The sequence below is a fragment of the Oncorhynchus clarkii genome, chromosome 2 (genome assembly GCF_045791955.1).
Source record: "Oncorhynchus clarkii lewisi isolate Uvic-CL-2024 chromosome 2, UVic_Ocla_1.0, whole genome shotgun sequence".
Lineage (NCBI taxonomy): Eukaryota > Metazoa > Chordata > Actinopteri > Salmoniformes > Salmonidae > Oncorhynchus > Oncorhynchus clarkii.
In genome coordinates, this window is record NC_092148.1 from 40,303,977 (window position 1) to 40,423,165 (window position 119,189).

Genomic DNA, 119,189 nt, shown 5'->3' on the forward strand with positions numbered 1-119,189 from the left:
TCAAATTGTCCCTCTCTCATGCATCTAGATACCATCTGTGTTCACCTTTGCCATAATCTCGAAAGAGAACAGATCAGAACAGTTTAGTTAAGAGCATTCCTGATTCAGGAAATCCAGACAAACTATTCATTTTAAGACAAATTATTAATTTACCAATATTTTTAATATAAAGTTCTAAGACAAATGTCAAATTGGCTTACACTCCCCTATCACACTGTCAACCTCATCGCAGAGTCACAGGGTCAGGGAGTTAGAGGGCTAAACGGAAACAGAACAAACACCACAACAATACAGTCCTTCATATCACATATCACTATTATATCCAAAAAACCTCAATGGACTGGTAATTCCACCATTTTGACACGACACAACGTGATTAATGTTTAAAAAAACAACACTGCTGGTTAAATAAAAATAAAATGTCCCTTAATAACTACATAAGGAAATAATTGTATCACAAAATATATAGGTCATAGTAAAATAGACTAGAGACAGGTATGTCTTTCTTGTGGTCCGATATCACACATAGAACTATTAATTCTAAACTTCTCCGTAATTATGAGTTTACACATATTACATATAAAGCTTACCCAAATGTTTCTGGGCTCTCTAGTAAAGGTGATCAGGCCTCACCAGAAAGTCAGAACAGAGGTCAGAGTTCATTCAACGCCTTCAAGTGAGTGTTTCTCTCCTTGTCCTTTCCCTGTACCTCAGACTAATTATTTCAAAACATGTTAAACATTTCATACATTTTGTGTACCAGATTTACATTGGGTTTTGTCAGTACATTCCTTATCAAAATAATTTACATGTGTTCAACCAAAACTCTGACAATAGAAACTTCAGAAAAATTCATGTGTGCCCTTTAAGGAGCAACCCGTGAAAAATCCACTAAAACCAAATAAGACACACCACACAATATATCAAATACAGTAATAACGCTACTAACAAATATTCATAATGTATGGTAAAAACAAACAAAATTGGTCTTATCTAATTGGGGAGCTCCCTTTACGGCCGAATCCGGATACCTTTATACTTATAAAACTGCAGAATTTCATAAACTGCTCTATCAATACCACAGTCTCGGGAACATTCCAAAGAGAGAGATAATGAGACCGTGTACATTCTTTTTAGCATTCACTATGCTACATCTTAAATCAGCAAACTAAACATGATGATGATAATTCCACTGTCCTCCATCCAATCATTAATCGTTTGTTTTAATCCACCCCGATGTTTATGTACTCTTATTTAGACACAGCAACATTTATCTCGCCACTGAGTAATGATTTACTCCCGTATAAGACTGGTCTCTCTTTTCCCCATGATTTTCCATATTCACCTCACAACAATGCCCTTCATGTTCATGAACAAACATTTAAAAAAGGTAATTTTAGGTTTGGTAACCCTGACATTTTAAAAAGGTAATTTTAGGTTTGGTAACCCCAATTGCTTCTTTAAAACTAACAATTACTCACAATATTAACGCCATTGTAATTCCTTGTGACTCCTCCTCCCTTTTTTCCATTCTAGAAATCTATTTCAGAATGAGACAAATTTCAATTTCTCACGGGATTAAACCCCCCCCCCCCCCCCAAGGTTTTCTGAGTTTGCAAAGAGTATTTGGCCGTTCCAATTCTAACTTGTTACCTTTTAGACTACATTGTCTGATTCATGCAGGGATTATCCAACCCCAAAATCATCTCCACTTCCATCCATGTAAATTATCCGGGTATTGTTACTGATCCTATGTTTAAAGACTGGTAGTAATTGTATCGCTTTCGATGCTGCCCCTGTTACCTTGCTGAATGTAACACTTTTCCCTGTCGTAAATTCAACCTATTTCTCATTGTAAAAGTCCTATAGAAACGGTCATATCTGTTAACCACTATCAATCGAACCAAGACCATACGCCGCTATGTGAGAGTTTCCTGCTGGTTCGTTTGTAAAAAATGCTAAACATTCCCTCTGAATGCAGCAGGCTCCATTACCACTCTACACTCATTCTTCCAACGGCCCCACATCTAAAACAGGGATCTATCGCCCTATGCTTGTATTTATTTCCACTACGTTTCCCTCCTTATCAATGTCTTCGTCACTGTTACCCATCATAAGTTTTAGAAAACAAAAACAAACATGATTATTCTCTCTTTATTAGAAGGCAATGTTTTCATTATAGTCTACCCTAACAATGTTACTCTATATTATATTACCAACCTCGGTTGGATTTTCACTTTCTGTTTCACACTTATTAAATGTCTATTTTAAGAATAACATGTAATGTTAATCTATCGCAATTGCCAATCAGCTGTTATTAGGAATGCATTAGATTTAGGTAACAGTCCGTAAGATTAGGCCACAGGTCATAAAATCAACGCTTGCAATTGTTGACAAGCATATATTCAGTTCATATTATTAATATTTAATTCAGTGATTGAAATTATGACACCATTCTCAGTAGCCTATTCTAGCAGGCTATTAGGCAGCACAAAAATGTATTACCTCGAAACCGCCTCGCTATTCACGTTGAATAAATTAGCCTTTCAATTTGAACTAAGCAAGCTGCTAAATCATTCAGTTTACATCTTAAAACAAACACTGGCTGCTGTATCTAGCTATGCAAACCATACAATCAGAAACCCAGATTTTAGTCAGTAACATAGACCCAAAACTATTGAAATAACAAGGAAATAAGCTGTCATGACTCTCCTGTGAGAATCCAAAGGATTGGGTTGTGTGGGTCCGCTCTACAATGCCCTCTACCGCAGAGGGGTGAAGTTGGTTGTTTTATGACGGTCGTAAATACCTTGTAGAAACTCTGCCTTCGGACAGAGGGGAAAGGATTGAGGGGAAAGAACCCTCTTTGTTACAAGGAGATTCCTCCCACCAAAACGGTAACATCAAAAGGTTGAATAATGAAACAATATTTCTGTAATCCAAACAGTTGGAATGGTCCATGGGCACTGAAAGAAGAATGTCAGATCAGTTATTTTGGGGTATCATTAAGGACGGTATAACATAACCGTAATCTCTGAATGTGTATATTTCCCAGTTATCAAATATACATCTAAATGTTGTGGAACTTATGATTAAATATGAAACTATTTTTGAGAAGATGAAATGTGATGTTAGCCTTCTAAATGAGAATTGTTTTTCATATAAAAGTTTCAACCAGTCAGTGACCACACCCACGTGAGCACAGACATTATGCCGGAGTCATGGAACGCACCTTTTGTCAGAGTTTATAAAAGGACTCGCTAACAAAATTTACATTAGCCCAGAGAACGTGAGGATGCAGTCCACACACTGAAATGGTTGCTAAATGGAGACCAGTAAATTACCGGGTTGCTACGGGCGTGTAGAATGGTTCTAGCTGTACCCTGAATAATCAACTAGAGGTCGACCGATTATGATTTTTCAATGCCGATACCGATTATTGGAGGACCAAAAAAAAAAACGATACCGATTAATTGGCCGATTTATTACATTTATTTGTAATAATGATAATTACAACAATACTGTATGAACACTTATTTTAACTTAATATAATACATCAATAAAATCAATTTAGCCTCAAATAAATAATGAAACATGTTAAATTTGGTTTAAATAATGCAAAAACAAAGTTTTGGATTAGAATGTAAAAGTGCAATATGTGACATGTAAGAAAGAAAAAGACGGTGGTCCCTTTAAACATGAACATCAATATTCCCAGGTAATAAGTTTTAGGTTGTAGTTATTATAGGAATTACAGGATTATTTCTCTCTATACGATTTGTATTTCATATATCTTTGACTATTGGATGTTCTTATAGGTACTTTAGTATTGCCAGTGTAACAGTATAGCTTCCGTCACTCTCCTCGCTCCTACCTGGGCTCAAACCAGGAACACATCGACAACAGCCACCCTCGAAGCAGCATTACACATCACTCCACAAAAGCCGCGGCCCTTGCAGAGCAAGGGGAACAACTACTCCAAGTCTCAGAGCGAGTGATGTTTGAAACGCTATTAGCAGCCCACTAACTAGCTAGCCATTTCACATCGGTTACACCAGCCTAATCTCGGGAGTTGATAGGCTTAAGTCATAAACAGAGCAATGCTTGAAGCATTGCGAAGAGCTGCTGGCAAAACGCACGAAAGTGCTGTTTGAATTAATGCTTACGAGCCTGCTGGTGCCTACCATCGCTCAGTCAGACTGCTCTATCAAATCATTACATAATAACACACAGAAATGCGAGCCTTAGGTCACTAATATGGTCGAATCCGGAATGAACGCAAGAGAAGTGACACAATTTCACCTGGTTAATATTGCCTGCTAACCTGGATTTCTTTTAGCTAAATATGCAGGTTTAAAAATGTATACTTCTGGGTATTGATTTTAAGAAAGGCATTGATGTTTATGGTTAGGTACAGTCGTGCAACGATTGTGCTTTTTTCGCAAATGCGCTTTTGTTAAATCATCCCTCGTTTGGCGAAGTTGGCTGTCTTTGTTAGGATGAAATAGTCTTCACACAGTTCGCAACGAGCCAGGCGGCCCAAACTGCTGCATATACCCTGACTCTGTTGCAAGAGAAGTGACACATTTTTCCTAGTTAAAATAAATTCACGTTAGCAGGCAATATTAACTAAATAAGCAGGTTTAAAAATATATACTTGTGTATTGGTTTTAAGAAAGGCATAGATTTTTATGATTAGGTACACGTTGGAGCAACGACAGTCCTTTTCCGCATATGCGCACCGCATCGATTATATGCAACGCAGGACACGCTAGATAAACTAGTAATATCATCAACCATGCGTAGTTAACTAGTGATTATGATTGATTGCTTTTTATAAGATAAGTTTAATGCTAGCTAGCAGCTTACCGTGGCTTCTTACTGCATTCGCGTAACAGGCAGGCACCTCGTGGAGTGCAATGTAAAGCAGGTGGTTAAGAGTGTTGGACAGTAAGGTTGCAAGTTTGAATCCTCGAGCTGACAAGGTAAAAATGTGTTGTTCTGCCCCAAGGCAGTTAACCCACCGTTCCTAGGCCTTCATTGAAAATAGGAATGTGTTCTTTACTGACTTGCCTAGTTAAATAAAGTTTACATTTATTAAATTTTTTAAAATCGGTGTCCAAAAATATCAATTTCCGATTGTTATGAAAACTTGAAATTGGCCCTAATTAAATCGGTCGACCTCTATAATCAACCATTCAGAGTAAGCAGGCGGATGGTGTTGAACCGGACATCACGAATGGTTAGACTCAACCCAATCATTATACATGCAGCGCGAGCTGAATACGTCACAAATGGTCAGGAGCTCTCGACGAGTGAAGCTAAAGACTACTACACGTCTGCAGCTGTATACAGTGGGGCAAAAAAGTATTTAGTCAGCCACCAATTGTGCAAGTTCTCCCACTTAAAAAGATGAGAGGCCTGTAATTGGTCTTGGCCATAGTGGAGTTTGGAGTGTGACTGTTTGAGGTTGTGGACAGGTGTATTTTATACTGATAACAAGTTCAAACAGGTGCCATTAATACAGGTAACGAGTGGAGGACAGAGGAGCCTCTTAAAGAAGAAGTTACAGGTCTGTGAGAGCCAGAAATCTTGCTTGTTTGTAGGTGACCAAATACTTATTTTCCACCATAATTTGCAAATAAATTCATAAAAAAATCCTACAATGTGATTTTCTGGATTTTTTTTCTTCTCATTTTGTCTGTCATAGTTGAAGTGTACCTATGATGAAAATTACAGGCCTCTCATCTTTTTAAGTGGGAGAACTTGCACAATTGGTGGCTGACTAAATACTTCTTTGCCCCACTGTATGTAAAATGTGAGCCAATTCTGGAAAATAGGCGTATTTTGAAAGTCACGACTTTACAGGAGAGCAGCTTGAAAGGTTTTTTTTTGTGCATGTGCCGTAATAACAAACTTGTATTTCAATTACGAGCCTTGTTGGTTAAGCCACATAAAAAGACAGCAACCTTCCCACTAGCCATGATTAGCTGAGATAATGAGAAGGTTGGACATGCCATGCTATACGGGTAAGATAGTCTTGCTAGCTACATTTTCAGATATTACACGTTTCTAATTTTGACAGAAAGTGGTTACATTTCAAGCTAAATTGTACTGTTAGCTAGCAATAGCTGACTGGCCCCCTAGCTAACGTTGGGATGTGTGATCTTCCATGTGGTTTACCTAGCTAGGTTAAAAATATTTACCAAATAAACTAAAGTAAAAATAATAAAAGTAACACAATAACATAACGAGGCTATATACAGGGGTACCGGTATCGAGTCAGTGTGCGGGGGTACAGGTTAGCGGTAATTTGTATATGTATAGTAGGTAGGGGTGAAGTGACTATGCATAGATAATAAACGGTTAGTAGCGGCAGTGTACAAAACAAATGGAGGAGAGGGGGTGTCAATGTAGTCCAATGGCCATTTGATTAATTGTTCAGCACTCTTCTAGCTTGGGGTGGTAGAAGCGGTCAAGGAGCCTTTTGGTCCTAGACTTGGCGCTCCAGTACTGCTTGCCGTGCAGTAGCAGAGAGAACAGTCTATGACGGGTGACTGGAGTCTCTGACAATTTTATGGGCTTTCCTCTGACACAACCTATTATATAGATCCTGGATTGCAGGAAGCTTAGCCCCAGTGATGTACTGGGCCGTACGCACTACCCTCTGTAGCGCCTTACGGTCAGATGCCGAGCAGTTGCCACACCAGGCGGTGACGCAACCGGTCAGGTTGCTCTCGATGGTGCAGCTGTATAACTTTGAGGATCTGGGGATCCATGCCAAAATCTTTTCAGTCTCCTGAGGGGGAAAAGGTTTTGTCGTGCCCTCTTCACGACTGTCTTGATGCGTTTGGACCATGACAGACTGTTGGTGATGTGAACACCAAGGAACTTGAAACTCTCGACCCGCTCCCCTACAGCCTCGTTGATGATAATGGGGGCCTGTTCCGTCCGCCTTTTCCTGTAGCCCGCTTTGTCTTACTCACATTGAGAGAGAGGTTGTTGTCCTGGCACCACTGCCAGTTCTCTGACCTCCTCCTCACCACTCTATTCTAACAAACAGCCCGTTGAACAAGCTACAACTACAAAAGACTGATTTCTGGTGGACAAACCAGAGACTTCTGTCGAATTTCTCCCCAGACGGACCGGCGATTTCAACAGAGCCATACAAGCGTAAATATGTGTTGCATTTCTAAATCCGAAAGAGAGGTTGTTAGGGTGCTAAAAATCCATATTAACAATATGCAAATTAAGCCAATTTGTATATCGCCGATTCATCAGTTATGATAGGGTTCGTGCAGATACCCAAGAGTTTTGCGACAATCAGAATGAGACAAGGTAAATAAGAATTAATGAATTCACTGTGACTGATGTACGAGATATAAATATCTTTAGAGTTTAGTTGGGAGATTGTAACTCGTTAAATAACTTTTCCCGTGGTGCCTCGGGTTACTACTTAATTGTTATATGATTAATTTCAATCGCATAATTGAACGTGGTATGCGATTCTTTTATAATTTAACAGTCAAACACATTAATGATAGTCAAGACACGCCAACCCAATTATAATGGTTTGTAATTCTTAACATCTGGCACATAATAACAACACAATTACCAGAAAATAGCTCTAAAGTTCAGCCAAGTGCTTCTTTGCAAAGATTTCACATGCGCAAAGGGGATTTAGCAGTCAACAAGTTGAGTCAACATTCATTGTTTTGGAAACAGATCTGGCGAGTTTAGTAAAAGCAGATGACCTTTTCTTGTGCGACATAATTCATATTATTTTTACGTTGTTACAGGTTACGCCTACATTCTGTGTTAATTGTCCCTAACTTTATGGAAAAATTGTTTATTCGATAAATATAGCAATTCCTCTTTTTTTATGTTTTACCTGGGTGGAGAAAATCTAAATGATCCATAAAGGGACCAACTCAGAACAAAAATGTCTCCCCTTACGTACGTCTACGTGTGCAAGTTTGTATATTATTATTTCATCAAATCTCCAGTAATCAATTATACACACATATAATTTCTTTTTTCCGTTCGAAATCTTAGGTACTCACATCAACCACTCCATGTGCGTTTCCAACGACTCTCCATCGCCATACTCGCAGCGGAACCCAAAACACGGATGGTCTTCAGGGACTCTCTAGCCTCCCAGAAAAGCCTATAGAAATCCCGCTACCTTCTAAAATAGCATCCCGCGCACAATAACACCGTGATATTCTATGATAGGCAGTGATGGACAGAACCCCAAGATATATATCGAAATGCATTATCCATATTTAAAATCAGCTTATTATACACATTTCTATATCTTATTATCCAAGCCTCAGATTAACACTTCCACTCATATCACAATTCACACAGTTCCCAAAACACACTTAATCAATTAGTTGTTTTTTTACAATATTTCTTTATAGGAATATTTTTTTATTTCTTTCTCAGGGTTAGTTCCTGGGATAACGCAACTCATACATTTCCATCTTACAGTACTAACCCATGATATTGCAATATATCACCGCAATACCATATAGGACTCCGAATAATTTCTTACTTTAGGACCATACGATCACAAATTCCTATTTATTATGACAATACCATCAGGATCTCATAACCTTAAAACGGCAGTACCTTCAGGACTCTGTATCTCTAAAATGGGATTTGGTTTAAAACAATTACAGGTGCACCTTACTATCTTATACCATATCATTGTAATGCATTCTCTAATATGTCTATAGCGCTTTTGAGTCCACACAGGTCTCTAACCCACACTGGGTTTTTGCTTTAAAGTCTTAACTTGTCCACACAGGTTCTAGTTTCCATCCGGTCCACACAGGTTTGGAAGCTAACATTAAATGATCTTAACTAGTTCACACAGATTTGGATGTTAACGCTTGATTGCAGATCCCTCTGAACTGGTTTCCAAGAAATGTCAGTGTCACCCTATTTATCCGTCTCTGTTCAAAGTTATCCATTCTGCTGACGCTCCCAGCCAGGCGGGGATCCGATCTGCTCCGTCTAGTGGAGTATGGCTTCCCCAGCTGCATCTAATGCAACTCCTGTGTACGGTTAACCTGGATTTCCCCGGGAACAATGAGCAAAATTATGATTATTATTCCCTCCTCGTCACCAAGTATTGTGGTGGAAATTATAACTAAGTGACAGAGACTTATTTCTTCAAACAATCATTCTTTAATATCGATTAATTATTGCAATAGTGAAGCTGGTCGATCCCACACTCTGAAGTATGATGCCGAGAGCTCAACGAGCAGATTTGAACCACAGCATTTTACAACAAAGTACATCTCTTGAATGTTCATGACAAACAGATGAATATAATTATACAAAGGTACATTACGCTATCAAGCAACATACAGCAAGATTTACATTGCGCCAGGTTTCGGTCTCTAGGTCATTTACTGCTTGTTTTACAGGGTTATCTTGTCAGTTTCGCACCCCTTAACACACAGATACTAGTCATTCAACAGAATGCAGGCTTTAGGTTCTATCACCAAGCCATCATAAATCAATTGCCAGCGCCAAGCCTCAGAGGCCCAACTCAGTCCCACAGACACAGATGAGAGTACTCATCAAAGCTATTCGATGCATAAACAGTATTACAATAATCTTGTCATTTTTCTATCATACCTCCATCATTCTTAAATGGAAGAAGTTTGGAACCACCAAGACTCTTCCTAGAGTCTGAGCATCGGGGGAGAAGGGCCTCGATAGTCACTCTGACAGAACTCCAGTTCCTCTGTGGATATGGGAAAACCTTCCAGAAGGAAAACCATTCCTGCAGCACTCCACCGATCAGGTCTTTATGGTAGAGTGGCCAGATGGAAGCCACTCCTCAGTTAAAGGCACATGAAAGCCCGCTTGGAGTTTGCCAAAAGGCACCTGAAGACTCTCAGACCATGAGAAACAAGATTCTCTGGTCTGAAGAAACCAAGATTGAACTCTTTGGCCTGAATACAAAGTGTCACGTTTAGAGGAAACCTGGCACCATCCCTACGGTGAAGCATGGTGGTAGCAACATCATGCTGTGGGGGGATGTTTTTCAGCGGCAGGGACTGGGAGACCAGTCAGGATCGAGGGAAAGATGAACGGAGCAAAGTACAGAGAGATCTTTGATGAAAACCTGCTCCAGAGTGCTCAGGACCTCAGCCTGGGGCGAAGGTTCACCTTCCAACAGGACAATGACCCTAAGCACACAGCCAAGACAATGCAGGGGTGGCTTCGGGACAAGTTTCTGAATGTCCTTGAGTGACCCAGCTAGAGGACTTGAACCTGCTCGAACATCTCTGGAGAGACCTGAAAATAGCTGTGCAGTGATACTCTCCATCCAACCTGACAGACCTTGAGAGGATCTGCAGAGAAGAATGGGAGAAACTCCCCAAATACAGGTTTGACTAGCTTGTAGCGTCATACCAAAGAAGAATTGAGCAGTAATTGCTGCCAGAGGTCTGAACACTTTTGTAAATGCGTTTTTTTTGTTTTTTTTTACATTTGCAAAAATGTAAAACCTGTTTTTGCTTTGTCATTATGGGGTATTGTGTGTAGATTGATGAGGGGAAAAAACCCAATTTAATCAATTTTAGAATAAGGCCGTAACATAACAAAAAGTGGAAAAAGTCAAGGGGTCTGAAAACTTTCCGAATGCACTGTATCAACTGCCTGGCTGAGTGCATTCTTACATTTTCTTTTTACAAGATGTTTTTATTTTTTTATTTTTACAATTTATTTACATATTTCTATTCTTCAAGGTCTAACAAAAATGGTGCAATATTCATCCCTCACCAAATTACTGTCTTTATCCAATATCTTTGGTACTAGATCATGCATTTTCTTACAGCTCTCAGTGGCAAACACTGAACTGCAAGAACTCAAAAGTATACAAATTGATGCGGGAGGGCTAGGAGAGTTGACCAATCAAGTTCAAGTTGAGATTTTTTTTCCATACCCAGTTCTAAATTCACTGTCAAAATATCCTCTACCAGCCGGTTGAGAATAGGGTTAAAGGGTTAATTGTGGATAAAATATACCATACTCTGATTTTACTCTAACTGGTCTGTTCTGTGGGAGGAAAGAAAGAAAACGCAAACATTTTTCTTTTTTTATACAACATTTGTCAAAGTACGTTCTTGTTCACGAGGTTGGTCAAGGCACTGCCCAGATTAAGATATTGATAAGCTATACTTCGAAACTGGACACCAACAGATCCTTATGATGAAAAAGATCTGTGTTAGTTCAAACCAACCCCTGTGAACAAGCCAAATGACGTAGCTCTTTTCAGAACATTGTACAGGCCGGAGCCTTTCAAAAGAATGCACAGTAACCAAGGACAAAACACACTCCAAACAGACTGGAGAAAATAAAAGTAGAAGTGCGAGCACAAAAACTTCAAACAGATGTCCATAACACTCATATAATTTAATAAAATCAGTAAACAACAGATAAAAGGTAGACTAGGACTGCGTCCCACATGGCATCCTAATTCCCTACATAATTTTGTCAAAAGTAGTAAACTATACAAAGAATAGGGTGCCATTTGGGACGGATCCCATATTTCCTTGTTATGTTATGGCTCAAACTTCCATTCCTCCAAGAATACCTCTCTTCTGAATGCTGGTTTCTTTTGTCAACCAATCAACACTGACCTCACTTCTAGACGGGCTGTGGCTCTTCAACTACGGTTGTGTCCTGATTCTCGACACTTCTCCTGAAGCACGCACTTGCACCCTTTCTCTTGGGTTTAAAAATTGTCGAAACACCCTCCAGACAATATTTTTGTTCCATTGTTCCATTGTTGATAGGGTCCCACAACAAATGCATGTCAACACTGTTAAAGGTCCAATGCAGGGATTCTTTAAATCTCAATATCATATTTCTGGGTAACAATTAAGTAACTTACTGAGATAGTTTTTCAAAAATTAAAATGGTATAAAAGAAACAAAAATAGCTTCTTAGCAAAGTGCAATTTTGTTAGGACTGTGTGGGAGTGATCTGATTTAGGGAGGGGAAAACTGAAAACTCTGTTTTTGGCAGAAAGGTTTGGCTAAAACTCCATTCCACCAAAAACAGGCTGAAATTTCATGCGGCCTTTTCAATCAGCACATACACTAAAAGGGCATTTTCTAAATTTAATTTTCACAATTTCACAGTATTATTCCAACCTCATAGTGTGGAAATGTATATAAAGAACATAGGCCAATCAAGTTGACTGCTCTGGGCCTTTAAGGTTTCTATTTCTCCAATAGGTGAAACCAGTCTTTCATAAATGGTATGGGGTAGGCTAAAGAATTATTGGATTCCCTAATAACACCATCTTGTGTTCCCATTTGTTTTTGTGTTAAATGGTTTGTTTATGAAATAAACATGTTGCACATTCAGCAGGATACAACATTACACAATGTTCAGGTAGCAATTTGTTATGTAGAGCAAATATGCCTCTGACATGTAGAATAACTAATCACGTCAGCTGTATTCAAGACATTCCTATCTGCAACTTTCTGAACCGTTTGCCTACTGAACATGGCTCTGCTTCACCCACAACACTTCTGTCTTCTTTGTACATATAGTACCAGTCAAAAGTTTGGACACACCTACTCATTCAAGGGTTTTGGGGCTCTGGGTTTTTGGTAACTCTGGGTCTTCCTTTCCGCCACAGGAAAGGAAGACCCAGAGTTACCTCTGCTGCAGAGGATAAGTTCATTAGAGTTACCAGCCTCAGAAATTGCAGCCCAAATAAATGCTTCAGAGTTCTCTGAACAGTTTATGTTGAGATCTGTGAGTTTATGCTGTGTCTGTTTCTTGGAGACTGTGTGAATCAGGGCTTCATGGTTGAATTGCTGCACAGGAAACACTACTAAAGAACACCAATAAGAAGAAGAGACTTGCTTGGGCCAAGAAACACGAGCAATGGACATTAGACCGGTGGAAATCTGTCCTTTGGTCTGATGAGTCCAAATTTGAGATTTTTGGACTGCATGTGTGGTTCCCACCTTGAAATATGAAGGTGGTGGTGTGATTGTGACACTGATTTATTTAGAATTCAAGGCACTCTTAACCAGCATGGCTACCACAGCATTCTGCAGCAATACGCCATCCCATCTGGTTTGCGCTTAGTGGGACTATCATTTGATTTTCAACAGGACAATGACCCAAAACACACCTACACCTAAGGGCTATTTGACCAAGAAGGAGAGTGATGGAGTGCTGCATCGGATGACCTGGCCTCCACAATCACCCGACCTCAAACCAATTGAGATGGGTTGGGATGAGTCGGACCGGAGAGTGAAGGAAAAGCAGCCAACTAGTGCTAAGCATATGTGGGAAATCCTTCAAGAATGTTGGAAAAGCATTTCCCATGAAGGTCGGAAATATGCAAAGAGAATGCAAAGCTGTCATCAAGGCAAAGGGTGGCTACTCTGAAGAATCTAGAATGATTTGTTTAACACTTTTTTTTGGTTACTAAATGAAACCATGTGTTATTTCATAGATTTGATGTCTTCACTATTATTCTACAATGTAGAAAATAGTAAAAATAAAGAAAACCCCTTGAATGAGTAGGTGCGTCCTAACTTTTGACTGGTACTGTGCATAACCCTTCTCCATAAAATATGTACAGTACGTTATTGCTGTGAAGTCACAAAAAGGTATCAAAATAAACTGGAATAATGGTAACACAATAAAATGCCTTTGAAAATGCAAACGATATCCACAAGATGAAACAAAGAAAACCAGCAAAATCCAAACCAACACAGTACTGCTTCTAACATAAAAGAAAAAGGACTCGACTATAAGTCCTTGATGCTCAATGAAACATGCGTCAGTATATACAGTAGTGACTATTGCACCATGGCTCTATCAACGAGAGAGAGTTAAATAGTGAGAGCACCTAATTTGAAGGTCTGCTTAAACATTTTGCTTATACAAAATCTTTAAATAGTTTGGTAACCATGAACAAATGGCGTGTAAATCATCATATGTAATTTCCCCACATTCAGTATGTAACTATTCATCATTACAAAATCATGAATAACAGGCTGTATAAATGTTATTTAAATAGTTTACAAATAATGTTTTTAAGCAGTGTATAAGCAAATTCAAATAAGTTCAATAACCATATGGTCTAACTATATTTTATTGAGTTCTGTGAGCCTGCTCAAATAAATTAAGTACTGGTATGGGATATAGGCCTTTGGTGCTTCACAATGACTGTATGCCAACTTGGAAAGCCCTTTGAGATAAGTTCTTGAACATAAATTCCTGTTTTCATTGGATGTTAAACTGCTCAATGCTTAAGACACTGCTGTTACAGGAAAAATGAATCGAAAGAAACAGATTCCTACATGATGAAAATACCAACTGGTCATATTGCCAGACACATGCATGCACACACACCTTAAAACTACCTCCAAAATGTGAGGCAAGACTACGGTTTCAAATTTAGGTGAACATTTAGAAAACTACTTGTTGCCCTTAATAAAAAGGAGCAAACACCACAAAATATCTATACATAACTATGAAAAAAGTGATTTGCTCCCTCCAAAAACAGCAACTGACCACACTAAGGGCTTTTCCCTCTCCCTCCTACAAAATGGCTTTGTATGTTAGATGAGCACAGTAGGTAATTGCAGCAGTCTCTTCAGTCCATTGTCTCGTTCCCACACAGCCACGTGTCTCAAATTCTTTACCTTTCAAACGCTTTCAAACTATAGAAACCCTAAAAGGTGACCGATTTGGGCAGCTGGTGGCTTCCAGCATGCATTCTATAAAAGTCTGGGTTGGATCGCACTGAGGTGACCTCTCCTGCCGACTGTCCAGATGAGGGCCCTGGAAGCAGCATCTGGGCCGTGAAGGCAGGCAGGGCAGGGAGGGGCCTGTGGGCCGTGGGCAGTTTTTGTAACTGGGAGGAGACCTGGTTCTGGTTTGAGCTTTGGCTCTGGTTGGCAGTGGTGGCTCTGTGCGTGTCCGTTAGGCTGTGGAGCCCAGTGTGGTGGTTAGGAGGAGGGCTACACTGGAAAGGAGCCAGTCTATCGGCGAAGCAGGGCGGCGGCGGAGGGATGACGATGGAATCTACCACCCAGCTCTCCTCCTGTCCTTCATAGTCCAGCTCCTGTGGAAGAGAGGGAAGGGCTGAGAAGGTGGTAGGAAGAGGAGAGGGGGAGGGAGAGGCAAAGAGAAGGGTGGGAGAGGAGGTGTTGGGCAGGGAAAGGAGGAACACCGGAGGAGGCGGCGGTAGGGGATGGAAAAGAGAGGAGGATGAGGGGTCAACATCTAGCTCAGGTATGCGCAGCGGTGGTGGTAGGCCGAACATCCCCAGTGTTTCCTGAGGGCTGGTGCCTGGCAAGGGGCTCTGCGGCAGGGCAGTGGCCACCTCCAGCAGCCGGCCCATGAAGCAGTCCTCGCCGTCAGCCTCCGAGAGGTTGTCGTACTGGGAGGTGTTTGAGGGCCGGCGGTCCCCTGCCGTCTGGGGCACGCAGAGTGACACGGGGAACATAGTGGGCTTGAAGGTGATTCGGGGGGACGGCTTGGCAAAGGCGAGGGAAAAAGAGGGCCGCGAGGACGGGGATTCCTCCAGGATGAGGTCCAGGGACGTGGGTGGAGGTGGACGCGGACTCTTAGGCTTCGGTAGGGGTTCTACCCCTAGTGAAAGAGCCGAGCAGGGGGGCACAGAGTCCGACTTCAGCCCTACCTTGGTCCCGTCTCGCAAGCATAGAGGTTCGGGGCCCAGGGGTGTGTGGGCGCTCTCTTCCATAGAGTAAAAGGGTGGAGGGGGTAGATCTGGGAACTCCAGTGTTTTAGACCCTGATCCAGACTGTGTGATGGAAACATCCCCAACAGGGGGCTCGTAGGGCGGAGGCCAGTAACCGGGCTCTTCCTGGGTCTCTGGACCTGCAGATCGGGCCTCCATCCCCACTCTACCACCCCTACCCTCAGACAGACTCCTTTCTCCACCTCTGAGACATGGTCACTCGGACACTCCTCCACCCTATCCCTGACACCCCGCACCCCTGGAGTGGAACCAACCTTATGTGGCTTCGGCGGAGGCTTGGGTGGGGTGACTGGACACATTTTAGGCCCTTCTGGCATCAGAGCCCGATTGTGGACTACCACCGGTTCCTGAGAGGACAGGGGGTCGTGGGCCCCAGGGATGCTGCTGGTGTCCTGGGTGTCCCCGGGACAGAAGGAGCGGTCAAGGGTGATGGTGTCCGGCCTGTGGGCCTCTATGTGGGGCTGGAGCTGGAGCGGGGGCTGGAGACTGGTCTTGGGCTGGTCCAGAGGGAGGGCTAGATCACGCTGGAAGGGCATCAGGAGAACAGGCCGCTCCTCACCGAGGGGCTTCTTAGGCAGCTCCTCTGACTTGGCTACAGTAGGGGAAGATAACATAGCAATTAAAAACAGAATAACTATTATAATATTAACAAATGGTTGTAGTTCACTTGGCTTTTTATGTTTTAAACACTGACCATGTTCAAATACTTAGTGGCAATACGTAACTTTTTGGGTGACCTGATCTGTTCTGTGTGCGCTATTTCAAGGTAACCCATTCTTAGCTTTTGTCTTTTACTTTCGGTTCTGTACACCAGCTTCAAACAGCAGAAACAACAATATTTTGGGATATGGAAAATGTATTTCACAGTGGTTTTGATGGTACTATGACTCTCTACACACTATACTAGCTTATTTTATAAAACTGATAGCAACCAGGAAATGGCGATGCGATTTCTGTATAGTACAACTAAGAAATGCATCCTTGAATATGTTGGATTGGTGAAAGTATAAAGGGTGGTAACCTTGTTCTCATCTATCCAATCACTTATAGATCTGTGCTTATCCCAAGGAAATGACAAAGAGGGGATGCATTTCTGAAGTATTTGAAAAGGGCCACTATCCCAGTGTGAAAGTTAGCTTTAGGCAATTGACTGACTGACAGATTAACTGACTGATTGACCAACCGACTGCCTGTCTGTCTGGGGACTGATAGACTAGGCAGAAATCCCCACCTGATGGTGGGAGGTCCAGCTTCATCTTACGGAGCTCGGCCATGGACGCCTGCAGCTGCTCCACCACCACGTCGTCGGGTAGGAAGAATGAGCTGGACAGGTGCTCCTGGAGGAACTCCCTCAGGTCCTCCAGAGGAAGCTTCAGCAAGCGCTCTGATTAAACAGACACAGGAGAGCGCAAATTAGGATTGTTTTTTACTAATTAATATGCAGACCAAATCAATCGACATTCTGACTCAGATAACAATGTCAGCTACGTTGAGAGTGTAACACTGCCACGTTGATATGATCTTTTCTGATAGAAAACCACTGAAAGAGTACAACTTTGTTGTCACTGATACACCTCTTCTGCTTGCCCGGAAGTCTTTCAGTATTTGATCTGAAACATTCAACTAGCTAATCAATCCCCTTACAGGTTAAATAATAAAATAGTAGCCAATCATAAATAATCAAACAACAGCAAACATCAAGTGACGTGTGATGAAACCAATCCGCCAATCAGCTGAATTACTCAACAATCACACTACATCCAATGAAAAGACGGCATTCTCCACAGTAACCAGTGACCATCTGCATTATGTAAACGAAGCAGCCAACCAACTGTGAGGCAACATGTGTACCGATGTCATTCACGTGGAAATACCATATAGATGGCGCCGACAGACATGGCAGCTCTGGTTCTCGTTCCTGGTTCTAGTTGTGTGTTATTTCTTACATTAGCCCAAAAAGTTTATGTTATTACATACACCTGGAAATAACTTTTGGCTATCAGAGCAGCGACAACCAGGAATACAACATTCCCAAATTGGATCCTTTGTTCGTACCCCCCAGGGCAACTGAACTTATCCCAGAGGCTGCTCCAAGACACCGCCGGCAGAGAAGAGGTATTTGGAGTGGACTTCTAGTCCGACTCAGGAGGCGTGCACACCATCTACCACTTCAGAGTATATTACTTGCTAATGTTCAGTCTCTGGACAATAAAGTAGATGAGCTCAGGGCGAGGATCTCTTTCCATAGAGACATCAGGTACTGTAACATACTCTCGTTTGACGGAAACATGGCTCTCTCGGGATATACTGTCCGTGTCCACACAGCCAGCTGGGTTCTCAGGATATCGCACAGACAGGAATAAAGAACTCTCCGGGGAAGAAGGTGGGGGTGTATGCTTCATGATTAACTTCTCATTGTGTGATTGTAACAACGTATAGAAACTCAAGTCCTTTTGTTCACCTGACCTAGAATACCTCAAATGCCGACCATATTACCTCCCAAGAGAATTATCTTCGGTTATTGTCACAGCCGTGCATATTCCCCCTCCAGCCGATACCACAACGGCCCTCAAGGAACTACACTGGACTTTGTGCAAACTGGAAACCACATATTCTGAGGCAGCATTTATTGTAGCTGGGGATTTTAACAAAGCAAATTTGAGGAAAACGCTACCGAAGCTCTAACACATTGACTGTAGTACTCGCACTGCTAAATCACTCGACTACTGCTACTCCAACTTCCGGGATGCCTACAAGGCCTTACCCCGCCCTCCCTTCGGCAAATCAGATCATGACTCCATTTTGCTCATCCCTTCCTATAGGCAGAAACTAAAACAGGAAGTATCTGTGCGGAGGTTTATTCAACGCTGGTCTGACCAAACGAAACCATGCTTCAAGATTGTTTTGATCACATGGACTGGGATAAATTCCTGGGTAGCCTCAGAATAAAATTGATGTATACACTGACACGGTGACTGAGTTCATCAGGGAGTGTATAGCAAATGTTGTTCCCACTGTGACTATTAAAACCTACCCAAACCGTGGACAGATGGCAGCTTCCGCGCAAAACTGAAAACGTGAACCACCGCATTTAACCATGGCAAGGTGACTGGGAATATGGTTGAATATAAAACTGTGTAGGTAAGGTAATCAAACAGGCAAAACGTGAGTACAGACACAAAATGGAGTCGCAATTCAACGGCTCAGACATGGGGCAAAAAAGTATTTAGTCAGCCACCAATTGTGCAAGTTCTCCCACTTAAAAAGATGAGGCCTGCAATTTTCATCATAGGTACACTTCAACTATGACAGACAAAATTATAAGAAAAATCCAGAAAATCACATTGTAGGATTATTAATGAATTTATTTGCAAATTATGGTGGAAAATAAGTATTTGGTCAATAACAAAAGTTGATCAATACTTTGTTATATACCATGTGTTGACAATGACAGAGGACAAAAGTTTTCTGTAAGTCTTCACAAGGTTTTCACACACTGTTGCTGGTATTTTGGCCCATTCCTCCATGCAGATATCCTCTAGAGCAGTGATGTTTTGGGGCTGTTGCCGGGCAACACAGACTTTCAACTCCCTCCAAAGATTTTCTATGGGGTTGAGATCTGGAGACTGGCTAGGCCACTCCAGGACCTTGAAATGCTTCTTACGAAGCCACTCCTTCGTTGCCCGGGCGGTGTGTTTGTGATCATTGTCATGCTGAAAGACCCAGCCACGTTTCATCTTCAATGCCCTTGCTGATGGAAGGAGGTTTTCACTCAAAATCTCACGATACATGGCCCCATTCATTCTTTCCTTTACACGGATCAGTCGTCCTGGTCCCTTTGCAGACAAACAGCCCCAAAGCATGATGTTTCCACCTCCATGCTTCACAGTAGGTATGGTGTTCTTTGGATGCAACTCAGCATTCTTGAAACTCCCCAAATACAGATGTGCCAAGCTTGTAGCGTCATACTCAAGACTTCAGGCTGTAATCGCTTCCAAAAGTGCTTCAACAAAGTACTGAGTTAAGGGTCTGAATACTTATGTTAATGTGATATTCCTGCAAACATTTCCAAAAACCTGTTTTTGCTTTGTCATAATGGGGTATTGTGTGTCGATTGACGAGGGGAAAAAACAAAATGTGGAAAAAGTGAAGGGGTCTGAAAACTTTTAATGCACTGTAAGTCAAGGGGTATGAAAACTTTCTGAAGGCACTGTAGTATGAACACCTCAACACATGACATATGACACAATTTAATATGACCTCCAGTGTGTCGATTCTATCCTTCTCTGATGTTATACTCACTCTTGTGTATTTTGAGGGTGGTGTAGGCCATGGCTGTGAGTATCCTCTCTCCCTCTAGGATGTAGATGTCCCACAAGCGCAGGGTCAGGGTGAACGGGGTCTGTCGCAGAGACACATGTCAGGTCAGACATTTTGAAACTCTTGTAAATAAACATTAAAAGATGTTTGGATATAGTATTTCGGGTCATTGGACATCAGGTGGCTAAATTTACAATAGGGGGGGTTCAAATTTATGACTCACCCTATCTATGAAGCACTGCAGGAACCATTTAGTGGTGTATATTCCGTTGGACATCTGCTCTCTGTCCTACAGTCAATAGAAGAGTGAAACAGAGTAATTATTTTAGTATACTTACAGCCCTGGCTTTCCAGAAAAAAAGGATATCTAACACAGATTAAGTACTGCCTTTCTGAAAAGAGTTGAATTTAGTGACAAACGCTAGGGAAATGCGTTTCTCACCAGGTGTTTCTTTAGCTTGGGGAGGAGCTTGGACAGGATCTGCTCGTGGTGGGCCTGGTAGCGCTGCAGCTTGGGGAACCCAGGGATGAAGAATCCTACCACACACATACAGGGACAAAAAGAGAGAGGATGCATAGTTAGGAGCCATGTCAAGAATGTAAAACAAAAATGTAAACAAGGTCTATGACAGTAGTTCAGTAGCAACCTAACTAACTCCTCCTACATCCCTTGCTCTCCCTCTCCTCCCCTGCTCACCATGCATGGTGTGGTTGTTGTTTGTGAGGAGCTGGGACAAGGCCCAGAAGGCGTCCTCCTCGTTCAGGTACATGAGCAGGATGGCGGCGATCTGACTCATCCCCTGGCAGTAGCTCACCTCCTGGGGACAGGACAATAGAACTTTAAAAAATAGATCTTGGAAAGTGGATAGATCTTGGAAAGTGGAGGCGTCATAGAACGTCAAAAAGTTAAATTGCTATAGACACCTTGCTGTTTTTGAGACAGCGTTGTATTTGCTAACAAAGAGATTTGGTTAATTAAGGCCGGCACCACAGGCAGTAAAGACATTTGTGACTCGATTTAGGAAACTAGGCGCATGTCGCAAGTCACGACTTCACAGGAGAGCCGTTTGAATGGATTTTTTTATTTCTTAAATGTTTTAAATCAAAATTCATATTTTGGCAGAAATGCCTTCTTGAACATTCCATGTGCCTTAATAACAAACTTGTATGCCACCTGTAAATATGAATAAAATGGTTAAATTACGAGTCGTGTTGGTTAAGCCACAGAAAAAATTAGCAACCTTCCCACTAGCCATGATTGGCTGAGATGAGTGGGCTGGACATGCCGAGAGAGGAGTTTGGATTGGTCGGCCATAGAAGCTCATCAGTCTGTGTTGGTAATCCTGTCGAACGTGGCTTTAAAAAAAATCTATTGTGTCGTGGAGCTGCATAAGTGTGGCTCTCCACTTTCTGGAGGATCAAGTTATGAAATCAGTAGAACTAGAGTATGATAGCTAAAGAGATGGAGAAAACACCTGTCTCTGGATTACATCTTCAAACTAAGGGAAACTGTGACATAGCATTCCTGACTACGAGACGCGTCCATGCACAATGATGTATATAGGTAAGATAGCTAGCTACATTTTCAGATATTACACTTTTTCTAATTTTGACAGAAAGTGGTTTCATTTCAAGCTAAAGTGTACAGTTAGCTAGCTAGCTAACGTTAGCTGGCTGGCTCCCTAGCTGATGTTATTATTAGTTTCCCAGAGCCGTTTGCTGTTCTAGTTAGAGCCTAATGTTAGCTAGCTAACATTGAACATTGTTGGTTAGCTCCCAACACTGTGGCATTTTTGGCACTGTTCATTGTGGTTTAACTAGCTAACGTTAGCTGGCTGACACTGTTTATTGTTTAACTAGCTAATGTTGGCTGGCTGACTTGTTAGATAACATTACGTGACGTGAGTACAACACCCGTTGAATATGGCCGTGTCAGTAAACATCTGCAAAAAAGCGTAATGAAATTGTTGCCTGCAGAGCTGGTTAGGCTGTTTTCATGTTATCCAGAGGTAAACAAATCATCGGCCAGAGCGGAAAGTGTGCGCTTCGATAGCAAAACGAGATGGTGGGGCTAAAGCTTAGCTTAGTGTGAACATGGCTGAATGGTTGTAGACAAAGAAGATCTCTTCACTAGATAGCAAAACAATCACAGGCGATTTTCTCAAAAGTGAGTTTACAAGTTGATCAACTTTCAAAGCAGAATTACTTTCCCATTGTTCCTCAAATGCAGTGTATGATATACAATGTTGTAGCTTTAGCCTCTACTTTTAAATAATGTAAAAAACACCATTTCAAATTTTGCTACCAAAGACCGAATCCAGGTGTTGAGCCACATTTTTGCATAAAAAAAACACCCTCGATTTTTCCCACATTTTGTTACGTTACAGCCTTATTTTAAAATGTATTAAATTATATTTTCCCCTCATCTACACACAATAGCCTACAATTGTATTAGCCTACTTTTGTATTTTGCAATTGTATTAGCCTATTCCAATATATCTGTCATTCAGTGACGTTTATTCCCATAGTAATTCTTTATGGATCCATCCAGATGTGGTTAGAAAACAGCGCATGTGGTGGGCTATGCAAAGAGATTGGTGAAGTGACATGCCCTGCAAACACACATTAATACATTTAAAGTCCCTAAACTCGGCCGAGCATTAGGGTTAATCCGAGGGTTCTGCCCTAACAACAGTAGTCAGGCACCCAAACTAACTGGCTAACGTTGGCTAGCTACTTCCAGAAACAAATGACAGAACCGCTTACTTTGATCAATTTACTCGCCATAGCTGGTTAGGCTGTTTTTAAGTTATCCAGAACGTTGATGACTGCAACTGTGCTTCTGGCAAATATTTTATTCAGATTTTTTGCCAACGTTTACTGACACTGGACATATTCAACGGGTGTTTAGAGTTTGTAAATTTGTCAGTGAATCTGCTCACTGGCACACAGTCGAGAGTGCTCTAGAATCGGAGTAGATAGCCAGAGCAAATATACCAGCTAAGTCTATTGACAGTTGTCATAGTGACATCAAACATTATTTTGAAATAGTTACTTGCATAGTGGAGTCTTTTGTTTAGACATGTAGCTAGCCAGCTAAACAATGAATCCCAACTCATATTATTACTACCCTGCATGAATATACAGGTAGCTAACTAACCAGCTTCAACGTTAGCTAGCTAACATTAGGCTATAACTAGTAATGCAAATGGCTCTGAGATACAAATAATATTACTACACAGATCATACATGTAACGCTAGCTAGCTAGGAACGTGTAATATCTGAAAATGTAGCTAGCTAGCTAGCTTCTCCCTCTCTGTCACGGATGCCACAGTTGCCCTTAGTTTGAAGATGTAATCCGGAGACAAGTGTTTTATACAACAACCTTCTGTGTGTTTTCTTTTCATATTTGCAATCAAATGCCGAAATGTACTCCATCTTCTTAGCTATCATAGTCTAATTCCATTGATTTCAAACCTCGGTCCTCCAGAAAGCGGAGAGCAACACTTATGCAGTTCTACGTCATATCTTTCAAAAGAGCTGCGTTACCTACACATACTGACCAGCTCATATTATAGACAGAACCGTGCTACATGGCAGACCAATCCGAACTCATCTCTCAGCATGTCATGTCCACTCATTATCTCAGCCAATCAGGGCTAGTAGGAAGGTTGCTGACTTTTTCCATGGCTAAACCAACTAGGCTCGTAATTTAACAACTTTATTCATATTTACAGATGGCATACATGTTTGTTATTAAGGAACATGAAAGTTCACATATTCCAGAAGGCATTTCTGCCAAACATGATAAAATAAAGGTTTACGTTCAAATGGCGCTCCTGTGAAGTAGATGCGCGACATACACATAGTTTCCTGAAACGATTCACATTTTTGTTACACTAAGTTTTTCATAAGAGAAACAACAGTTTTAGTAAGTAATAAGCTACAGTCCAGTTACAACTACTTTTTTTGTGGGCGCAGGAAGAGCAATTCTTACACTATTGTTCTAAATTCAATCACTCTTCTTCATCCTCATCATTCAGTTCATTCAAATTCAATTGTAATACATTTTGTCCCAGTTTTGCATGTGCTCCAAAGGGATAACTTGAAATAACATGATATACAGTTGGTTAAGAAAATCATCAAAATAAAAATGTGATTATTTATTAGCCTATTGGATATCAGCATTTTAGGCACATGTAAATTAGGCCTCATGTAAAATCAGTCAAAAGCTCAAGAGATACTGTTTGCATGACAACAGGTGCTGTGTTGTTAGATTACAATATAATTTATCTGCCAGTTTGGAACAACATTTCCTTTATGAGTAGTGAGTGATCCTAGGGTGGCAACACACACATTCTAAGTGATTTCAATGAGTCTTTCTCCATTCTGATTGTTTAATACTGTTCAATTAAACTTCAACCATACAAATTTCCTAATTTCCTGCACTCAAATGCAGTGATGGAAAAAGTACACAATTGTCAATTATTCAAGTAAAAGTCATCCAGTAAAATACTACTTGAGTAAAAGTCTTATGAAAGTATTTGGTTTTAAATATACTTAAGTATCAAAAGTAAATGGAATTGATCAAATGTACTTAAGCATCAAAAGTATAAATCATTTAATATTCCTTATATTAAGCAAACCAGATGGCACCATTTTTTTTTTACGGATAGCCAGGGGCACACTCCAACACTCAGACATAATTTACAAACAAAGCACATGTGTTTAGTGAGTCCTCCAGATCAGAGGCAGTAGACGACCAGGGATGTTCTCTTGACAAGTGCGGGAATTGGACTATTTACTTTTAGGTGTCAGGGAAAAATGTATGGAGTAAAAAGTACAGTATTTTCTTTAGGAATGTAGTGAAGTAAAAATAAAGTAAAGCACAGATGCCAAAAAAATATATACTTTACACCACTGCTCAATTGAGATAATTTCCACACTGCCACGTAGGACTGCACGATATGGGCAAATAATCTAGGACTTATTTTTAACCAAATGTTGCAATTGCGATTTGACTTGCGAATTAGAGCAAATAGAATGACTATTCTAATTCTATAGTTAGAATATAATAGTAGGCACTTTGAATACAGTGTTGTTTGACATGACAACAAATGAAAATGCCAGGGAGGAATATTGTGACAGGGTAGGAACTAAAGTGTTCATAAGTGTTTCCTAGGGGACCCTATAAGCATGTTGAATGTTTTCTCTTAGCTACTTCATGTAGCTAACATTCTTGCTTCATGTAGCTAACATACATCAATAAGGGATCATAGATTTCACCTGGTACGTCATGGAAAGAGCAGGTGTTGCTAATATTTTGTACATTCAATGTACAAAGATGGTGATTGGGTCTAAAAGAGGCATTTGATAGTCTACATTTAGTGTTTTCTTTAACTGCCATTTCCAGAAAGCCAACACATTTTCTTCAGCTTCAGAAGCTTCTGCATTCACCTAATTTTGTGTAGTTATCCTTAGATATACAGTGGGGGAAAAAAGTATTTAGTCAGCCACCAATTGTGCAAGTTCTCCCACTTAAAAAGATGAGGCCTGTAATTTTCATCATAGGTACACTTCAACTATGACAGACAAAATTAGAAAAAAAATACAGAAAATCACATTGTAGGATTTTTTATGAATTTATTTGCAAATTATGGTGGAAAATAAGGCAATGAGCTCTGTCGGGTCTTTAAAAAAAAATGGCAGGTGGGGAAACTAAACCTATTGCGTGATATTGAGAGATGTCGTGTGGGAAAATTGCTTTTTTCACTCGATCCATCCAACTGATCACCTTACCACCTCTAAAATGTAAATTAAACACTATAAAGAGTTTATATAATGTGTCATTACATTCCTATTTGAAGGTTTGTGTTGATTTTGAATCGGGTTTTTAGGGCAGTGCTAAAGTGTTCTTCAGAAGTAAACAGCGGCTTTATAGAGTCTTGATAGCATGCAGTGATGACGCAAAAAATGACTAGGTATCACCCCCCTTACCCTGTCCCTTACTTGTTTTTAAATGGTGAGAGAAGTGCTACACCTGGTGGAGAGGCTGTAAGACAGAATTAGTTGCTTTATGCGAGCTGTACGTTACGCGATGTCACGATGTAACGTACAGCGTCGGAGGGGTCCGTTTTTTCAACTTTTCTCCAATAGTATAGAGCCATTACCATGTCAATCAACGCTTGAATAGAAACTTAGTTCACACCCCAGATTTTGATGTCAACACAGTCGCTACAGTCCCATTAGTTTTTGCAGCCTCGTTTGAATGTCGCGGTTGCGCACAATTGTACGGAATGGGGTTAGCGTACGTTAATGTGTTATAACTTGAGGAATGGTAAGGAGTCGTAACGTTATACCAGTTAATACTATAGCGAATTGGTTAGGTTACTAATGTTAGCTCATCTGATGATGTAACTTTAGCTAGCTACAGTTAGCTGTATGACTTTATTAGCCAGCTAATTTCACACCATAAACTCAATTATTTGATCAGTTAAGTTGGCTAATGTTGCTCAACATTTCTCTGGCTAGCTAATGGAGAAGTCAATCCAGCTCGCAAGATAACGTTACTTAACAATCCTAATACTACTTCCACCACACTTTTCCCCTTACCTCAAACTTTCCTAATGCCAGGTGATTTTTGGTTACAGCTCATGAAGTACGCTTCACCACCTTCTCAGCCCCGTCTCCGTGGTCAGGCTTCTCACCTACAGTACCTCTTCGTTATCTTTCAGGGGACGCGCTGCTGTAAATAGCAAACTGCTTTCCTACTCTCTGCAGTCTTTCCAGAGCATGCACTGATGCTGTAACCAGCAAATTGGTTGTCTCTTCAGCCGTGTGCTGCATTCAGCTGTTATGTGAACGATTGGTTGAGCGTTGGATACAGTCAGTATTGCTCCAAACGCGCATCACTCGTACGCTTACAACCACTGTGATCCAAGCCTCCCCCAAACTCTGGATTCAAAACTGTGAATTTTGCTGAAAGGTGACTAGTTTGCATCCCCGATGTCTGTACCAATCAGAAAATAACCAAGTAACCATAATACTCCGATCCTCTCCATTCAGTTCTTTCTCTATCCGTGTGGAACACTGCCTGTCTCCATCCCAGGGAAATGTTGTGATTTGGCAGAAGCATGGCTAGCACCATTCTGCTCTTGTAAATATGGTTGTAAAGAAGTGAACGCTCCCTGATAAAGCCTTCTAAGAGACCTGTTTTAGCTTTGTCATTATGGTGTATTGTGTGTAGATTGATGAGGGAAAAAACTATTTAATCAATTTTAGAATAAGGCTGTAACATAACAAAATGTGGAAAAAGTCAAGGGGTTTGAATATTTTCCGTTGACACTGTATGAGTACACGCAGACATGACATAGGTACCACACACACTCACCGTATTGTATACGGAGTAGGCCGCTAGCACATGGAACAGGGCCTGCTGCCTGTGAAGAGAGAAAGAACACTTACAACCAGCTCATTGACACCTTTCACACACAGTATCGTTGCCAGTTGTCAGAATGGTAACATAACACTCAAAAAAGGATGAATGAAGGCTCAAGTACAATGGCAATTGTACTGTGTGTGAAATATGATGTTCTTTGGAACTAAGCTTGTCTTTAACTATAATAGAAATCATAACCAAAGCAACTGAAGTGGAGAGATGGTCTCTCTTATTCAAAATGTGCATTTTCTCAAGACCGACCACACCAGGAACGATTACTCATGCATAAACCATTTACCCCTCTCACCCACATCCTCTTCCCCCACCCTGCCCCTACATGATCTCCATTAATGAGGATGCATCCCAAATGGCACCCTATTCCCCATTTATAGTACACTACATAGGGAAGAGGGTGCCATTTGGGAATAAGCTTTAGCCCCTCACAGGCAGATTTATAATGAAAACATCCATGAACTAAACTAGAGTGAAAAGACTTTGGCAGCGACCGCCAGTCTCTGAAACGCAGGGATGTAGTCGAACTGTGTACTGTACTTTGTATCCACGTGGATGTCAAGGACATTCCTCTCTTTTCCTCTAAGTACTAAACTCCTGCTGGTATCTACTACTGCCCTGACCCTATGCATCAAATCAATGATAAAGTGTTAAAGGTCAACTGCCCTTGAAAACGGCCCATGTGGCATTGATATGAGTCAGAAACATTTATTCTTGTGTCAAAATTGGGTAACTAGGATAATTTTGCTTATTAATTCAGTCTCATCCAAAACACAGTTTTGTAAGTTAGTTCGTCATGACTTACGGGAAGTTTGGTTTGGTTATGGCTTACTTACATGCCCACCTTTGCCAATGATACCCAATTGCCCAGAGACAAAAACCATTGTGATCCGCCCCCAGCTGCTATGTGGATATTTGTAGTCAAGTCTGTGTAGGGGAGCAACGCATGTTAAGTTCGTGTTTTAAGTATCCCTATATTTCTGTTATTATGGTGCTATCAGTCTGTTATTAGTACACCTGCGCGGTAGTCTCCATGGAGATGGACCAGGCCTGAGTGTGATGTCAACTATGTACTGTGGAAATACGGTGAAGTAAACTTTGTTAAACTGGAACCTAGTCGATGTGTCATTTTGAGGTATCATTGGTAGCAGAGGATGGCTAAAATCTACAATGAAGAAGTCATGTAATCTGGGCTGGGTTACTTATCTGGACGAGAAAAAGCTAGTGGTATTATCGCTGGAAGGAAGAGCGAGAGAGACAGCACTAGAAATATCCCTGGAGGATTTGAAGGATGACAGTATGGGAGCTTATCAGAGCACTGGATTCTGTGTTTCGTAAAGAAGAGAAAGACCATGCCTACGAGGCATATTCAAACTTTGACAGTGTTACTAGAGACATTTTGATTGCAATGACAGACTACATAATTGATTTCAAAATTAGGTACAATAGGATGCGCAAGTACGACATGGTTCTCAAGTTGCTAGATACTGCCTGTCTGGATGGTAGGGAGAAACAGTCGGCTTTGACTGCTTGTACTGTGCTGACTTTTTGCGTCAATGGAAGTCGGCACAAAAAAGTATTTTTGGTGAAAATACGTCTGTCGCACCCATAACAAATGGAATGCAAGTGAGTGACGCGGCATATTACAATGAGCAGCAGAGAAAAAGCGCCAACAAGTCACGTTCTCAAGACAACCAGATGAGGGTGGCATTGCCCTGCACAAATCCACTGGACAGGTATGGAAGGATATCAAAAAGTGCTATTTGTCAAAGCACTTACCATTGTGTTAAAAACTGTCCTCATAAAAATTAACAAGTCAAACTAACAGAGGAAAATGTAAACACAGACATGGAGCAGCGTAACATTACACTGTTTTCAAACAAATCTGCATCCGATACTGAAGCCTTATGATCGGATGTGATTGATACTGCATGTACATGCGTATTATATATGAACTAAATATGAAAGTACAAAATATGATTGACATACCAATCAACAGTCGTCAATTCTATCAAGAGAGTCAAGATACCAGAAAAAATTTGTCAGACTAAGTGTCACATTGAAACAGAGGTGGTCCCTGTAGATATCCCCTTACTATTAAGCAAAGCTTTCCTCAAGAAGCAGGGGCTGGCTGTACTAGACATAAAAAATGGCAAGGCAGTGATGTTTAAACAACCATTTACCCTTGAACTTAATACCTCAGGCCACTATTGTGTAAACATTTTAGACAAAGACATTACACAGGGTCCATGTAAAAATGAGATTCTGATGGACACAGAGCACATGGAGATTCTGACAGTCGAAGAGAACATGACCACAGAGATTAAAACACAAATTATTGTTAACAGTTTGGACATGCTACAGTTGACAGACGTCAGAAATTAATCAGCAGTTCTGGAAATAACGAGTATTTCCATTCTACGGCAGATAGTTAACAGTTGAGACATGCTAGAAATACAGCAAACCTAAGCCCAGACCAGCTGTTGGTTTGCCACTGGCGTCCAAGTACAATGAAACAGTGGCTGTAGAGCTACATGAGTTGAGACCAAGTGTGTGGTACCTTCACATAATCGACCACTTCACACGCTTCAACGCTTGAAGCATTGTGAATACAAAGAAACCCAGTGAAATCGTCAAGCACTTCATTCCTGGATAAGTGTGCATGGCCCGCCCCAGAAATTGTACAGTGACAATGGAGTTGATGGGTTCTGATTTCTTGACTTATACTTATTCCTTTCACTGAGGGAGAGAGGGTAATTTATAACGTTTACATTATGTCAGGAGACGTTACTGTTAGCTATCAGGGATCCAATGGGAGGAGGAAATACACCGTCTGTTACGAGTCAACATGACAGCTGTGAGTTGTGGAGGAGTGAGCACTTTGGGGCAGAGGTCGGGTCAAATGAGAAAATGTTAAATATCAGTGCTTGTGTGAATATGTATTTTGTCTTATGCAGCTGTATTGACCCAAAGGGAGAATAAACTTGGTTTAAGCTTGAATAATCGTCCGTGAGGTTTACTAGGTTAATTAAGAACCTAACAGAGGAAAATTCCATAATAATGAAATAAGAGAAATGGCTGAGAAATTCAACAGCCCTAGATTGGCTTTGATGGCAAAAAACTCAATGAACAATGTACATGGCTACAGCCCATACCAACTAGTGTTCAAGCAGAACCCTAATCCTGCTCTATTTCGGGTCAGTTTCAGTGTCCATATCATTGGATGTGACATCTGGTAGGTTTTGTCTGTTAACCTCTTGAACCTCTGGGGGCAGTATTTCATTTTTGGATGAAAAACGTTCCCGTTTTAAACAAGATATTTTGTCACAAAAAGATGCTCGACTATGCATATAATTGACAGCTTTGGAAAGAAAACACTCTGACGTTTCCAAAACTGCAAAGATACCAAGATTAAATTTCATACAGGAAGTGAGCCAGATTTTGAATGCGCTGTGTTCCAATGTCTCCTTATATGGCTGTGAATGCGCAAGGAATGAGCCTACACTTTCTGTCGTTTCCCCAAGGTGTTTGCAGCATTGTGACGTATTTGTAGGCATATCATTGGAAAATTGACCATAAGAGACTACATTTACCAGGTGTCCGCTCGGTGTCCTCCGTCGAAACTATTGCGTAATCTCCAGGTGCGTGCATTTTTCCATTTTGAACAGAGGAGAAACCAAACTGCCACGAGTGATTTATCATCGAATAGATATGTGAAAAACACCTTGAGGATTGATTCTAAGCAACGTTTGCCATGTTCCTGTCGATATTATGGAGTTCATTTGGAAAAAAGTTTGCCGTTGTAATGACTGAATTTTCGGGGGTTTTTCTTAGCCAAACGTGATGAACAAAACGGAGCGATTTCTCCTACACAAATAATATTTTTGGAAAAACTGAACATTTGCTATTTAACTGAGAGTCTCCTCATTGAAAACATCCGAAGTTCTTCAAAGGTAAATTATTTTATTTTAATGCTTTTCTTGTTTTTGTGAAAATGTTGCCTGCTGAATGCTAGGCTTAATGCTATGCTAGCTATCAATACTCTTACACAAATGCTTGTGTAGCTATGGTTGAAAAGCATTTTTTGAAAATCTGAGATGACAGTGTTGTTAACAAAAGGCTAAGCTTGTGAGACAATATATTTATTTCATTTGCGATTTTCATGAATAGTTAACGTTGCGTTATGCTAATGAGCTTGAGGCTATATTTAAGCTCCCGGATACGGGATTGCTCGTCGCAACAGGTTAATGTGTCCTTTTGTCATTTTCTGTAGGAGGCCATAGACATGAATTATCATCGCAATATTAGTTTAAAAGGTCTGCGAAACGACGTGTACAATGTAAACCATTACTCAACCACATCATAGATTGACTAATTTACTTGTGGAACGGCGCATACAGTGCAACATGAAATATATGCATAACACACGATATCAAGTCACAAGGCCGACTTCAAATGCCAACATCCATACGCAGTGTGTGAGTTTCATGTTTGGGAAAGCTTTTATTTTTCAAAATAAAATTGCACCTTTATAATACAGGATTACATGCATCTATCATCACATTTGCAGACTAATGTAATTTAATATGATGAGTAGGCTAATAATATTACTCAATCACTGCAAGAGAAACACAGTTCTGAACAACGCATGTCTGAGCACGTAATGAGTAGGTCTAATCAGACGTTTCATCTCCATTCTTTGCACAGGAAAAATGTGGCCTTTTATAAACACATTTCATGCAATTCTACCACACTTTATATGACTGGAGACATAAGCAATCAGTAAAAACAACCGTGTCTTGTAACCATCTAATCTAGGCCTATGAAAAGGGGAGACTCAAATTGTACAATATGACGACCAACAAGCCTGGAGGGAATTATTGTCCGCCAAAAAACTTTCCAGTGGTACTGATCCAATGATAGACAGTGAATATCCACACACTCACAGGGGATATGGCCGATGCGCTCCGCTGGTGCCAATAAGATACTGTTCACTCAATTGGGAGAAGAGAATTTTGATAACTATAGACAGATTAGTAATTTCTTTGTCTTCTCTTTTCAGCGACAGCCATTTGCTTTCTAAACTATGCTCTCCTACGATTGTATTTTGAAAAATTACAATAGGCCTAGGCTTATTTACCTGCTTTTCACTGAGCGCTGCAACTCAACAGTCAGCTATTTGCCACACACGCTGCCCAAATTGTGTGATTAAAACAATCCACAGCTCATTTTTAAAAGAAGCCTCTGCGGCCAAATCATGCTCTCTGTTGTAATATTTTCAAAGATTTTATTGATTTCTGTATAGGCATGAGTAATTACAGTTGAAGTCGGAAGTTTACATACACTAAGGTTGGGGTCATTAAAACTTGCTTTTCTCCTCCCGGGTGGCGCAGTGGTCTAGGGCACTGCATCGCAGTGCTAGCTGTGCCACCAGAGACTCTGGATTCGCGCCCAGGCTCTGTCGCAGCCGGCCGTGACCGGGAGGTCCGTGGGGCGACGCACAATTGGCCTAGCGACGTCCGGGTTAGGCCGGTAGGGATATCCTTGTCTCATCACTCACCAGCGACTCCTGTGGCGGGCCGGGCGCAGTGCGCACTAACCAAGGAGGCCAGGTGGACGGTGTTTCCTCCGACACATTGGTGTGGCTGGCTTCCGGGTTGGAGGCGCGCTGTGTTAAGAAGCAGTGCGGCTTGGTTGGGTTGTATTTTGGAGAATGCGTGGATTTCGACCTTCGTCTCTCCCGAGCCCGTACGGGAGATGTTAGTAATTACTATGTTGTCTCATCGTTACAACTGGATACCACGAAAGGGGGGGTAAAATGTATTATAATTTTTTTAAATAAAAAAATACAAATAGTTTTTCAACCACTCCACAAATTTCTTGTTAACAAACTATAGTTTTGGAAAGTCAGTTAGGACATCTAATTTGTGCATTACAACATTTTTACAACAATTGTTCACACAGATTAATTCACTGTATCACAATTCCAGTGGGTCAGATGTTTACATAAACTAAGTTGACTGTGCCTATAAACAGCTTGGAAAATTCCAGAAAATGATGTCATGGCTTTAGAAGCTTCTGATAGGCTAATTAACATAATTTGAGTCAATTGGAGGTGTACCTGTGGATGTATTTCAAGGCCTACCTTCAAACTCAGTGCCTCTTTGCTTGACATCATGGAAAAATCAAAAGAAATCAGCCAAAACCTCAGAAAAAAAATGTAGACCTGGTTCATCCTTACGAGAAATTTCCAAACGCCTGCAGGTACCACATTCATCTGTACAAACAATTGAATGCAAGTATAAACACCATGGACCATGCAGCCGTCATACCGCCCAGGAAGGAGACGCATTCTATCTCTTAGAGATGAACGTACTTTGGTGTAAAAAGTGCAACTCAATCCATGAACGACAGCAAAGGACCTTGTGAAGATGCTGGAGGAAACCGGTACAAAAGTATCCACAGTAAAACGAGTCCTATATCGACGTAACCTGAAAGGCAGCTCAGCAAGGAAGAAGCCACTGGTCCAAAACCACCATCAAAAAAGCCAGACTACGATTTGCAACTGTACATGGGGACAAAGATAATGACCATTGTTATGTTTTGGAGGAAAAAGGGGAGGCTTGCAAGCCGAAGAATACCATCCCAACCGTGAAACACGGGGGTGGCAGCATCATGTTGTGGAGGTGCTTTGCTGCAGGAGGGACTGGTGCACTTCACAAAATAGATGGCATCATGAGGGAGGTAAATTATGTGGATATATTGAAGCAACATCTCAAGACATCCGTCAGGAAGGTAAGGCTTGGTCGCAAATGGGTCTTCCAAATGGACAATGACCCCAAGCATACTTCCAAAGTTGTGGCAAAATGGCTTAAGGACAACAAAGTCAAGGTATTGGAGTGGCCATCACAAGGCCCTAACCTCAATTCCATAGAAAATCTGTGGGCAAAATTGAATAAGTCTGTGCGAGCAAGGAGGCCTACAAACCTGACTCGGTTACACCAGCTCTGTCAGAATAAATAGTCCAAAATTCAGTCAACTTACTGTGGGAAGCTTGTGGAAGGCTACCCGAAACGTTTGACCCAAGTTAAACAATTTAAAGGCAATGCTACCAAATACTAATTGATTGAATGTAAACTGGGAATGTAATGAAAGAAATCAAAGCTGAAATAAATCACTCTACTATTATTCTGACATTTCACATTCTTAAAATAAAGTGGTGATCCTAACTGACCTAAGACAAGGAATTTTTCCTAGGATTAAATATCAGGAATTGTGAAAAGCGGAGTTTAAATGTATTTGTCTAAGGTGTACGTAAACTTCCGACTTCAACTGTATATAGGTAATTTTAGCACATTTGATTCAATTAACTTTAGGGGAAGCTTATCTTCCCCTAGCTTATTGGAGACGCCGCCTATGCCGACATAAATCTGAAAATAATCGGTGCAAAAAAAAGCTGGCCGCGAGGCTCACAAGGCCGAGTTCAAATGCCAACTTCAAATTCAAAGCATCAGTGCACTGCCTAAATGGCAAAGTAAACTATCTGGCACTGTCTCTGCTCTATGCAGAGAGAAAGGTGTGCAGCCTGGCAGCTTCTCTCCGAGCGATATTCTGTATGGTCCTAAATCCAGCCAACCAATTCATTAAACAGCCGTTACATTTGAATTGGGATTGGAATGATTTGTCTACTTTTTGTAGCCTACTTTTACATTTCTGGTCATTTCAGGTGCCATTAATACAGGTAACGAGTTGAGGGCAGAGGAGTGTCTTAAAGAAGAAGTTACAGGTCTGTGAGAGCCAGAAATCTTGCTTGTTTGTAGGTGACCAAATACTTATTTTCCACCATAATTTGTAAATAAATTCATAAAAAAGCCTACAATGTGATTTTCTGGATTTTTTTCCCTTATTTTGTCTGTCATAGTTGAAGTGTACCTATGATGAAAATTACAGGCCTCTCATCTTTTTAAGTGGGAAAACTTGCACAATTGGTGGCTGACTAAATACTTTTTGTATGTATGTAGCCAAGTTATCGTTACTCATTGAGTATTTATTATTTTTTCTCTTTGCATTGTTGTGAAGGGCCCGTAAATAAAAATGTCAATGTCTACACCGGTTGTTGTTTCACGAAGCATGTGACAAACAACAATTGATTTGATTTTGATTTGATATTTGGTGCTTCCCAGACCAGTGTTGAGGCAGGGATGGACTACCGTGTTTGTCTAATCTTGACCCTCTACTCTTCACTCAGTGATGTCTAGTCCCCATACACACTCATCGACTCGGTTAGTTCCCACACCGAGACACAATTGAGACTTTTGCGGGAAGCATACATTGATTTCAACTGCATAAAAACTCAAGCTACAAGGATATTAAGTTGGGATTCAGTCTTCCCATGTCATACAAAATCTAACTACATCTTCTGTAACTTTCTATAGATTGTGATGCCACACTAATCACATATCTCTTTAGACAGATTGGAATGTTTGTTTTATGAGGGGTGTAGAAGACAGTCTCCAGACCTGAAGACACTGCGCTATTGTGTGGATTGGAGAGAGTGAGAAACTGATGATGTCATTTTCAGTTTATAACCTGTGGAAAAATGTGTATGCAACCAGTACTCTCTTGAATTAAACGCTAGAACCTGACCTTTAAGACTGGTCTCGAACTATTTCATGCATAATTAATGAATTTACAACTCATTAATGAAATAGAGAGAGTGCGAATTTGGTTTTGGCTACAAAACATATAGGAATTTAGAATTCCACTAACAGCTATGACGAAACTGGCTCTCATGATGACTACCACAGGAAAGACCCAGAGGTACCTCTGCTACAGAGGATAAGTTCATTAGTTACCAGCCTCAAAAATTGCAGCCCAAATAAATGCTTCAGAGTTCAAGTAACAGACACACCTCAACATCAACTGTTCAGAGGAGACTGTGTGAATCAGGCCTTCAAGGTCAAATTGCTGAAAAGAAAAGACTGCTAAAGGACACCAATAATAAGAAGAGACTTGCCTGGGCCAAGAAACACACAAGCAATGGACATCATACCAGTGAAAATCTGTCCTTTGGTCTGATGAGTCCAAATTTGAGATGTGTCGTTCCAACCGGCGTGTCTTTGTGAGACGCAGAGTAGATGAACGGATGATCTCCGCATGTGTAGTTCCACCGTGAAGCACAGAGGTGGTGGTGTGATGGTGCTTGCTGGTAACACTGATTTATTTAGAACAAGGTACACTTAACCAGCATGGCTACCATTTCATGACTTCCGGCGCCGACAGAGATGGCCGCCTCGCTTCGCGTTCCTAGGAAACTATGCAGTTTGTTTTTTTACGTGTTATTTCTTACATTAGTACCCCAGGTCATCTTAGGTTTCATTACATACAGTCGAGAAGAACTACTGAATATAAGATCAGCGTCAACTCACCATCAGTACGACCAAGAATATGTTTTTCGCGACGCGGATCCTGTGTTCTGCCTTACAAACAGGACAACAGAGCGGATCCTATGCAGCGACCCAAAAAAACGACTCCGAAAGAGAGGGAAACGAGGCGGTCTTCTGGTCAGACTCCGGAGACGGGCACACCGTGCACCACTCCCTAGCATTCTTCTTGCCAATGTCCAGTCTCTTGACAACAAGGTTGATGAAATCCGAGCAAGGGTAGCATTCCAGAGGGACATCAGAGACTGTAACGTCCTTTGCTTCACTGAAACATGGCTCACTGGAGAGACTCTATCCGAAGCGGTGCAGCCAACGGGTTTCTCCACGCATTGCGCTGACAGAAACAAACATCTTTCTGGTAAGAAGAGGGGCGGGGCGTATGCCTCATGGCCAACGTGACATGGTGTGATGAAAGAAACATACAGGAACTCAAATCCTTCTGTTCACCTGATTTAGAATTCCTCACAATCAAATGTAGACCGCATTATCTACCAAGAGAATTCTCTTCGATTATAATCACAGCCGTATATATCCCCCCCCAAGCAGACACATCGATGGCTCTGAACAAACTTTATTTAACTCTCTGCAAACTGGAAACGATTTATCCGGAGGCTGCATTCATTGTAGCTGGGGATTTTAACAAGGCTAATCTGAAAACAAGACTCCCTAAATTTTATCAGCATATCGATTGCACAACCAGGGGTGGAAAGACCTTGGATCATTGTTACTCTAACTTCCGCAACGCATATAAGGCCCTGCCCCGCCCCCCTTTCGGAAAAGCTGACCACGACTCCATTTTGTTGATCCCTGCCTACAGACAGAAACTAAAAGCTGGTCCGACCAAGCTGACTCCACACTCCAAGACTGCTTCCATCACGTGGACTGGGAGATGTTTCGTATTGCGTCAGATAACAACATTGACGAATACGCCGATTCGGTGTGCGACTTCATTAGAACGTGCGTTGAAGATGTCGTTCCCATAGCAACGATTAAAACATTCCCTAACCAGAAACCGTGGATTGATGGCAGCATTCGTGTGAAACTGAAAGCGCGAACCACTGCTTTTAATCAGGGCAAGGTGTCTGGTAACATGACCGAATACAAACAGTGCAGCTATTCCCTCCGCAAGGCTATCAAACAAGCTAAGCGCCAGTACAGAGACAAAGTAGAATCTCAATTCAACGGCTCAGACACAAGAGGCATGTGGCAGGGTCTACAGTCAATCACGGACTACAGGAAGAAATCCAGCCCAGTCACGGACCAGGATGTCTTGCTCCCAGGCAGACTAAATAACTTTTTTGCCCGCTTTGAGGACAATACAGTGCCACTGACACGGCCTGCAACGAAAACATGCGGTCTCTCCTTCACTGCAGCCGAGGTGAGTAATACATTTAAACGTGTTAACCCTCGCAAGGCTGCAGGCCCAGACGGCATCCCCAGCCGCGCCCTCAGAGCATGCGCAGACCAGCTGGCCGGTGTGTTTATTCAATCAATCCCTATACCAGTCTGCTGTTCCCACATGCTTCAAGAGGGCCACCATGGTTCCTGTTCCCAAGAAAGCTAAGGTAACTGAGCTAAACGACTACCGCCCCGTAGCACTCACATCCGTCATCATGAAGTGCTTTGAGAGACTAGTCAAGGACCATATCACCTCCACCCTACCTGACACCCTAGACCCACTCCAATTTGCTTACCGCCCAAATAGGTCCACAGACGATGCAATCTCAACCACACTGCACACTGCCCTAACCCATCTGGACAAGAGGAATACCTATGTGAGAATGCTGTTCATCGACTACAGCTCGGCATTCAACACCATAGTACCCTCCAAGCTTGTCATCAAGCTCGGGACCCTGGGTCTCGACCCCGCCCTGTGCAACTGGGTACTGGACTTCCTGACGGGCCGCCCCCAGGTGGTGAGGGTAGGCAACAACATCTCCTCCCCGCTGATCCTCAACACTGGGGCCCCACAAGGGTGCGTTCTGAGCCCTCTCCTGTACTCCTTGTTCACCCACGACTGCGTGGCCACGCACGCCTCCAACTCAATCATCAAGTTTGCGGACGACACAACAGTGGTAGGCTTGATTACCAACAACGACGAGACGGCCTACAGGGAGGAGGTGAGGGCCCTCGGAGTGTGGTGTCAGGAAAACAACCTCACACTCAACGTCAACAAAACTAAGGAGATGATTGTGGACTTCAGGAAACAGCAGAGGGAACACCCCCCTATCCACATCGATGGAACAGTGGTGGAGAGGGTAGCAAGTTTTAAGTTCCTCGGCATACACATCACAGACAAACTGAATTGGTCCACTCACACAGACAGCATCGTGAAGAAGGCGCAGCAGCGCCTCTTTAACCTCAGGAGGCTGAAGAAATTCGGCTTGTCACCAAAAGCACTCACAAACTTCTACAAATGCACAATCGAGAGCATCCTGGCGGCCTGGTATGGCAACTGCACCGCCCTCAACCGTAAGGCTCTCCAGAGGGTAGTGAGGTCTGCACAACGCATCACCGGGGGCAAACTACCTGCACTCCAGGACACCTACACCACCCGATGTCACAGGAAGGCCATAAAGATTATCAAGGACATCAACCACCCGAGCCACTGCCTGTTCACCCCGCTATCATCCAGAAGGCGAGGTCAGTACAGGTGCATCAAAGCTGGGGCCGAGAGACTGAAAAACAGCTTCTATCTCAAGGCCATCAGACTGTTAAACAGCCACCACTAACACTGAGTGGCTGCTGCCAACACACTGACAATGACTCAACTCCAGCCACTTTAATAATGGGAATTGATGGGAAATGATGTAAATATATCACTAGCCACTTTAAACAATGCTACCTTATATAATGTTACTTACCCTACATTATTCATCTCATATGCATACGTATATACTGTACTCTATATCATCGACTGTATCCTTATGTAATACATGTATCACTAGCCACTTTAAACTATGCCACTTTGTTTACATACTCATCTCATTTGTACATACTGTACTCGATACCATCTACTGTATCTTGCCTATGCTGCTCTGTACCATCACTCATTCATATATCCTTATGTACATATTCTTTATCCCCTTACACTGTGTACAAGACAGTAGTTTTGGAATTGTTAGTTAGATTACTTGTTATTACTGCATTGTCGGAACTAGAAGCACAAGCATTTCGCTACACTCGCATTAACATCTGCTAACCATGTGTATTTGACAAATAAAATTTGATTTGATTTGATTTTGATTTGATTACCACAGCATTCTGCAGCGATATGCCATTCCACCTGGTTTGCACTGAGTGGGACTATCAATTGTTTTTCAATTGGACAATGACCCAACACCTCCAAGCTGTGTGTAAGGGCTATTTGACCAAGAAGGAGAGTAATAGAGTGCTGCATCAGATGACCTGGCCTTCACAATCCCCCAACCTCAATGCAATTTAAATGTTTTTGGATGAGTTGGACCGCAGAGTGAAGGAAAAGCAGCCAACAAGTGCTCAGCATATGTGGGAACTCCTTCAAGATTGTTGGAAAAGCCTTCCAGGTGAAGCTGGTTGAGGGAATGCCAAGAGTGTGCAAAGCTGTCATCAGGGCAAAGGGAGGCTACTTTGAAGAAACTAAAATATATTTTTTATTTGTTTAACACTTTAATACAACATGATTCCATGTGTGTTATTTCATAGTTTTGATGTCTTTATTATTCTACTATGTGGATTTTTATTTGATTTTTTAATAAAGAAAAACCCTTCTATGTGTAGAAGTGGGGATGGCAGAATGTGTACGTGCCTGGTATGAATGCAAGCCTGTGTGTGTGTTTATTTATTTTTTATTATACCTTTATTTAACTAGGCAAGTCAGTTAAGAACAAATTCTTATTTTCAATGACGGCCTAGGAACAGTGGGTTAACTGCCTGTTCAGGGGCAGAACGACAGATTTGTACCTTGTCAGCTCGGGGGTTTGAACTTGCAACCTTCCGGTTACTAGTCCAGCGCTCTAACCACTAGGCTACCCTGCCGCCCCGGGGTAACCTGTGTGTGTGCACCTGCGTGGGTGTATTAGTGTAAGGTTTAATCTGTGTATGTGTGCAGGCATGTATTTTATGCCTGTGTGTGTGTGTGAGCACGTTTTTGTGCTTGTGTGCCTATGCCTGTGTTTGTGTGGTGTATTTGTGTGTGTTTTAGCACGTGTATGTGCCTGTGTTTTTCGTTTTACTATCCGTGTGGGGACCAGGGTATGAGCATGCTCAATTTGACTGGAGTGAGGAGCGAGTTTCCCAAAGGCTGGTCCGGCCTTCTTGCACGCTCCAATTTTGCCTCGGTACCGCTCACTTCACAAGCTCAGGGCATGTCCGGACCAGCATGTATTTATAGGCTAGTTGTGTGCTGCTATAGCCCATTGCATTAGCTACTGTCATGGAGTTCACGCAATATTTTCATAAAGATAGCTAAGTGTGTCATTGTAGCAAAGTATTTATAAACCAAAAATCTGCGCTCTTAAAAGTTTTGTTTATTTTTGTTTCTCTTATCTATATAATAGGCTATCATTGATTTTGGCCCAATAGGCCTGACATATTACCGCTTTCAAGGAGCTTTCTGTTTACAAAAGGTTATTTTGCCTAAAATCCTTTAGGCCTACCTATAGTACAAAAAAAAAAAAAAAACTCAGCATCCCTGCCCAGACTGACAAGAGTGATCCGAAGAGTGTTTAGCAACCCCAGTGGCTCTGCAGGCGAGGAGAGGGTATTCTCTGCTGCTGGTCTGCTCTCCAGGCACCATCACATGAGTCTGAAGCCCCAGACTGGCCAAACTCGTGTTTCCAAAAGTGAATTCAAAAAGGCACCGAGCCTAACAAGACAATTTTTGTTTCATTTTGATTGAAGTCACAGCATATATGCGCAATTTAGACTATAATGATTTAATACAACGAGATGTTGTTTAAAGGCTAAGTGCTTAATATTTATGCCAGCCTAGTGTCGCACTCGCAAATGGTTCACAATTATTTTCTTTGTAGGCTATATATAGCCTTAAAGTAATTGAAATAATATGCGAATAATATAGCCTAAATAATACATTTCCGTTCCTTCTTAGGCTACCTGTCTGGCTCCTGACCTATTTAATGTTCATATGCTGTTTAAATTGACCTATAGCCTATTTGAAATGGTGAGTGCTTCTTACAGTCACCTTTTCATGTTATTTATTAAAATACTTTTCATTCAAATCATATGGTTTGGTTTCAATACTTCACAACCAAATGACAGGTCCAGGTAGTCACACAAATAGATGAGTGTTGATTAAATGGTGCTTTTAATGAATGGAGCGAATTTGGAGTCACATTTGTATTTTTCAGTGAATTTTTTAGCAGACCACTCACATACTCAAGTCCTCACAAGGATAGTGAAACAAGGGGGAACTTTTGCCAGTCTCCACAAGGAAAAAGGCTATTTTAGGCTTACGCCTCGATCACACCGACAGCGTCATGGCATTTTGGTAGACCGAAATACATTAATTTCCCATGGAACGCTGTGTTTGCCTTGCAGCATTGCATTGCAGAGGCAGTTGCAGTGTGTCCTGTGTGGGGCACACGTTGGATTTATCGAACGTATGCGTCAAACTGAATGGGCAGACGGATTAACACAAATGGTAGCAGAAGGTGAATGTTGAACTTTTGTTGCACACATATCCAGATTCCACGTACAAATTTGTGCAATGACGCCGTCGGTGTGATCGAGGCAATCGGGATTGAGTTTAGGGTTACATTTAGGGGCTTAAGGTTATGGTTTAGGGAAAATAGGATTTTGATGGGGACCAAACAATTGATTCCCAACAAGGATAGTAAAACAAACATGTGAGTGCGTATGAGAATGTGCGCGTGTGTGTCAAAGGTTAGGTGTCTGAGTTCAGGCCTGTAGGAGACTTAGCGAAGTCAGACATGGACACGAGAGGCAGGGGAACCAAAACAGTTGGGGTTTTAGAACCAGAACACAGGCCAGAGCCAGTGAGACAAAATATGAAAGCTAAGCAAACCTTGATCACTTACATAATGGTGTCAGAGGTTGGGGAAAAAGTTATGCAACAAGGCTCTAGGGATGGATCACTGGCTAGGGATGTTATTGCGATTGATCTGAATCTCAGAGATTCATTAAATAATGTTTAATTGACTCTTCAGCAATACTTTGCCCCGACAAGAAAGAGCCGTTTGAAAATGTTTCCCTGTCAAGACTAACAGTGACACGCCGTGTTGAGGACATCGCAGAGAATATGGAACAACAGTTGAAAGACAAGGTAAATGATTTCACCCATTTCTCCTTGGCCCTGGATGAGAGCAGTGATGCACGTGAGGAGCTTGTTTCAGTGCGGTCAATGAAGAGCACAACCACAGGGAAAGATTTATTGGAGGTTAATAAGTGTGTGGCAAAGCTGGGACTGAGTTTTGAAAAGTTATCCAGTGTGACCACTAATGGGTGCCCAAACTTGACGGAAAAAACATTGGCGTTTTGAAAAGGACACAAGATCAAGTAGCTGAGCTGAACCCAGATCAGAAAAGTATTTTCCTGCATTGCATTATTCATCAGGAGGTGCTCTGTCAATGTGTTCTGAAAATGAGCCATGTTGTGGATACAGTCACTAAAGTAGTAAACTTCATAAGAGCAACATCTTTAAACCACAGGCAGTTTGTCTCACAGTTGGAAAAATCATGCAGTCATGCATCATGGGTCATGCAGATCTCCCCTACCACACAAACGTGAGATGGCTGAGTTTGGGGAAGGTGCTTAACCAGACGGATTTAGGGGGCGCTATTTCAATTTTTGGATGAAAAACGTTCCCGTTTTAAACAAGATATTTTGTCACGAAAAGATGCTCGACAATGCATATAATTGACAGCTTTGGAAAGAAGACACTCTGACGTTTCCAAAACTGCAAAGATATTGTCTGTGAGTGCCACAGAACTGATGTTACAGGCGAAACCCAGATAAAAATCCAACCAGAAAGGGCCGCATTTCTTTAAACCGCCTCATGCCAATGACTCCTTATATGGCTGTGAATGAGCTACGAATGAGCTTACGTTTTCCACGTTTTCCCCAAGGTGTCTACAGCATTGTGATGTCTTTTTAGGCATTTCCCTTGAAGAATGGCTGTAAGGGACCATATATGCCATGTGGTCACATGGTGTCTCCCGCAGAAAACCTTGTGTAAAATACTGAGGTAGCCATTTTTCCAATCGCTTCTTATGAGAAACCAACTGCCTCGACGGATATATTATCGAATATACTGTTTAAAAACACCTTGAGGATGGATCCTAAACCACGTTTGCCGTGTTTCTGTCGATATTATGTAGCTAATTTTGAAAAAAGTTTGGCGTTATAGTTGTAGCATTTTTCGGTCGATTTCTCAGCCAAGCATGGTGAAGAAACTGAGCTTTTTCACATACAAAAAAAATATTTTTGGAAAAAAGGAACATTTGCTATCTAACTGGGAGTCTCCTGAGTGAAAGCATCCAAAGTTCTTCAAAGGTAAATGATTTAATTTGGTTGCTTTTCTTATTTTTGTGAAAATGTTGCCTGCTGGTAGCAGAGCCTAGCATAGCATTATGCCATGATAAACTTACACAAATTTACACAGATGACAGTGTTGTTAACAAAAGGCTAAGCTTGTGTTTGAATATATTTATTTAATTTCATTTGCAATTTTCATGAATAGGAAAAGTTTCTAGGGGTATTTATGTCCGTTGCGTTATGCTAATGCGTTTGAGGCTATGATTACGCTCCCGGATACGGGTTTGCTCGTCGCAACTGGTTAAAAGGGTGTGGGATCTGAAGTCGGAGATTGCTGAGTTTTTGCAAATGAAAGGAAAATATGTGGATTTCCCTCAACTGCAACATAAAGAATGGTTGGCTGATTTTGCCTTCACCGTGGACATCATGGCCCACTACAAGGGAAGGGCCTTTTTGCACATCAGATGTACAGCATTGATGTACAGCCTTCAATTACTGCTCCTGACCCGCCAAGTAGAAGCCAACAATCTCACCCACCTTCCGACACTACTAGTATGTTCCCTATCAGATGACCAGTGGGATTATACATTGCTGCTGCGTGCTTTGAACGGTGAGTTTTCTCATCGTTGAGGATTTCAAAGTGTTGGAAAATGAAATGCTGTTGGTTTCCTCTCCTTTCACTATCAATGTGGATAACATCCCACTGGGCATAGCGACATCAGAAACTATACCTGACTTCACTGCTCTAGTCAATGCCCATCAGAGACTTCACTTCTCACACTGATTGAGTATTTTAAACGTAATGTTGAGCTTTCTCTCTTTCTTGTGTTTTTGTGCATACCCGTTACCAAGAGTTCTGTCCGTGGTCCTGAATGCACAGTGTACTTTTCCCTCCATGTAGTTCATTGCATGTTTAATAATGAAAATACCTACCAAAAGGAGAACATGGATGTGGATTATTTCTGTGCATGTTATGATGTGCATAATAAGGAGTGCAAAATTCCAAGGAATTTCCCAGGTTTTTCCGAAATTCTGGTTGAAGGGTTTTCCCTGCTTATTCCCTCATGGTTCCGGTAATCTTCGAAGTGGAATTTCTGAAAAACCTGGACACTTCCTGAGAAAGTTTCCGGAATTGTACAACCCTGTTCAAAATATACCAATAGCATGCTTTGTTACAGCCCTGGTTAGTGGCTTTAGGGTGATAACGATGAGTATGACGTACTTGACTCCAAAGCGTTCCATGAACATGATGTTGTTCCGGAAGGTTCTGTTGACATCCAGATCAATCTGTTTGATCTCTGTAGAGAAACTCCTGGCCTGCTCCTTCATAGTCTGGCCATAAAGGAACCAAGCAGAATAACATCAGTTACTGTATATCAGACCTGGGTTCAAATACATGTGTATTTGAGTATTTACAAATAATGTGGCCTACTCCTATTGGAACTTTCCTAAAAATACCCTACTATTTGAAAGTATTTTCAAATACATTATTTCAAATATTATAAACCAATACCAAACTGACCTGGGTTAAAAGCAAAGGAGTGTACTTGAGTCAGTTTATACTTTCCAAGTGTATTTCCACATATCCAAATGTCTTTCAAAGTAATTGAAATACCCTATTATTATTTAAACTCAGGTCTGCTGTATTACAATGGGTAGCCAACTCTCCTCCAGGAGAGCTACCCTTCTGCAGAATCCCAAATCAACCCCTAGCCCCTAGGCTATTCTGTAGATCTGAAAGGATGTGGATAGGTGTGCAATATAGCAATATAAAAAACATTCCACCAAGCCTATAAGATGGGAAATGGAGGGAGAAAGGGTTTAATTCTATAGTGTGCTTACCTCATACTTTCCAGAATTCTCCTGCTTCACCTTCTCTATGTCCAGTAGCAGAGCCCAGGCTTGGCCTCTCAACTGGAGGGGGATTCCCTTGTACACACGCTTCACCATCTAGAGATGGGGAGAGAGAGACCAAAGAAACAGAGAGACCAGAGAAAGGAAGAGCTATATTAAGACTACCTTTAACACGCTTCACCTAAAGAGACCAGACTGAAAGACTAGAAAGAGAAAGACCAGAGAGAGTAGATATCAGTAGAGATGGGGTGATCATTAAAGAGGAGGTTCCCCTAGTACACTATCTTCCCCATCTAAAGAAAGACGCAAGGGCTAAAAGAGGAAAAAGGAAAACTACAACTAATGATTCCCCCTCCGTCCCAAAAATGATAAGACTGGAGATTGAAAAATTAACAAATGAGAGAGAGGAGAGAGGGCTGAGGAGTTGTTTGTGGTGCCTATAGTCACTCAGCACTGGGTCGGTCACCTTGTCGCTGTTCCTGTACTTGTCCCACTTCTTGACCATCTTCAGCCATTTCTCCACCCGCTCTATCTCGTGATGCTTTTGCTGAAGGTAAGACAGAAGAAATAAACAAATCAATCAATCAATCAATCAATCAACCCAAAGGTGATCAGCAGTACATACCTTCTCTTCAATTGCACTCGGAGTGGGCAGCTCCTCTTCGCTGAGGAGAAAGACAAACAAAAGGTGAGTCAGTGGATAATGGTTTGTTCATTACAGCGGTTTAAGGCTTCCCTTCTCTTCTCCTTCCATTTGCATGTTGTGTGTGTGTAATATAAACCCAGTACTCTGCTAAGGTTGAAGCCCTAAACCTAGGCACATGGTTGGGGTGAACCCCTGGCTCCAGAAGAGAGGTGAACACAGTTGGAGCTGTCATGGAGCTGTCAACTTACTGCAGGAAGCCGTGGCGGTCTGTGACCTTATAGATGCTGTAGTCAGTATCCTCCCAGGGGTCGATGTGGACACCCTCCTGCCTGCCCTGAAAACACACAAAAATGTTTGTTTTTTTATGCCTCAAATCACACAGACTAAAAGGACAATACAGCAGGATCAGTTAGATTCAACGTGTATTTAATTATAGTACCCATACAGCAGTACAAATGCATGCACGCATACAGTGGATTTCTGTATCATATTGTACAACTGCTGATTAAACTAACACTGTAAAAGTATGACAAAATAGTTGGGGAGGCGTGCCCTGCTCAAATCGAATCGCAATCTGCACCGCTCATTCACATTGTCAACAATGCATCATGATGCATTGTTCAGAAACATACATATCTTTTCCATTAAATATACAGTTGAAGTCAAATGTACATACACTTAGGTTGGAGTCATTAAAATTTGTTTTTCAATCACTCCACACATTTCTTGTTAACAAACTATAGATTTGGAAAGTCGGTTAGAACATCTAGTAAATTTTCCTAAAATTATTTACAGACAGATTATTTCACTGTATCCCAATTCCACTGGGTCAAAAGTTTACATACAGTAAGTTGACTGTGCCTGTAAACAGCTTGAAAAAATTCAGAAAATGTCATGGCTGTAGAAGCTTCTGATTGACATCATTTGAGTCAATTGGAGGTGTACCTGTGGATGTATTTCAAGGCCTACCTTCAAAGTCAGTGCCTCTTTGCTTGACATCATGGGGAAATCAAAAGAAATCAGCAAAGACATCAGAAAAAAAATTGTGGACCTTCACAAGTCTGGTTCATCCTAGGTAGCAATTTCCAAACGCCTGAAGGTACCACGTTCATCTGTACAAACAATAGTACGCAAGTATAAACACCATAGTACCACGCAGCCGTCATACCACGTTCTGTCTCCTAGAGATGAACGTATTTGTGCGAAAAGTGCAAATCAATCCCAGAACAACAGCAAAGGACCTTGTGAAGATGCTGGAGGAAACAGGTACAAAAGTATCTATATCCACAGTAAAACGAGTCCTATATTGACATAACCTGAAAGGCTGCTCAGTAAGGAAGAAGCCACGGCTCCAAAACCACCATAAAAAAGCCAGACTACAGTTTGCAAATGCACATGGGGACAAAGATCGTACTTTTTGGTCTGATGGTCTGATGAAACAAAAGTAGAACTGTTTGGCCATAATGACCATCCTTATGTTTGGAGGAAAAAGGGGGAGGCTTGCAAGCCGAAGAACATCATCCCAACCGTGAAGCACGGGGGTGACAGCATCATGTTGTGGGGGTACTTTGCTGCAGGAGGGACTGGTGCACTTCACAAAATAGATGGCATCATGAGGGAGGTAAATTATGTGGATATCTCAAGACATGCTTGGTCGCAAATGGGTCTTCCAAATGGACAATGACCCCAAGCATACTTCCAATGTTGTGGCAAAATGGCTTAAGGACAACAAAGTCAAGGTTTTGGAGTGGCCATCACAAAGCCCTGACCTCAATCCTATAGAAAATTTGTCTGCAGATCTGAAAAAGTGTGTGTAAGCAAGGAGACCTACAAATCTGACTCAGTTACACATGCTCTGTCAGGAGGAATGGGCCAAAATTCAGCGAACTTATTGTGGGAAGCTTGTGGAAGGCTACCCGAAACATTTGACCCAAGTTAAACAATTTAAAGGCAATGCTACCAAATACTAATTGAGTGTATGTAAACTTCTGACCCACTGGGAATGTGATGAAAGAATTAAAAGCTGAAATAATTCTCTCTACTATTATTCTGACATTTCACATTCCTAAAATAAAGTTGCGATCCTAACGGACCTAAAACAGGTTATTGTTACTAGGATTAAATGTCAGGAATTGTGAAAAACTGAGTTTAAATGCATTTGGCTAAGGTGTATGTAATCTTCCGACTTCAACTGTATATCTTATCTCAGACTAATATATCAGCGCAATGTATTTATAAAGCTACCATTTATCACATCATGCAAGCAATATTATATAATAGAGCTAAAACTGAATTAGCTAGCTAGGCTGTCAATTGACTTAGCTAGCTAGACAGAAAACTTTTGGCAGACAATTTAAGGCACAACATTTTAGGCTGACAACTTGGTATGCAATAACTGAAATTTACCAAATTTGGCAGACAATTTTTGGCAGATAACTTCTGGTATACAATGACAAACAGGACCATCGGCAAAAATAACTTTAGCTGACGTTAGCTAGCTATCCAAGTAGGAGAGGTGGCTGGCTGACTGGCTCCCATTTCTCAATCTCAGCAATGTGTTGACATGTTTTTGGAACACAGTCACAAGTTGACAAACTGGATAAACTTGCTAGCTAGCAGAGAGAGAGAGAGAGGCTATGACACTAGCTAAGTTAGCTGGTCAAAAACATTGCAGGCAGTGTAGGCTTACAGTGGTTGCTGCAGGATTTAGAGGTAATTTGTGGTTTAGTACGGTACCTTGCATCACCACTTCATTGTTCCAGACCAGGGGGAGTTAGAGCACTGATTTTGCCTTTGGGTCTTACTGTGTCTAACTGACAATGAATGGGCGACATAAACCTAAATAGAAACTGATAATTGTGCACGACTTAATAAAACTGTTACAATAAGTTTTTTATTCTTTTATTTTGTTAGGATTATTTTGCTCTTACTCTTATTGTAGCCCACTCCTGACCGATCACATTGTACAGCGCATGAGTGGCGCGCCGGTTTAAGACACTGCATAGCAGTGCAAGCTGTGTTGCTACAGATGCTGGTTCATTACCCATGAGATGATTCTAGGTTTTTCTCCCTCTAAAAACAGAAATAAATTATACTAAATAACAAACTGGCTTTATTTACAAATTAGTAACAATGTCTCACCCCATGTTCAAGAACGGCCTTTTTCCTCGCTCATTTTACGTTATTTGAAAACTTTTTTTTTCATAAATAAAGCGATTATTATTAATTTTGAATTATAGAAAAGCCCCTTGGATATTCTCAGACATTGTGGGGCAAAAAAAGTATTTAGTCAGTCACCAATTATGCAAGTTCTCCCACTTAAAACGATGACTAATTTTCATCATAGGTACACTTCAACTGTGACAGACAAAATGAGAAAAAAAAAATCCAGAAAATAACACTGTAGGATTTTGAATGAATTTATTTGCAAATTATGGTGGAAAATAGGTATTTGGTCTATAACAAAAGTTTCTCAATACTTTGTTATATATCCTTTGTTGGCAATGACAGAGGTCAAACGTTTTCTGTAAGTCTTCACAAGGTTTTCACACACTGTTGCTGGTATTTTGGCCCATGCAGATCTCCTCTAGAGCAGTGATGTTTTGGGGCTGTTGTTGGGCAACTCCCTCCAAAGATTGTCTATGGGGTTGAGATCTGGAGACTGGCTAGGCCACTCCAGGACCTTGAAATGCTTCTTACGAAGCCACTCCTTCGTTGCCCGGGCGGTGTGTTTGGGATCATTGTCATGCTGAAAGACCCAGCCACGTTTCATCTTTAATGCCCTTGCTGATGGAAGGAGGTTTTCACTCAAAATCTCACAATGCATGGCCCCATTCATTCTTTCCTTTACACGGATCAGCCGTCCTGGTCCCTTTGCAGAAAAACAGCCCCAAAGCATAATGTTTCCACCCCCATGCTTCACAGTAGGTATGGTGTTCTTTGGATGCAACTCAGCATTCTTTGTCCTCCAAACACGACGAGTTGAGTTTTTACCAAAAAGTTATATTTTGGTTTCATCTGACCATATGACATTCTCCCAATCTTCTTCTGGATCATCCAAATGCTCTCTAGCAAACTTCAGACGGGCCTGGACATGTACTGGCTTAAGCAGGGGGACACGTCTGGCACTGCAGGATTTGAGTCCCTGGCGGCGTAGTGTGTTACTGATGGTAGGCTTTGTTACTTTGGTCCCAGCTCTCTGCAGGTCATTCACTAGGTCCCCCTTGTGGTTCTGGGATTTTTGCTCACCATTCTTGTGATCATTTTGACACCACGGGGTGAGATCTTGCGTGGAGCCCCAGATCGAGGGAGAGTATCAGTGGTCTTGTATGTCTTCCATTTCCTAATAATTGCTCCCACAGTTGATTTCTTCAAACCAAGCTGCTTACCTATTGCAGATTCAGTCTTCCCAGCCTGGTGCGGGTCTACAATTTTGTATCTGGTGTCCTTTGGTCTTGGCCATTGTGGAGTTTGGAGTGTGACTGTTTGAGGTTGTGGACAGGTGTCTTTTATACTGATAACAAGTTCAAACAGGTGCCATTAATACAGGTAACGAGTGGAGGACAGAGGAGCCTCTTAAAGAAGAAGTTACAGGTCTGTGAGAGCCTCTCATCTTTTTAAGTAGGAATACTTTCACAATTGGTGGCTGACTAAATACTTTTTTGCCCCACTGTATATTATTAACCCTGTTATTAGCAGGACGTCATATTGGTCATGGCTCCCGAGTGGCTCACAACGGTATTGCCTTGCAGCTCTCCAGCTGTATCCACTGAAAGCGTGCGAGGTTCAAGGCACGAGAACAAAGGGAACGAGATGGGCCGCAGAGCCATGCACACAAGAATGACCTAGACCATGGGGAAGGGAGGACGCGAAGTGGGGTGGGGGTGGACTTTAAAGGGCATTGCACTAATAATGGCGCTGACAAGGAAAACGTTCCCACTGTTCTTAGTGCCAGTCTGCACGGTCAAACGAAAACTATGTAACTAGTAATGTTATCCTTTCGTTAATAAAATAATGATAAAAAAATACTCTTTCGAAATGCCGATGTTTATTTAATTATAGATCCATAACGAATTACTTTGGGAATGAATATCACTGAATTACAGAAATATCCTCCAATCCTATATGTAATTATTGGCGGAGAGTCATGTCATATTTTTCGATATACTGTAGGCCTACCGTCGGCGACATGAGTCTCACTAGTGGTGAGTAATGTGCTGTTAAAAGTGGTGTAGATCTGACTTATTTAAAGAGTATATTGAAGTTCCATCCTAACGGAAACCCAGAGAGGTTTTGTGGAATAGAAACACCATAATATCAAATTAAGCAAGATTTCTTTAAAAAAAAGTCTAATAAATCCATGTAATACAGCCTACACCTTCACAATAAATCCATTATTTACTTTCGACAGGTCTAAAGAAGCATGATATGAAGAACAGAATAGCATACTCTGAGTTGTCCTTATGTTAGGTCCTGATCTGGCTATGCTAAATGACTGTGGGCTACACTAGTTCATTTTGCAGACAAGATGTGCTTACAATTCCATGGCATTATTTTATAGTATGAAGAATACAATTGAACCAAGCGGAATAAAATAGAAAGAATATTGTGTGCACATTTGGCTATTCAGCGTTGAGCGGTTAACAAAGAAATAGGTACTCCAATATGCTTAATTTAGTTATTAATATAAATGTAATTCTACAAACATTGGGCTATATGTTTTGATTTTTAATAATTGCAAGGCTGCATGATGATTTGAAAAAAGTGGCTTGAAAGGCATGAGCTCTGCTTTGTTTGTTGCGCAAGCAAAAACTGCAAAAAAAATCACTGAAGCTGGAGACTCATATCTCCCTCACTAGCTTTAAGCACCAGCCGTCAGAGCAGCTCACAGATCACTGCACCAGTACATAGCCAATCTGTAAATAGCCCATCCAACTACCTCATCACCATATTGTTATTTATTTTCCTCCTTTGCACCCCAGCACCGCTACTTGCACACATCTTCTGCACATCTATCACTCCAGTGTTTAATTTGCCATACTGTAATAATTTTGCCACTATGCCTATTTATTGCCTCACCCCTTATCCTACCTTATTTGCATACACTGTATATAGACTTTCTCTATTGTATTATTTACTGTATATTTGTTTATTCCATGTGTAACTCTGTGTTTTTGTTTGTGTCACACTGCTTTGCTTTATCTTGGCCAGGTCGTAGTTGTAAATGAGAACTTGTTCTCAAATAGCCTACCTGGTTAAATAAAGGTGAAATAAATACAATTTTAAAAAGCTGTACAGACTTCATCAGTCTCTCATTCACAATTTGAGAAACATTTACTAATGTCTCGAAATTTCCGGCGGCCTCCCCTTTGTGTGGCCGTATAATGCACCCTAAAAATAAATCATGCCTTGTGCGGACAGTGTCCTAACAAACAGCAAAAGCACTAGCCTATGTAAATCGACTATCCCCCATAGTACGAAAGTTGACATATTTTTTGTGAGAAATAAATATTCCAAACATAGTCTGGGACAGTTATGGGATGCGATAGATCCCAAATTAATAAAACCACTAGCATAACAATTTAAAAAATGCGCAATGTGGCTGACAACAGATCACAACGTTTAGCTTAAAATGTTTATCAACTATTAGGCTATGTCTTCATATTACAAGCACAGCAATGCGCACATGGCAGTAGGCTATAAGCGCAAATGTTCCATTAGCAGGAAAACCCCATTATAAAAAGTGAAAGCAAATGCGATTATCCATTCAATACTTTCATTATAAAAGTACATTTTTATGGTGAAAATTATCTTCCCCAAACTTGAAACTCACTCGCTGCTTAAGTATGCCAGTTAGGCTCCAAACCCCTTGTATAGCGGATTAATGTGCTTCATTTTAAGAAGTTATTTGGCCACCTTAGTTGTGATACAAACATCAAAACACATAGGCCTGTGGGCTAGACTACATGAGGTGTGCGAAATGGTTTCGAAAAAGTCCCTCCAAAAAAGGCATTGTTTCTTGCCTGACGCTGGGCATCATTCACAAGTGATAATATATAACTCAAGTGACAGACTAATATCGTCACCCATCAGACTATTCTTGATTAATCTGGTTTTTACATACAGTTCCTTCGAGAAAGTATTCAGACCCCTTGACTTTTTTCACATTTTGTTACAGCCTTATTCTAAAATTGATTAAATAGTTTTTTACTCCTCAATCTACACATTACCCATAATGACGAAGCAAAAACAGGTCTTTAGATCATTTTGTAAATACATTTGCAAAAATAATAGAAAAATCACATTTACATAAGTATTCAGATCATTTACTGAGTACTTTGTTGAAGCACCTTTGGTAGCGATTGCAGCCTTGAGTCTTCTTGAGTATGACAGCCAGAAGAGGACTGGCCACCCCACATAGCCTGGTTCCTCTAGGTTTTTTCCTAGGTTTTGGCCTTTCTAGGGAGTTTTTCCTAGCCACCGTGCTTCTACACCTGCATTGCTTGCTGTTTGGGGTTTTAGGCTGGGTTTCTGTACAGCACTTTGAGATATCAGCTGATGTACGAAGGGCTATATAAATACATTTGATTTGAAGCTACAAGCTTGGCACACTGCATTTGGAGCATTTCTCCCATTCTTCTCTGCAGATCCTCTCAAGCTCTGTCAGGTTGGATCGGGAGAGTCGCTGCACAGCTATTTGCAGGTCTCTCCAGAGATGTTCTCCAGAGGTTCAATCTGGTTCAAGTCCGGGCTCTGGCTGGGCCACTCAAGGACATTCAGAAACTTGCCCCGAAGCCACCCATGCGTTGTATTGGCTGTTGTCCTGTTGGAAGGTGAACCTTCGCCCCAGTCTGAGGTCCTGAGCGCTCTGGAGCAGGTTTCCATCAAGGATCTCTCTGCACTTTGCGCCGTTCATCTTTCCCTCAATCCTAACTAATCTCCCAGTCCCTGCCGCTGAAACGCATCCCCACAGCATGATGCTGCCACCAACATGCTTCACCGTAGGGATTTATTTTTTAAAACATTTATTTAACTAGGCAAGTCAGAACCAAATCTTATTTACGGTGACGGCCTACACCGGCCAAACCTGAACGAGGCTAGGCCAATTGTGCGCCGCCCAATGGGACTCCCAAAGACGGCAGGTTGTGATACAGCCTGGATTCGAACCAGGGTGTCTGTAGTGACGCCTGTAGCACAGATTCAGTGCCTTAGACTGCGCCACTCGGGATGGTGGCAGGTTTCCTCCAGACGTGACACTTGGCATTCAGGCCAAAGAGTCCAATCTTCGTTTCATCAGAGCATAGAATCTTGTTTCTCATGGTCTGCGAGTCCTTTAGGCGCCTTTTGGCAAACTCCAAGTGGGCTGTTATGTGCCTTTTACTGAGGAGTGGCTTCCGTCTGGCCACTCTACCATAAAGGCCTGATTGGTGGAGTGCTGTAGAGATGGTTGTTCTTCTGGATGTTTCACCCATCTCTACAGAGGAACTCTATAGCCCTGTCACCTCCCTGACCGAGGCCCTTCTTCCCCGATTGCTCAGTTTGGCCGGGCAGCCAGCTCTAGGGATAGTCTTCATGGTTACAAACTACTTCCATTTAAGAATGATGGGGGCCACCGTGCCCTTGGGGACCTTCAAGATTGCAGGCATTTTTTGATACCCTTCCCCAGATCTGTGCCTCAACACAATTCTGTCTCGGAGCTCTACAGACAATTCCTCGACCTCGTGGCTTGGTTATTTCTCTGACATGCACTATCAACTGACAGGTGTGTGCCTTTCCAAATCATGTCCAATCAATTGAATTTACCACAGGTGGACTCCAAGTTGTAAAAACATCTCAAGGTTGATCAATGGAAACAGGATGCAGCGGAGCTCAATTTCGAGTCTCATAGAAAATGGTCTGAATAGTCAAATTTGCAAAAATGTCAAAACTTTTTGATTTGTCATTCTGGGATGGTATTGTGTGTAGCTTGATGAGGAACATTTGTATTTAATGAGTTTTAGATTAAGGTTGTAACGTAAAAAAAGTGGAAAAAAGTCCAAACATATAGGCCTGTGGGCTAGGCTACATGAGGTGTGCGACTATGATTAGAAAAAGTCACAAAAAAAAGCATTGTTTCTTGCATTCATAAGTGATATGTGACCCGCTTCAGGAAATGAGGCGTATGTAGCGGGTCACTACTTCACAGGAGAGACATTTGAACGTACTTTTTTTTATCAAAATGCATTTTTTTTGTGGCAGAAATGCCTTCTCGGACATGTGAACTTTCATGTGCCTTAAACTTGTATACCGACTGTAAATTTCAATAAAATTACTAAAATATGAGCCTAGTTGGTTTAGCCAAAGAAAATTTCGGTAACCTTCCCGCTAGCCCTGATTGGCTGAGATCATGAAATGCTGAGAGATGAGTTTGGATTGGTCTGCCAAATAGCACGCACTTAAAAAAGAAAATGTGTTGTGTATTAAAACTGCATAAGTGTTGCTCTCCATTTCTGGAGGACATTAATGAAAATCACTGGAATTTGAGTATGATAGCTAAGGAGATGGAGAAAACACCTGTCTCCATATTACATAACTAAGGGCATCCATGGCATCTGACAGGAGATGTGGCTAACCATGAATAATGCATAAGGGTAAGATAGTCTAGCTATTTTAGTCTAGCCATTTTGTCAGAAAGAGCCATTTGCTTGGCTAGCTACAGCCTAATGTTGGTTAGCTACCTACAGATTCATGTAGGGTGGTAACATCATGAGTTGTGATTATGGTTCATTGTTTACCTAGCTAGCTAGCTAACATTAGCTGGCTGGCTCGCTAGCTAACGTTACGTGTATGACATTCATATCGCAGAGCCATTTGCTTAGCTAGCTATAGCCTAATGTTAGTTAGCTAACATTGAACCTGGTTGGTTAGCTATCTGCAGATTCATGCAGGGTAGTAACATCATGAGTTGTGATTATGGTTCATTGTTTACCTAGCTAGCTAGCTAACATTAGCTGGCTGGCTCGCTAGCTAACGTTACGTGTATGACATTCGTATCTCAGAGCCATTTGCTTAGCTAGCTATAGCCTAATGTAAGCTAGCTAACATTGAACCTGGTTGGTTAGCTACGGTAGTAAACGTCATGAGTTGTGATTATGGTTAATTGTTTACCTAGCTAGCTACATGTCTTAACAAAAGACTCTACTATGCAAGTAACCTTTTCGGGTGCGTTCTTAAATTCAGTTTGGCCATTTACTCCGATTTCAGAGCACTTTTGTCAGAGTGTGCCAGAGGGCAGCAAAACTGAGGAATTTACAAACACTCGACACCCGTTGAATACGGCCGGTGTCAGTAAACATCAGCAAAAAAGCGGAATTAAATTGTTGCCAGCAGCACAGTTACAGTCACCAACACTCAGGATAACATGAAAACAGCGTAAGCTGTTCTGCTAGGATGCGTAAAATGGTCAGAGTGGGATGTTCTCTCATTCTGTGTCTGGAAGTAGCTAGCAAGCTAGCCAATGTTAGCCAGTTCGCTTGGGTGCTTGATTGCCGATGTGAGGTCAGAAGGTTCGGTTCAACCCTACTCATCGACGAGTGTGCGCTCTGAACGCGAAACGCTCTGAATTTACGAACGGACAATCTGACAGCACAGTTGCAACCACCAATGCTCTGGATAACATAACAGCCTAACCAGCTCTGCTAGGGCGAGTAATGATCAGCTGTTCTCTCTCACTTCGTATCTACCAAGTTCCTTTGGGTGCTTGAACATTCAAAGGCCATTTTCTCAAAAGTGAGTTGCCAGGTTTATCAACTTTCAAAGAAAAGTTTAATAAAGCCATCTCGAATATGGATGAAATAGAGCAGGATGCTTTCAGAGTGGAATCTAACGCCGCTCACTTAGCAGTTGTACGAGTGGTTTCAATGGCCAAGGTAAGAAAAAAACAGTAAAGTTAAAGTAGCAAACCCTCTTGTAGGCAGCGGGGCAGGAAACGTTCAAATAGTGGTGTATGGCCTTGGTTTTGATCAATAGTGTAGACAGTTTCTATGTGAAGGGAGCTCACAACTTTTTAAAAGATGCCCAAATATCGCTGATTCCTTACGATGAGAAATATGCAAAATGAACAAAAGGGTAAAGTGTTATATTCAGAAAGGTAAAAGGGGCAGCATCGAAAGTGATATGATTACTACCTATCTTTAAAACATAGGACCAGTAACAATACCGGGTAATTTTACATGGGAAGAGGTGGAATCAATTTTGGGGTTAGAGAATCTATGTGAAATGACAGGGAAAGGGATTCTAAAAAAGGTAACAAATGAAAATTACCAGGCCAAACAGTATTTTGCAAACTCAGAAAACCTTGGGGGGGGGGGGGGGGGGGGTTTAATCTCGTGAGACATTTTATTTAGTCTTATTATGAAATAGACAAATAGACTTATATAATTTACGAGAGGGAGGAGGGGTCACAAGAAATTGTGGTGCGGTGGATACGGAAAATCATGGGGAAAAGAGAAACGGGAGTAAACCACTTGGTGGTGAGATAAATGTTGCCGTGTCTAAGGGTAGTACATGCTAAATAAGAGTACACATTTTGGGGTGGATTAAAACAAACGATTAACAATTGGATGGAGGACAGTTTTGTTTATAATTCAACATTTTGGGTTGCTGATTAAGATGTAGCATAGTGAATGCTAACAAAATGTACACTTTCTCTTCCAGGAGAAGATGGGGTGTCATCTCTCTATGAAATGTTTTCCGAGACTGTTGTCTTGGGAGAGCAGTTATTGAAATTCTTCAGTTTTCTAAGTATAAAGGTATCCGGATTCAGCCGTAAAGTTAGCTCACAGATAAGTATGGCCTGGCCATTTGTGTGTTTTTGCCCTAGGGTTTACCACACACACACCAGCATGCACATATAACTCACAGGTTATGAATATGGGTTAGAAGTGTTAATACCGTGTTTGATTTATTGTGTGGGGTCGTCTTAATTTGGTTTTAAACTGGGTACGCAGAATAATGGAAATGTTTGAATTGTTGTTAAATGGTTTCTGAAGTACAGGGAAAGAAAAGGGAAAGAAAATATTTAATGGCGTTGAATGACCTGTGTCTTGACTTTCTGGTGAGGCCTTATCAACTTCACTAGAATTGATCTGAGACATTAGGTGAGATTTAAGTAAAATACACTGCTCAAAAAAATAAAGGGAACACTAAAATAACACATCCTAGATCTGAATGAATGAAATATTCTTATTAAATACTTTTTTCTTTCCATAGTTGAATGTGCTGACAACAAAATCACACAAAAATGATCAATGGAAATCAAATTTATCAACCCATGGAGGTCTGGATTTGGAGTCACACTCAAAATTAAAGTGGAAAACCACACTACAGGCTGATCCAACTTTGATGTAATGTCCTTAAAACAAGACAAAATGAGGCTCAGTAGTGTGTGTGGCCTCCACGTGCCTGTACGACCTCGCTACAACGCCTTGGCATGCTCCTGATGAGGTGGCGGAGGGTCTCCTGAGGGATCTCCTCCCAGACCTAGACTAAAGCATCCGCCAACTCCTGGACAGTCTGTGGTGGATGGAGCGAGACATGATGCCCCAGATGTGCTCAATTGGATTCAGGTCTGGGGAACGGGCGGGCCAGTCCATAGCATCAATTCCTTCCTCTTGCAGGAACTGCTGACACACTCCAGCCACACGAGGTCTAGCATTGTCTTGCATTAGGAGGAACCCAGGGCCAACCGCACCAGCATATGGTCTCACAAGGGGTGAGGATCTCATCTCGGTACCTAATGGCAGTCAGGCTACCTCTGGCGAGCACATGCGGCCCCCCAAATAAATGCCACCCCACACCATGACTGACCCACCGCCAAACCGGTCATGCTGAAGGATGTTGCAGGCAGCAGAACGTTCTCCACGGCGTCTCCAGACTCTGTCACCTCTGTCACATGTACTCAGTGTGAACCTGCTTTCATCTGTGAAGAGCACAGGGCGCCAGTGGCGAATTTGCCAATCTTGGTGTTCTCTGGCAAATGCCAAACGTCCTGCACGGTGTTGGGCTGTAAGCACAACCCCCACCTGTGGACGTCGGGCCCTCATATCACCCTCATGGAGTCTGTTTCTTACCGTTTGAGCAGATACATGCACATTTGTGGCCTGCCGGAGTTCATTTTGCAGGGCTCTGGCAGTGCTCCTCCTGCTCCTCCTTACAAAGGCGGAGGTAGCGGTCCTGCTTGCTGCTGGGTTGTTGCCTTCCTACGGCCTCCTCCACGTCTCCTGATGTACTGGCCTGTCTCCTGGGAGCGCCTCCATGTTCTGGACACTACGCTGACAGACACAGCAAACCTTCTTGCCACAGCTCGCATTGATGTTCCATCCTGGATGAGCTGCACTACCTGAGCCACTTGTGTGGGTTGTAGACTCCGTCTCATGCTACCACTAGAGTGAAAGCACCACCAGCATTCAAAAGTGATCAAAACATCAGCCAGGAAGCATAGGAACTGAGAAGTGGTGTCTGTGGTCACCACCTGCAGAACCACTCCTTTATTGGGGGTGTCTTGCTAATTGCCTATAATTTCCACCTGTTGTCTATTCCATTTGCACAACAGCATGTGAAATTTATTGTCAATCAGTGTTGCTTCCTAAGTGGACAGTTTGATTTCACAGAAGTGTGATTGACGTGGAGTTACATTGTGTTGTTTAAGTGTTCCCTTTATTTTTTTGAGCAGTGTATAATCACCTTATGGGATACAATTATTTGCTTACGGAGTTATCAAGAGTTGCAATTCTAATATGATTTGTTATTATAATTTGTTTATTTTTGATTTAACAGGAAGTGTTGTTTGTTTTTGAATCACGATGTGAGTCGTGTTCAAAGGGGAAAGTACCAGTTCCCTGGGGCCCTGGCCCTTTGGTAAATATGCAAATGTTATGTTAAGTCTGCATTTAAAAAGGAAAATATATGTTGATAGTGACTCTAAATAGATTGTGATATGTATATTGCTGTTGTTTTCGCTCTTGTTTATGACTTTGTTTCGATACCAGATTGGGTCTGCTGCATTATCAGGATTTCTCCCTAAGGGTTAGTGCTCTAACTCCCTGACCCAGTAACTCTGCGGTGAGGTCGCCAATATGATAAGGGAGTATGAGCGAATTTGGAAAATGGTTTCAACAGTGTGTTATAATGCTCTGCCATTTGTCTGAGAGATTTTGGTATTAAGAAAATTGGGAATGTAATAACTTGTCATACGGTGAATAGATGGTCTGGATTTCCAGAATCAGAAATGTCTTAAATTGTTGTTCTGCTCTGTCCTCTATCAAGTTATGGTGAAGGTGAACACAGATGTTGTCTTAATGCATGGAGAGATACTTTGACCAAGAACAGTGTGAAGCTCAACCCACCCCCAACCAGCTGAAGAAATAGCAGCAAAGGCGTTCACTACGACCTTGTCTTCCACCATTCCTACCTGTGATCTGAGTCTGAGCCATCAACTTGTGTACGAGCGGCAGGAGTGCGGCATGAGGCCTGAGACTGTGCATGTGGAGTGAACATGGCGAGATATCACGTCCAATCTTCTCTCATGCTACAGGGGTACTGGTGGGAAAATGGACCAGACAGAATGAACGGTACATAATGGTGGTGGCAGCTCAGGTGAGAGACTCATGTGCTTGGGAAAAACTAAATGTATTTCCTCAGATATTGAAATCGGGGGGGGGAGGGGGGGGAGGGGGGGGGAGGGGTCAACCGTGCCCATAATTGTTTATTTGGGGTATCAGGTTGACTGTGGAGGTCTGCACATTACAAAAAATATAGTAATTTAGATTAAGAATGCATCGCGATACCGATCTGTCATTAACATGCCACTCGCGACAGTGAAACAAGGACAAACGGGGGTTGTAACGAGAAAAGTTTATACCGGTTATAAATGGTCCCGTTTATAAATGTACATTCTAACCGTGATGACGTGTGCTAGGTTGAGGGGCATGAATTCGAGTGATAGCCTCAACGTAAAGCGCTGAGGACTGTCATTCTAAATTTGGGTTGGATAATTTATCAAATGTTTTAATTATGATTAGGAAAGGAGAGAAAGAGAGACAGAGAGTGCTGCTCCTACGCTGTTAGGAGAGGAGAGGGGAGGGTGAGCTGCTCGATTTTATTGGGTCTAGAGAGGGTTTTTCTCCCTAGAAACATTATCTTTTAATGACCTCTGAGAAAATTTGTGAACCCACTAGATGATAGCTTGGGTCAACCATGAAGGGGTTTTGTTTTACCATGTCATCATAATCCTAACGTTAAAGCACATCAATACAGTGCCTTGCGAAAGTATTCGGCCCCCTTGAACTTTGCGACCTTTTGCCACATTTCAGGCTTCAAACATAAAGATATAAAACTGTATTTTTTTGTGAAGAATCAACAACAAGTGGGACACAATCATGAAGCGGAACGACATTTATTGGATATTTCAAACTTTTTTAACAAATCAAAAACTGAAAAATTGGGCGTGCAAAATTATTCAGCCCCCTTAAGTTAATACTTTGTAGCGTCACCTTTTGCTGCGATTACAGCTGTAAGTCGCTTGGGGTATGTCTCTATCAGTTTTGCACATCGAGAGACTGACATTTTTTCCCATATCTCCTTGCAAAACAGTTCGAGCTCAGTGAGGTTGGATGGAGAGCATTTGTGAACAGCAGTTTTCAGTTCTTTCCACAGATTCTCGATTGGATTCAGGTCTGGACTTTGACTTGGCCATTCTAACACCTGGATATGTTTATTTTTGAACCATTCCATTGTAGATTTTGCTTTATGTTTTGGATCATTGTCTTGTTGGAAGACAAATCTCCGTCCCAGTCTCAGGTCTTTTGCAGACTCCATCAGGTTTTCTTCCAGAATGGTCCTGTATTTGGCTCCATCCATCTTCCCATCAATTTTAACCATCTCCCCTGTCCCTGCTGAAGAAAAGCAGGCCCAAACCATGATAGTGCCACCACCATGTTTGACAGTGGGGATGGTGTGTTCAGCTGTGTTGCTTTTACGCCAAACATAACGTTTTGCATTGTTGCCAAAAAGTTCAATTTTGGTTTCATCTGACCAGAGCACCTTCTTCCACATGTTTGGTGTGTCTCCCAGGTGGCTTGTGGCAAACTTTAAACGACACTTTTTATGGATATCTTTAAGAAATGGCTTTCTTCTTGCCACTTTTCCATAATGGCCAGATGTGTGCAATATACGACTGATTGTTGTCCTATGGACAGAGTCTCCCACCTCAGCTGTAGATCTCTGCAGTTCATCCAGAGTGATCATGGGCCTCTTGGCTGCATCTCTGATCAGTCTTCTCCTTGTATGAGCTGAAAGTTTAGAGGGACGGCCAGGTCTTGGTAGATTTGCAGTGGTCTGATACTCCTTCCATTTCAATATTATCGCTTGCACAGTGCTCCTTGGGATGTTTAAAGATTGGGAAATATTTTTGTATCCAAATCCGGCTTTAAACTTATTCACAACAGTATCTCGGACCTGCCTGGTGTGTTCCTTGTTCTTCGTGATGCTCTCTGCGCTTTTGACGGACCTCTGAGACTATCACAGTGCAGGTGCATTTATACAGAGACTTGATTACACACAGGTGGATTGTATTTATCATCATTAGTCATTTAGGTCAACATTGGATCATTCAGAGATCCTCACTGAACTTCTGGAGAGAGTTTGCTGCACTGAAAGTAAAGGGGCTGAATAATTTTGCACGCTCAATTTTTCAGTTTTTGATTTGTTAAAAAAGTTTGAAATATCCAATAAATGTCGTTCCACTTCATGATTGTGTCCCACTTGTTGTTGATTCTTCACAAAAAAATACAGTTTTATATCTTTATGTTTGATGCCTGTAATGTGGCAAAAGGTCGCAAAGTTCAAGGGGGCCGAATACTTTCGCAAGGCACTGTACATATGGCTTGCTGGATGATACAGTACAAGTAATTACGTACAAGGCTCATAGTCTGTCTTGCCTTGACACCCGTGGATGAAGACGACTAGCATCCCATGGGCATAAAACAGAACAGATGGACACTTCTTTCCCCAGTCTAAGTCGCATCAAGTGTGTTGTGAAATCATTAAACATGTACATTATGGGTCAAAAGTTTTAGAACACCTCATTCAAGGGTTATTCTTTATTTTCCCTATTTCCTATATTATTTCATAGTTCTGATGTCTTCACTATTATTCTACAATGTAGAAAATAGTAAAAATAAAGAAAACCCCTTGAATGAGTAGGTGTTCTAAAACTTTGGACCGGTAGTGTATTTTGTATTTTCCCTGTTCAGTCAATATGTTTTTAGGTGTGATGGAACATAAGAGTGATCATTGTTCAAGAGGAGGGATTGTTGGAAATTGACTAATTGACTTGAGAATGTTTTAGTATGTAGATAACTATAGAAGCGGATTAGTAGTGATTGTGTTATGGTTTTGATGGAATGATTTATGTGCAAATGTATTTGTAGCAGGAGACGAGGTACGTACGTGGCCTGTGTTTGAGACAGAATGTTTTTCATAAAGCTGTTAATTGCAGAGACTGGCAGGACCGACATCAGTGTATTCTGTGGAGTCCCAAAAATCAATGCATTAACGTTATAGGGAATTGGGAGAGCGGAATGTGACTGGGGCGGAGATCGTGGGTCTCATAAATTAAGGAAGTGCGTAATAGAGTCTCTGGGGAATGATACCACTCCTCTATGTATATTGTTACAGGGGATTACTCGAAGGAGAGGGAGTACAGATAACTGTACAATATAGAGACCCCTATTAAGTTATATTGAACGTTACACATATCCAGATCACGGTGAGAGTAGCAGATATAGTGTTGTCATTTCAGACACTATTGTCAACTTTTAGTGATGGGTTTGTCAAAGTTACAACACTTGAAAGGATAGCCACAGATCCCTGTATACAGGAGGACACATCACCGAAAGTGGAGTTAGCTGTAATAGCATCACATCTCCAGCAGTGTGATTAAGAAACATGTGACTCTGACTTTTGTTAAGTTGGATACTCTTCCAACACCACTAATCTCTCCTCCATTTCTAACAGCCAGCAAACACTTGACATATCTCCCAGAAGATTGGGACCGAGTGACGGTAAATGAAAAGTATCAGGTGGCTGCTTATCAACCATTAGGACCCAAAGTTTACACTATAACGAGGGTGTTCACAAAGGGGTGGGGTGTAGATCGGCCTTGGGATGAACAATGTGTACCTAACCTGAGCAAAGGAAAGTATTATCCACAGGTACCGACTGTAGCAAAGCACAGGAGGTCATTGGAGATGGTGGTGGCTTGGGAACCGGGTATGAATTGGGAGTCTGGTATATTAAAAGGTTCAGTCCTAGACCTATCAGTGAACCACGAAAACAATAGGAGAGCAGGGGACAGATTCAATGCAGTAGCTATTCTCATGGCAGTCAATGTAGGGACATATATTGAAGGATGCTATAGTAACAACATGGAACTGGACTACGGTGCAAATGAGGGGTAAAATATGCGTCATGGGCAGTGTTAGTAGTAGCAGGGGTTACCTTGGAAGCATTGTTGGGATATCATCTTCTGAGGGCATTGATGTTGAAACGGATATACAGTGCTGATGTAAAGTATCCTAAAGGCATAGTCATGAGAAGAGAGTGGGAATCGTCATGTAATCAAACTTTGTTTTTTGTTTGCATATATAATTATGGATATTAATATTTGTAATGCTTTGTGTTTCAAGTTTTGTGCCACCAGAAGGAAGAAATGGAGAAAGTCAAAAGCCAAAGCTGAAATGGAAGAGATGGAAATAAGAGTGTGCAGGTGTAAACCTAATAATTAACTGTGAATGCTAATCATGTTTTATTTTTTGTTAATTTATAAGTAATTTCTAAGTTAATATAATGTTGAACAGTACGGAGTAATGTTCAAAAGGGGGGATTGATGGGTTCTGACTTTTAAATGGGAGAGAGAGAAATGTAGAATGTTTACATCCTGTCAGAATATGTTATTGTTAGACATCAGGGATCCTATGGAAAGGAGAAGGGCCACAGTCTGGTACAAGTCAACAGGACAGCTGTGAGTTGGGAGGAATTTGGGCTGAGGTCAGGTCAGATGAAGTGAGGAAGAACAGATATCACTAAAATTCTGTCTAGCAACAGAGGTGTATTGGCTGTTCAGATGTGTAAGGAGGAGAATATGTGAATATGTCCATCTGTTCAGCTGTCTGACGCTTTGGGTGAATAAACTTGGTTTGAGCTCTTCATTAGTTGTCCGTCAGATTTTAGCCTGTTATTTAGAACCTAACAATATACATGAAAGTCGTGGCAAGATTTAGCCTAATAATCTAGCAATTATATCATTCAGTTCTCAGTTTATATTAAAAAAAAGTTTTTAAGTATCCTAGTGTAATGGCTGGCTAGTTAGCGGGGAGCGCGCTAATAGCGTTTCAATCGGTGACGTCACTCGCTCTGAGACCTTGAAGTAGTTGTTCCCCTTGCCGCTGCTTTTGTGGAGCGATGGGTAACGGTGCTTTGTGGGAGGCAGTTGTTGATGTGTGCAGAGGGTCCTTGGTTCGAGCCCAGGTAGGGGCGGAGGAAAGAGACGGAAGCTATACTGTTACACTTGTTTTGCTTGTTTATAACATTGCAAACGTTTTAGGATACTTATATTCAACTATAAAGTTTTCGGGGGTCACAGAGAGACAGATAAACATCTTCGTTCCATGTTTAGCTGAGATTTTCTGTGTGTAAAGTGACACGGGAGGGCAGACGGGGATCTACCAATTCCCTTAGCTGTTGTATGAGTGCGCTGATACAGTGATTTCAAGTGCAGCGTTAATAAAGACGGTTGTACATTTTAAAATGCTCTTACGAAGGTTCTCACGATGAACTTTGCCTTAAGCTGCTTTTGGGAAACTGGGCCCAAAGCTGATAAGGGAGTGAGGGAGACAAGGTAGAGAGAGGTGACGCTCTAGCAGGGGCCGTTCTGTGCGTGTTGGCTACTGTGAGTGACACACGGAGCAGTGAGGGAGGGAGAGACGAGACAGCAACCAACCAAGCCTACTCATGCTATAGTAGACTACTAGCTGCCATAGCTAACGTTAGGTTATCCAATATGATTATGTACTGTCTGTCTTGACAGCATCAAACCGGAAGAAGCTAGTTAAGCTAGCTAGCTTGGGTAATTGAGGCTGCATGCACTCTTATTCTATGTTGGCTGTTGTAGCGTATCCTTCGCCTTTAACTTTTAATCCTGTAATTTTAACCTCTCTGATCTCCCCATCCCGGATCCGGTATCAGGAATACAGACTCAAGCTCATTACCATAACGCAACGTTAACTATTCATGAAAATCGCAAATGAAATGAAATAAATATGCCATCTCTCAAGCTTAGCCTTTTGTAAACAACACTGTCATCTCAGATTTTCAAAATATGCTTCTCAACCATAGGAAAACAATCATTTGTGTAAAAGTAGCTAGCTAGCGTAGCATTTAGCGTTAGCATTAGCGTTAGCATCCAGCACGCAACATTTCAACAAAAACATAAAAGCCTTCAAATAAAATCATTTACCTTTGAAGAACTTCTGATGTTTTCAATGAGGATACTCTCAGTTAGATAGCAGATGCTCAGTTTTTCCAAAAAGATTCTTTGTGTATTAGAAATAGCTCCGTTTTATACATCACATTACAAACCCGAAAATTCAGTCCTCAAAACGCGAACTTTTTTCCAAATTAACTCCATAATATCGACTGAAAACATGACAAACGTTGTTTAGAATCAATCCTCAAGGTGTTTTTCACATATCTCTTCAATGATATATCGTTCGTGGAAGCATGGTTTCTCCCCTCAATCAAATGGAAAAATACTTGCACATGGCTTTGCGCACCAGTTTCGACGCAGGACACCAGGCGGACACTTGGAAAATGTAGTCTCTTATGGTCAATATTCCAATGATATGCCTACAAATACGTCACAATGCTGCTAACACCTTGGGGGAACGACAGAAAGTGTAGGCTCATTCCTTGCGCAATCACAGCCATATAAGGAGACAATGGAAAACAGAGCTTCAGAAATTCTGCTCATTTCCTGGTTGACGCATCATCTTGGTTTCGCCTGTAGAATGAGTTCTGGGGCACTTACAGACAATATCTTTGCAGATTCTGAAACTTCAGAGTGTTTTCTTTCAAAAACTGTCAAGAATATGCATAGTCGAGCATCTTTTCGTGACAAAATATCGCGCTTAAAACGGGAACGTTTTTTATCCAAAAATGAAATAGCGCCCCTAGAGATCAAAGACCACCTTCCATTTTTTTTATTAAATGTTTTATTTAACCTTTATTTAACTAGGCAAGCCAGTTAAGAACAAATTCTTATTTTCAATGACTGCCAAGGAACAGTGGGTTAACTGCCTGTTCAGGGGCAGAACGACAGATTCGTACCTTGTCAGCTCGGAGGTTTGAACTTGCAACCTTCCCGTTACTAGTCCAGCGCTCTAACCACTAGGCTACCCTGCCACCCCATTGATTAGTATCTTAAATAGTATCTCATAACTTTTGCCACATACAGAGGCTCTATCACTATAGCCTATTACAACTTTGATGACTTATGATTGGACAACAAGCTACACAAGCCACTCTCGTGAAAAGCAAGAGTCAGCAGCATAATGATACAATGTCTCTCCCTCTTTCTACTGCAGCAGTCGCATTCGGATCTGTATGGGTCCTTCCGGACAAATCAGTTAAAATTACATATACCCAATACCTGTGACAATCGTGTCAAATCCGACCCAAACCAGTGACAATATTTAGAATTGTGAATCCAGGTACAGGTGGATTTGTGAAGACCTCTACTCTGGGGCTTCGCTTCACCATAAAGCTGCTCTATTTACCCTTATTTTGGGTTGCAAAATCACAAACTTTGCCAAAAGTAGACTGGAATAAAAGAAGAAGCTTCCCCTACCCTTCATTAGAGTTTTACATTTCCTAGACTGTTTATCAAAGGTTTCAGCTAGGCTGTTCTGAGTGTCTGCCGGTCTAATGTCATCAGTTGCATGGAGGCTAGGCAGGGGACTTCCACAAGTGCACAGCAAGAGTGGCTGAAGACTGAAGACATTTCTAATAAAGGGACAATCTGGGATTCGAAAACAACAAAGCGCTCCACTTGTTTAGGTCAACAGCTGAGGGATGGGGTTGGAGAAATGTAATCACACTCAAATTCATAGACCATCTATGAGATCAAAATGTTTGGAAGGTATACAGTGGTTGTTTACGATTACATTGTTAACAAACAATGGAGTAAAACAACATTATATTTTGGGTTCTGATCGAGTACATGCAATCATAATCGTAAGTTATATTCTTTAAGACCAAATGGCCTGTATATCATTAATTCAAACGTTTAAAAAAAATGGATGTACCAATCCCAGATTGCTCGTTTCGTTTTGTGTAAATCAATTTGAGTTAGTTGACAGTCTCGGCATCTAGGCTACAAATCATCTGAACAACAATCCAAATATAAAATGGGGCAAACAGCCCTTGTCATACTTGATGGCGCGCACACACACAGTTGTCACACTCAACATGGGAAAATCTGAAATGGCACCATATGTGATTTTAAACTCAGCCCTATTTTGGACAAAGCCCTCGTCTTAGGCGACTTACAGAACCGATGATGACACACACATAAACTCACCTTGTCATACTTGGAGATGATGTCAGCCCGTTCCTCTGCTATCAGCGTCTCAATATCCTTCTTCATGTCAAAGTCTGAAGGGAGAGGGGGAAGAGATGAGTTTTAACACAAGTCAACATTGATCATCCATAATAGCCATGATATAACATAACGTAATGCAATACAAAAACACCTGAATCACAAAGAGAGTCTAGTACCGTAGTCTATTATATTCTTAGTTCCCATTAGCCTAATAAGACATCTAAAGTGGTTCTCTGAGCTACTCATCCTAATCACTAGCACAAAGCCAAACAGGGCTTTGACAAAACCAGTATCGCAATATTTTTTCCACGGCAAACATGAAACACGAAGCTGACCAAACTCTTCGGTCCTATAAAAACCTGTTGTATGTAAAATATTGTGTGCTATAGCTTGGAAAATAAACACATGGGACAGGATGACAACAATGTTTGTTTACAACATTAGGGCTGTTTTCCTAAAGAAGTTAAATCCATTTCATGTTTTGTTTCCTTGCCACGATACTAACAAGTATCGCAATACTGGTATTGTCACTACCCTACCAAACAATAGCATAGTAAGAGGTTCAAAGGTCATGGATCAGATCAACCAATCAATCAACTGCATCAGTCACTATCCTAAATACTCGTAGACACCTAATTGCCAAAAGAAAGTACAAGATAGCGTGTGGCACATCCTATGAGCAAGCAAAGTAACAATCCATATAGGGCCTAGTTCACAACTATGTACTAACGAGACCACCTGTTATTTTTGGTATTTCTCACTGCCTACTATCCTACGATGTTCAGTTTAAAATTAGTACCAGCAAATAGATGGTCCACCACATGCAAATCCAGTACTCATAGCTTAAGTTCACACATCAACTAGGCTAGGTCTGGAGAAAGTGATCTGGAGCAGGAATTTAGTATACTGGCTAGCAGTTGCATGTGATGACAGGACAAACCCCAAACTGTAGGCAACATTCCTATGCACAACAGTTAGCAATATCAATAACTTTTACTACTAGCCTTGCTTCGTGCCACAAAGACACAAGGATGGTGAAAGAAACAATAGTCGGTCTACATTATCTCCAATCTTCACCTGATCTGATTATGTACAAGGTCTGCATAGCACAGTGAGAGCAGACAGTGGTCAAAATAACTTTGGCCTGTTTAGGGAAAGATGTTTCCCACAACGTGTTGTTAGTAACAATAGAATAGCACATTATGTGAAGCCCTTATCAAAGTCTCTTTGGTTCCACACCATTGAGCCGGCGAGAGATATGGGTCAGAAAACATAATACAGGGATGGTATATGCCACTGCACTTCAAATTTGACCCTAATACACACTGCTCCATTGAGAAGATTGAAATACTGCTCGTTTTCCTGGAAATCTGCTACTTTTGTCCTCATGCTAGCTAGCAGTAACCATTTGCATAAATTAACATGGGTTAAATGAGGACCATAGGAATACAGAGGTAGCTTTTGTGAATGGTCCTGCTTTCAAGACCAACTTTAAAACATTCAGGCTATTCTAACTTCAAATGACTTAAAATCGAACTATTAACTATAGACATATGCATAAAATAACCCTCCAACAGTAACTCTTGAACCGTTCAAGACACCAAACCAACTTTCTCATGTTCAGACTTATCCAATCAATCATTCAATCTATCTACTTTTTCAAACTATAACCAGTCAATCCCACTACTATATCACAACCATAAATACGTTAACAGCTAGCAAGAACACCACATTTTCAAGTTGTGATGATTTTTTTGTTAGGAATGAAAAGCTGACTGAAGACTGGACGGTCAGGTATTCGTGTATTTTAGTCCATTTCTGTGGTAACATGGACTCTTAACGTGATGAAACTTTGTTGCCTCTTGCTAAAACAAGCAAGGTGTTGTAGCAAACAGGTCTTCATTTGCCTACAGGCAATGCTCCCCTTCCCTGTAGCAGCACGTAGAACTATAATGAATATTCTATTTCTATGGCAGCAGAAATCAGGAGAGGAGAAACTGTCTTTAAAACATTTGTATATATTTTGCTATAATGGTGACCGCAGTCATTTGGCTCACCAATAACCATCATCTAAAATGACATGACAATCACAGCTCTAACAAATGAGCTATGATTAGCCTACACAAAAACTGTTGATAATAGTGAAGTCTCTTCTCCTTATCTGGAGCAATATCAAGTGTCACAGAGTAGGAGTGCTGATTTAGGATCAGGACCCTGCTGTCAATGTAATCTTGTTCATTGTAATCTAAAAGGCAAAACTGGTTCTAAAATCTGACACGCTTGTTCGCTTACATACAGCCCCTGGCCATCAATCTCAACTTTGTTAATACAACAGTTTGCCTAAGCAATGACGAGAGTTAGGCTGAAAATCATGAAGAAAAGTGAATAACCAGGTCCCAAAGCACATAAAGTGACACAGCCAATTTCTTATCTAAGCTCGTGTTCATTAGGACAAAACTGAAAACTTTTAAAAATGTTTTGCAACAGAAAGCAAAAATTAGCATTTCTTACTGGGCAAGTCTAGGTAGGTCCCAAAATATTATGGTCTGTTTTCTTCTGTTTGGTGCCTAATGATCACGACCCAGCCATATTCTTATCTAAGCTCCAGAACCTTTCTCGGTCTGAGCTGTTTTTATCATCTTGAGGTGGCTAGGTTGTAAAGGCTCAATGCAGCCATTATCTCAATATCAAATCATTTCAGGGTGACAATTGTTTTATTATTAAAATGGTCAAAAAGAAACAAAAAAGAGCTTCTTAGCAGGGAGCAATTTCACAATCTGAGTGTCTAATTAGACGAGCCTAATGGGAGGGATATGTAACCTTAAAACTAGCTGTTATTGGCAGAAAGATTTGAAACTATATTTGTTATTGATTTATTAACTTATATCTCCTGGTAATGTCACCAGGGAGGCCAAAACTCCATCCCACCAAAATAGGCTGAAATTTCAGGCAGTCTTTTCAAACAGCTTACACTAAAACGGCATTATCATCATTTTCACAGTATCATTGCAACCTCAGTTTGGAAATATATACTGAACAAAAATATGAACACAACATGTAGTGTTGGTCCCATGTTTCATGAGCTGAAATAAAGATCCAAGAAATTTTCCATAAGCACAAAAAACTTCTCAAATTTGTTTACATCCCTATTAGTGAGCATGTCTCCTTTGCCAAGAAAATCCATCCACCTGACAGAACCTGACTAAACAGTATGCCTATTACACAGGTGCACCTTGTACTGGGGACAATAAAAGGCCACTCAAATCTGCAGTTGTGTCACAACACCATGCCACAGATGTCTCAAGTTTTGAGGGAGCGTTCAATTGGCATGCTGACTGCAGGAATGTCCGACAGCGCTGTTGCCAGAGAATTGAATGTTAAATTATCTACCATAAGCCACCTTCAATGTCATTTTAGAGAATTAGGCAGTATATCCAACTGGCCTCACAACCGCAGACCATGTGTAACCACAGGACCTCCACATCCGGCTTCCTCACCTTCGGGATCGTCAGACCAGCCACGGACAGCTGATGAAACTGAGGAGTATTTCGGTCTGTAATAAAGGCCTTTTGTGGGGGAAAAAATATTCTGATTGGCTAGGTTGACTGCTCCCCAGTGGGTGGCCTTGCCCAATTATGTGATATCCATAGATTAGGACCTGATGAATTAATTTCAATTGACACATTTCTTAAATGAAGTAACTCCGTTAAATCGTTGAGATTGTTGGATGTCGCGTTTTGATTTTTGTTCAGTATATACATTAAAACACAGGTAAATCAGGTTTTTGACTGCACTGGGCCTTTAAAAGGCTGCTCTTAAGATTTCCAGTCGGTTTTCTGTGTTATGACCCTCAGACTGCTGATAATATTGTGTTTGGTCAGGAAGAGAAGGAAACACCGCCACCACTCCTTCAATACAAGGGATGATGGTGTTGTTGGTGACTTGGACTAGTATTTACGTGAGGCTAGTGGGGAGAAAAAAATGAAGTGAGTGTCCCCTACTGAACAGGATCTCAGGTCACAAAGTGCACTGTTCTGTGGGCTTGTTCTTGCATGTAGTCAGCACGGCCACTGAGCAGCCAGGTCAAATTAAGTCCAACTGTCCTTATTTTGTCTGTGAATCACACGCAACAGCTGAGTTCCACCCTCTTTGTCGGTTGAGTCAAAGCATGATGGCTTATGATCAATTCAAAGCGCCTTGCTTTACTAGGGGTTTCTTTTCAAGTGGTGACTAGCCATGATCAGCAGAGTATGAAACAGAAGACAGACTAACCGGGAAGAACAAGTGAACAAGCAGAAGCGGAGGTATAGATGAGTGAGCGAGATGACACTACTTAACTACTGTACACCATCCATGTACTCCAGGGAGGGAGTGTGTGAAATATGTTTTTAAATTCTTTGGCAATATTTGCAGACTGTACTACATGCAAATCAAGCACAAATAAAACAGAACATTTGAGAGATTGCGAGGGCGAGAGAGGTGAGAAAAAGAAAGGGTGAATGGGAAAGTGAAAAAGAGGAGATATTTTGATGTAGAGTGCGAGCAAAAGGCCTATTCAAATCAGTGGCATGTGTAGTAGTCACATTACACAAAATAGGTAGGGAGACAGTAAACATTTATAGTAGCCTTATTATATAGGTGATTGTGTAAAAGTCAACCTGACGATGCACAAATAAAGTTAGTAATTTTCAAATTAAAGCATGTTCCAAAGTATCCTTAAGATCTACAGTACCAGTCAAAAGTTTGGACACCTATTCATTAAAAGAGTTTCTTTATTTTTCTATATTGTAGAATAAGAAAGACATCAAAACTATGAAATAATACATATGGAATCATGTAGTAACCAAAAAAGTGTTAAACTCATTTATATTTGAGATTCTTCAAAGTAGCCACCATTTGCCTTGATGGCAGCTTTGCACACTATTGGAATTCTCTCAACCAGCTTCAGGAGGTAGTCACCTGGAATGCATTTCAATTAACCTTGTGCCTTGTTAAAAGTTAATTTATGAAATTTCTTTCCTTCGTTCTTAATGCGTTTGACTACTACAGCATGGGTACGCCATCCCATCTGGTTTGCGCTTAGTGGGACAATAATTAATTTTTCAACAGAACAATGACCAACACACACCTCCAGGCTGTGTAAGGGTTATTTGACCAAGAAGGAGAGTGATGGAGTGCTGCATCAGATGACCTGGCCTCCACAATCAACCAACCTCAACCTATTTGAGCGGGTTTGGGATGAGTTGGACCGGAGAGTGAAGGAAAAGCAACCAACAAGTGCTCAGCATATGTTGGAACTCCTTCAAAACGGTTGGAAAAGCATTGCAGGTGAAACTGGTTGAGAGAATGACAAGAGTGTGCAAAGCTGTCATCAAGGCAAAGGGTGACTACTTTGAAGAATCTCAAATATATTTTTATTTGTTTAACACTTTTTTGGTTACTACATGATTCCATGTTATTTCTACCCCCAGTATTATTTATGAAGATGAGATGTTAATTAATGGAGCAATACAGACCAAATTGAAGTGTCTTGAGTTTTTTTTGCGTGTTCTACAGTCTTTTAAAGATGTGGGGGGGTTACATGGTTAGGACATCCATAATGTTGTTTTTATTGACATTTCTGTAACTGTAAAGGTTTTATATGGTCTAGAAATGTTTCTCTCTTCGTCAGTATACTTTTTCAGCGTTATTATACCTGTAACTTCCATAACGGTTGTGGATGTGATGGATATTGAGGTATTATATATTGTGCATTCAATACATTGTGTGCTTGTTCTGTGATTTCTTATTCTTCTGAAATGCAGGCTACCTGCAATTATGCAAGCCTGTGGTACTACGCCTTCTGCTGACGTTTTAAAAACATTCCAAATGACAACAAATGTGTTATATATATATTGATCAAGAAACCTTTTAAGATTTGAATTTCTATTTCAGACTAACATCGATAACTGTTGTTTTTCCTCTCTCAAGCAATAGAAAATAAAATGTACAATGTGTTCAGCCAAGCCTTTCCTTCGAATGTCAATCATGTTTTGACCTAAAGCAAACTGAAGCAAACTTTTGCTAACATGTTCAGCCTCCCCATAAAGCTTGTCCATTTCATGTAACATCCACAATGCTTCTTAAAAACCACTTAAGATTACAGTGCCAACATTCGGGCACTAGATTTACTGGTAATTACTTCTGTTTTATATGCCTTATTCATTTTCCAACATGTTATGTCAGCATACAAAAAAAAAAAAAAAAAAAAAAAAAAAAAAAACTCAGGCTTCTCTGTCGAATAACCGTGAATCTGTCTCCATCCAGTGGTCGGCTGGGTCGTTACAATCCATTTCATCAGCAGATTGTCAAGTCAAGCTGCTCTCAGGACACAGACGTCACTGGATTCCTATCAAGCAGGAGTTTCTTAATATATATACAGTTGAATTCGGAAGTTTACATACGTTGGAGTCATTAAAACTTGTTTTTCAACCACTAATGTCTTGTTAGCAAACTATAGTTTTTGCAAGTTGGTTAGGACATCAACTTTGTGCATGACAAGTAATTTTTCCAACAACTGTTTAGAGACAGATTATTTCACTGTATCACAATTCCAGTGGGTCAGAAGTTTACATACACAAAATTGACTGTGCCTTTAAAAAGCTTGGAAAATGGCATGGCTGTAGAAGCTTCTGATAGGCTAATTAACATAATGTGGATGTATTTCAAGGCCTACCTTCAAACTCAGTGCCTCTTTACTTGACATCATGGGAAAATCAAAAGAAATCAGCCAAGACCTCAAAAAAATTGTAGATCTGGCTCATCCTTGGGAGCAATTTCCAAACGCCTGAAGATACCACGTTCATCTGACAAACAATAGTACGCAAGTATAAACACCATGGGACCACGCAGCCGTCATACCGCTCAAGGAGGAGACGCGTTCTGTCTCCTAGAGATGAACGTACTTTGCGAGAAGTGCAAATCCATCCCAGAACAACAGCAAAGGACCTTGTGAAGATGCTGGAGGAAACAGGTACAAAAGTATCTATATCCACAGTAAAACGAGTCCGATATCAACATAACCTGAAAGGCCGCTCAGCAAGGAAGAAGCCACTGCTCCAAAACCGCCATAAAAAAGCCAGACTACGGGTTGCAACTGCACATGGAGACAAAGATCGTATTTTTGGAAAAATTACCTCTGGTCTGGTTTGGGCATAACTGGGCATAATTACCATCGTTATGTTTGGAGGGAGGCTTGCATGCCGAGGCACACCATCCCAACCGTGAAGCACGGGGGTGGCAGCATCATGTTGTGGGGGGTGCTTTGCTGCAGGAGGGACTTGTGTACTTCACAAAATAGATGGCATCATGAGAACGGAATATTATGTGGATATATTGAAGCAACATCTCAAGACATCAGTCAAGAAGTTAAAGCTTGGTCGCAAATGGGTCTTCCAAATGGACAATGACCCCCAAGCATACTTCGAAAGTTGTGGGAAAATGGCTTAAGGACAACAAAGTTAAGGTATTGGAGTGGCCATCACAACGCACTGACTTCAATCCTATAGAAAATGTTTGGGCAGAACTGAAAAGGTGTGTGCTAGCAAGGAGGCCAACAAACCTGACTCAAATACACTAGCTCTGTCAGGAGGAATGGGACAAAATTACTTCCCACTTATTGTGGGAAGCTTGTGGATGGCTACCCAAAACATTTAACCCAAGTTAAACAATTTAAAGGCAATGCTACCAAATACTAATATAGTGTATGTAAACGTCTGACCCACTGGGAATGTGATGAAAGAAATTAAAGCTGAAATAAATCACTACTATTATTCTGACATTTCACATTGTTAAAATAAAGTGGTGATCCTAACTGACCTAAGACAGGGAATTTTTACTCTGATTAAATGTCAGGAATTGTAAAAAACTGAGTTTAAATGTATTTGGCTAAGGTGTATGTAAACTTACGACTTCAACTGTATATCTTTTTTTATTTAACTAGGCAAGCCCGTTAAGAACAAATTCTTATTTACAATGACGGCCTACCCCGGCCAAACCCTAACCCGGACGGACGCTGGGCCAAATGTGCGCTGCCCTATGGGACTCCCAATCACGGCCGGTTATGATACAGCCTGCAATCAAACCAGGGTCTGTAGTGACGCCTCTAACACTGCGATACATTGCCTTGTGCCACTCGGGAGTCACATTTATCACAGCAGTATGATGAAGTTTGCAACCTACACACGCCGTTTTAATTCCCCCAAAAAGTTGATTTAGACATTCACAAATTTGTCACATTTTGACTCACTAATGTCATGACAGGTGAAAACATTTAGGTAGATGGTCCTAAAATTTATTCTAACTATACACTACCGGTCAAAGGTTTTAGAACACCTACTCATTGAAGGGTTTCTTTCTTTTTTACTATTTTCTACATACATAAAAAGTGTTAAACAAATCAAAATATATGTTAAATTTGAGAATCTTCAAATGCCCACCCTTTGCCTTGATGACAGCTTTGCACACTCTTGGCATTCTCTCAAACAGCTTCTCCTGGAATGATTTTCCAACAGTCTTGAAGGAGTTCCCACATATGCTGAGCACTTGTTGGCTGCTTTTCCTTCACTCTGCGGTCTGACTCATCCCAAACCATCTCAATTGGGTTGAGTTCGGGTGATTGTGGAGGCCAGGTCATCTAATGCAGCACTCCATCAATCTCCTTATTGGTCAAATAGCCCTTACACAGCCTGCAAGGTGTGTGTTGGTCATGGTCCTGTTGAAAAACAAATGATCGTGGGACTAAGCCGTATTGCTGCAGAATGCTGTGGTTGCCATGCTGGTTAAGTGTGCCTTGAAATCTAAATAAATCACAGACAGTGTCGCCAGCAAAGCACCCCCACACAATAACACCTCCTCCTTTATGCTTTACGGTGGGAAATACACATGCAGAGATCATCCGTTCACCCACACAACATCTCACAAAGAGAAGGCAGATCGAACCAAAAATCTCAAATATATTTAGATTTTTTAACCACTTTTTTGGTAACTACTTGATTCCATATTTGTTATTTCATTTTGTGTCTTCACTGTTATTCTACAACGTAGAAAATAGTACAAAAATAAAGAAAAACCCTTGAATGAGTAGGTGTTCTAAAACCTTTGACTGGTAGTGTATATAAAAACAAAGTATGAAAAGGCTATGATATCATGATATTTGTATTAGGTTAATTATACCTTTATTTATTTAATAGATCATATGGGTTGAAAAGTATTGTTTCTTTTTCTCAGACAAACAATTCCAGGTGAAAGCCAACAATACATTATTCAAAATATTGCCTTCTTACAAAACAGTTTAAAACACCTGTCACCTCAAGAGGTTTTATTTGCTTTATTTCTCCAACATGTCATTATTTACAAGTCCACTTTTTGGGGGTATACAACTCCCCCAAGGTGTACTATAGACACTTAAAAAGTTTATTTCATATTTTGTTTGTCATGAAAGTTGTGATTTTGTGTGCAAATGCCATGTCCATAATGCTGGAATTGCCCATATATTACCCAGTGCAGAGTGAAAGACATGGGTAAGAGAGAGAGAGAGAGGTGGAGTGATATTCTGAACTGCGGCCAAAACAATGATGACATTAAGGAAGCTCGTCTTTCAGCAGGGCAGGGCCCGAATTACATAATTTCCTGTTGGTGACCGCAGGATCTAACTCTGGAATACAAATGTCCTGTGACGGAATGTTAGCCAATATGACATTTGTTGTGCATGAGTTTGATGAGCTGCTCATGTTTCTCAGCATATGTATTTGTATGTGTAAATAAAACCAGTATAGGCCTATACCAAGATGCAATGGTTTGAAACTATGATTAATGCCCCTAGCATTACATCTTTAAAGTAAATTGACCAAATCTTTAAATCAGACTGTTCAGACTGCTTCCATGCTTTTGGCCTACTCACCAACGGTTATGGATGAAGACCGTCATGAAAATAAAATAACCTTCATAATCGCAAAAAAACAATGGCTCTTAGTGTGATAAAACTTTGTTGCTTTGCTGAAACAAGCAAGGTTTTGTCGCAAACTAGTCTTTGGTTGTCTAGGCAACACCCCCTCCATGCAGCAGCAACACACCTATAAATAGAATGAATAGAAGGGGCTTAGAACCTCTAACCCTGGGTATTTAACTGGGTAACTCGTGTACACTCTCAATGGCTGCCTGGTATTATGATGCAATCTATTCCATAGTAATGTAGAATGATTATTAAAATGTTAACCGATGTGGTTCATGCAATGGAATGTATTTTTTGTAATGTCAGTTGAATCAAGAAATATTGATGGGTACGCTTACTTCCGGCTGCCAGTCCACCCATTACGCCATAATTTACTTGAATAGGGACGCCCTTCTATTGCAGCACATGCGGTCGGGAGCAGAGGATAAAATGTGCAGTGACCGATCATTTGGCTGTCAATTACGGTCATCCAAAATTCCATGACTGTCACATCAATACCTCCTATCCACTACAATTGAATCATGGGGGCCAAAACCTTCTGTTGGTATATCATTACAGTCTACTGGAGATGTGTGTGTGTGGGGAAGGAAGTTTCTCTCTTCTGCAAGGCTACCCAGAATTTCATGTTCCCCTGGACGAGGCCTTACAGGAAGTAAACATTTCAGCAGACCAAGTGCGGAGACAAAAACAGCCAAGCAGCCAGACATTCAAAGGCCTGTTTTAGGGGCAATTCCTGGATTATGGAAATGACATTTGCACACAAAATTAAATGTCTCAGAATGAACAAACAAAACACAAATTATACTTTTGATGTGTATACAGTAGCCCTTGGGGGGAGTGTATATAGGGCTGTTGCGGTGACCGTATTAATACAACACTGGCAGCCATGAGTCATGACCGCAGTAAAATTCCATTTGATCGGTGAGTCACGGTAATCTCCCTTTATGCACTCTGGACATGCATTGGTAGTACCCAACTCTGGTACTCAGAACTCTATTGTCCTTCTAACAACTCTGACATCAATGCAAATTAAATCGAAAATCACATCAAACACTTATCAACAAAGTATTGTGCTTTTAAAACTCACCTCACTGTGAGCCTCAGAGAAGAATATTGATTTATACGCTGGGTCGGCGAGTGAGTTTATAAGGAAGTGTATTGGAGATGTTGTACCCACTGTGACTATTAAAACCTGCTCTAACCAGAAGCCGTGGATAGATAGCGGCAATTCGCACAAAACTGAAAGTGAAGGCAATCAAACATACCAAATGTCGGTATAGGGACAAAGTGGAGTCGCAATTCAACGGCTCAGACACGAGACGTATGTGGCAGGGTCTGTAATAGTTTGCAAGCTCTGCCACATCCGACAAGTGTCGGAGCCGGCGTAGTACGATTCGATCTTAGTCCTGTATTGATGCTTAGCCTGTTTGATGGTTCGTCGGCGGGCATAGCAGGATTTCTTATAAGCTTCCGGGTTAGAGTCACGTTCCTTGAAAGCGGCAGCTCTAGCTTTCAGCTCAGTGCGAATGTTGTCTATACTCCATGGCTTCTGGTTGGGGTATGTACATACAGTCACTGTGGGGGCTACGTCCTCGATTAACATATTGATAAAGCCAGTGACTGATGTGGTGTACTCAACGCCATCGGAAGAATCTCGGAACATATTCCGGTCTGTACTAGCAAAACAGTCCTGTAGTTTAGCATCTGCTTCATCTGACCACTTTTTTTTATAGGCCGAGTCACTGGTGCTTCCTGCTTTAATTTTTGCTTGTAAGCAGGAATCAGGAGGATAGAGGGAGGGCAAGGGAGAGCTTTGAATGCGTGCGTGGAGTAAAAGTGGTCTAGAATTTTTTCCCCTCTGGTTGCACATTTAACATGCTGATAGAAATTAGGTTAAACTGATTTAAGTTTACCTGCATTAAAGTCCCCGGCCACTAGGAGCACCACCTCTGGATTAGTGTTTTCCTGTTAAGTTATGTTGGAATACAGCTTATTGAGTGCGGTTTTAGTGCAGCCTCGGTCTGTGGTGGAATGTAGACAGCAACAAAAAATACAGATGAAAACTCTCTAGGTAGATAGAGTATCTCATGATAAGCTATAGACCACACTACCTCAGGCGAGCAAAACCCTGAGACTTCCTTAGATATCGTGCACCAGCTATTGTTTACAAATATGCATAGGCCCCCGCCCTGTGTCTTACCAGAAGCTGCTGTTCTGTCCTGCCAATAGAGTGTATAACCTGCCAGCTGTATTTTCTTAATGTTGTCGTTCAGCCACGACTCGGTGAAATATAAGATATTACAGTTTTTAATGTCCCGTTGGTAGGATATACATGCTCATCCCATTTACTTTTTAGCCTGATCCTCACAAGGCATCCTGATCTCTTTCCGCGAAACCTACATTTCCTTTTCCAGCATATCGCGGGGATCTGGGCCTGGTCGGGTGTCCATAGTATATCCCTCGTGTCCGACTCATTGAAGAACTCCTTGTCCAATTTGAGGTGTGTAATCCCAGTCCAGATGTCCAGAAGCTTTTTTCAGTCATAAGAAACAGCAGTAGCAACATTATGTACAAAACAAGTTACGAGCAATGCAGAAAAAACTAACAAAATAGCATGATTGGTTAAGAGCTGCAAAGAAACCACTACTAAAGGACACGAATTAGAAGAGACTTGCTTGGGCCAAGAAACACGATCAATGGACAATTGACAGGTGAAAATTGGTATTTTAGTCTGAGTGCAAATTTGAGATTTTTGGTTTCAACCGCAGCTTTTCTGAGACACAGAATAGGTGAACGGATGATTTAAGCATGTGTATTTCCCACCGTGCAGCATGGAGGAGGTGGTGTGATGGTGTGGTGGGGCTTTGCTGGTGACATTTATTTAGAATTCAAGGCACACTTAACCAGCATGGCTACCACAGCATTCTGCAGCGATATGGGATCCCATCTGATTTGCGCTTAGTGGGACAATCATTTGTTTTTCAACAGGACAATGACCCAACACACCTCCAGGCTGTGTAAGGGCTATTTGAACAAGAAGGAGAGTGATGGAGTTCTGCATCAGAAGACCTGGCCACAATCCCCCGACCTCAACCCAATTGAGTTGATTTGGGATGAGTTGGACCACAGAGTGGAGGAAAGCAGCCAACAAGTGTTCAGCATATGTGGGAACTCCTTCCAGAACTTAAACTGTTGGAAAAGCATTCCAGGTTAAGCTGGTTGAGAGAATTCCAAGAGTGTGCAAAGCTGTCATCAAGGCAAAAGTTGGCTACTTTGAAGAATCTCAAATATATTTTGATTTGTTTAACACTTTTTTGGTTACTACATGATTCCATGTGCTATTTCATAGATTTGATGTCTTCACTATTATTCTACAATTTAGCAAATAGTTAAAATAAAGAAAAACCCTTGAATGAGTATGTGTGTCCAATCTTTTGACTAGTACTGCATGTGCACAAACTTGCGGGCGAGCACGCATTCTGCATCCACACTCCCCTTCTTGGAATGTGTCATCCCCGTGTCCTCCGCAATGGATTAGGCTCTGCCTCCGCAATGGATTAGTTGACTGAGATGGGTGCAAATAAAACCGTCTTGTGTGCCATAAAACAACATACAGTGGCAAGAAACAATGTGTCAACCTTTTGGAATTACCTCAATTTCTCAATAAATTGATTATAACATTTGATAGGATCTTCGTTTAAATCACAAAAATAGACAAACAGTGTGCTTATTGAAGTGCGCCAACATGGAGCCCAATCAATGAGACAAGATTAGAGATGTTGGTTAGAGCTGCTCTGCTCTATAAAAAAACTCACAAAATGTGAGTTTGCTATTCACAAGAAGCATTGCCTGATCTGATATCTCTTTTGTTCAATGCTCACAAGACCGACAGTGGCTCCTCCTTTAAAAGTTGTGCGCTTACGTCGCGGAACTTAGAGGTACCCAGCGTCACGGCTTCATTGCTCCAGACCACCGCAGGGGGAGTTAGAGCACTCATTATGCATTTGGGTCCCAAGGTATTTATATGACCAATCAATCATAGCGAGTGGTTCCAAATACAAATTTGACATTATGCCACCTGTCGCTTGTGTCTTTTTTTTCAGCAAAGATGTCTGACAAAAACGTTACGGTGGAAGCAAATGTAAGTAATTATAACGTCATACCGAGTTAAATGCACAATTGAGAGGAATATGTTAGTTAATGTAGAGACAAACGATTGTGCATATTTTTTATCATAAACGTAATCTACGAAAATCTCTTTTGAGGAAGATTTTTTTCAGTCATATGCAATACCAGGTGTATCAAACTCCATTCTTTGAATGATGCCGTGTCTGCATGTATGCATTATAATTATACACTTCAACAGTTTTTACACCACTGCTCCTCCTGGGACATAAAATCATTACACATAGTAACTATGCAATAGACTAGAAACATGATTTAAGTAAAGGCTGATTTGTATTTCATATATATATATATAGGGAAAAAATGTAAACTACACTTCCTATGCATATCTAACTCCTTTCATCTGCATTAACTTCTTTGGGACTGGGGGGCAGTATTGAGTAGCTTGGATGAATAAGGTGCCCAGAGTAAACTGACTGCTACTCAGGCCCAGAAGCTAGAATATGCATATAATTAGTAGATTTGGATAGAAAACACTGACTGTTTGAATGATGTTTGTGAGTATAACAGAACTCAGATGGCAGACAAAAACCTGAGAAAAAAAATCCAACACGGAAGTGGGAAATCTGAGGTTTGTAGGTTTTCAAGTCTTTGCCTATCCAATATACAGTGTAAATGGGGTCAGATTGCACTTCCTAAGGCTTCCACTAGATGTCAACAGTCTTTAGAACCTTGATTCAGGCTTCACTATGAAAGGGGAGCGAATAAGAGCTGTTTGAACCAGGTGTCTGGCAGAATGCCATGAGCTAAATCACGCGCGTGGCCGTGAGAGCGAGCTGCGTTCCCTTTCATTTCTAAAGACAAAGGAATTGTCCGGTTGGAATATTATTGAAGATTTATGATAAAAACATCCTAAAGATAGATTCTATACATCATTTGACATGTTTCTACAAACGGTAATGTAACTTTCTGGACTTAATGCTTGCGCATTGGGATTACTGGACTAAACACGCAAACAAAAAGGAGGTATTTGGACATGAATGTTGGACTTTATCAAACAAAACAGACATTTATTGTGGAACTGGGATTTTTGGGAGTGCATTCCGATGAAGACCATCAAAGGTAAGTGAATATTTATAACGCTATTTCTGAGTTTTGTGACATCTCTACTCGGTTGGAAAACGGCTGTATGTTTTTCTGTGGCTAGGCGCTGACCTAACATAATTGCATGGTGTGCTTTTACCGTAAAGTTTTGAAATCTGACACAGCGGTTGCATTACCTTCTTGCTCCTACTTGAGATGCAGACGTCTGAATCTAGCCAACAAGTCAGATTTTTAAAATGCTTTTCGGCGAAAGCATGAGAAGCTATTATCTGATAGCATGCAACACCCCAAAATGCCTGAAGGCGACGTAAACAAAAGAATTAGCGTAGCCGGCGCTACACAAAAACGCAGAAATAAAATATAAAACATTCATTACCTTTGATAAAATTCTTTGTTGGCACTCCTATATGTCCCATAAACATCACAAATTGGTCTTTTTCCCGATTAAATCCGTCCATGAATGCCCAAAATATCCATTTGTATAGCCTGTCTGCATCACAAAAAAAGCTCTCTTCCAACACGCAACGTCATGTTTAAAAATTATATAAGTTGCCTATATTCTTTGACAAAACACTTCAACCTACTTTTATAACCCAACTTTAGGTATTTGTAAACGTTAATAAGCGATCAAATTGATCACTGGGCGATCTGTATTCAATAGCAGCTACAAAAGAAAACAGTGTCCATTTTTCAATCTTCCAAAATCGATTGAGGTAGGCTGGATGGAATCACGGATCTATTGGTAATGTCTCAAAGGATTTTTTTAATGAAAATGACGTTTTTGGCGACATCATGTGGAAGCTGTAGGAATTGCATCCGTGTCTATATTAAATTTGGTTTCCTGTAAACAATACATGAAAGGGGCGCATGGATACTTTTTTCAGCTTTCAGTGACCAGTTTTTCTTGCGCTTTTCGATGAAACACACGCTCTGTTATAGTCACAGCGGTGATTTAACCAGTTTTAGAAACTTCAGAGTGTTTTCTATCCACACATACTAATCATATGCATATACTATATTCCTGGCATGAGTAGCAGGACGCTGAAATGTTGCACGATTTTTAACAGAATGTTCGAAAAAGGAGGGGGTAGGATAAAGAGGTTAACCTCTCTGGGATATGTGGGACGCTAGCGAACAGCCAGTGAAATTGCAGTGCGCCAAATTCAAACAACAGAAATCTCATAATTAAAATTCCTCAAACATACAAGTATTATACACCATCAAAGATGAACTTCTTGTTAATCCAGCCACAGTTTCTGATTTCTGAAAGGCTTTACGGCGAAAGCACACCTAGCGATTATGTTAGGTCAGCGCCTAGTCACAGAAAACCATACAGCCATTTTCCAAAGAAGGAGAGGTGTCTAAAAGACAGAAATAGCGTTACAATTCATCTCTAACCTTTGATCTTCACCGGATGGCACTCCCAGGACTCCATGTTAGACAATAAATGTGTGTTTTGTTCGATAAAGTTAATCTTTATGTCCAAAAACCTCATTTAAAATTGGTGCGTTATGTTCAGAAATGCATTGTCTCAAACAAACATCAGGTGAAAGTGCAGAGAGCCACATCAAATTACAGAAATACTCATCATAAACATTGATCTAAGATACAAGTGTTATACATACAATTATAGATAAACTTCTCCTTAATCTGAGGAGGTTCTCCCGATCATGTGGACGATTGAAAACAGGGCAGCAAAGTTTGTTTGTCACCAGAGCGGTTTAGAGCATATTACCATTTGCCTGTGAATTACAATACCTTCATACAAACTTCCTATGCTGAACCGAAGGTGCTGCCATGTCCTGCCAGCACGCCCACAAAAAGAGAATGACGCGTGGAAGAAGAACGAGATAGAGCAAATAGCCTGGATTATTACTCCTGAGACCGGCATAATAATGTAATGAAACAAGAAGGGAGCAGGTTTCGAACCCTCAACATTCTAGCCAGAAGTCCAGCACGCAATTGACTGTGCACAAATGTATTAATTGGGGATGGAGCCGATTGTGGATAAAAACACTATCAATTCTAAACTTTAACAAGTGGGAAGGGCAAAAAGTATTTAGTTTTCACAAGCGGAGCAGGCTGTGAATTCTGCTAATAATGTTTCAATGATGGGCTATTAGCTAAACAACAGACTATTCAACCTTTACTAAAGAATTGTCTAATAGCCAAGCTAGGTGTGAACCGCCCCAACTTGCAACAAATCATTTGTATCTACCTACACACGTACAGTTGAAGTCGGAAGTTCACATACACTTAGCTTGGAGTCATTAAAACATGTTTTTCAACCACTCCACAATTTATTGTAAACAAACTAAAGTCTTGGCAAGTCGGTTAGGACATTATTTTGTGCATGACAAGTAATTTTTCCAACAATTGTTTACAGAGATTATTTCCCTTATAATTCACTGTATCACAATTCCAGTGGGTCAGAACAGAAGTTTACATACACTAAGTTGACTGTGCCTTTAAAAATGCGGTCATGGCTTTAGAAGCTTCTGAAAGGGTAAATTACATAATTTGAGTCAATCGGAGGTGTACCTGTGGATGTATTTCAAGGCCTACCTTCAAACTCAGTGCCTCTTGACATCATGGGAAAATCAAAAGAAATCAGCCAAGATCTCAGAAAAATAATTGTAGACCTCCACAAGTCTGGTTCATCCTTGGGAGCAATTTCCAAACGCCTGAAGGTAACACGTTCATCTGTACAAACAATAGCACACAAGTATAAACACCATGGGACCACGCAGCCATCATACCGCTCAGGAAGGAGACGCGTTCTGTCTCATAGAAATGAATGTACTGTGGTGCGAAAAATCCCAGAACAACAGCAAAGGATCTTGTGAAGATGCTGGAGGAAACGGGTACAAAAGTCCTAAATCGACATAACCTGAAAGGCAAGGAAGAAGCCACGGCTCCAAAACTGCCATAAAAAAGCCAGACTACGGTTTGCAACTGCACATGAGGACAAAGATCGTACTTTTCATACAAAATCGTACAAAAATAGAACTGTTTGGCCATAACAACTATCGTTATGTTTTGAGGAAAAGGGGGGAGGATTGCAAGCCAAAGAACACCATCCCAGCTGTGAAGCACGGGGGTGGCAGCATCATGTTGTGGGGGTTCTTTGCTGCAGGAGGGACTGGTGCATTTCACAAAATAGATGGCATCACGAGGCAGGAAAACTATGTGGATATATTGAAGCAACATCTCAAGACATCAGTCAGGAAGTTAAAGCTTGGTCGCAAATGGGTCTTCCAAATGGACAATGACCCCAAGCATACTTCCAAAGTTGGGGAAAAATGGCTTAAGGACAACAAAGTCAAGGTATTGGAGTGGCCATCACAACACACTGACTTCAATCCAATATATACATATACATATATATATATATACACACACATATATATACACATATATATACATATATACATATATATATATACATATATATACACATATATATATATATATATATACACATATATATACACATATACATATATATATACATATATATATACATATATATACACATATATATATATATATACACATATACATATATATATATATATATATATATATATATATATGACAATTACAACAATACTGAATTAACACTTATTTTAACTTAATATAATACATAAAATCTATTTAGTCTCAAATAAATAATTTTACATGTTCAATTTGGTTTCAATAATGCAAAAATAGTGTTTGAGAAGAAAGTAAAAGTGCAATATGTGGCATGTAAAAAAAAGCTAACGTTTAAGTTCCTTGATCAGAACATATGAAAGCTTGTGGTTCAAAATTCCCAGTTCTTCAATTTTCCCAGTTAAAAAGTTTTAGATTGTAGCTATTATAGGAATTATGACGAGTCGACTATTTTTCTCTATACCATTTGTATTTCATATACCTTTGACTATTAGATGTTCTTATAGGCACTCTAGTATTGCCAGCCTAATCTCAGGAGTTGATAGGCTTGAAGTCATAAACAGCGCTGTGCTTTTAGCATTGCTAAGAGCTGCTGGCAAAGGCAGTAAAGTTTGAATGAATGCTTACGAGACTGCTGCTGCCTACCTCCGCTCAGTCGGACTGCTCAATCAAATATCAAATCATTAACTTATTTATAATATAATGAACAATGAAATACGAGCCTTAGGTCATTAATATGGTCAAATCTGGAAACTATCATTTCGAAAACAAAATGTTTATTCTTTCAGTGTAATACGGAGCTGTTGCGTATTGAACGGGTGGCAACCCTAAGTCTAAATATTGCTGTTTACATTGCACAACCTTCAATGTTATGTCATAATTATGTAAAATTCTGGCAAATTAGTTTACAACGAGCCAGGCGGCCCAAACTGTTGCATATACCCTGATTATGTGAAAATTGATTTTTTTTTTTTTTTTTATATATATAAGATAAGTTTAATGCTAGCTAGCAACTTACCTTGGCTCCTCGCTGGACTCAGGTGGTCAGCCTGCCATGCAGTTTCCTCATGGAATGCAATGTAAATCGGCGTCCAAAAATGCTGATTATCGATTGTTATGAAAACTTGAAATCGGCCCTAATTAATCGACCACGCCGATCAATCAGTCGACCTCTAGTTTGAATGGGCTTTCTCCATTCGGACTTTTAAACCATTCAGCCAAAGTTTCATCAAAAATAATGGGTCAAAACTGAGCGATTTCTGGGGGTCTGTACTCCCAAAGTTGTTTTCAAAGACTTGTTGTGCTTGCAAGTTAACTAGCAGTTCTCCTCTCAGCTGTTAGCAGTTTTATACTGGTGATAAAAATGTATGATTGCCATGATTTTTCAGAATCTTTACATAATTATAATGTAGCAAATCAAACATTAAAATACCATTATAGAAGGTAAAGTAAAAATCACACATACCCGACTCAGTCTCTCATATTGCTAATGGAGTGATGAGGGGCGAGAGGACAGACTCTCTCTACTTCCATCTCTCTTGGTGCTGAATGATGAGTTAATACCTCACTGGCATTGGCCAACAACTTGCCCTACCTAATCAATCTGGCAAAGACCAGTCCAAGTCCCAGACCAAACTAGCACAGTGGCTTTCAGCCCTCTTCCGCCTCACAGCTTTAAACCAAGAACACAAAAGTAGGCTACATCACCTTAAAGTGATAGTTTACCTAAATTACAAAATGACAGATCTACGAGTTTACTTACCCTGCTGTCTCACCTTGTCCATAAACTGCTTACACTAAGGAAACCAATATGTAATTTGTCTGGACTATCCCTTTAAGACATTGCTATAGCTAAGAGCTGTGCTTTGGTGTGTCAGAAGAGAGGAGCTTACAGGGATGTTCTACATATGGCCTGATCATCGGCAGTGCTGCAGCAGCTTTGTTATTGCAAGGCTACATTCCACAGTTACTTGTGTAGAGAACAACCTACAAACTGTAGCCTGGTTACATCTTTTAAAGAAGGTTTTAGCATTTTGAGTAGCTTGTAGTTAACACCACCAGTATCATGCTGGTTAGTACATGATTACAAACATCACAGACACTGCCAAACAACATGAACTAGGCCCGGGCCTAGCATGGACTCAAATCCTGACTCAGGTGGGGAGAGGTGCATTCTTCTTACCAAACCACATGACCTTTGGATTACTAAAGTAAGCATATAGGAAGACCTGTTTCTTTGTTAACCGCTTAACACAGAATAATGTGCGCACTCCCATAAATCTTGGAGAAAATATAATTTTGTATTTTATTCAGTTGTATTCTTCATACTATAAAACATAAAATATTGCCACGGAATTCTAAGCAAATCGTGTCTGCTACATGAACTACTGTAGCCCACAGCAATCTGGCATAGCCAGATCAGGGCCTAACATAAGAGGATGCTATTCTGTTCATGTCATGTTTATTTAGACCAGTCTAAAATAAATAATCAAATAACATTTTATTTGTCACATACAAATTTAGCAGATGTTATTGCGGATGTAGCGAAAAGTTTACATTTACTAAATAATGTGTGAGAATTTTGGGGGGGATTTAGAATGGCCATTATAATAATGGATTTATTGTGATGGTGTTGGCTGTTACATGGATTTATTAGACTTTTTAAAATGTAGATGTTCCCAAAGTCTGCATCAGTGGCTTGTAGGCTATGCAATGGAAGTCTGAAGATGCCAAATGTGTTCATGTTAATTAACGGTCAATTACCGTGACACCGTCAGTTACAGTAATTTCCTGACCCCCACAATCCTACCACTGCCTGCCAAGAAAAGGAATTTAGGGGCTCTCCTCCAGAAGCGTAGGGCCCAAACCACTGCCCCTGTAACCCCTCAGAGTCCGTGCAGACTCCGAAGGGACTCGCTACCTGCAGGAACAGCCTGATCCAACGGATAATCATAGGAACTGGCGGCGAGACAACCAGACTCGCTATCCATTAATGTCAAAGTTGGCATGCAGATGCATGTCTATTTGAGCCACGAGCACCACTTCAGAGCGAATGTTCAGCACTGCAGGAAACATTATTACCCATGTCCGCTCGTGCCTCAAGCCGGACAAAGTTAATATGCTCCTGTTCCTGCCACGGAAGCTGGGAGGTAGAAGACGTTGCATAGTTTGCATATTACCAGTCGTTGCAGTTTGCTATAAAATAGCACAAAAAAAGAAAAATAAATAAATAAATATAATATATATATATATATATATATATATATATATATATATATATATATATATATATATATATATATATATATATATATATATATATATATATATATATTAGGGCCTATAGAGCTATAGTTAATATTTGTTCTTACCTATTTATGTTGCTGCCATTAGTGGTAATGTATTGTAGAAGCTCTAGCCTATGGCACTTTAGTAGCCTAACATCATACAGTAAGAACAAGGCATGTTTTGATTGCTTTATGTTAAATAAATAAATGGCTTTTCTGTAAAAAGTTTGGGGGTGTGTGTGTGTGTCTGACAATTTATTACTCAACAGCAAGAGTCCCATATGCGGCACGTCCATAAGTAAATTGAATTAAAGCATGATTTGAAGGATCAGAAACTCACGAGCTTCTTTTAAAAAAAAGCTGTGGATTGTCTAATTGTCGGTTGGATGGGCCCGCAATTTGGTCAGCACACGCGGCAAATACCAAATAGATTAATTGAGGCACATCGCAATATTTCTAAATACAATCACAGGGAAACAGTTTATAAAGCAAATGGCTATTGTTGAAAAGAGAAGAAAAAGACCAATCTGTCTTTTAGTTAACAAAATTATCAACTTAATTGAGCGAACATAGCCTATCTTACTGGCACCAGCGGAGCATCAGCATTATCCCTGGTGAGTTCCCCTATTCACTGTCTTTATCATTTGGTCAGTGCCACTTGAAAGTTTGTCTTTGGACAATAATTTCCTCCTCCAGGTTAGATGGACGTCATATTGTTTTCTCCCATTTTCATAGGCCTATTAGAGAACTTAGAGCAATAAAAAATGTCTGCAACTGTCAGTGTATAGAGTATTTTTACGTATTAAAGATTCTGCTAGTGTCTACAGTCATAGTTTAGTAGAATAGCATGAAATGTGTTTATAAAAAAATACATTTTTCCCGTGCAAAGAAAGGAAAATAAACATCTGATACAGCCTAGGCTAGGGCTCCACTTACTCATCATATTAAAAGTAGTAGGCGATCTTACAAGTGCAAATGCGATGATGCATGGACGTCATTATATTATATATGCATTTTCATGGTGAAAATTTGACTAGCTTCCCCAAACTTGAAACTCACCCGTCACATATGAGCAAGACAGTTAGGCCTATATGAGCTAAATGTTTCCCTGTCGGCTGTCGGTTATGTCGATCACCACGTACATATGACACACCAATCACTTACACCTGAAATTCCATGACCGTCACAGCCCTACAGAGCTGAGCTGACCGGCATCAGAGAAATTATGACCAGCATCAGAGAAATAGGTACCTATTTGGGAGGTAAAGTGAGAGCACATCCAAAGTAGTCCTAGTAGACTAATATTTTCTAAACATTCAGTTTGCAGCAATCAAACAATTACACTCCAAGCAGCAAAACAGACCTGCTTATCTAATTTGCTACAAAAGAGGCTATATCCGTGGATGCTGTTAGGTTCACTGTAGGGGCAGTTTGAAACATTAAGTATATGTGAAAATACAGCAGGGATTTCTAAGCCACTCTGTATGTGAACACCACTGTGCAGGCAGACAGGCAAGCCTTTCTCAATCAGAGATGCAAACTGGTGAGGGCAAAAAAAGTTGACACTTTGCTTTTGCACTGAAACATGCAAAAAAAATCCCTGCTCGGTGGAAATGCATGTTAACTAATTAAACAACAAATAATATGATCTACATGATCAGTCTCTGTGTGTAAAATAAAAATTGGTTAATGTGAACCTAAATAAAGCATTTCAAATGTTATTAGTTGCCTAGACTTTACTGCAAATGACAAGTCTTGAGAAAAAAAAAACTATGCACTAATATTGCAGTTAGCCTTGACAGCCTTTTTGCACTTGGGGACAAAAACATCTTAAAGTAGAATGAATGAAACAAACAGGCATTCTATTTTTGATCTATTTTAGTGGCCACTATAGTCGACATCGATCAAGTGCACGTGTGCAAAAAAAAATTCACAGAGTAAAAAAATGTATAATCACTGACAACACATTACTGTCAAATTCAACACAACAAAAGCAATATCTTCGGGCTACACATTATTACATTGTACACTTTCTGCCTGTGGACATCTGTTCTACAATGTGCCAGCAGCAGAGCATGAGACGCATTGTTGGCATAATTGATCTCTTTCAGGCAGAGAGTACACGTGGTATAACGCTTTTTATCCACAGTATTGAAAAGGTGAGTGAGGGAAGTGTGTGGTTTTCCTTTCACCTCTATAGCGGCATCCAGCTTAAGCCAGCTACAGCTAAACTTGATCCTTGAATCCACTTTTTGAAAATTAACCACAAACTTTATAGGAAAAAAATCAGTTCACAAATAGTTAGTTCGTTAGCTAGTTAACATTTCCCACAGATTGCCAGGGTTCAGTAAGCAAATAATGCGTTTATAACTTGAGGAACGGCAAGGAGTCGTATACTAGTTACTATAGCAAAGGTTACTAAAGTTAGCTCATCTGACATTGTAACGTTTGATAGCTAACGTTAGCTGTCTGACTTTATAAGCCAGCTAATTATCACACCATAAACTCAATTTGATCAGTTAAGTTGGCTAATGTTGCTCAACATTTCTCTGGCTAGCTAAAGGAGAATTCGATCCAGCTAGCAAGATACTTAACAATGCTAATAATACTTGTTCCACCATACCGTCTCCCTCACCTCAAACTTTCCAAATGCCAGTTTTTCGGTTACAGCTCATAAAGTACGCTTCATCAACTTCTCCGTGGTCAGGCTTCTCACCTACAGTACCGCTTCGTTGTCGTTCAGGGGACACGCTGCTTTTCGCCGAAAGGTGACTAGTTTGCATCCCTGCTCAATGACAACTCTGTACTCACACTCTGAGGCGAAGAGAGGTTATTAGTATGGGGACGTGTGGAGTCAACCTGAACCTCAACAGATTTTTCCTGTATTTCTTCTCAGTAGAATAAAAGTTTTTAAGCAAAGCTAGCTAAGTTGACTGGGGGAACCCCCAGTTAATATAGGTGTGCTACTAGGGCTGGAAATTGCCAGGGACCTCGCAATACTTCGGTGCCGATACAATATGTATTACGACCAGGGCCTGTGGCAGGTATATTTAAAATGTTACCAACCACTCCTGATTTTTTACCAGACAAAATATGTTTGCAATAATTACACACAAAAAAAGAAAAAAAAGATTAGCATGCTTTGGAATGTTTATAAAACAAGAATTGTATTACTAGTAAGAATATGTTTTTTAAGACTCATTTTCCCATCTGTGTGAACAGAAATCAAAGCCATTGCTTATTCCTAACTTTTAGGATGGAAAATGGTTTAAAAACAGATCAAAGCCTTCAATTCCAAAAATATAGACTCATAGCATAATTTGAAACGCTCCTATGAACTTCACGTTGGTGCTCATGGGTCATCTTTACATGACAATAATCATATCGTATCGGCACTTAAGTATCGTGATAATATCGTATCGCAAGGTCCCTGGCAATTCCCAGCCCTAGTCAGGACAATGGCTAAAATCACTGTAGGTGGGTCAAGGCACAAAGAAGGTTGATATATTGTTAATATAGCAGTGAATACTGGCTATCAAACATAAGAAAACCACAGAATTAAATTAGGCCTAACCATAAAATGTAAGTGAATAGTCCCTGGCTGCCCTTTGAAAATAGTGAAATACAATGACATTCAAATGCAAAAGAAATGACTAGTCTACCAGATACGCATTGATTCTGCAGGTGTGCCACAAAATGGACAATAGTCAATTGTTTATGCTTGACCATGTTGCTTCCTCTCAAGAGTCACTGTTCAATGGAACTGCACTAGCTAGGGGGGTGTGTGTGCGTGAGATAGATAGATATATGCGCCCATATATGCGCCCATATGTGCGCCCATTGAGACCTATTGAGGACTGATATTATCTAAAGTACAAGGGGCTAAAATGCTGAAGTACTAAAGCTGAGCATGATTACTTGCTATTACTGTACTTGTACTTGGCCTACATCCTTGTTTCCAGTGCCTTGTCAAGACAAAGTCTCAGTGAGATTTAACATGGAACTTGACTGAGAAGAACACATTCCCTTTGACAGCAAAAGACCGTTAGGGACTACCGGCATGTCAACCTCTGTGAACTGGTTTCCTTGTGTAAGCTGCTCACCCCGTACAACACTGACTGGATTCATTTGGATCGTTAGGGCTTTTCTATTTCTCTGGGTTCAGATCAAGTAGATATGTCACTGTAAGTACTGAGTTACTACAGGGGACTTGCGCCTTCTGTCACTTTCTCTCTCTTGTCAGTCCCTGTCGCTGTCTCCTTCAAGGTCTCTTTTTTCCCCCTCTCTCCCTTTCCAGCTCACTCCTATAATCTGTTCCTCCCCCTTTCTCTCCCCTCATTCACTCGCGCTTTCCAGATCACAGCAGAGGCCCCCAGAATAGACCCTCTGTCCCTAAGGACTCATCTAAACAGCCAGTAGGCAGGTTTCCATTGACCAAGGTTTATTCAACAATATCACAAAAAAAAAAAAAACACTGCAACATACAGTTGAAGTCGGAAGTTTACATACACTTAGGTTGGAGTCATTAAAACGTTTTTCAAACACTGCACAAATGTATTGTTAAAACTATAGTTTTGGCGAGTCGGTTAGGATATCTACTTTGTGCAGGACAAGTACTTCTTCCAACAATTGTTTAAAGACAGATTAATTCACTTAATCACGAATCCAGTGGGTCAGAAGTTTACATACACTAAGTTGACTGTCTTTAAACAGCTTGGAAAATTTCAGAAAATGACAATGGCTTTAGAAGCTTCTGAAAGGGTAAATTACATAATTCAAACTCAGTGCCTCTTTGCTTGACATCATGGAAAAATCAAAAGAAATCAGCCAAGACCTCAGAAAAAGAAGTATAGACCTCCACAAGTCTGGTTCATCCTTGGGAGTAATTTCCAAACATCTGAAGGTACCACGTTCATCTGTACAAACAATAGGACGAAAGTATAAACCCCATGGGACGACGCAGCCGTCATACAGCTCAGGAAGGAGATGCGTTCTGTCTCCTAAAGATGAACGCACTTTGGTGTGAAAAGTGCAACTCAATCAATGAACAACAGAAAATGACCTTGTGAAGATGCTGGAGGAAACAGGTACAAAAGTATCTATAACCACAGTAAAACGAGTCCTACATCGACATAACCTGAAAGGCCGCTCAGTAAGGAAGAAGCCACTGCTCCAAAACCACCATAAAAAAGCCAGACAACGGTTTGCAACTGCACATGGGGACAAAGATCGCACCTTTTGGAGAAAAATCCTCTGGTCTGATGAAACAAATATAGAACTGTTTGGCCATAATGACCATCGTTATGTTTGGAGGAAAAAGGGGGAGGCTTACAAGCCGAAGAACACCTTCCCAATCGTGAAGCACAGGGGTGGCAGAATCATGTTGTGGGAGTGCTTTGCTGCAGAATGGACAGTTGCACTTCACAACATAGATGGCATCATGAGGTAGGAAAATTATGTGGATATATTGAAGCAATATCTCAAGACATCAGTCAGGAAGTTAATGCTTGGTCGCAAATTGGCCTTCCAAATGGACAATGACCCCCAAGCATACTTCCAAAGTCAAGGTATTGGAGTGGCCATCACAAAGCCCTGACCTCAATCCTATAGAAAATTTGTGGGCAACACTGAAAAAGTGTGTGCGAGCAAGGGGGCCTACAAACCTGACTCAGTTACACCAGCTCTGTCAGGAGGAATGGGTCAAAATTCACCCAACTTATTGTGGGAAGCTTGTGGAAGGCTACCCACAACATTTGACCCAAGTTAACCTCTAGCACTTAGCCATCCCGAATCCGGGATCGTGAATACAGCCTCAAGCTCATTACCATAACGCAACGTTAACTATTCATGAAAATCGCAAATGAAATGAAATAAATATGCTAGCTCTCAAGCTTAGGCTTTTGTTAACAACACTGTCAGCTCAGATTTTCAAAATATGCTTCTCAACCATAGGAAAACAATCATTTGTGTTACAGTAGCTAGCTAGCATAGCATTTAGCGTTAGCATTAGCGTTAGCATTCAGCAGGCAACATTTTCACAAAAAACAGAAAAGCATACAAATAAAATCATTTACCTTTGAAGAACTTCAGATGTTTTCAATGAGGAGACTCAGATAGCAAATGTTCCGTTTTTCCTGAAAGATTATTTGTTTAGGAGAAATCGCGTCACGTTTGGCTACCAAAAAAAAAGAAAATCCAGTCATCAAAACGCCAAACTTTTTTCCAAATTAACTCCATAATATCGACTGAAACATGGCAAACGTTGTTTAGAACCAATCCTCAAGGTGTTTTTCACATATCTCTTCGATGATATATCGTTCGTGGAAGTGTGCTTTCTGTCCTGAATCCCAGGAGAAAATGCCCGCAACTGAATATTACGCACCAATTTAGACAAAGGACACCGGGCGGACCCCTGGAAAATGTAGTCTCTTATGGCCAATCTTCCAATGATATGCCTACAAATACGTCACAATGCTGCAGACATCTTGAAGAAACGACAGAAAGCGCAGGCTCGTTCCTGGTGCATTCACAGCCATATAAGGAGACATTGGAAAACAGAGCTTCAGAAATTCTGCTCATTTCCTGTTTGAAGTTTCATCTTGGTGTCGCCTGTAGCATGAGTTCTGTGGCACTCACAGATAATATCTTTGCAGTTTTGGAAACGTTAGACTGTTTTCTTTCCAAAGCTGTCAATTATATGCATAGTCGAGCATCTTTTCGTGACAAAATATTGCGCTTAAAACGGGCACGTTTTTTTATCCAATAATGAAATAGCGCCCCCATAGACTCAACTGGTTAAACAATTTAAAGGCAATGCTACCAAATACTAATTGAGTGTATGTAAACTTCTGACCCACTGAGAATGTGATGGAAGAAGTAAAAGCTGAAATAAATCATTCTCTCTACTATTATTCTGACATTTCACATTCTTAAAATAAAGTGGTGATCCTAACTGACCTAAGACAGGGAATTTTTACTCTGATTAAATATTTCACGAATTGTTTAAATGAGTTTAAATGTATTTGGCTATGGTGTACGTAAACTTCTCACTTCAACTGTATGTATTGGAAATGGCAGCTATTGGAAATTACCTAAAGATCAACCATTCTTTGTGGACGGGCTGATTTTTCTTTTGTCGAACTTTCTTTATTGCAACAATTAATGATGGAGATAGTGTTTTTCAAACGTGACCAACCACCTCGATTCGAGTGTTATGTAGCAAAAATTATAATGATACACACACACAGTCAAAAGTTTGGACACCTACTCATTCAAGGGTTTTTCTATATTTTGACTATTTTCTACATTGTAAAATAATGTAGAAAAGCCATCAAAACTATTTAATAACATATGGAATCATGAAGTAACCAAGAAAGCTTTAAACAAATGTAAATATATTTTATATGAGATTAGTAGCCACCCTTTGCCTTGGCATTCTCTCAACCATGTTCATGAGGTAGTCACAGCTGGAATGCATTTCAATTAACAGGTGTGCTTTGTTAAAAGTTAATTTCCTTAATGCGTTTGAGCCAATCAGTGTTGTGACAAGGTAGGAGTGGTATTAGTGCTGGGTGATAAGTCAATAATTTGAGGTAATTACTTCCCTCAATAACTATATAAAAAAAGTTTAGATTCATTTTCGATAATGTTGATATAGAATAATTAGGTACAGCAGCCCATATCACCTCTGTGACGCAGCAGGAACGTGCGGAGAAGTGACAATATGCACGTGGAGAGGTATACGCCCACTAAAAACCACTTAGCACCTCAAGTGATGGAGTAGCCACTATTAACCACGAAAAAATGAGTGATTTAGGCGAAAACATAGCCATGAAGAAGGAGCAGCTTCCAACTAAGAAATTGATAAAAATTGTTCAACTTTTCAGTTATTTGGAAGTGGTTTGGCTTTTTGAAGTCCGACAAAGAGCAGAGTAATATTCGGTGCAAATTGTGCTGTAGACTGGTAATACGACCAACCTTTTTCACCATCTGAAGCAAAATCACTCTTTGGAACATGCAGAAAGTTTGAGTTTGCGCCATGGTATTGATAAACGCCCCTCAAGCACCAGCCAATCTAGGGATGTTCGTCCGAAGCAGTCAACACTGACAGCGTTTATGCCCTACGAGCAAACATTGGACACAGACATCAAATGCTATTATGCATTGCTAAGAACATGCTACCAATTAGCACAACTGAAAAGAAAGGTTTCAAGAGGGTTGTCAATTTAATTGACCCCAGGTACGTGCTCCCTGGCCGCAAACATCTCTCACACCGCACTACCTAAACTCTACGCCGAGTGTAGGGAAAAAGTTAAACAGCTCAATACAGATTTTACATATTTTGCTACTACTACCGATCTGTGGTATAGTCGAACGTCAGAGCCTTATATTATTCTCACTATCCACTATATTGACAAAGAATGGAATCTTCTAAATAAATGCTTCAAACATCATAATTTCCCGACGACCACACGGGTGAAGCTATAGCAGAGGGGCTCATTGACACTCGCTTCCTGGGGACTCAGTCAAGACAAACAGGTCTGCAATCTTCTTCCAAGATGGCGTAGCAGTCGGACGTCTGTCTGTCTTGTCCCGTCCCATGTATACATCTTTTTCCTCGTATATTTATTTTTATCTCAATTTCCATCTACGGACTGGACATACTCTCCTGCAATCCGCCTCACCCAATGTGGTACGGATCTGCTTTTTTTTTACACTTTAGAACTAGACCCCCATCAGAAGCTAGCCAGCTAACTAGCTACTAACTAGTAGTCAGTTAGCCACTGCTAGCAGTCATCACCGTTAACTCGGACATCAGCACGGTCAATTCCTACAGCACGATATCAACCCAGAGCATATCGGACTGCTTTTTCTCTACCACATCTCCGGATTCCTACAGCAAGCTCTGAACCTTTACACAGGATCATTGCAGCTAGATAACTGGGGACAGAGTCGCACCTTTCCAGAAACAAAAAAGTATCTGCCGAAATGGTGCCCTGCCGATCCAACACGGCTGGTCTGCCGACTTAACCGCCCGAGGAGGTTTCAACAGGCTCTTCCTTTGCAACGTCCCCCGAAGACCCATCTGCTAGCTCCGGCCCGCTAGCTGTCTGAATCGCCATGTCTCCAGCTCGCCTAGCTACTCACTGGACCCTATGATCACTCAGCAACACATGCCTCTCCCTAATGTCAATATGCCTTGTCTATTGCTGTTTTGGTTAGTGATTGTCTTATTTCACTGTTGAGTCTCCAGCCCTGCTCAATATGACTTAGCTAGCGCCTTTGTTCCACCCCCACACATGCGGTGACCTCACCTGGCTTAAATGGTGCCTCGAGAGACAAAACCTCTCATTGTCACTCAATGCCTAGGTTTACCTCCACCGCATTCAAATCCTACCATACCCTTGTCTGTACATTATGCCTTGAATCTATTATTCCGTGACCAGAAATCTGCTCCTTTCACTCTCTGTTCCGAAAGCACTAGACAAGTTCTTATAGCCTTTAGCCGTCCCCTTATCCTCCTCCTCCTCTGGTGATGGTTTACCCAAGCAGGCGCTCTCATTTGTTGACTTCTGTAACTGTAAAAAAGCCTTGGTTTCATGCATGTTAACATTCGAACCCTCCTCCCTAAGTTTGTTGTATTCACTGCTTTAGCACAATCCTGGCTTAGGAAGGTCACCAAAAATCCTGAAATTTCCATCCCTAACCATATCATTTTCCGACAAGATAGAACTGCCAAAGGGGGCAGAGTCGCAAACTACTGCAGAGATAGCCTGCAGATACTATCCAGGTCTGTGCTCAAACAATTCAAGCTTCTACTTTTAAAAATCCACCTTTCCAGAAACAAGTCTCTCACTATTGCCGCTTGTTATATAGACCCCCTTCAGCCCCCAGCTGTGCCCTGGACACCATATGTGAACTGATTGAACCCCCCATCTATCTTCAGAGTTCGTACTGTTAGGTGATCTAAACTGGGACATGCTTAACACTCTGGCCGTCCTACAATCTAAGCTAGATGCCAAATTATCAAGGAACCCACCAGGTACAACCCTAAATTCGTAACCATTGGCGACCCCTTAGATATCATCCTGACCAACTTGCCCTCTAAATACACCTCTGCTGTCTTCAACCAGGATCTCAGCGAACACTGCCTCAATGCCTGCGTGTGTGATGGGTCAGAAGTCAAACCACCCCTCATCACTGTCAAACGCTCCCTAAAACACTTCAGCGAACAGGCCTTTCTAAATCGACCTGGCCCGGGTATCCTGGAAGGATATTGCCATCAGTAGAGGATTCCTGGATGCTCTTTAAAAGTGCTTTCCTCGCCATCTTAAAAAAGCATTCCCTATTCAAAAAGTAGGTGTTGTGAAGGACAGCACTGTGACAGGGGTCAACATCCCACAGCTGGTTGGACTGGAGGATGGTACAGTGCTGGTGGAAAGCCATGGCTGGCGGTAACACCTGACTCCGTACTTCAGGCCGCTGCCGCAGTACCAGCACGTCAGGCGAATATCATTTTCATTGCATGAGGTTATTCTTATTATCTAAACTTGGGAGGTGAATTGATGTTGATCAAGATTGTAATGTCTTAATTGTTTTGTTATTTCCTGTTTTACAGTGTTGATGCTCTGGAGCCTGGCGTTGTCACCAAGGAGCATTCAGACTGTCGGGACCAGGATTCAGCTGCTGCGCAACGCTGACATCCTTACTGCCACAGACTGTCTGCCTATACAAGCACCACCTTGACGGGACACAGCTAAGCAAATTTACGTTTTTGAGAAGATCCGGGAGTTTTGCGACAGAGGCTATGGAGGCTTCCTGCACCAAAGTCAAGGGCAGGACAGAAACAGGCTCTCCGAAAATAGATTCCCTTGCTCATGTGTTGTTCGGATAGACCAGTCATCAGCACTATCTGTAGTGCCTCTATTCAAATGACGGTCTCCTACGTTTCTATTTGAAAAAAAAATTATGCTGCTGCTCAGCTACAGTTGAAGTCAGAAGTTTACATACAACTTAGCCAAATAAATGTACTCAGTTTCACAATTTCTGACATTTAATCATAGTAAAAATTCCCTGTCTTAGGTCAGTTAGGATAACCACTTTTTTTTGAGAATGTGAAATGTCAGAATAATAGTAGTGAATGATTTATTTCAGCTTTTATTTCTTTCATCACATTCCCAGTGGGTCAGAAGTTTACAAACACTCAATTAGTATTTCGTAGCATTGCCTTTTAAATTGTTTAACTTGGGTCAAACGTTAGCCTTCCACAAGCTTCCCACAATAAGTTGGGTGAATTTTGGCCCATTAATCCTGTCAGAGCTGGTGTAACTGAGTCAGGTGTGTAGGCCTCCTTGCTCGCACATGCTTTTTCAGTTCTGCCCACAAATTTTCGATAGGATTGAGGTCAGCCATTTTGCCACAACTTTGGAAGTATGCTTGGGGTCATTGTCCATTTGCAACCAAGCTTTACCTTCCTGACTGATGTCTTGAGATTTTGCTTCAACATATCCACGTAATTTTCCGTCCTCATGATGCCATCTATTTTGTGATGTGCACCAGTCCGTCCTCCTGCAAAGCACCCTCACAACATGATGCTGCCACCCCCATACTTCACGGTTGAGATGGTGTTCTTCGGCTTGCAAGCGTCCCCCTTCTTCCTCAAAACATAATGATGTTCATTATGGCCAAACAGTTCTATTTTTGTTTCATCAGACCAGAGGACATTTTTCCAAAAAGTACAATCTTTGTCCCCATGTGCAGTTGCAAACCGTAGTCTGGCTTTTTTATGGTGGTTTTGGAGCAGTGGCTTCTTCCTTGCTGAGCGGCCTTTCAGGTTATGTCGATATAGGACTCGTTTTACTGTGGATATAGATACTTTTGTACCTGTTTCCTCCAGCATCTTCACAAGGTCCTTTGCTGTTGTTCTGGGATTGATTTGCACTTCTCGCAAAGTACGTTCACCTCTAGGAGACAGAACAAGTCTCCTTCCTGAGCAGTATGACGGCTGTGTGGTCCCATGGTGTTTATACTTGCGTACTATTGTTTGTACAGATGAACGTGTTACCTTCAGGCATTTGGAAATTGCTCCCAAGGATGAACCAGACTTGTGCAGGTCTATCATTTTTTTTCTGGGGTCTTGGCTGATTTCTTTGGATTTTTCCATGATGTCAAACAAAGAGGCACTGAGTTTGAAGGTAGGCCTTGAAGTACATCCACTGGTACACCTCCAATTGACTCAAATTAAATCAATTAGCCTATCAGAAGCTTCTAAAGCCATGACATAATTTTCTGGAATTTTCCAAGCTGTTTAAAGGCACAGTCAACTTACTGTATGTAATCTTCTGACCCACTAGAATTGTGATACAGTGAATTATAAGTGAAATAATCTGTCTGTAAACAATTGTTGCAAAAATTACTTGTGTAATGCACAAAGTAGATGTCCTAACAGACTTGCCAAAACTAAAAGTTTGTTAACAAGATATTTGTGGAGTTGTTGAAAAACGGGTTTTAACGACTCCAACCTAAGCGAATGTAAACTTCCGACTTCAACTCTACATACATATATATTTTACTCCTGAAATAATGGTCAGAAAACATTTTTTATTCATGGTCGCACTGAATGACTTTTTTTTAGGTCAATTTAACAAATCGCATTTAAAAAAATAATGATTTTTTTTGGGACACCCTGAAAGTGCATTGGTAACATTCAATGGAACATAAAAAGTATTAAGTTAATTTGTTTTCCCTTTTCTAATTTCTTTCACTTTTGAAATCATGAACACAGCAAAAAAAAGAAAACGTCCCTTTTTCAGTACCGACTTTCAAAGATAATCCAAATAACTTCACAGATATTCATTGTAAAGGGTTTAAACACTGTTCCCATGCTTGTTCAATGAATCATAGTATATTAATGAACAATTACCTGTGGAACGGTCTTTATGACACTAACAGCTTACAGACGGTAGGCAATGAAGGTCACAGTTATGAAAACTCAGGACACTAAAGAGGTCTTTCTACTGACTCTGAAAAACACCAAAAGAAAGCTGCCCAGGGTCCCTGCTCATCTGCGTGAACGTGCAGAGTGGAGGAAAGATTAACTTCATCACACTTGTATTTGTGAGAGGTATTTACATGTTGAATGCACTGAGCTGTCTGAACTACTGGCACAGCTTGGACACTAGAGGACGACCGATTATGATTTGTCAACGCCGATACTGATAATTGGAGGTCCAAAAAAAGCTGCATTTATTGGTAATAATGACAATTACAACAATACTGAATGAACACTTATTTTATCTTAATATAATACATCAATAAAATCAATTTAGCCTCAAATAAATAATGAAACATGTTCAATTTGGATTAAATAATGCAAAAATAAAAAGTGTTGGAGAAGAAAGTAAAAGTGCAATATGTGCCATGTAAGAAAGCTAACGTTTAATTTCCTTGCTCAGAACATGAGAACATATGAAAGCTTGTGGTTCCTTTTAACATGAGTGTTCAATATTCCCAGGTAAGAAGTTTTGGGTTGTAGTTATAGGAATTATAGAACTATTTCTCTTTATACCATTTGTATTTCATATATCTTTGACTATTGGATGTTCTTATAGGCACTATAGTATTGCAAGTGTAACAGTATAGCTTCCATCCCTCTCCTCGCCCCTACCTTGGCTCGAACCAGGAACACATCAACAGCTACCCTCGAAGCATCGTTACCCATCGCTCCACAAAAGCCGCAGCCCTTGCAGAGCAAGGGGAATAACTACTTCAAAATCTCAGCCCGAGTGACGTCACCGACTGAAACGCGCACCCCGCTAACTAGCTAGCCACTTCACATCGGTTACACCAGCCTAATCTCGGGAGTTGATAGGCTTGAAGTCAAGCAGCTCAATGCTTGAAGCACAGCGAAGAGCTACTGGCAAACGCACGAAAGTGCTGTTTGAATGAATGCTTACGAGCCTGCTGCTGCCTACCACCGCTCAGTCAGACTGCTCTATCAAATAATAGACTTAATTGTAACATAATAACACACAGAAATACAAGCCATGGTCATTAATACGGTCAAATCCGGAATTTCGAAAACAAAATGTTTATTCTTTCAGTGAAATACGAAACCGTTCTGTATTTTATCTAACGGGTAGCTAGCTAGCAACTTACCTTGGCTTTTTGCTGCACTCGTGTAACAGGTAGTCAGCCTGCCACGCAGGCTCCTCGTGGAGGGCAATGTTATCGGCCACAATCAGTGTCCAAAAATGCTGATTATCGATTGTTATGAAAACTTGAAGTTGGCCCAAATTAATCAGCCATTCCGATTAATCGGTCGACCTCTATTGGACACCCATGCATACACCACAAGCAAGACATGCCACCAGAGGCCTCTTCACAGTCCAGAACAGACTATGGGAGGCGCACAGTACTACAGAGCCATGACTACATGGAACTCTATCCCACATCAAGTAACTCAAGCAAGCAGTAAAATTAGATTAAAAAAATGTAAAGATAAAAATACACCTTATGGAACAGTGGGGTCTGTGAAGCAACAAACATAGGCACAGACATGCATACACACACATGGATGTTGTGTTGTAGATATGTGGAAGTGTTGTGAAATCTGTAGTGATTGTAATGTTTTTTTTATATTTTTTATGGTATAACGATCTTAATTTTGCTAGACCCCAGGAAGAGTAGCTGATGCCTTGTCATGTTGCAGCGCGAGGTGGGATAGGCTATATTGGATTCGTAGTTTAGACTGAATTTACTAGCTATGAAACAAACGGCAGAAATGCTTTTGAAAATAGCTACTGCAGCATTTATTTTACTATAAATGTGTTCATACTCAATATTAATTCACAAATGCGAGTGAAATGCTCGCACTGTGGAGCCCTGACCGTCAAAATCTACCCGCTTTTGGCAGGTGTTAATTTTAGGCTCTGCTCACATCTGTGGTGAATAATAACACTGTGGTAGTAATTGACAAACAGAGATCCTCTGACTGGTGTCCATTATTTATTTATTTTCACACACACACACACACACACACACACACACACACACACACACACACACACACACACAAACACACACACCTGCCCCAGACAGGAGACAGCTCATATTGGCCCAGTCTGAAGGCCCTCCCTTTTCCATAAGGGTACTCCAGTGAGATGCCTTTAGTGTAGTAGAAGCGCCACAGGCAAGACATGACATACAGGCCGGTTAGTGGCCTACTTCTCGAGACGGAAGCATCTACGGTGAGTGTGTGATATGTGTTAAGAGGAGGCTGGTATGAGCAAGATGCTGGCTTACAATCCCACTTATTTAATTAACAAGGCAGATGCACTTGCTCAATTACACCCATCACAACAAAACAAATGTATATAAAAAAAAGTTTATGATAGAATGTAGGATGACAAAATGGTTTATTTTTTGGTACGTCTAGGGCTGCTATTCCACTTGATTCAGCCCTCCCCACCACTTTTGTCAAATGCTAAAGGAAGTAAGCCCATTCACCAACCACTCAAAAAAACACATCCGTTTCCTGTGCTGGTCTTCAGCTCAGGTTCAACAGAATGAAAACAAGCAGAGTGTGGCTAATAATAGCAGAGATACTCTTGACTCACAGTCAGTCACACACAATGACAAGAACCAAGGCCATTTATAGACAACCGAAGATCACTCACAAAGTTTGGCTTTCAGTTTATTTTTACCAATATCTTTGTTATGAGCACTAGTCTTGCTAGCTGTAGCCTACAGTACAGTCCATTGATGGATTGGAATCGTTGACGTTGGTAGGGTAAAGAGCTCATTTCAAACCAGTGTGTTGTAAACAACGTTTGCCGATTCCACTATTGTTGCTCAGGCTGCCTTCAAAATAAAAGTCACTCATTGAAACTGATGAACGGATAAAAATAGTGGAATCATGCCACAATTGGACCAGATAATGATAAACAAGGTTGAAATGTTATATAATTTCAACAAAAATTTGACCTCACCCAAAAATTATTTTGAAATCAGATTTGCATTGGGGGCATAGCCTACTTATTTATATGCACTGTAAAGCCTAACCTATGGATTGTGCACCCATGAAATGGGCTATCAGCCTACTCAGTGACATCCACAAAACACAACTATGTAGAGTTTAATATATTAGAGTCTTAGCTCTTATTGCAGGACTTTGATGGTGGAACTCACCTCCCTACTTTTGAATTTTCTATATCAGAAACACTGCCTAAGCCTGATGGGTTAAACCGGTGTATTACCTTCACTTGGACTGGTGGTGTGTGTTTCTATGTGTAAAGCCTGCCTTACAAAGTTATTGGCGCCGAAACCTCCACAGTATGTACAATGCGGTAACAATCTGGGCAGTTGCCTTGGGCCGTTACTCTTCTCTATTTTTACAATTAATTTGCCAAGTCTTACAAAAAGTTAAAATGCCTACATATGCTGTAGGTCTGTCCCCTACAAAAAAATATATTGGTCGACCGAAAGTCTGTTCTTCTCTCTTCTTTCTCATATATAGACAGACACACACCACATGTTTTAATAAAATAAACTATATGCATTGAGCTTGTCTGATGCTTTAAGCTTAAGGTTTAATAAAATAAGACATGCCTCAAGAGGGAGCAAGAGATCTAGATAACCAGAAGGGAAAACAACATAACCAGATGCAGCTATTCTCCTGCTCCTGCTGGCTTTTGCAATTTCTGCCATTACTCTCCTGAAGTTGGCTACACGAGGAGTCAGCATCCTTTCTAATGTGGAATGCCAATTTATCTTCATTTCTACAGATCTGCGTGCCAGTTATGGTTTTCATAAACAAATTAATTTAGAATGTCTATCACCAACTAAGTATTATATTGCCATTGCCAACTATGTAAAAATAGCCCACAAAGCCAACAAATAAAAACATTGCACCTGGCAGATACAGAATATCCTGCATAATTTTTTTTTTAAATGATATATATACACATCATATGAATCACATTGGCTACACATGGCCTGTCTGCAACAAACTTGAAACATTGTATCAACTATTAACTTGGGTTTAGCCTGAAGTGTGTGTTAGCAAACTTGCAACATTGTATAAAATATTAAGGGTCCTCAGTTTCCCGTGCCAGTGAGCTCAGGACAAACACTGCTGTAGGCTATATGAGTAAGGGATAAGAAGCAGTGTTGGACTTGGGCAAGAGCTCAGCACCTCAAATGTTCTACTGCTTGAGCTCCTGTTCTGCTTATAGAATATTCGCTCAAAAGTATTGTGGAACTCCTGCACCTAAATATAAAACAGTACCCAAAATGATAAAAAAGTAAATCAGTTAGGCCTATTTTATGACGTTTCCACTTGATCAGAGCATGACATTTTTCCCTTTCACACAGAGGTTATCGAAAGTGAGAGAGCTGAAAAAACTTTTCAAATACATTGAGGAACTATTAAAATTCTCAATGGGTGTAAAAACAGACTTAGTTTGTTTGCTGGCAATGAGAACGAGAAGACTGGAATAATAATATTGAATGCATTAAAATAAATTACCATAATCTAAGTAATGAATATTGTAGATTAGAAATTATAGTAATTAACTGTAAATGTCCTACTTGTGATATGTAATGGGGTATTGATATACAGTGCCTTTGGAAAATATTCAGACCCCTTGACATTTTCCACATTGTTACATTAGCATTATTCTAAAATGGATTAACAAAAAAATCCTCAGCAATGTACACACAATACCCAATAATGACCAAGTGAAAAAACAGGTTACCATTTTTTTGCAAATATATTAAAAACAAAGAAATACCTTAATTCAGACCCTTTGTATTCAGTATTCAGAACCTTTGGTATGAGACTCGAAATTGAGCTCAGGTGCATACTGTTTCCATGCTTGAGACATTTCTGCAACTTGATTGGAGTCCACCTGTGGTAAATTCAATTGATTGGACATGATTTGGAAAAGTACACACACTTGTCTATATAAAAGGTCCCACAAATGACAGAGCAGGTCGGAGCAAAAACCAAACCATGAGGTCGAAGGAATTGTCCGTAGTGCTCCGAGACAGCATTAAAGATCCCCAACAATACAGTGGCCTCCATCATTCTTAAATAGATGGAAGTTTGGAACCACCAAGACTATTCCTAGAGCTGGCCGCCCGGCCAAACTGAACAATCGGGGGAGAATGGCCTTGGTCAGGGAGGTGACCAAGAACCCGATGGTCATTCTGACAGAGCTCTAGAGTTCTTCTGTGGAGATGGGAACATTCCAGAAGGACAGTCATCTTCTGCAGCACTCCATCAATCGGGCCTTTATTCTAGAGTGACCAGACGGGAAAAGACTGCTTGGAGTTTGCCAAAAGGCACCTAAAGACTCAGACCTACTCTGATCTGATGAAACCAAGATTGAACTCTTTGGCCAGAATGCCAAGTGTCATGTTTGGAGGAAACCTGGCACCATCCCTACAGTGAAGCATGGTGGTGGCAGCATCATGCTGTGGGGATGTTTTTCAGCAGCAGGGACTGGGAGATTTGTCAGGATCAAGGGAAGGATGAACAGAGCAAAGAGCCTTGATGAAAACCTGCTCCAGAACCTCAGACTGGGGTGAAGGTTCACCTTCCAACAGGACAACGACCCTAAGTACAGCCAAGAAAATGCAGGAGTGGCTTCGGGACAAGTCTCTAATTGTCCTCGAGTTTCCCAGCCAGAGCCCGGACTTGAACCCGATCAATAATCTCTGGAGAGACCTGAAAATAGCTGTGCAATAAACACTACCCATCCAACCTGACAGAGCTTGAGAGGATCTGCAGAGAAGAATGGGAGAAGCTTGCCAAGCTTGTAGCGTCATACCCAAAAAGACTTGATGCAGTAAGCACTGCCAAAGGTGCTTCAACCAAGTACTGAGTAAAGGGTCTGAATACTTATGTAAATGTGATATTTCAATTATTATTTTGTTAACCCTGTTTTTGCTATGTCATTGTGTGGTAGTGTATGTCGATTGATGAGGGGAAAAACAAATCGAATCAATTTTTGAATAAGGCTGTAACGTAACAAAATGTGGAAAAGGGCAAGGGGTCTGAATACTTTCCCGGAGACACTGAACACTAACAATCAAACAAAATATTCACACAATGAAGTCACGAAACAATGAATGTGCACCAATTGGCTTGAGAGAGCGCATTCTGGAGAGAGAAGTGCATGGTCAATCCGACGTCTGCATTGGCCATGCAGCATTTATGGTAACATGGGCTCAGTAGAAGTCAGGGCATTCATACCTCTTGGCTTCACAGAGAAGTGCAGAGCTCTCAAGGAAGTGAGTTTGTATTGATACAGGATGTACCGCCCCCACCTACCGTCAACAAATCATGTCAATGTGGAGGTATACAGAGCCCCCCGCATTGTTACAACTGTTGGGAGGCGCATGGCGATACGGTATGGAGCTCGATTTAGTTTCTGCATGCCTCTAGAGGCTCCACAATCTCCATATGGCGCCTTCGACCACATTTTCTGATTAAGCATAAATTGGCTTTTAGTCTAGGCCTCCGCAATGGATTAGTTCACTGAGATGGGCGCAAATATATATGCTACTGCTCGACTAAAACAATCTCGGTCGACCAACAGTCCAATGACCAAACAATCGATCAGTCGACTAACTGGGGTCAGCCCAAGCATGCTGATGATTGCACACTACACACTAGCATCTAGCCAATGAGCTCACTGAGACTCATAGAAAGGAATTAGTCAGTGTCCGAATGGGTAATTAACAATAAACTGGTCTTAAATATATCTAAAACCAAAAGCACTGTAATTGGTTCAAAGCATTCTTTGACCTAGACCTCAACTGGAGTTATGCATAAAGGGTATTACCATTGAACAAGTTGACCTCCTAGGAGTAACAGATTGTCAATATGGCTTGACTATAACTGACTAAGTTCTCGTGAAGATGGGGAGAGGCATGTCTTATACAAATATGTTCTGCATTTGACACAAAGACCAACTGTACTAGTTGTTCAGGCTCTGATCTTGTTCCATCTTGATTACTGTCCGGTTAAATGTCAAGTGCAGCAAAGAAAGACCTAGCAAAGCTGCAGCTGGCTCAAAACAAAGCAGCATGCATTGCTCTTAACAGCACACACAAAACATCAACAAATGTACTACCTCTAGTCTTTTTAAGAGACATTTGCGAGTTGAAAATGCCTAACCACTTGTATATTTAATTTACATACGTCAGACAAACAGTTGAAGTTGAAAGTTTAGATACACTTAGGTTGGAGTCATTAATTCAAACTCGTTTTTCAACCACTCCACAAATTTCTTGTTAAACTATAGTTTTGGCACGTCGGTTAAGACATTATTTTGTGTGTGACAAGCAATTTTCCCAACAATTGTTTACAGACAGATTACTTCACTTATAATTCACTGTATCACAATTCCAGTGGGTCAGAAGTGTACAAACACTAAGTTGACTGTGCCTTTAAACAGCTTGGAAAATTCCAGAAAATATCATGGCTTTAGAAGCTTCTGATAAGCTAATTAACATAATTTGAGTCAATTGGAGGTGTACCTGTGGATGTATTTCAAGGCCTACTTTCAAAGTGCCTCTTTGCCTGACATCATTGGAAAATCAAAAGAAATCAGCCAAGACCTCAGAAAAACAATTGTAGACCTCCACAAGTCTGGTTCATCCTTGGGAGCAATTTCCAAATGCCTGAAGGTACCACGTTCATCTGTGCAAATAGTACGCAAGTATAAACACCATGGGACCACGCAGCCAACATACCGCTCAGGAAGGAGACGCATTCTGTCTCCTAGAGATGAATGTACTTTGGTGCAAAAAGTGCAAATCGATCCCAGAACAACAGCAAAGAACCTTGTGAAGATGCTGGAGGATACAGGTACAAACGTATCTATATCCAGTAAAACGAGTCCTATATCATCATAACCTGAAAGGCCGCTCAGCAAGGAAAAAGCCACTGCTCCAAAACCGCCATAAAAAAGCCAGACTACTGCACATGGGGACAAAGACCGTACTTTTTGGAGAAATGTCCTCTGATCTGACGAAACAAAAATAGTACCGTTTGTCCATAACAACCATCGTTATATTTGGAGGGAAAAGGTGGAGGCTTGCAAGCCGAAGAACACCATCCCAACTGTGAAGTATGGGGGTGGCATCACCATGTTTCGGGGGTGCTTTGCTGCAGGAGGGACAGGTGCATTTCAGAAAATACATGGCATCATAAGGAAAGAAAAGGATGTGGATATATTGAAGTGTAACAGTTTAACTCTAGTCCGTACCCGGGCTCAAACCAGGGACCCTCTGCACACATCAACAACTGACACCCACGAAGCATCGCTACCCATCGCTCCACAAAAGCTGCGGCCCTTGCAGAGCAAGGGGAACCACTACTTCAAGGTCTCAAAGAGAGTGACGTCACTGATTGAAACGCTATTAGCGTGCACCACCGCTAACTAGCTAGCCATTTCATATCGGTTACAGAAGCAACATCAAGACATCAGTCAAGAAGTTAAAACTTGGTCGCAAATGGGTCTTCCAAATGGACAATGACCCTAAACACACTTCCAAAGTTGTGGCAAAATGGCTTAAGGACAACAAAGTCCAGGTATTGGAGTGGCCATCACAAAGCCCTCACCTCAATCCTATAGAAAATGTGCGGGCAGAACTGAAAAAGTGTGTGCGAGCAAGGAGGCCTACAAACCAGACTGGGCCAAAATTCACCCAACTTATTGTGAGATGCTTGTGGAAGGCTGCCCGAAACGTTTGACCCAAGTTAAACAATTTAAAGGCAATGCTACCAAATACTAATTGAGTGTATGTAAACTTCTGACCGACTGGGAATGTGCTTAAAGAAATAAAAGATTATATAAATCACTTGCTCTATTATTATTCTGACATTTCACATTCTTAAAATAGAGTGGTGATCCTAACTGACCTAAAACAGGGGATTTTTATTCTGATTAAATGCCAGGAATTGTAAAAATAAAAACTGAGTTTAAATGTATTTGGCTATGGTGTATGTAAACATCCGACTTCAACTGTATATACCCAACCAGACATGCCAAGCAAGATGGGTTTCTTCACTGTACCCAAACCAAAAAACTGATTTCATGCGTTGCTCAGTTACATATAGAGCCATGTCATCGTGATGTTACTCAGGTAAAAAGCAAGTATAGCTTTATAAAACATATTGTATCACAAGCGCCTCCTCTTTCTAAAGTTAAAATGTTACTGTCTGTTCATATGAAGTGTAAATAGTATGTTGTCTCTTGGTGTCTTTCCAATAACTCATTGGCAATTTAAAATGATGCATTTTCTAAGATGTTAATTTTGTTGATGTCCTTGTCTATAACTGTTCTGTACTTTATCATGTACGGTATTTGTACTGTGGACCCAAGGAAAAGTAACTACATTAAACCAACTTCGTGAAGCCGAGAACGGGCATTGCGGAATCTAAGCTACATTGGTTCGCCCAAGGTCAATACTAAAACAATGATTACTTAACGCCCACCTTGTACCTATGTTTGTCCTTTGTAGTTGCATGCCTTTTGTTTGCTCAAATCCGTACTTTTTCAATAAACGTTAATCAAATACAACCACGACTGCATGCGCATTGATGTAGCACTAAAATGGCAACTCAGCGCAAATACGCATGTGGCAATGTAATCTCAAAAAGGAAACAGGAGGTGGTAGTACTTGATTAACGTTTATTGAAAAATTATGATTTTCAGCAAACAAAAAAAGGTTCGCAAATACAGAGGACAAACATAGGTACAAGGTGGGCGTTTCATAATTTAAATGTTTTTAAGTATTGTCCTTGACGAAGTTTATCCTAGTCGGAGCTGGATTCCACAAAGCCTGGTAACGTTATCGGCTCCACGTAGTTGGTAAAGTTAATCAGAAACTTCCTTCACTCCATCCAGTCCGATAACTAGCAACGTGTTGTGTCATCAAGACAAGACAATCAAGAGAGCTTAGATGGAGGAGAAACCACAACTAGCATGTTCTGCTCCAAAAAGAAAACACTTCCTCAGTGACAAACAACGCGTTTGTTCTTTACATATCAACTCTAGCGCGACATAAATTAGATTGCTAGCTAGCCTCAGTACATTAGCTATGTCATTTTACTATCCACAATGCGAACACTCATAGCATCATTGTCACAAAGGCAGGACACAAAGCTCCCGACTGGCGGTCGCTCGCGCTACACAGCAGCGAGCTAACGTTAGCTAGCTAACAAACTCGATCAAACACAAATACCGTACTTTTTTAGGGTGAGTCTCCTGCGCTGTCCAGTCGGTAAAATAATCCTCTCTTCTCATTCTTTACTCGCTCATAAACTGTCGAGCCGAGGTAGCTGTCACCCAGACAACTGCGATAGTTTGCTGAGTGCCCAGACGACTGCTGCTGTTCTCCCTCTCTCTCGTTCGAAAGATGCATTGCCACGAGCTTGCAGCTGTCTGGGTGCCAGCAGTGACAGAATGGAGCACGCGCAGCAGCGGCAGGAGTCGCGCACACGACAAGGTGTTTTAGGAAAGATAAAATAGGTGAAAGGTGTTGTCATCCAGGTTACTTCCAACGGTATCATAATTACTGAGGTGGATAAAATAGTACATGGTTAATGGTATTCACAAAATGCGCACGATAGAGCAATGATACATGTGACGAGCGCGGGGTGGTATAGCTCCAAAATATGAATTTCAATATGTCTTAATTCAATTCAAATGAGAACGTCCTTAAATCCGTAGAAAGCGAAGGTAAGACATGTGTAAACATATAGCCTATACATCAATCACAATCTTTGAAATCTGAATAGGTCTGAAAAGCTTGTGCAACAGTTTATGGTATTGTTACGTCCTCTACCGGGCGATTGGGTGCATGGTCACTTCTAAAACATTACATCCTCTAATATTTTGTCAAGACCTGCATCCACCACTAGAGGAAGATGAGTGACAAGCCCAACCTTGTACAAACGAAAGAGAAAGAGGCTTTACAATACAAGCGCTTTGACACACAGCTGGGAAAAATATTACCCTGCCAAATAATCATACTAAATTAACCCAAGTAGCAGATAGAACCAGAGTCTCCTCTTCTCTCTAACTGATGGTGGTGAAGGTAACCCTTTGTCCCCCAGACAGGAACCGTTACTCCCGACCATGTGACCTGTCTAGGACATTCTACTGTTTTCTCAGGGGACCTAAAATCATTCAGCTTTATTTCTGGGCTAGTAATAAAAGTGAAAGTGAGAATCAGTGTGTATAAAATACAACAATTTCTAGTTATGGGTGAGACTAGATAGAGACTAGATATAAACTGGTATATGTTATTATAGCAACGTGTCGCATCTTGCATTGTTAGCCAAATTAACTTGAACGAATGACGCCAATTCATCATCTGGGATTGCAGTCATAAACCTAAAAGCTTTAACAAGAGCAAGGTATTGTTTTTCATTTGAAAACAGCATAACATTTACTAAAAGCAGAATATTTCAGTCATAGTTGGATGTTCTGTTAAGGTCGCTACATTACCCCCTTCCTACGGTAGAACGTGTCCCCAAACTGGTCTATACCACGTCCTCACACCTCTCACAGACACCATCCCACTTCTGGCACCAATGAAGTGAATTCAGGGGGTAGCCTGACCGAGACTCAAACCCAGGTCCAGCAGTTGTCAAGCCAACACCTTAGCCGTTATGCCAAGGTCACTGGGTGTTGAGTTAAGGTTGCTACACTATTATCAATCCAGCCTCAACTGCACCATCACTCGATACCTTTCTATCCCACTTCACTTACTCTACTACGCACACACTTCATTACCTCACCCCCATTTTTTTGTTGACAATGACTCCACAGATGCTGGACAGTTGAAAACACATCTCTACTGTAGTCTTCATGGGAAAAGGGCCACATCATTTATAACTGTAACTAGGTCACTCAGGAACATTCAATGTTGTCTTGGTAACCAACTCCAGTGTATATTTGGCCTTGTGTTTTAGGTTATTGTCCTGCTGAGAGGTGAATTTGTCTCCCAGTGTCTGTTGGAAAGCAGACTGAACCAGGCTTTCCTCTAGGATTTTGCCTGTGCTTAGCTCTATTCCATTTATTTTTATACCACTGAGCCTCATGGTGAAATCCCTGATCAGTTTATTTCCTCTCCGGCAACCGGGTTAGGAAGGGTGCCTGTATCTTTGTAGTAACTGGGTGTATTGATACAACATCCAAAGTGCAATTAACACTCGGAGCGCCAGAATTCCATGGCTACTAGAATGGCCATGACGGTCAGTCTGACTGTTTATATTTCAATTGTAAATATTCCATAATATATAATAAAATATTAAATTAATGCATTTGTTATGTTAAAATATGTGATAAGAAACCTTAGGACACAAAATGTAAATTGTAATCAGTCAGACATTTTATTGATTGATTCAGATGCGCATAGACTGTAAATAATAAAATAAGACAATTTTATATTTTATGACCGTAAGAATTTTTTAAATGTTTAATTCAGATTATTTTGTTTTGTTGTTTTAAAGGTTTAAAAAAACAAAAATGAAACATGGAACAAAACCGTTTCCTGTCATTGTAACAACAGGTGTCAAATGTAAAATGAAATACAAAGACAACAACCCACCAGGCCTACAGGTGTTGGCGGTCTGGGCGCTGTGGGGGTGGCACAGGCGCAGATGGCAATGGTTGTGGATTCGGCACTGTTGAAATGATAATAGCCAAAATAGTTTATTTCATTTAATGAAATACAATGTGAAGCAGGGCTAATCTTCCGTTCATACACAACAATAGCAATATTGCAAAACATCATAATTGGCTTGCATACACGATACGTGCCCAAAGACATTATTTTGCAAGGGAGCATCTCTGTATCACTGTCAGAGTCAGGGTCATCGGAAGAGCTCTCGCACACCCATGAGACATCCCTCCCTGCATCAGATGCAATGCCTCCACCAGATATTCAAATCAAATCAAAATGTATTTGTCACATGCGCCAAATACAACAGGTATATACAATTTCACCTTACAGTGAAATGCTTACTTACAAGCCCTTAATCAAAAATACACACAAAAAATAAAAAAATAAAACTAACAAATAATTAGGAGCAGTAGTAAAATATCAACAGCGAGGCTATATACAGGGGGTACCGGTACAGAGTCAATGTGCAGGGCACCGGTTAGTCGAGGTAATTGAGGTAATATGTACATGTAGGTAGAGTTATTAAAGTGACTATACATAGATGATAACAACAGAGACTAGCAGCAGTGTAAAATAGGGGGGTGAGTCAATGCAAATAGTCTGTGTAGCCATTTGATTAGATGTTCAGTAGTCTTATAGCTTAGGGGGTAGAAGCTGTTTAGAAACCTCTTGGACCTAGACTTGGCGCTCCGGTACCGCTTGCCATGCGAAGCAGAGAGAACAGTCTATGACTAGAGTGGCTGGAGTCTTTGACAATTTTTAGGACCTTCCTCTGACACCGCATGGTATAGAGGTCTTGGATGGCCGGAAGCTTGGTCCCAGTGATGTACTAGGCCGTATGCACTACCCTCTGTTTGCCATACCAGGCAGTGATGCAACTTGATGGTGTAGCTGTAGAACCTTTTGAGGATCTGTGGACTCATGCCAAATATTTTCAGTCTCCTGAGGGGGAATAGGTTTTGTGGTGTCTTCTTCAAGACTCTCTTGGAGCAACCTGGTGACCTAGAGGCCGGATTGGGATTATACGTGACAATCATGGAAAAGAAAAGACCTGTCTATTTGTGAAGAAAATTTACTCATAGGCCTAGAAACATGTTTTTTAAATTATATGAGCAAAAAATATTCAATTTTATTTGGAATGGCAAGCCAAATTAAACAGGCCTATTAATATAATGAATATTAATTCGGAGGGCAGAAATATTCAATATTAAAGCATTAGACATCTCACTAACGGCTTTAGTCATACAAAAGTACATTTAAATCTGAGCTGGTTCTTTAGCAGATTAGTAAAAATGTCTCACCCCATGGTCAATAATGGCATTTTTCCCTTTATTCAGATTACAAGCTCTCACTTTCAGTTATTTCGTTATCCAAAATATCTTCTTCTTTTTTAAACAAGCCATAGAAAGTTGGTTGAAATTTCAGTTTAATCCACCAGAAAAGACCGAACAAATATTACAACAAATATTATGGTTAAACTCAAATATACTAATTGATAAAAAATATTTTAAAAAGTACTATCTTTGTAAATACTTTAATAAATAGGACCGGTGGAGTTATGTCACACATGCAGCTAACAAAAATATATGGAAATGTCTGCTCTGCCCAAAATGGCAACCAACTAATTGCAGCATTACCGCAAAAATAGAAGAGGAAGTGGAAGGGGGAGAAGTAAGGAACTTGTCTGTCGGCCCTGTATTAAAGAAAATTGTGGTGAGTAAAATAGTATACTAGTTTCATGTAAGGACCAGAAAATCCCAGCTGTGCCAAATAGATAGCCAAATAGTTGGGAAGAGATTTTCGACGCACCGATTCCATGGCACATGTTTATGAACTGAACTGACCGCTGCGC

The 119,189-nt window shown here is 40.9% G+C and overlaps 1 protein-coding gene across 1 annotated transcript; it reads right to left on the reverse strand.

Annotated features, from left to right (window-relative positions):
- Positions 1 to 11,419: 11,419 nt before the first annotated feature.
- Positions 11,420 to 115,048, reverse strand: LOC139367931 (uncharacterized). Its single transcript, XM_071106329.1, is given in 16 exon segments — positions 11,420 to 12,648; positions 12,695 to 15,780; positions 15,783 to 16,376; positions 17,016 to 17,168; positions 20,087 to 20,186; positions 20,328 to 20,393; positions 20,547 to 20,641; positions 20,802 to 20,922; positions 27,496 to 27,544; positions 45,715 to 45,824; positions 46,335 to 46,442; positions 46,813 to 46,893; positions 46,972 to 47,011; positions 47,241 to 47,326; positions 69,668 to 69,741; positions 114,895 to 115,048. Coding segments are annotated over 14 exon segments (2,718 nt in total). The 5' UTR covers positions 69,734 to 69,741; positions 114,895 to 115,048; the 3' UTR covers positions 11,420 to 12,648; positions 12,695 to 14,731.
- Between the last annotated feature and the right edge of the window lie 4,141 nt (positions 115,049 to 119,189).